We start from the raw sequence: 130,447 nt of genomic DNA, 5'->3' as shown, positions 1-130,447 counted from the left end.
ATGAAATATTTTCATGAATATCTTTTAGTGATTTTAGCAGAACTATTATATAAATCCGTACCATCATATAATAATGAAATATAACCATGAAATGTCTGCGGATCTGAGATATTCTCGCACGAATTTGTTCTAAAAGATGTGATAGAATGAACAGATTATGCCACAGAATCAGAGAACTATCTATTACCGCTGTGATAGTTTTTGAAACTTTATACAGTCACGGAGTTAATAAGTAATTCTTTTTGTGATATCCTTCTCGAATTTCCTTCAAATTTGAAATATGCTCCAAAACTAACGGGTGTTTTTTTTCGAGGTATATAAGTTGGCATTACTGTTCAAGATGGCGACCGATTTAACAGCTGTCTAGTGATTTATTCTCAGTTTGGTTTGGCAATTCATCATGAATAGAGTCACGCCTGAACAACGCTTGCAAATAGTGCAATTTTATTTCGAAAATAATGGTTCTGTGCGGAATAAGTATCGCGCACTACGTCCATTAGCGATGAAGCGCACTTCTGGTTGAATGGCTACGTCAACAAACAAAATTGCCGCATTTGGAGTTAAGCTAATTCTCAAGTGTATGTCGAAACACCATTACATCCAGAAAAACTGACTGTTTGGTGCGCTTTATGGGCTGGTGGAATCATTGGTCCGTACTTCTTCAAAAACGATGATGACCAGAACGTTACAGTCAATGGTGATCGGTATAGAGCCATGATTACTAACTTTTTCATTCCTGAATTCAACAACCATGATGTCCAGGAGCTGTGGTTCCAACAAGACGGCGCAACATGTCACACAGCTCGTGCCACAATCGATTTATTGAAAGACACGTTTGGTGACCTCCTAATTTCACGTTTTGGACCTGTGAATTGGCCTCCAAGATCTTGTGATTTAACACCGCTAGACTACTTTCTGTGGGGCTATGTAAAGTCATTGGTCTATGCGGATAAGCCACAAACCCTTGACCATTTGGAATACAACATTCACCGTGTTATTGCCGATATACGGCCACAAATGTTGGAAAAAGTCATCGAAAATTGGACGTCCAGATTGGACTACATCCGAGCCAGCCATGGCGGTCATATGCCAGAAATCATATTTAAAATGTAATGCCACAAGATTATCTTGGGGATAAATAAAATTCATGTCAATCGAATAATCCATTGTTGGTTTATTGCAATTTAAAGTTCTATAGCTCTAAAAAAGCACCTTTTATACAATCATTGTATCTAAAAACTTGCAATATTTGTCGAAAACTTTCTAAGTGCAAACAAGCAGATGGTAACCCACCCAACATATCAATTGATCTGTCGAGTGCGTTCAGTTCCACCCCTGTATTCGCCGTTGCACTCCCCACGTAACGTTTTATAGAGACATTTGCACCCCAAGCGATGTTGTAATGATTTTTTGAACGCAATTAGGTTTGTTTCATACTTTATTGAATTGGACATCGTAACATTTGTTGTGGGACGCTCTCGGTGATTTTTATTGAATTATTTTTGATTTTATGGAGTATAGCTGCGCCCTCTGCCATGAGGGGGCATCCAGGGGTGGGGTACCGTATGATATTTTCTCGTCGGATCTTTTGTACCTTCGCTACACGCTGTATTGAAATCTTGATTTGATGAGATGTGGGTGGTCGTTTGGTATTATCATTACTCGTTATGGGAGACCAAGGGGTGGGACGGATGGACACATGCTATAAAAAGTGGCTTCTTTTGTTTGGTCTATTGTGGCGCATCTGTTGCGAGATTGTAGGTGTATTTAAAAAATAGAATTAGGTTGAAGTTTGATTATCAATATGGGAAATGAATGAAATGATGATCGTTTTAACGTAGTTTAGCTTTCATCGTGATTTCAAGTTTCAGAAAACTAACTTGACTGATTGATAACATAGACTAATAAAATAAAGAAAAAATAGACAAGAAATTCAATAATTAATGTGCTGATTTAAAAAAACGCCACCAGATTTGATCCTTCAGCACTAGTTTTAGAGGTAATATGCCAATTGAAAAGTCCCCGGTCTGATGCACAGATGGCGGTGCTAATACTAAATCCATATGATTTGTAGTTAGTATCAACCTTCGAATGATACGTGTCAAAATTTGAGAGCAGTCTGACGATTATTTTGTGAGACATTGCGTTGTGAGTATAGCATTCTTTGTTATTTGAGAAAAGATGGAAAAAAAAATTGTGTGCTGATGGAATATTACTTTTTGAAGGGACAAATACAGTTGAAGCAAAATCTTTGCTTGATGAAGAGTTTCCGGGGTCTGTACCAGGAAAATCAAACATCATTGATTGAAATGCTGAGTTTAAACGTGGTGAAATGAGCACCGAAGACGGCGAACGCAGTGGACGCCCAAAAAAGGCTGTCACCGACGAAAAAATCAAAAAAGTTCACAAAATAATATTGAATGACCGTAAAGTGAAGTTGATCGAGATAGCAGACATTGTGAAGATATCATCTGAACGTGTACATCATATCATTCACGAATATTTGTTCATGAGAAAGCTGTGTGCAAAATGTGTGCCGCTCGAGCTCACAATCGATTAAAAGCAACAACGTGTTAATGATTTTGAGCAGTGTTTGAAGCTGTTCAAGTGCAATAAACCTGAATTTTTGCGTCGATATATGACAATGGATGAGACATAGCTCTATCATTTCACTCCAGAGTCCGAGTCAGCTGAGTGGGCTGCACACGATGAGTTAACTGAATCCAAAGCAAGGTAAAACACAACTGTCAGCTGGCAAGGTTCTGGCATCAGTTTTCTGGGATGCGCAAGGTATAATATTCATTGATTACCTCCAAAAGGCCAGATCATCAACAGCGATTATTTTATAGCGTTATTGGATCGTTTAAAGGATGAAATCGTTAAAAAACGGCCCCAATTGAAGAAAAAAAAGGTGCTGTTCTATCAAGACAATGCGCCGTGTCTCAAATCAATTAAAACTATGGCAAAATTGAATGAATTGAGCTTCGAATTGCTTCTGCATCCACTGTATTCGCCAGATCTGGCCTCCAGAGACTTTTTCATGTTCTCAGACCTCAAAAGAATGCTCGCTGGAAAGAAATTTAGCGCCAATTCAGAAGTAATCGCCGAAACTGAAACTTGAAACGAAAGAAAAATCGTATTTTTGCTTTGAAAGAGGAAATAATAAACCATAGCGTAAAATTTGCTGCGTTTTTGAAATAGAAGCAATTCGAGATGAAGGTAAAAGATGAGCCATTGGGTAAAATTAGCAGCGTCGTTTCTATCCATCTACATTTTCAACCCAACAATTTCAAACGTAGAGCGTTGCAGACGAAATTACGAAACTCGCAGCACACAACGAGCAGATTTAACGGCCTTCTAGCTCCTTTATCTCTTCATTTGCGTTTTTTATGAGGTGTTGAAAATTATAAATTTTCCGCGCTTAACGAGTTTTACAAGGTTCGTTTTTAACTACACGGCATGGCGCCGTAACAGCTCACTTTTTATCCCCGAAACTGAATGAAATTATTATTATTATTAGCGATCCTCACAATATTCCTGCATGGAACAAATGACTTTTAAATTGAATTGTTGGCGCACCGGGTTTGAAGCTTCAAAAATGGAGTACGTAATCTGATTAGTTCCAAAATGGAACGGCAGATGGGAGCATTGTCTTGTTAGGTTAGGACTAGTAGTGTTTCTTTCGTAGCAGGAGAATCGTCAGTGAGTGGTTGTATGGTTTCGATTGTCTTAAAACTCAATAAGGATTGTAAACATGAAATGAATGCACACAAAGCCAGATTTGGAGATTTTTCAATTTTTTTCAATCACCAATCTGCGAAATTGAATATTTTGTACAAATGTATTTCTCCAAAAGTAAACGTCAATGATACACATTTTTTTATTCCAATATATTTAATGCTGGGATCATACCTTCATGTGTGGAATACCATATTATTTGAATGTCCTTCGCGTAATCTCTTGCCCTTTTGCAGCACTCGATCCTTGTGAGGTAATTTTCGATGACTCGCCGGCAATATCTCACCAATAACTTGATGGATGTTGGTTTTCAGATCATCAATAGCCTGAGGATTCACAAAAAATTCAAAGGTGATAAATCACAAGATCTTGGTGGCCAATTCACATCTCCGAAAGAAGAAATTATACGTTTTGGGAGCTTTTTTGCAATAAAGCCAAAATTGGTCATATTGTGTGGCCTGTTGCACCATCTTGCTGAAACTACATCACTCCCAATTCTAACATTGATTTCAGCCCAAAAAATTTGTTGATCATTTGGCTATAGCGATTAGAATTGACGCTTTGAGTGGCACCTTCTTCATTTTCCAATTCGATGCGAAAAATCGTCATCCAAACGTTGTTGTTCAAACACCCAATCGGCATATGTTCTGAGCAATTTATGAGCAGCTGGCTCTAGTTCTTCTGTCAACTGCACTTTATTAGAATGGAGATGCAAATTCAGATGCAAAAAACGCCATAATTTGACGTAAGAGGGGCCCAAATATTAGGCGCGTCGAGTAATGGATGAAATTGGATCTTCTTCAACACTTTCATTTACACTAACAATATTTTCGGTCGAACGTGCATATCTGCCAAGTTTGTTCGAAAATTTCTATCTACTTCTTCTCATTTTATGTCACAGAATATATTTAATAGGTGTAGGTACTACTTTACTGCCACCATTTTACAATAGGTGGCTGTAGCCGTAATCGGTAGTCCAAATAAATAGATCGTAGATGTCATACAATAAGCTTATATATTTTAAACATGACGCCATCGAAATATAAGTCAATTTTTGTCTGCATCATAAAGTTATTCGAGATTAAACATGTCAGCCGAATTCAAGTCATTTGCGGGAGGTTTTAATTTTCTGCTTTAATAAGAAGAAATCTGGTTCTGAGGCTCATCGAATGCTCTCAAATACCTATGGTGAGGTCGCTATTAATGAAAAACCATACCGAGAGTAGTTTCAACGCTTCAAGAACGGTGGTTTTGACCAGCGAAAGGTTTTCGAAGAAGCAGAACTGGAGGCATAAGTTGATCAAGACTCGTGTCTCGTGTCAAACGCAACAAGAATTGGCAGAATCATTGGGAGTGACACAACAAGCCTTTTCAAAACGCCTGAAAGATATGGGAATGGTTCAGAAACAAGGAAATTGGGTGCAGTACCTGCAAGTTGAAGCCGAGTGATGTTAAACGGTATTTGTTTGCGTGTGAACAGCTGCTTGCAAGGCAAAGACGGAAGGGATTTTTGCATCGCTTTGTGACTGGAGACGAAAAATGGATTCATTACGATAATCCCAAGTGTAGATCATGTGGATATCCCAGCCATGCTTCCACGTTTACGGCCAAACCGAATATTCACGGTTCCAAAATCATGCTTAGTATTTAGCGGGAACATTTTGGCGTAGTGTTTTATGAGTTGTTAAAACCGACTGAAACAATCAAAGGCGATTTTTATCGATCGAAATTAATGCGTTTGAGCCGAGCATTGAAAGACAAACGGCCGCAATACAACGACAGATAAGACAGACATGATTTTGTGATTTTACAGCATGACAATGCTTGACCCCATGTTGCGAAAGTGGTCAAGACATACTTGGAAACTCTGAAATGGGAAGTCATACCCCGCCCGCTGTATTCTCTAGACGTTACTACCTCGGAGAATCCTTTGTTTTCATCAATGGCACACAGCCTGGCTGACCAGCACTTCCGGTCTTATGAAAAAGTATAAAATTGGATCGATTCGTGGATCGCTTCAAAAGGTGACCAGTTTTTTCAACATGGGGTTCGTACACTGCACGAAAAATGGGAGAAAGTAGTGACCAGCGATGGACAATACTTGGAATCATGAATGTATAACCAGTTTTTTACAATAAAGCCCCAAATTTGGGAAAAAACTGATGTGGTGATTTGCGAAGATTCGACATTTTGAACAGATAATTATATGTTTCATCTTGCGTAAGTGATCGAACCACCAACAGATGTCAACTCACGCAACCATGCACTAAAACTTCCAATCCAAAATTAGTTATCTTTATCACACTATTCGCATGCAAGTGGAAATAAAAAAAAACCTTCGTGGAAAGTTTACAGCGTTGTTCATGAGGTGTCGAAAATTATAAATTTTCCGCGCTTAACAAGTTTTACAAGGTTCGTTTTTAACAACACGGCATGGCGCCGTTACAGCTCACTTTTTATCCCCGAAACTGAATGAAATTATTATTATTATTAGCGATCCTCACAATATTCCTGCATGGAACAAATGACTTTTAAATTGAATTGTTGGCGCCCCGGGTCTGGAGCTACAAAAATGGAGTACGTAATCGGATTAGTTCCAAGATAGAACGGCAGATGGCGGGGCTCCCATAAAAATGCTTTTATTATATCTCTCGCAGATACAATGGACCGTTTAGGGGAAAATTCTCACTTTGTGCCGTTGTTGGTGTACGTGTATGTACGTTTCGATTGTTTTAGACTCTTTGTGTCGCCCTAACTCGATTCCGCTGATGCGATATTGTTTTTAATCACGGATAAACGAGACTCCACTCCGGTCCTAACGAGTTTTATAAGCCGGCAGGCTTGTATTATTTGGGATTGTGTCGCGTCTTTTGTTGCATTTCCTGCGCTATTTCCACAATGAGACGTCTCGTTTGCTGTTGAAGGCAATTAGGACTAAGAATCGGAAGCTGCCGGTTGGATATTTGGAGAGGAGTGGGGAGAGGAAGTACGTCTTGAAGATAATGCTGTTTGCACCTTCGCGCTTTTGTTGTGTCTAAGGACCTTGTGAATTTATTGCGAAACTATGATTGTGAATTTATTTGATGTTGATTTTTTGTCTTACGGATTAAGATTGGGAGCAAATTTTTGGTATTTCTGTTTGATTGTTTTATTGGTATCTGGTTGACGGAAATTCATCTTGAATTGATTGAAAATGAAAAAATTTTATAGCCATAAAGCAATATAGTTAGGAGTGAAACAGTGAAGCGGTCGTTTCAGGTTCATCTTTTGAAGGGCGGCAATTCGGCTCAGTTTGCTGGCTACGCTTGTTAACATTCCCAGCAATAAAAACCTCCAAACCACCTTTACTATGCCACTCGCATAATAAATAATACAAAGGAGCCCAACCAATATAAAAAAAATTCTATTTTCCTCATTGAAAAAGGTATAAAATTATTTTGCATTTCACAAAGACGAAAAACAAAGCCACCTTTACTTTCGAAGTGTATGGAAGTATCTTGTGGTGTGATAGGTACTCTGTTTCATCAAGATCTGTTAGACATATTATATAATAGTTGAATTTTATATATTAGAACATTTCAATATTCTTCATTCACTCGAATTAATTTTTTTAAGCAGGATTGTAAGATTCTTCATCGAAAGAAGGAAGTTCTGTGTTATCATCGGAGAAGGAGCTATTTTTTTTTTTGGGGTGGTTATGGGATGTTGTTATTGATGCTTTTTCAGTAGGGGCGCCGAAAAATTTATGTTTCAGGCGCAGGCCCTGCATAAAGTTATTTCAGTTTTTATGAATTCAAATCTATTTTTTTGGCAGTGGGTTTTAACAGTAGGTATCTTTAATACACAACACAATGTTTGAAATGGGTGCTCTTGCATCGCTCATCTGTTAGAATTTTAAAAAGAATTCAGGGATAATATTATTCAGTAATCGACTCACTATCTTTGCAATATCGTTGACAAATTTCGACAACCAAGTACCACACAGAACTATGTACTGGTATTCTGGTATCGCGAAAAGAAAACGATTATAGATACACGTTTCAATAACGTTAAGAAATTCGAAATTGATTCCTGGCTTATCACTTGTTGAAACATAATATCAATATTAATATTAATAGAAGAAAATAGATAAGACACTTGACTATACGTTTCACAATTTTGTGAAAATATATATTTGGTGGAACGTATAGTCAAGTGTGTCATTAAATTTCGTTTAGAAATTGTTAAATTGTTTTTATCAAAATCAGCGCTCATTTGTGAATAATACTGCTTTCAGTATTATTCACAAATTTAAGTAGAATTACGGAACATTTCGAATATAACTTTCTCTTTCTTTTGAAAAGAACACTCCATATATATATTTTTTTAATGTGATATAGTATAAGCTGTAGAATAGGATTCATAAAAATTCATCAAGATTTTTTGATTTAAGATCACTTAGGCGATTTTTTACCATTTTCGAATAATTGAACTTTTAAAGTTGTAATTAGCTGGAATACACTGCATATTCGACCAAATGTAACAACACCAAAGTTCAACGCTTTTAATAGTACATATATCATATCAATGACTGCTCACCTCTTGATAACTAAGAACAGTGATGATTATCCAGTATAACGTTTTTTATTGTAATGGAGAACAAATGAGAGTTTTCAGGGGGCATCTAGCGTCGAAACTAGTCTATAGAAAAACTTTTGCCTAACTTATCAAAAATTCATCCAAATTGACAGGTGGCCACTTTCCCAAATAAAGTTTGCCGAAACATCGGAAACTAGGTGACTTAGATTAGAATACCCATATTTTGGGATTTGCTGGATGTCACAAAACCCATTTTTTATTTGTTCGTTCATTGTGAACAACCCCTTATACATATACAACCTACGAGAATTCACATCTTAATCCTGATTTTATTTATTACGTGAAAATTGTAGGTGCAAGATCAGACCCATGGGGTACCCCAACCCGTGATGAAACTCTCAGCAATTACGATAAGTGCATGTCCATACTGAACCTACATAACGTCCTGCTGTATTCAGTCATCAAAATCTGTAATAATGTTTTTCAGACAACACAATCGAGTCCAAACCGATGATTTAGCGGTATTCGATCATCGACAGGTGGAAAATCAATAGCCCCCCCCCCTCCCTCTCGAATTCAATTCGGGACCGTGGCACGCAAACACCGAGGCCCGTAGTTTCCATAAACCGATCTGATTTCCTGCCGGCGCTGTTGCAGGACCGTGTCCTGCTGAGGCTGCGCCCCCCTCTCCTGCGGCCACGGACGACGAAGAACTAATCATGACTGCGGCCTCAGTTAGACTCCATTATTTACTCAACTGCTTCCATTGATTGGCCTGATTGGAAATTGCCATGGAAAATCAGTGTTTCCAACATTGCCGAACGCTGTCGAAACATTGTTAGCGATTCTTCGGACGTTGGAGTGTTATGTGGGAGGGGAGGGGGGAGGTGTGGTGGTTATTCAGGAACTTTTAACTGGAGGATAAAGTATTAATTGGATTTGAAACTGGAGCGATAGTTTGGGTTTGGTGATTGCGTCTTTGTATAGGTATAGTGCTTTTGATGGTTGATTTTGGGTGGGTCACACTGGGTTTTTTTATTCGATTAGCAGGAAATTTGAGGTGGATTATTGGTTTGTGATTTGCGATGATGAATGTTTCGAATTGGTGAAGACGATTTTACAGTTTATGTTTTCAAATACGAATTTAACATTACGGTTATACTTTTTGAATGAACTGATCACTCTATAGTCTCGTCACACTGTCTATAAATTTCAAACTTTGAGCCAGAAATGGTCTCAAACGATAAGTGCCAACTGACTAATGATGTATTAATCAGACCTTATAAACACTATTACTTTCGAACAAAAAGAGCTAGAAACTTGAAATTTTCAAAGGTAGGTTCGGATCTCGAATGCCGCGATTGTTAATGGGGAAAATCCGAGGAAAAATCTGCTCAGAGGTTTCTTGAATATGACGTACCTTATACCTATGTCCCTACCTACTCATAGAAAAAGATAGTCAGATCCAAAGGTAACAACTAACAAACTTTTTTGGACTTCCAAATTGGAAAAGAAAAATTTAGTACAAAAACACACCAAAATGAATAAATTCAACATCAAAATGAACAATAACACTTGAGAAAAATGGGCACGAAACAAATTTAAAATAATTTTTCCATATATGTATATCTATCTACCTTTTCCCATACAGTATATATCTTCCTTTTCAGAATTGGTTGATGAAAAAGAGTAATTTCCGAGGTAATTTCATTTTGTTTGCACTGGTTTTATCAATCCGGGAAATTTTGTGAAATTGGGAGACGAATAAGGTTTCGTTAATCCATAATGGAATAGATAGAATTTCAGGTATACTTTCTATACACCTAAACATACCTACAAGAAGACATTAAATGGAATGTGTCACATAGTATATTAACAACCCTTTATTCGATTAGAAAAGTAGGAATATGCAAGCAAAACATTGGCTTGATAAGTTTTATCCAGAATCTGCTCCATCGACAAAAATGGTTAAATGGTGATATGCTGACTTTTATTCTTTATTCTTTAATTTGGCTATATCAAAGAATAAGAAGAATTGATTGCCGAGACGTATCTACAGAAGAGGTATGAAAAAGTTAAAGAGTAACGTTTGAATATCTCGAAGATGATTATGTTGAAGAATAAAGTCAAATTAAAAAAAAAAAATTTTTCTTTACTGTGTTTCACCTGGTGAGACTAAGTGGAAGTGAATTGTTAAGATAATATGTAATCCATTTTAAATCACTTCGATTGATTCCATATAACTTTCTAGTTCGTCGAGTATATAGGTACTTTCTATTTAGGCTATCTCCAAAGCTTTTGACCAATCTATAAAAATTCACGCAGATACTTTTTAGTCTTCTAATAATTGTAATATATTATTTGTGATAAGAAAATTGCTGTTTGAGTAGTAAGGAGTGTTGTAGGTGTATAAGTAGATAAGTATAGGTATCCTCTGTATTTCAACTCTTTGTCGTCTATCAGGTAAAAAAAGATACCATCCAATTCAATTTATTTCGATAGATTCCATAGCTTTAAAGTTTTTCTAGTATACATATAATTTCTTTTTAGGCTACCGAAAGTCAAATTATTATTAATATGTCAAATTATAAAAATTCCAGCAGATACTTTTTTGTGATTCAGAAAATTACTGTTTGGGTAGATGTTCCTCTTAGATAGGCTTGTTGTAGATAAATAGATATATCACCGGAAATTCAAAAGAAACATGCTACACAAAATGGATACAAGATACAATGACCTCTTGTGTCAAATACACCGCGTTTTTTGATATGATTCTTCACGATCCGAAAGTAACGCCTCATCCATCTCATAATCCTCTCATGTAGGTACACGAATCTCATCATTATCTCATCATAAACCACTAGAAAGCCCATTAGATCCAAATTCTCAGGGATCACCTCTTACCCCCGGCCAGATTATCACCACCACACAGTAGAACACCTATTATGCCTCACCTCAGGGAGCATCCGTGGTGTGAAAAATCATATACAACGGCCACAATGAGAATGAGTGAACTGATACAGAACACAAGGCATTATAAAAACGCGTCAATGACACATTGGAAGGTATTAGTGCGTGAAATCGCCTGCACACCTATTCACCACATGAACCAAATCCTCGTATACCAACAAACATATAGTTTACGGCTTATAAACATCGCACTCAAAACATTTTATTCACTGGAATTTCCTCAAAGCGAACAAAAAAGTGAGGTTATAATGGGGGCGCATAACGAGTGAATACTTGAATGGAGACAAATGAGTTTCGTCCTAAGAGCATAATATGCTTGTTCTCCATTGTGGTCAACTTGAAAAGGACACGGTCATTGTAAATATAACCTTTCTTTTCTATACGCGACGGACTACTGTATCTGAAGAGGCTGCCATTCTTCCTTATTTACACTATCTCTAGCGGATCTTTGCACAGTAACAAGTATCAAAAAGGAGATTATCTTTTCTTGAGTATCGGCTCGCTTTTGTGAATTGAGGTTTGTTTGGATTTTGGAGCAGAACGTGCCCCGTGCGTTTTTATTGAATTCGGGTTCCGCCCGCATTTTGGCATATTATGAGAATTTGGTGGGTAATTACAAGGCTAAGTACTTTATTGGCGTGGTATCCAGCTGCGGGGCTATCTTGATCGTTTGGGGTTTTGCGGAAGACAGCTGCTGATGCTCTTTTCAATATCAACGGAGATTGTACCGCGTTTCGACAACGTTATCTTGTTGCAGATTGTTATCTGGAGGTTTACCCACGTGTTTAGTTCATGAGATTATATTGATATAGAAATATGAGAGGAGCCAATTACGATATTGTCTGACTATAGGTATACCTAGAATCTGGTAGTCGATAATTGTGGGAAACTAATGTTTACTGTTTCCTATACAAAATGTTGGTATTTCCGTATCTTATTTTCAAACACGCAATTGTTAAGATTTGTGACAGGGTATACAAAAATCACCAAAGGACTCTCTCTAAAAGAGGCCTAAATGGCCAAGAAACTGATATAATAATAAGAAAATTAAATTCTTGTCTTCGACAAAGAACTATACAGTGTGTCGTACGAAATCTATGATATAAACTTTGACAAATAATTGTTGCGCTGATTCTAATTAATTTTTTTCCTATATGAGCATAGATCTGATTCGTTTTCGTTTAGAAGTCAGGGTGGGCGCGGGTAATTTTGGCATCTGAGGCAAATAGTTTTTTTGGCGCCCCTGATGAAAAAGCATCAATGACAACATGACCTCCCTCATAACTGAAGCAAAATCGTAAAAATTTTCCATATGTTAAATGCGTAAATATCAACTTCCAAATAATCCGAAAGCGAAGGTAGTGTTGTTTTTCATCTTTGTGAAATACATAACGATTTTATCTTTCTTTCAATGAGGGTAATTAGGAATTCTTTTTATATTGCTTGTGCTGCTATGTTATTTATTATGAAGGCGGTTTAGTGAAGGTGGTTTGGAGATTTTTTTGCAGGGAATGTTGACAAATGCAGCGGAGCGGAACATCAATTATCTTGTTTTTAAAAATCTCGAATGAAATATGAAAAGGCTGCCAGCAAACTGAACCGAATTGCCGCCCCTCAAATAGAAACGTCTGAAACTGTGGTTTTACTGTTTAATCTCTAACGCCGGATTTGTTAAAAATGATAAGAATTTGAAATGAATTATTTTCTTGTTGAAGTCAGAAAGATTTTTGAACGAATCGGACCTATTTCCATGGAAAAAAAGTTCAGAATGAGCACAACTATCATCTCTCAAAGATTATCAAATGGAGCTTGTAGAACACTTCAAATTCACTTTATAAAATACATATTATGATTTAATATGATGTAATTATCGTCAATTATTCAATTGAGATGAAGGATTCTGATCATGTGATCCTCCTGAAATATTCAAGTGATTATTTCACATATAGAAAAGTAATTTCAAGCCTGTCGGATAATCTAATAATAAGGATATATTGGTTGGAGTTTTTCGAAATTCTGTTTGAATTTTTATGATTCTGGTGAAGCTTGCAACACAAAAAATAACTTGAAATTCTTATTGTTTATATATTTACACAAAAAATCTCATTTTACTGATATTATTCTGTTTGAAATTTCTATGGTTTTGGAGACATTCTCCACTCTAAATTCTGTTTGAAGTATAAAATTATTATTTTATTTCATTAATACACAGGAAATCTCAAACCGATCGGATCTTTTACCACAGAAATATTAGATATTTTTTCACCAATAATTTTTTGGCATTTTCTAGTACTGATGATTTGATCAGCTTGAAAGTTTGCAGGATGGTTGAAATTATAATTTTGAGTTTATACCTGATATTTTCGTCAGCTTCGGGATCACGGAAATATTGAATAATATTTTTCTCAATATTCCTCTCGAATTTTCCCTATAGTATGGGTACTACCCACTTTTGCACACTTTTTCTAAGAGACATTAAGTAATCATTTCTCCCAAATGTCTGTCCAATTTTCAGTCCTGGTTAAGATTGTTTTTGAATTCTGTTCGTCCAGCTGACCGTGGCGTAAACGATTATTCTCGAAAGGAATGTGTTAGGGACCGAAAATTTTTCAGTTTGGTTCAGTCTCATAGAGTGCGCTAGTTACACGGTCTGTACCCCTTGCAGTTTAAAACATAACTTTCTCGAGTTTAAATTTTCTAGTTCATATTCAAGATTCATTGAACATTTTATTTCAAATTCTGAATCAATTCGAATTTCGATAAGAATCCTATTTCTTGCATGGGTACAGAATCTGTATTGAAAATGAGCTATTTTTATAAAAATAAATAAAACGTTTTAACGCGTATTTCTCATTTTTTAATTGATGATCTATTATTAAATAGTTATTGATAATGTATTGAGATGAAGATGCTCTCCGTAAAACAACAAGGCATGGAAAATGTTGTGTCACAAATTGAAAAAGCAATTCAAAAAATTGGGAGCAATTCATGATCGTACCTAAGTTTTTAAAGAAAACTTTCACAGTCTGTATTTCGGAATACGAAGCATATAAGAACAGAAGTTATAAGTTTAAAATACTCTCAGACAAATATTCATCCATCTGGTCAATTAATAACACAAATCAATCTAAATCGAATTATTCAATATTTCTCTCTCAACAAAATCCTTAACAAGCCGAAACAGATTTGCAATTGTCGGTTTCCTTTTAACATCATCATCATCAGTATGTTATCGCCAGATGTCAGTTACAAAATCAGCAGGAGGTGTTTCAATTAAAATAAGGGCCTTTCCATACCTAGAATTAAATCTGAAAATTACACTCTTTAAAGTTTTTTCAACATTGTTAAGCTTGAAACTGTTACTAACACGCCTATAGGGGACATTTTCAATAGGTTATCTCATACGTGAGGGACTTGAATGACATAGGGACAATGTGTTGGTGTTTTAGAGTTTAAATATCTTATAAATGTGGTCATAGTTGAAAGGGTTGATTCGGATTAGGCATGGCTTAAAGAGTTCAATCAAAAAACATGAAAGGATATGTGGAGTTGGAATATGTGCTTACATTTTTTAATGATGTCTTTGTAAACGATATCAACATTTATATACTTTTTAATTTTCTGATTTCTCCTTGAATGAAAGATATAGTTTTTAATGGCAATCCGATTTCGAACAACCACCGAATTCCACTGATCTAGCTACGTCAAAATTATTTTCATTTCATAATATGTAATACAAGTAGAAACAAAATTTTGGCGATGGAATTAGTCGAAAAACAATTATATAATGTTTGAGATAATAAACAACAAAATAAAACAACAATTTATTTTCTGAGAATTTCAATTGCAGCAGATACTTATATGATTGTCCTATCTAAGCTATGATCTAGTTTCAAATGATGATCTATATCTGGTTGTAGATAGGTATGGTTTTAAGGAGTGTGCGCATTCCAATTTACTCTTGTTCATGACTCCTATTTTTGGCCAATGCTAAAATGACAGTTGCTCTAGGGAATAGTTGGTAATTTTGAACTCTTTCGTGATCATTCCAATGTTTTTCGCAGCTTTTGTCCATTTTGATATTGAAATTGTATCTAGAAGTATGTTTCTAACCAAATTTCTATTTCCCAATTTGGATGTGTAATCAAAAAAGTCTGTCAGTTGCAGGGCCGCCGCCAGATATTTTGGCGTCCCGGCAAAATAAAATTTCGCCGCCCTGCTTTTCCTTATTTATCTGAATTTTCTTTGAAGGAGCCTTTGTTATTCCTCTCAGGCATATTTTCAATATCAAATGAAATTTTTCAACTTAAAATCACCTTGTCAAATTCATCAAAGGATGTTTTGTCAATTTCACCAAAAAACGTCTTGCGTTGTTTAAAAGTAGGTACTATTCTCTTTAAGTCTATAGTTAAAAGACGACGTAGTTGTTGAAGGTAAATTTTAGTCCCTGTTTGTATTTTCATAACTATAGTTGAGAGCGCCTATTCGATTAAAAAAAATGACTCTTGGTAATTTTTATAATTTTCCTACAAATAGTGGCATTTTCACTAAGAAAACATTTTGTGTCGAAAAATATGTCTTATTAATTGACTGCACCCAAAAATTTGGCGCCCCGCCAAAATGTCCGGTTTGCCGATCCTGGCGGAGGCCCTGGTCAGTTGTTACACTTAAATTTGTCGATTTTTTACATGAATTCAAGTTGAATCGACAAAAATCACGTTTATTTTATTATTTATGACTGCAAACTTTATTCAAATGGAACTGCGCCGTATTTCAATACCCGCAGAAAAGATAACATAAGGCAGCCGAAAATTCGAACCGCGGCAGTGCAAAGGGGTTTCGTGTCTAACGGCATCAATCTGTACAACGCATTACCACTAAGCATTCGAGGGTTTCATTCGGCCAAATTTAAATATTCTACCAGGAGATTGTTGATGCAGGGCGAGTTTTATAGTGTGAGGGAGTTTTTTGATGGTGTGGCTGAACTGCAAAGTTTGTGATGGTTGTTTCGTTTTTTATATGTACTTATATGTATGCATTTTTGTTTTTTATTTCTTATATTTAATATTTAATTGACAGTCCATGTAAATTTTTGATGGAAAAATAAATGACTAAATGACTATTGGAATTATTGAAAAAGCTTACAGACATTTTTACAGATCATATGAGGCTATGAGGGATAAATATTGACGGGACTTTCTCAGCTGAAAATATGCAGTCATTTCGAACTCCTTACGAAAATTCAGGCTGTGTCATTTTGTCAAGATGAATGTTTCCAAATATTTTGATGATTTCTTTGATTTGGCTTTTCTTCAATTGATATTATAGTACATATTAAGAACCTTAAGTTGAGTAATCTTATTCCTTTGAAATTGTATGCTTGAAAATTTTACTGCCAGTCTCAGTAGAATACATGAAATTTCGAAGCATTTCGAAAATTATTCATTTTAGCCATATCATGTCTGAACAAAAAATGAAGAACACTCATTTGGCTATCCAACAGCAAAAAAAAATCAAGGTTTGTCTTTTGGAAAAAGGACTTATTGGCATTTTTTGAGGGGTAGTTTTTAAAAAATTGCAGTGTCTTTCACATAACCTATAGAGTGATCTGATCTGTAGATCAGAAAAGATTTGAAAACTTTTCAGCAATTCGATGAAAATAATTCGTACAATTCTCTTGAACGGTTTTCAAGATATGCTCCTACGCCAAAAAGTACAACAGATAATTGATGCAAACTTCATCTGCGTGAGTTATGACCTACATTACCGCTCGTTGAATAATATACTGTAACTGTATACCTATGCAATGAGAGAAAGTATTTAAAGTGAAAAATTCACCATTTTCATAAAACATCAAATATCTCTAAAACTGTGAGATTTTCATATGAACAATTTTTTTCACATATGGTATAGAGCACATTCTGACGTACATACCGTTTTCGTTTGATGTGGTTTTTTTGAGACACCCTGTATTTATGGTAATAAGTCACTAAATGCAGCAAATCGCTTTATTTTCATGAAAATCTTACTCCTACCAAATCGACTGAAATCAATCCACTCAACAAAAAAATCGTTCCAAACTAATTCGATTCCAATAAACCGAAAAATGTTCGAGAAAGAATTCGCTCAGGCTATACCAATCTCTTTCAATAAACTAATGGAATCAATGAAATATTCATTCTGTCCGGGTGCCCCCGAACCAAGATTCCATAATAACCAAATCGAATTTCATGAACAGACGATTGCTAACCGATAATTCCATTAAATTCTCTCTCTCATCCCATTATGCGAATTTCAGTCTGATGAGTTGAAATTTAAATTAATTTTTGATTGCGTACTTTCATATCGAAAGCATAGCGGGCCACGGTTATTTTCCAATTAAATTTACATTGGGTTCGTTTATATTTTTTTTTCGTTTTTTTTTATGATGCTAGCTGAACGTAAAGGGCCAATCGACGATCGGATAATTTGGAGTATATGAATAAACCGATGAATATTGTTGCAGTGCCAGCTTGGATAAATCGACGTCTCGTCTGGTTTTGACGATATTGCTCGTTCTGACAAAACATCATTAACTTTTCCATGAGGAAATTAATTGGAAATTTATTGAATACACGGTTTTCGATAGAGCGTTTTACGTAAATGTCACCTGTGATGGTAAGACCTTAAAATGGGAAACGCTATTGAATTATGCGAGAATTTTCGATTCGGTTAATTTTATTTTGATTTTAATATCGGGAATCCAAAACAATCGTTTTTATTAATGGAATAAAAATTTATTTCGTCGACGCATTGTAACATATTGTCCACTTGGCAAAAATTGTCGAGATGAGACACTAAGACAAATTTCAAGAGGTGGTTTGGCTCGTTTAGCAAATTAGCAAAATAATAAATAATTAATAAACTCAAAATTTACAAATTACGAAAATCGCCGATGAATTGAATTTTAAATCTCAAATTCAGCTACTGATAGCTGAAATCTTGAACCACGTACGTATCATTTCTGAAGTATCAACAATTATTGATAATATTCCAGAAAATTCTCTTTGCTCTTTTCTCTAGTTACTCCCACCCGTAGCCGCTTCATCGTCTACCAATCACATAAGATGAATTGACAAATTATGTATTCATTTACTTCGTTTATATTTTTTTTCGTTTTTTTTTTGGTGTGAACTGAACGTAAAGTGCCAATCGACGATCGGTCTGAGTTCTTTCATTCGAAACCGACTTCAGCCTCTGCAAAGGGTAAACCCCTCTGCAGAGGCTTTCTCACTCCCACTAAGGGGAATATTCACTCATCCTTGATATTGAGAAAATATCAGCAGAATTGAGCTCGGTCTGAGTTCTTTCATTCGAAACCGACTTTAGCCTCTGCAAAGGGTAAACCCCTCTGCAGAGGCTTTCTCACTCCCACTAAGGGGAATATTCACTCATACTGGATATTGAAAAAAATATCAGCAGAATTGAGCTCGGTCTGAGTTCTTCCATGTGTAACCGACTTCAGCCTCTGCAAAGGGTAAACCCCTCTGCAGAGGCTTTCTCACTCCCACTAAGGGGAATATTGACTCATCCTGGATATTGAGAAAATATCAGCAGAATTGAGCTCGGTCTGAGTTCTTTCATTCGAAACCGACTTCAGCCTCTGCAAAGGGTAAACCCCTCTGCAGAAGCTTTCTCACTCCCACTAAGGGGAACATTCACTCATCCTGGATATTGAAAAAAATATCAGCAGAATTGAGCTCGGTCTGAGTTCTTCCATTCGAAACCGACTTTAGTCTCTGCAAAGGGTAAACCCCTCTGCAGAGGCTTTCTCACTTCCACTAAGGGGAATATTCACTCATCCTGGATATTGAAAAAAATATCAGCAGAATTGAGCTCGGTCTGAGTTCTTCCATGTGTAACCGACTTTAGCCTCTGCAAAGGGTAAACCCCTGTGCAGAGGCTTTCTCACTCCCACTAAGGGAAATATTCACTCATCCTGGATATTGAGAAAATATCAGCAGAATTGAGCTCGGTCTGAGTTCTTTCATTCGAAACCGACTTTAGCCTCTGCAAAGGGTAAACCCCTCTGCAGAGGCTTTCTCACTTCCACTAAGGGGAATATTCACTCATCCTGGATATTGAAAAAAATATCAGCAGAATTGAGCTCGGTCTGAGTTCTTTCATTCGAAACCGACTTCAGCCTCTGCAAAGGGTAAACCCCTCTGCAGAAGCTTTCTCACTCCCACTAAGGGGAACATTCACTCATCCTGGATATTGAAAAAAATATCAGCAGAATTGAGTTCGGTCTGAGTTCTTTCATTCGAAACCGACTTCAGCCTCTGCAAAGGGTAAACCCCTCTGCAGAAGCTTTCTCACTCCCACTAAGGGGAACATTCACTCATACTGGATATTGAAAAAAATATCAGCAGAATTGAGCTCGGTCTGAGTTCTTCCATGTGTAACCGACTTCAGCCTCTGCAAAGGGTAAACCCCTCTGCAGAGGCTTTCTCACTCCCACTAAGGGGAATATTGACTCATCCTTGATATTGAGAAAATATCAGCAGAATTGAGCTCGGTCTGAGTTCTTCCATTCGAAACCGACTTTAGTCTCTGCAAAGGGTAAACCCCTCTGCAGAAGCTTTCTCACTCCCACTAAGGGGAACATTCACTCATCCTGGATATTGAAAAAAATATCAGCAGGATTGAGCTCGGGCTGAGTTCTTCCATTCGAAACCGACTTTAGTCTCTGCAAAGGGTAAACCCCTCTGCAGAGGCTTTCTCACTTCCACTAAGGGGAATATTCACTCATCCTGGATATTGAAAAAAATATCAGCAGAATTGAGCTCGGTCTGAGTTCTTCCATGTGTAACCGACTTCAGCCTCTGTAAAGGGTAAACCCCTCTGCAGAGGCTTTCTCACTCCCACTAAGGGGAATATTCACTCATCCTGGATATTGAGAAAATATCAGCAGAATTGAGCTCGGTCTGAGTTCTTTCATTCGAAACCGACTTTAGCCTCTGCAAAGGGTAAACCCCTCTGCAGAGGCTTTCTCACTCCCACTAAGGGGAATATTCACTCATCCTGGATATTGAGAAAATATCAGCAGAATTGAGCTCGGTCTGAGTTCTTTCATTCGAAACCGACTTCAGCCTCTGCAAAGGGTAAACCCCTCTGCAGAAGCTTTCTCACTCCCACTAAGGGGAACATTCACTCATCCTGGATATTGAAAAAAATATCAGCAGAATTGAGCTCGGTCTGAGTTCTTCCATTCGAAACCGACTTTAGTCTCTGCAAAGGGTAAACCCCTCTGCAGAAGCTTTCTCACTCCCACTAAGGGGAACATTCACTCATCCTGGATATTGAAAAAAATATCAGCAGGATTGAGCTCGGGCTGAGTTCTTCCATTCGAAACCGACTTTAGTCTCTGCAAAGGGTAAACCCCTCTGCAGAGGCTTTCTCACTTCCACTAAGGGGAATATTCACTCATCCTGGATATTGAAAAAAATATCAGCAGAATTGAGCTCGGTCTGAGTTCTTCCATGTGTAACCGACTTCAGCCTCTGTAAAGGGTAAACCCCTCTGCAGAGGCTTTCTCACTCCCACTAAGGGGAATATTCACTCATCCTGGATATTGAGAAAATATCAGCAGAATTGAGCTCGGTCTGAGTTCTTTCATTCGAAACCGACTTTAGCCTCTGCAAAGGGTAAACCCCTCTGCAGAGGCTTTCTCACTCCCACTAAGGGGAATATTCACTCATCCTGGATATTGAGAAAATATCAGCAGAATTGAGCTCGGTCTGAGTTCTTTCATTCGAAACCGACTTTAGCCTCTGCAAAGGGTAAACCCCTCTGCAGAGGCTTTCTCACTCCCACTAAGGGGAATATTCACTCATACTGGATATTGAAAAAAATATCAGCAGAATTGAGCTCGGTCGGAGTTCTTACATGTGTAACCGACTTTAGCCTCTGCAAAGGGTAAACCCCTCTGCAGACGCTTTGTCACTATCACTAAGGAGATAGTAAATTTCAAAGATCTCAACCTGTCCAAAATCGTGCTATCTCATCATGACTACCAACTGATAGACATAATATGATCAGATCGCGAAGTTTAGTAAGTATTTCAAAGATTACAACTCTATACACTCTTATCATAGATACGAACTGGTACATATGATATGAGAGTGAAGTTGAGTCTCTTTCAAATACTTACTACAACTTTTATAGAATTCAACACTCTTATCATGACTACGAAACTCATAGACATGACAGGAATGCTGAGCCAGGTGAATCTTTGGAAAATTACAACAATCTCATCATATCTACCAATTGGTACATATAATGAAAGCGTAAAGTTAAGTGGATCTCTCAAAAATTCCATCTGTTTAAAATTCAACACTCATAATATGACTACCAACTGATTGACATGACAGGAATACTGAGCCAGGTGAATCTTTGGAAAATTACAATCATTCTAGAAGTTCACACTCTCATCATATCTTCCAATTGGTATACATAATGAAATGGTAAAGTTGAGTTAATCTCTCAAAAATTACAACCTGTTTAGAATTCAACTCTCTTACCATGACTACCAACTGATAGACATGGCAGGAATGTTGAGCCAGGTGAATCTTTGAAAAATTACAATCGCTCTAGCTTAAATGAGAACCTCAACCACTATATTCATTGACCGATTTCTAACAAAAAATAAACTGCATTTTCTGGAAAATCTGAGATTTTGAAATGTAACTGCGGAATAATAATAAATTTTCAATATTGAGAGCGAAAGCTGAAAACAGTAACATAACCACCGGTTTCATTGATCGATTGCCAATTGAGAATAAACTACAGTGGACCTTCGTTAACTCGAACCTCGTTAACTCGAAATCCTCGTTAACACGAATTATTTTCAATCCCCTTGGAAAAACCTGTCTAAGTCGAAAAAAAATCCATGCATAACTCGAAACGATTTTACGGATATATTTTACCATTTTGAGTCGAAAACTCACTAAATTTACTTCTATAACTCGAAGTCAGTAGTAATTCCAAACCCTTTCGCACAAGTCGAAACGTGTCGATGAATCGAGCATATTTAATGATGAAATAATTGTTTAGTTATGTGAAGGTTGTTGGAAATACATTTTTTGTTCAATGTTTTTTAACCCGAATTTCCTAAGCCTCTGAGAGACCTCTCGGTAGATTGGAATTTTCACGAAAAACTTATTTAGAGTTTTCACTCTCAAACTCTTAAACAAGCTTAAACATTTTGAATAAAATGCTCCTGCGCAATAATTGCAATAATTTGTCAGGATGAAAAAAAAAATTACCAAAAAAGAAACGAACAATAACACTATGAATTAATTAACTCATTTGACGTTTTAGAGTCTAAATCAGACTCCTTCAACAGATAAACTCTTAAAATATTTAGAATTTGTCAATTGGCTTTTGTCAACACAAAGACACGTTGATATATTTCATTGTGAAATTTTTTATTGTCAATTAATTTTCCAGTAAATTTATCAAATATGTACGATCTACTCTTAGGGAACTTATAGGGAATAAATATCACTATTCTTTACCTTTATAACCAGACTTACCATTTGGTTTACCTCTCGGCTTACCTCTATATCTCATTACCTCTGTAAGTCGAATTTAATCAATAATGACCTGTATAACTCGAACTACACCTATGTCGAACTATTCTTGGTACCGTGGTGTTTCGAGTTAACGAGAGTCTACTGTACTACTAAACCCTTCCCTGGATTTCAATAGTAATTATTGAGTGGTTCCATGCAATCTGAATTTTTCCTTCTGAAAGTCTGTGTGAATTCCTTCAGGAGATTTTTCAATATGTCTTGTTCTTTCTCAAGCCCACAGAAATGTTTTGTATCCTTGATGTTCTTTTATATTTTTCATTTTTCCACTTTGAAAATTATAGTGCCTGGAGGTTTAGCCCACTTCGATTATCTGGTTTCATTTCTACAGTTCCTGTCTCATCGACCCGTTGGAGCTTTCATTATTTCCTATGTTTTTTTTCGCCAGTCTAACTAATCTCAAATCAGATAGAAATCTAGATCCAATATAAATAATAAATCTAATAACTCACTAACAATTTCATTCAACAAATTGATAAGGTATCTACATTTGTTCAACTTTTCCTATAAGACTCCCCTAAGCCTCTGATGTGAAATACTTCAGAGGCTTGAAGCATGCAGGTGTGAAGGCTTTGTTACTGTGACCCATAACCACTTCATACGCCACACTGTTGGTTTCTAACCCAACATTGAATGGTAATTCGTAACCAGAAAAGTGTCAGTTTCATGCAAGCGAAACTGCAACTTAGATTAAAACACTCCAGGTCCAATCGTTTAAGGCTTTTTCCAAACTTATTTCACTTTTTCTGGTTTTCCCAACTTTTTTCAGTGCGATTGAATCATTGAACATTTTTCCGAATTATTTAAGCATTTTTTTTCGATTTCCAGAAAAAGAATGCTTCCTTCGAAGGGCTCCCAGAATGTCCTCATTTTTAAATCCTCTCAGCATGAAATTCCAACGGATGAACTAAATATTGTCTGGTTTTAATTTTCAGTTTCCATTCGCAATTTTTTCTTTTAAGCAAAACAACTTCTTGGGAAGGCTTGAAATTCTTATTTCTGCAATTCGTTTCGCAAAATCATATTCAAATAACATTTTAATCTACATTTCAAAAGATTCATTGATAAAATATAATAAATAAATAATATAAAATTATAACAATATAATATAATACAACATTTGAATATAAAAATCTTGGTGAGGCTTAAACTTTTAATTTTTGAAATTCGTCCCGTTGAAGGATTGCCCTTTTGGAGCTCTCAGAGTAATTTCCAAAAATCTTAATCATATCACTTCGGCACAAAGTTCACTTATACCATTCAGTGGAAATACTTCAGACCTCACTCAATGGTCATACGATTTGGCCCTACAATCAAAAACAATAAATACAAGTTTTCTCACGTCGATCTTTACTCATAGCCCGCTTGATTAAATGATTGAATCTGACCAATTTCGATGAGAACGTTTCCTAGTTTTCACTTTCTTCGGTGAATTGTAACCGTCGAACATTTTTCCCAATTCTTCAAGCATTTTTTTCCTTTACCAAAACAAGAACATACCCTTCGAATGACTTCCTAAAGGACCTCATTTTTAACTTGTCTCAGCCTGAAATGCCAAGGGGTGAATCGAATATTGTCTGGTCTTAAATTTTAATTTTCATTCACAATTTTTTCGTTCAAGCATAAAAATTTTCGGGGAGGCCTTAAATTCTTATTTCTGCAATTAGTACCCCAAAATCATATTCATGTTACATATTAATTCACATTCCAATGTATTTATTGACAAAATATAATAAATAAATGATAAAATTATATTTAACTATATATATATGACAATATTCAAATATAAACTTCTTGGGATTCTCAAACTTCTAATTTCTGCAATTCGTCCTGTTGAAAGATAGTCCTTTTTGAGCTGAAACTAAAATAAAGATTATACACCTCAAATCTACATCACATTTATATAACATATTATTTTACATTTCAATAGATCTATTGATGAAATATAATAAATAAATATTATGAAATTATAACAATATTTTGCAAACCTATTATTCGAATATATAAATATCACAATAATAATGATTTTTTTCAATTTAATTAATGAATGAAAATATATTCTATATTCTGCTATATCGATTAACTGTTTGGCAGATTATCGACGTGAAGATATGAAATCGCGAGTTGATAAAAACACATAAAATAATAAATTATCGGATCGATTTTTTTTACCGATGGTAAAACAAAGCTAATTTGAAGTTGAAAGCACTGGAGAACTGATGAATGAGATTTAATTTATAATTCCCGATAAGGACTTGGATTGTATTCTGCAGAAGACAGAATACACCCATTAATTATCCTTTCTTTGGAATTGAAGGCTTTTTAACTCAGGTTTCTTTTCTTTTTTTTGAATTTTATCTAGTTTTTTTCTTTTTTTGTTTTTGTTTTTTGTCTTTTTTTTTGTTTTTCTCTTCTCTTTTTTTTTTTGTTTTCTGTTTTTTTTCGGTTCAGCCTCCAATTCCAAATAATTAATCCGCATTTCAATAGAATGAAGGAACCCCATTTGTAGTTTATCCAGTGTATACTCCATGCATCATCAATATCACACAAAAAATTACCTACTGTATATCCATCGATAATTTACAAACAGTTAAATTCGATATTTCAACAGAATATCACAAAAAAATAATAATCCTTAATGATACTTCTAATTCCTGCAATTTGTCCCGCTGAAAGACTGCCTCTTTGGAGCTCTCAGAGTAACTGAAAGTACAAGAAAGAATTTAAAACCACAAATCATATTCATCTTACATATTGATTTACATTTCAAAATATTTATAGATAAGATATAATGAATAAATGATATAACATTATAACAATATTTCGCAAACATATTATTTGAATCTATAAATATTACAATAATTACGAATATTTCGAACTTAATTCAGAGGAAATACTTCAGACCACACTGCAATATTTATACAATTTATCCCTACAATCAAAAACAATAAATGCAAGTTTTTTCACGTCCATCTTTACTCACAGCTCGCATGATAAAATCTAACTAATTTTGATGAGAACGTTTCCTGGTTTCCACAACTTTCTTCTGTTGAATGTAATCGTCGAACATTTTTCCCAATTCGTCAAACATTTTTTACGATCAACAAAAAAAAGAACTCTTCCTTCGAATAATTCCCTGTATGTTCTCATTTTTAACTTATCTCAGCATGAAATTCCATTGGTTTATTCTAATATTTTCTGTTCTTTAATTCCATTCGTGATTTTTTCGTTCAAGCATAATATTTTTTCGGGGAGGCCTAAAATTCTTATTTCTGCAATTAGTACCTAAAAATCATATTCATGTAACATATTAATTCACATTCCAAGAGATTCATCAACAACATATAATTGATAAATAATATAAATATATATAACAATATTTAAATATAAACTTCTTGGTGAGGCACAAACTTTTTATTTCTGATATTCGTCCTGTTGAGAGATTGTCCTTTCTGAGCTCTCAGACTAACTGAAACTAAAAGCAAGATTAGATACACACTTCAAATCGACATCATATTCATTTAACATACTGTTTTACATTTCAAGAGATCTAGTGTTAAGATATAATGAATAATAATAATAATAATTAAATGTTGATACACAGACGTTAAACCATTATTCACATAATAAAAAAATATTAAAAAAATTATAACAACATTTTACAGAACTATTGTTTGATATATGAATGTTTTAGTAATGATTATTTTTGACTCAATTAACGAATTGAAATATATTTTATATTCTGCTATATCGATTAACTGTTTGGCAGATTATCGACGTGCAGATATGAAATCGCGAGTTGATAAAATAATTAATGATCGGATCGAATGTGTTTTACCGATGGTAAAACAAAGCTATTTTGAAGTTGAAAGCACTGGAGAACTGATAAATGAGATTTAATTTATTATTCCCGATAAGGACTTGGATTGTATTCTGCAGGAGACAAAATACACCCATTAATTATCCTTTCTTTGGAATTGGAGGCTTTTTAACTTAGGTTTCTTTTCTTATTTTTTTATTTCATCTGTTTTTTTTCTTATTTTATGTTTTTTTGTTTTTTTTGTTTTCTGTTTTCTTTCGGTTAAGCCTCCAATTCCAAATAATTAATCCGCATTTCAATAGAATGAAGGAACCTCATTTGTAGTTTATCCAGTGTATATGCATCATCAATGTCACAATAAAATTACCTACTGTATATCCATCGATAACTTACAAACAGTTAAATTCGATATTTCAACAGAATATCACAAAAAAAAAATTATCCTTAATGATACTTCTAATTTCTGCAATATGTTCCGCTGAAAGACTGCCTCTTTGGAGCTCTCAGAGTAACTGAAAGTACAAGAAAGATATTAAAAAAAAAATAATATTCATGTTACATATTGTTTTATATTTTAAAATATTCATAGATAAGATATAACGAATAAATAATATAACATTATAACAATATTTCACAAACCTATTATTCGAATCTATAAATATTACAATAAGTACGAATATTTCTAACTTAATTCATTTAATGAATGACAAATCGCAATGAGATTTTATATCCTGCTTTTATATCGATCAACTGTTTGGCAAAATATCGACGTAAAGATATGAAAACGCGGTTCGATCAGAATACATAAAATAATTAATAATAGGAACGATTTTCTTCAACGATGGAAAACAAGGCTAATTCAGAGTTAAAAGCACTGAAGAACTGACAAATGAGATTTAATTTATTATTACCGATGAGAACTTGAATTGCATTCTGCTTAAGACAAAATACACTCATAAACTGTCTCTTCATTGGAATTGAAAGCTTTAGAATCCTTTTTTTTTATTCTTTTTTTTTTATCTTTTTTGTTGTATTTTTTTTTTGTTTTCTTAAATTTTTTCTTCTTTTTCCTTTTTTTCAGCTTCCAATTACAAATAATAATTCGCATTTCGATAAAGTGACAGAACCTCATTTGTAGTTTATTCAGCGTATAATCTTTGTATCATTTACATCTCAAAAAATTACTAATTTTATGTACATCAATAATTTGCCAACAGTTAAAGTCGATATTTCAACAGAATATCTTACAGAAATAACAATTACATATTAGTCGATGAAAAGTAGGTATAAACAATATTTGATTTAGGCCACACTGTAGGTACACTACGTTAGTTTCGCTTTGCTGTAGCATTCCGATTGTTTTCGTATAATGCTTTCTGACATCATTCTTCAGTCGTTTTCAAAGAATTTATTGATTCATATCTGCAATAACATAATCATTTCTGGTATATACGGATGAAATATTCACTGATAGAAATTTAGACAGTTCTTCTCGAGTTTATAATTCTGAGAATACTGGTTAATAAGAAGCTAGACCGATTACATAGGTACAAAATTGAAAATAAGAAAACTGAAATGAGTAAGATATAAATCAAATGAAAGATTGTTTTCGATTTCGAATTAATATTGGAAAATATTCGAACCGAAATAAGAAATGTCACTCCGTTGTCATTGTGACTATGCACTACCTATGAAAATGAATGGAAAAACTATTGGTTGGGACGAGGAACATCAGACAATTAAGGAAGTAAAATTTAACCTACTGGAAGACTACGTGAGAAACCGATGAATAGGGAGGAAGTTGAATTCAAAAATAATTTGGAAAAACTCACATTTGTTTCCAAAAATTATAATCCTTGCATTTCGACAGATAGTTCACTAAACCATTCAACATTAGTACTTCGTACTATACATTGCAGTGTTCATGCGACAATCAAAAACACTAGGTTACAAATTTTCTCGCGTCAATCTTAACTCATAGACCGCTGGATGAAAACTGACTAATTTCAATGAAAACTGACTTATTTATCAGTGGAATGACGAGTCAGTAGTCGATTGAAGACGTACGTAAATATGATTAAGATGTACACTCACCTCAACTAGTCGTGGAAACAAGGTGGAAAGTGATTAAAACGGGTTTTCCGAAAGGCGAATTAATAAATTGAATCGAAAATATTTAAGCTCCACGGATTCGAACCCCAGCTGTCAGATGTCCTTCTATGCAACGTTCATCACTACAATAATAGGATAAATTATCCAATGAATCAAAATTGTAGTTTTATCAAATTTGAGATTCCGAGAAGTGAATTATCAGAAATTTTACACTGGGTTAATAAAGATCTAGACCGATTTGAAAGGTTCACTATTGAAAAAAAAACAACTGAGATTAGTATAATAATTTAAGGAATTGATTAACTATATATATCGAATGAAATATTGCCTTCGATTGCAAAGGTTTATATTCGAACTGAAAAAATGATCTTAGAGATGTCATTGCAACTATTTCAGATTGTATAATTCGTAGTGGAGAACTAGTTATATTTACTTGGAATATGAATGCAAAACTACTAGTTGGGACGTGGAACATAAAGAAAATCAAGAAAGTAGAATTTAACCTATTGATAGACTACGTGAAGAACCGATAAATTTGGAGGCAGTGAAACGCTGAGGGAAAAATAAATTTGAAAAATATTCACGTTTGTTCCAAAAATTATAATCGTCTCATTTCAGCATTTGAGAACAAAAGTCGCATACTTTTTTTTACCATTCAGTAGAAGTACATCAGACCGAACTGCAATATTCATACGATTCGGACAAAAATTACAAACACTAGATCAAAAATTCACTCACCTCCATCTTTACTAACAGCGGGCTAGATGAAAACTGAATTGTTTATCCGTGAAATGACAAATCCAGTAGTCGAATGAAGACGTACGCAGTTATGATTCAGAATCAGATGTATACCCATATGATCTCGTTGTGTAGAGCGATAAATACAGGTTTTCCGAAGCGCGATTCAATAAAATGAAAATTATCGAATCTTCTCGGATTCGTACCCCTGACCGTTAGATTTTTGGTCAACTTCACAACTTATCTACTAGATACTAGACCACTCAGGTTGAAGTTTTAATGTCCATATCAAGACATTTTTCGAGGGCGTTTCAAAAACTTTATATCACTGAAATTAATTGAGCTCTACCTTGCGTTATCAAATACTCTATTCAGTAGAATAACAGGTGTGAAATTTCATATTTCCAGGTCAATTTCTGGGAATATGAATTTTTCAAAATTTGTTACTCAACTGAATTGGAATCTTTACAATTTAATTCTTTAACACAACAAACCGTCATTGTGGGTAAGTTAGGTAAGGAATATAATTTATTGCAATTGCATGACAAATAGCATTGTTTTGTTGAAAACGAATTTTTTCTTTCGCATTTGAGGATGGTTTTTGTTGAATTTTGTACTCGATCAATCCAGTAACTTTATATATTGTATAGATAATATTCACTGATGTAGTAGGTTTTACCTTTGTCAAGAGAGTCAATGAGCAATATACCATGTCTGTCGCAAAATACAGATGACATAACCTTGCCAGCTAATATTTGAAATTTTGGTCGCTTTGGGCAGCTTTCACCGATTGTTTTTCACTCAACTGACGCTCTCTCTGACTATAAGAACTGTAGTGTGTCCTAGTGATGAATCCATGTTTCATCCACTGTCATATGTGGACGCAAAAAATCTTGTTTATTCTTCAGCGCTCGGAATCGATGATGCTTTGTTGCTTTTGATCAGCGGTGAGCAAGCGCGGCATCTATATCCAGAAAAACGTTCTCATGGGTAAAGGTCTCTAGGTACGCAAAATAGTGAATACACTGCCTTCTGATGTCTTCAACTCCACTTCTATCTGACGCAACTTCAATTCACGATCGCTCAAAACCATTTTGTACACTTTTTTGATTTTTTATGACACAATTGCACAATACGGGTGACCATCAGAGCATTCAGCAACATCGGTGGTTTTTCGGCAGCGTTTAAATTCAGCCTACTACTTTTTAACCGTTGTTGTCGATGGAGCAGAGTCTGAAAAACACTAATCAATCAATTGTTTTACTTGGACAGTTTTTTTTTTCCCATATGAGGACGCAGGGCTGCCGCCAGACATTTTGGCGCTCCGGCAAAATAAATTTCGCCGCCCTGCTTTGAACGTGTTAGTTCTGAAACGTGCATTTTAGTACCTATTTGTAATTTCATAAATATAGTTGAGAGCGTCTATTCGATTAAAAAAAAAATTGACTATTGGTTATTTTATCATTTCACTATAAACAGTCATTTTTATTTTCACTGAGAAAACATCTTTGTGTCAAAAAGGATGCTTTGTTTCTTTCTTCTTCTTTATGTGCCGTCTCCTTTAAGAAGGTTGGCTATCATCATGGCGATTTTTACCCTTGAAGTTGCGGATCTGAACAATTCAACAGAGCTACTGTTGTACCACTGCCTTAGGTTGTTCAACCAGGAGATGCGTCTTCTTCCTATACTTCTTTTACCCTGTATTTTCCCCTGTATAATGGTTTGCAACAGCGTATACCTCTCCCCTCTCATCACGTGGCCCAGATACTGCAATTTTCTGATCTTGACTGTGTCGACTATTTCCTTCTCCTTTCCCATTCTTCTCAACACCTCCTTGTTCGTTGTTCTGCTCACCCAGCTTATTCTGAGGATTCTTCGATATGTCCACATCTCGAATGCTTCCAGCTTATCGGTGTCGTCCAGGCCTCCATCCCATATAGCAGTACTGGAAATACGTAGCATTTAAGCATTCTGATTTTAAGATGTAGACTGAGATCTGTTCTGGTTAATGCATTCCTCATTTTATTGAACACTGTTTTAGCCATTCCGATCCTTGATCTTATTTCCTGTGAACAATCATTATTGTTATTCACAATTGTTCCCAAGTACTTGTATTTGCAGACTTTTTCCACTGGCTCTCCTTTGATCCATAATGTTTCTCGCTGTTGTTGGTGTTTTGCGATCGTCATGAATTTAGTCTTCTTGGTGTTAAGTGTGAGCTCCCTTTCTTCACTGATCTGTACTACTAGATCTATTAGCCTTTGTAGTTCTTCCAGGGTTTCTGCTATTAGTACTGTGTCATCCGCGTATCTGATGTTGTTTATAACCTTCCCATTAACTTTCACTCCTGTAGTTTTTTGATTTTCCAGTGCTTCTTGTACTATATCTTCTGAATACAAATTGAAGAGTAACGGCGAGAGCACGTATCCTTGTCTTACTCCGCGTTTTATTTTTATTTCTTCTGAAAGTTCATTTTGCACAGAAACTTTGGCAGTCTGGTTGAAATAGAGATATGTTATTATCCTGATATCATTCCTGTCTATGTTTTTATCTCTCATGAGTTTTATGAGATGATTATGTCGCCCCTAAAATTTGGCGCCACGGCAAAATGTCCGGTTTGCCGTTCCTGGCGACGGCGATGAGAAGGCGTTTTATCTATGAACGATGTTTTATTCACATCAAACAGCAACAAATACAATACTTAAGTACCTATTTTAAAATGTCATTGATTGACTAGAAAATCATTTCATGAGCATAAGTCTTCATATAAATATGGTAAAATGAATACTTTTTAGACCCTGAAATGACGTTCTAATTGGACCAAAAAGGTTGCTCTTCAAACGAAGAAAGTGAAAATTATTATTCGGCATTGAAATTCTGCAGTTTCGACGTTAGAATATAATTCTTCTTCTTCTTTATGTGCCGTCTCCTTTAAGAAGGTTGGCTATCATCATGGCGATTTTTATCTTTGAAGTTGCGGATCTGAACAACTCAACAGAATATAATACATCTTTTGAAACAAAGAATTTATTAATTTTTCACAAAAATGGCCTGAACTGATTCTGCCAATGCCTCAATCTACTCTATTTGTACATCGACAAATGCGCACCAGAATAACGCTCTATATACGACCCTCATTTAAGTTTGTCCTGGCAATAATTTTAATCAGTCAAAGTTAATAGCAGATGATTGGTTAACCCTACAAGTAGGGAGTCCATAACATGATTGACTTAGCTCTGCTCGTTGACAGCGAGTTCCCGGAATTTACACACCGTAATTTAAAGTCTAATATAGTTGTTGGCTACACTGAAAGACCGTCTCTCTCTCGCACCCCTCGACTCCATGATGGCGATCCCGAACTTTTTATTGGCCGACTGGTCGTGAGCCACGCCCAGCAGGCCGCCCCCTAACGCTTGCAGCGTGTTTGAGGTTAGACAGTCAGTTAAAGCCGGGCAATGGATTCGAATCGGTGTAGTGACGATACCTCGGCGATCCTCGGCTACGGATTGGATGTGAAAGCGGCTACGAGGATGATGACCGGCCCGAATGCCGTCGGACCGAGGCACACCATCGATAATATCCTTGGTTTGGCCAGGAAGGAGGACGACAGGGAAGGCTCCATCACGCCAGGGAATGGCGAGAGCGCCGGTGAGTAGCCGTCGATTATCGCGGGATTTTTGGTCCTTCGAGGCGGATAGCCGTTCGTTGTGGGACCGGACGTGTGGTGCGGCCTTTAGGGGTGGATTGGTTTGGTCGGTTTTTGGAGGTAGGATCGTTGAATTGTTGTTTCTTATCAATTTTTGACGCATCTTTGCATTATTACTGCATCTTAAAGTGTTTTAAATTTGTTTAACAAGCATAAAGTATCAAAAAGAATGGGCAGCAGTGTATCAGAATTATACATATACAAACACTGAGGACAAAGCATCAGTTAGGTCTGTTTCATATATCTATCTACCTTAAGATATTGATAATTATTCATTTGTTGCAAGAATTCACAACACAAATAAGTACAAATTTTTCTAAAAATATACATTTTTCTTCGCTCACGACAGAAACAGTAAATAATGTTGATACTCTTAAATATTTAAGGTTGCACTTTATAGATTAAATATTCAGTCTGATCTATTCGGCAATTTTTCTTTGCTCTTATGGGTTTTTAGGGTTTTTCAATAAATGGTTATAATTTGATATTGAAAAAAAAAGTATATTCAAGGACGAATCAATGGATGTTTATTTAATTGTAAGAAGGTACGGTTGCAACACCTTCTTATGACATTTTCCATGACCAATTAGCACATTTGCAGCTGTATTTCCTCGATAACTTCAAGAATTCCATCTTCAAAGTCTTGATTTGATTATGGATAATTAGCATAGAACTCATCAAAGAAAGAAGTCTAAAGGTGTTAAATCACAGTATACCGATGGCCAATAGTGATAATCTTTACGAATAAAGGAGGTCTAATCTCTCCAATAGCCCAAAACCTCACCAAACAATAACCTGTTTAGGATGAAGTGGCTTTTCAACAGTAGTTCTTGAATATTCCAAGTCACAAATGTGACAATTCTGCTTATTATTACCTCAGGTGAACATGGACCTCTTCACTGAAGATGATTTTTCGATGAAAATCCGGATCATTTTGATGCATCTCAAGGACTCAATCAGCGAAGATACGACATTGCTGGTGATCGACCGTTTTGAATTATTGTGTAAACTGAACTTCAAAAGCCTTATGACCTAAGTTGTTATGTCGTTTGGGAAATGTCTTGTTTCCAAGATTGACGAGGAATTGACAAACCTGGGTTTTCGTCATCACAACGGGCTACAGAAGCAATATTCTGAGTAGTTCTTGATAACACACACTGTTTCGATTCTTTACATCATAAACTTGTTCCAACAGCTCAAATTTTCTCAGCAGTTCCTCTATTGTCAACCGAGAGGATGCTGTGACTGCAAAGCTTTCACCATTTTTCTGATTTTTACAATTTTAACAACTTCAATCAGTTATTGAAGCGTGTATCGTTCCATTTTTAGTAATGGCGTAGTTTTTACTTGTCAAATGTCAAAAGTGACAGCTGCCCAGATAGCGATGTATTGAAGATGAAACCTTTTATTGGAAAACCTATTATCATTCAACCTGGAATATCTTCAAAATTTACGTTATGCATAAAACGATGAAGCAAATGGTTTAATTTTCGAAAATTATTCAATATTCTAATAGTGACTTCTATAATTGCTGTATTATACAAATTCAGTACAAACAGTTTTATGGATCGATGAGACTGAACACTCTGTGTGGCCTTAAATATTTCTGTAACGTAGTTCTCGAGCAATATAAAGAGAAGGATTTCTACCCTGCATCTTTGGTCAGTTCACAGTTGGTGATTCATCAAAAAATATTCCTTCACCAATATCTTACATTCAGTTCAATGAAATAACCCAGCAGAAGTGGTGACGTGGTGCTGTAGCTAGATATAGGTACAAGATTTTCAATACAAAAACATTGGTATTATTGAGTTAGATTTGTTTCCCTGATATTAACAACCAGGAAATGTTAATAATTGAAAAAAGAATCGGAAGAGTGTCACAAGACCCCGTTTACTAACTTGTTTTCGAAAGTTATTTGATTGAGCAAACATTATTTTCAATATTATTGACAACTGAAATTGTTCAATAAAATTCTTTAATGAATTAATTACTCGCATATCAAGTTCACCTTCTACTTGCAATAATCAATTCGGAATATTATTATCTCTCCTCTTACGTGGCTCAGTTCTTAACCATTCCCCGGGAATACTAAATTTCATTGTTGACTTATGGCATAATATTCAATTAGACCAACTGTAAGGAATTTGTTCAATTAAAATCTAAAAAACTAATAAATCAATCGTAGATGAAGCAGTAATAAATTCGAAATATCATTACCTTAACCGTTATGTGGCTCAGTTCCTCACCATTCCCCGGGAATAAAAAATGTCATTAATGACTTGTGGTATTATTTACTATCAGACCAACTAGGTAGGAATTTGTTCAATAAAAATCTCGAGTCAATAAATCAATCCTAGATAAAGTAGTAAATAACCATTCCCCGGGAATAATTAATGTCATAATTAACTTATAGTATTATCTACTATTAGATCAACAGGAAGGAATTTGTTCAATAAAAATCTGAAGTTAATGAATCAATCGTAGATAAAGTAGTAATTAATTCGAAATATTATTACTTTACCGTTATGTGACTTAGTTATTAACAATTCCCCGGGAATAATTGTGGTCTAATCGACTATAAAACGCAAGATATGAAGTTCGCAGCGTTCTATCTAGCCTCATACAGATCTATCAACCTCCGCGACACCCATATCACCGACGATAAAGTATTAAACACGTTTATTAGACAAACAAACGCCACCCGAACTGAAACTAGACATTGAGTTATGTCCAAACAGCGTACACTGTCCCCAGGAATAATGATATGCACCTGCCTTGCGTGTCGCTAATCGCGGCCGACTTGATACAGACTGGGTTTAATGGAAATCCACTTAGATTACTTAACTTGATATTTTATTTGAATTTAACCAGAAAAACCGCTAATGTACCTATGTGATCGACAAACTCGCCCCCATTCAAGCCGTTTTCTGTGTTTTATGAGGCATATTAAAAATTAATTGAACGTTCCCGGGCGGTAATTATTTAAGGGGTGAAGGAGAAAGGGGGTTGGATAATTGAGCTTTAATCGTATATGTATAGAAGGCACAGGTTGAATGCTGCAAGGTAGAATGGCATGAACGTTTTGTGTGGTTTATCGGGTTCTTATAAGTGGGTTTCACGATTGACCATAAATTATCCGTATATACTGGGTTGTACAATAAGAAATGAGACAATTATACCTACTGATCTGAATAAGTAATGAAACTGGTTGATTTATAGTAATAAAAATAATACTTCATTTGTAAAAACAATTCGAATTTATAATGATTTTTTCATCGATTATATCACGAGTGAATAAAGATGCTTATTATTCCCGGGGATAGTTGCAAACCTCCAAACAATAAAATGTATAGAGCAGTAAGTACTTAAAGCCAAGTAGTGTATATCTATATATCAGCATACTTTAACTAGTTAATCTTTGAGTGAATCAGCGTCGGAGAGATCTGAAGATGTCGAAACTCTGCGGTTGCTATGATAATAAGAATTTCAAAGTAAATGAAAACAAGCTACTATAATTTCGGCTTCAGAAAAGAGCTGAAAAAAATCTCGTACCTATTTTATTACTCTGGGTCGAGAAGAAATTTTGACTATTGCGCGAAAGATTGATTGCAAACTGAATCTACATTAAAATCCTTATGAAATCAAAATTTTAAATGAATCCTTGTCCTTGTTGAAACATGTGTCGGTATTGCCGATGAATATTGAATCAAAAACTACCAAAACCAATTCCTATCACAAATGAATTGAATACGCACAAAAAGAATAGGTATATCGGCAACATAGCTGAGGGGTGACAACATAAATTTAAGAAATTGCCCGGTCTTGTGTGTGTTTACAAGGTATCGATAGGTACAGATTGGAACTCGAATACGTCATCGGTGACGTCATGTCATTGCTAAAATAAATATACTATGGTTTTTCAATTTCTGAAAACTAAAAGTGAAATATATTTTATTTGGATACAATCCAACGCACTTACATTAACACTAGGTATGCGTTTATCAATGATTTATTTAAGATTACACAAAGGTTTACAAAGGTAAAACCACCAACAGTGCACTGTCTTTGTCAAGATAGTCAATCAAATGCATGTCCCAAAATAACCTCACCAGCTGATGTTAGAGATTTTGGTCGATTTCTTTGACTGAGGATCGTAGTGATGAATTTATGTTACATCCACTGTTACAAATTGACAGAAAAATCTTATTTTTCCGCTTAATTAGCTCCAAACAGGCTATCGTTCGAGCAAAATTCTCGTATTAGACGCAAAATAGTGAATACACTACTTTCTGATATCTTCACCTCCACCGGTATCTCACACAAAAAATTTACCATTTCCAGTATTTTGAGGTCTTTTTTGATGTGACTAAAGCGTTCGGCATCATTGATGGTTCTTGGACCACGTTCAAGGTCTGCAAACTACCTTTTAACCTTTGTTGTCGATGGAATTGTTGAGGTGAATAACACTTATCAAGCCATTTCATAGCTGGCACAATATTTTTCTATCAAAAAACACTTTGTTATCAATACACGGAACTTGTTCTTAACCATTTTGCAAACAGCAATAGCAAAATATTTATAATAATACCACTTTCATTTTCTCGACCCAGACTTGACTGTTTCTTTTAAAGCTTGGTACTAACGAGTAAAGAAAGTGGTGTGGCATTGGCGGTGCTATCTGTGCCCAGGCCCGAGACTTATTGAGTGAAGAGTTATTACCTATCCAATAGACTAATTAGTCTTCATCCAGAAAAGTAGTTCAATCCGAAAACAAGATCTAATTCATCGCTACGAATTTAATATCTACAAATTCGAAGCTCATTCTTACCTGAAACCTGCAGAGAACGACGTGTCTGCCTTAAAAGCCTATTATTAAGCTCACTTCAGATGCGAATATCCTGTTTGAATTTATAAAAACTTCCATCAAGTCAATTATCTTAAGTATATAAGCCAGAGCATCTCATCATCATCCGGACACTTCATAGCCATCTGACAGAAATATCTCGTGTTAACATCTCTGCTGCCACGACATGCTCCTCAATTTTTTTTTCTACCTGAATGGAAGCCTTTTAAGCATGCTAGATATAGGAATAATAAATGAAATATCAAAATACAAACGACCACTTATATCCATCTATTAGACAATAATCTTCTTGTTGGTTGAGCATTTGGAGATTTGGATTCGAAACGCTGATTTTATCTGGAATTTGTTCTTACGATGACTTCTAATGATTGTTGATACTTTTCTGGAGTTTGAGGATTTATCTACAGGTGTTCCGTTATTCGACCGAGTAACCTTGACTCTAGAGAATTTTTTTTGTTTCGGAATTTGAAAGTGAGGTAAAACACTGTTGAATAGATAATCTCACCACTGATTGCAATTATATTTTTGTCAGTTGGTTGTTGTGCTCATTCCATTTCTATGCATGCTATGCTTTATTCTGTGGTCGTTTGTCCGGTCGTAAAAAAAGCATAAAGCTAGAATCAATAGCTTTTGCAATGTTAGAATTTGTGTTCAATTTCTATTAACCTTTCTTAATGGAGTACCTCTTTTGTCTGAAACCAAGGCTTCAAAATAAAAATACTCAATTAATATGCAAACTGACATTTTATGAAACGTATAGAATGATTATTTCAAGTAGTAGTAACTGTTATTTATTGTTGAACAAATGGCCACCGATCTAGGGTCCTTCAGCGTTTTAATTTACATTTTTTTTATACTTAAATATAATACACTTTATAACATACAATAATTATTTAATTGGCATTCAAAATTTTCGGAAGAGTTTTGTAGGGTGTTTTCTTGTTGATTTATTTATTCCATCGTCATGGTATTGTTCAATTATATTCTGATGTTCAATGAGTTTAGAAAAAAACTTCTTGTAGAGTCTTTTGATTCTTTCATTTATATGTTCAATTCCTGTCTTTTCATATAGTAGTTTATAAGGGGAATTATGTAGAACATTATTTGGATGTCGCATTCTCGTTATTTTTCTCAGGGCTACTGTTTCTGCTTCTTGTAGATTTTTCATTGCTCTGGATTTGCAGTTTGCATACAGTGGATGAGCATATTCAATATTATTTTCAGAGAATTTCATTTATCACTTTTATAAAACAATTTTTTCTTATTCTATGGCAATTCTGTTCATTCTGACATTCCTTGTAGAACGAAATCTACCAATTTTCCAATTTCAAATTCAATAAGAAGCCAGTGAATTAGAGATACTAATATTTGATACTTGTAGACAAGGCTCATTCTAGCATTCGTTAATTCGAAAACTCGGCACTTCGTGGCTCGTTTTTGTATTTTGAACACGTGGAAGAATATCAATGCCTTCTGCACTTGTATTAAAAATAACTATTGATGTATCAGTTCGACATTTGACACATAAAGTGAAAAATATCACCTTGAAAATCTAGACTAACCTTATAATTTGAAAGATAGTGTTCTTCAACTCAACCAGAAAATATTAAGGTGTTTCAGGCATAACTAATTGCTAATTGATTAATTAAAACAAGTTTAATACTTTCTCTTTTACTACCTGCCACTGGAAACATTTCTCCAACTATTTGTACGTAGGTACTACTGAAATTCTCATTTTGGATCTATTTGCTTGCAGAGTGAAATAATTAATGAACCAAAAGTCCTTTTTACGGGGAAACTAAGCTTCTAAATTCGCCTGAAAACAACTTAATCTCTAAATAACATCGTACTCAATTCTTCAAAACACAATGAATTCTTTTTTAACTGCTACTGCCAATCAAACCATTGAATGATATCGGCATTCTTACCCAGTTGCCTCATATCTCACTCAAGCATTTCTCAATTCCGATTCCCCACAGATAACCACAGAAAATTGCCACAAATTTGACAGGAAAGGACCTTTCCAAATGGCCCAATATTAGTCGGTCCAAACCAAGAGACCCAGATGTTTTTATCGATAACCTTCAGGCGTATTAGAGACCAGATAAGATTGACTGTAACTTCTTAACTTATAGCTACAAATCCATTAGCGATATAGTGGTCAGATCGTGCCAGTCACGATGACTTACCAGGACTTTAATTGACGATGAAGTTGACGTGTGTAATTCCACTACTGAAATCCTGATTGATCATGCCTAATAAGAAGAATTGGAAAATTGCCCCATTATGGTTTTATTAACCAGACGGTTGTTGTGATTTTTTGTTTCTTTAATTGAATAATGTTTTAATCAATGGGTCAATTTTCGGGTGCAGGTGAATATCTTGATCATTTAGATTTGTCCGGGTAGCGATGAACTATAGAAAACAGCGTCTGTTTAATTTTAGAACCACTAAGATAATACAGTCGACTCTATTCAACTTGAACCTCGTTAACTCGAAATCCTTGAAAACACGGATTATTTTTGATGTCCTTGAAAAAACTGTCGAAGTTGAAAAAATAACCATGCATAACTCAAAATTGTTTTACGGTTATATTTTAGCTTTTTACATCTATAAGTCGAAGACCCACAAAGTTTACCTCTATAACTCGATGTAAGTAGTTAATTCGAAACCCGCCGCACTAATGTCAATTATTGCACCTAGAGATTCATCAAGCCAAGTAGCTTGGCATTTTAACCTACTACTTGACTTGAAAATCAGGCTTTTTGAAAATTACATACTTGACCTTGATTTTAGATATTTAATGCTTGACTTGATATCAAGCTACTTGATATTACTCGAGCTTGATATGCAAGCGTTGCACGGCATATATTTCTGCAATCTCGTGCGCGCTTACACTAAATAAAAGGATTCCTCGAGCGCCAAGTTGTGATTTATAGTGATTTAATTTATGTTTCTATTTCAAAGAAGTTGATATTTTCATTTACTCTATACAATAAGTTTGATAAATAAAAGTGTTTTCTGCAAGGTTCCTTCTCATTTCATAATTTTTTTTATTAATGTGACACTACACAATTAAAACTGCTAAAAATAAAGTAACTTGATATGATATGATTCAAGTACTTGATAAATAAATACTTTACTTGACTTGAGATTAAAAAGCTACTACTTGACTTGAGCTTGACTTGAAATCAAGTCAGGCTCAAGGCAAATAGCTTGAAAATCAAGCCAAGCCGTGAATCCCTAATTGCACCATTAAATATCCATTCACCAAGGATATGTAATATTGCAATAATTGCACCATTTAGTTTTGTAAAGGCTGTAGGAAATACATCTGGAATTTCTATACCAAATTTAAGTTGAATATGAGGTGAAGGAAGGGTGCAATGAGAGAAATTTTCAAAAAAATTAAACTCTAACATCCTGTATCTCGAAAACAAAGCATTTACGGACCCATTTTTATAAGACTCTTTTTCTCGAAATGATCCAAGGAATATATAAATTTTTGTTTCTCTATTTCAGTATCGTAATGAGTTCATAATTGTTCTAAAAACAGTGCTGTAAAGAACTCATTACAGCATCGTCTTCAGTTATATTTTTCGTTTTGTGTTTGTCTATACTGACTTCCAATCCTATCAAATTTCAACAAACGTCATTAATTGTCAATATAATATAATTTGGATTTAGTGAAATGATTTGCGACATTATGTTAGCAATTTCTCTTAATTCTGTTGGTGTTAAATCTATTCGTCAGACATAATTCACGAATTTAATGCGTAATTGTAAATTATTTCAAAATTCGAAACGTACGATTCATATTCGAATTCCGTAATCTGTCAATTTTCAATCAGTCACACCAACTGCCAAGATACAATACAAAAGTCACTAGGATACATAATCTGAATATTTCATTGAATTTCGACAATATTTCACAAAACTTGACTGAAATAGAGAAAATGTCGTGTAATACTCGTTACAGAAGGCAATTCCAACACTCTTGCATTCGAAAACTAGCTCTTTCGTCGCTCTTTTTCGAATTTCGCATTCGTGTTGGAATAGGAGCCCATTGTGCAACTTGTTTTAGAATATTATATTGTACCTCCAATTGAGGAAGAAGTTTTATACTAAACTTTTACCGCTAAATATCGAATCGAAGAAGACTCCAACGATTCCACGTCGAATCTCGTCGGCGAGAAGGACCATCAATCACCCCCTAAAAACCACCCTGTTGAAACTCCACCCCTTAGCATTCAATATTCAATTCAAAAACGTCGCGGAACGAATAATAAAATCGAACGTCCCATATGGCCGATTAAAAAACAAACGCCGGCCGACGAGCGATAGGGAGAGATAGGCATGCAAAAACGCAATTAACAATTACTGCTCTTATCGCAAATCAGTTGTGTTTATTATTAATGCAGCGCAATTAGGCTGCACGGAACGAGGCGGTAGATCAATGTTCTAATTAAATAATCAATTGCTTAACAGACTCGCGCGTTGAATTTAAATGACTACTTGATGCTCGACGTCTACGTACATTGGCGCTATTTTGTTTCGATTAGAAAAAACAGCGCAATTCTACACTATGTTCGTTTTGTTTTTGTTTGTTTTTTGTTTTCTCTAAATTCAAATTTCGTTTCTATGGAACCTGGAGTTACTTGATATTTGAGATACATTGAATTGAAAAAAAAATCTCTTCTCCTTGTAACGTTACAATTGCCCATGATACTCTAAAGACTGATTTCTAGGGTGGTTTGGCTTATTTGGCAACGAAACTCCTACCCAGGTTTTTTCAAATTTTATAAAATTAAAATATACAAAGGTCGATCCTTTTCACTCTAAACAAATAATATTGAAATAAAAACTTAACTCAAATCAGTTTTTAATGAATTACTGTGCTATTAGGATGCAACCTCCTCTGTAGATTTTCTTCAGCCTTCTGAACACCAGATCTTAGCAGGAAGCTATAGTACTCCAATTCCCATTCAGCGAAGTTGATGTAATAACGCAAGGTATTCTCTCAGTTTCAGGAACTAAAGTGGTTTAACTTCTGTATCTCAAGAAAGTATTTCTTGATATTTTTCAATCTCAAAAGAGTTTTCTGTTATTCCAATCCCACGGAAGGTGCTTTGGGAACATGAACAACGATATTAGAATATGTTAATCTGAATTTACAACTGCTTCTCGGATTTCTATGCAAAAAATTATAAAGAAATCATTACATTTATCATAAAATTAACCCCAGAACGAGTTTTGTTGAAATTATTTGACATAAAAAGAATTCAACCGAACCTGAAATACGTTTCTACAAGATGAATGACTAAAAAAAAATACTGTTTCAAAATTAATCAATTTGGACTGGTGAGAATATTACTTGTTGAATGCAAATATTCGTGTCAACACTTACCGAGAATTACGATACAATTCTCGCCGATAGATTAAATTCTAAATCTCAAATTGAACTAATAATTGCTGAAATCTAAAACAAGGTACGTATCAAGCCTCGATAATTAGTGAAAATCTTTCAGAAAATTCTCTCTGTTTCTTCGTCTAGATACGCGCATCCCTTGGCGCTTCATCGGCGACCAATCACCACGACGGATCGACAAATTACCGCGTCTTTGAAAATTCCAGTAGCCCAACATGATATTATTTACCCAATTTGTAGTGAATATAAATGAAGATTCGATAAGCTGGCATATTCATCACAAAAAATACTGCAAGAAACAGTCTATATCTCGAAAACAGCGTTTGTGTTTGCGGTAACATGCTTGAATGACTGTTTTGTCTAAAATTATCCAAGAAATCTCTCATTTTCCTTTGTTATCTACAATTTATTTTTGCTGTTGAGTCTTTCATTGAGTGAAGTTTTTTCAGTGGAAAAATTAGATATGAGTGTTTTCAAATAAATCTGCAGTATTGGAATTTTTGACAATAATCTCTCAATTCTATCGAAGTTTTACGGAAAAATATTATGTTTTATGCGAAAAAAAATTAAATACTGAAAGAGTTTTTCATCATGGATATAAAACAAACATAAAACTGTAGGGCCAATCATTGTCAATATAGGGTGTAATTTGTTTCACCTAAAATAACTTCTATAGATATACTAGCGACTTCGGGTCCAAAAAGGCGAATGCGCTCAATTATGATATGAAATTATATTCTCGAATTGATCACAAGACACAAAGTTGGATCAATTTATCTCATTATTTCAATAATCCGCCTTGAATTTGAAAATATTGATTCATTCATAATTTATATTTCTGAAAGAACAAGTTTGGTCCTTGCAACAGATTACCAAGAGAATTTTTTGATTTACACATGTGCCTTGAAATGAATGCATCCACTAAAAGAAACAGTCTTTTCTTTAATAGAATACCTGAAAACTGCCTTATCACTGAAAGGATAAAAGCATCAGAACAGAAGGACCATTTAGAGTGGACAAATCGGATTTAGGGATGAAGGTCAATTTGTATAAGAAGATGTATCCGACGACATCTTGATTTATCATGTGACCCAATACCGGATTTACTGAGGTCCGAAGGAATATATGTCAGTTGTTTTTTATTTTCATAATGTTACATGAATTTCATTTTATAAATTTTCTCATTCACCTATCACCAATTAGAGATCAACATTTCTCGAATAAATTCTGTTAAGTATCGACCTCTTTGATCCCTACAAAATTTTTGTTTGTTGATTTCATTTTTTTATTCATTACTCATTTTCCAAATTCTTGCTAAGAGTTCATTAAAAACACATACAGGTTTTTCCACTAGGATTGATACAATTTAATATTGTTATAACTTGAACTACTCAAATTCATCAAAACTCAAGATTTCTTTTGAGATAGAGCAATGAGCAATACAAAAATTATCAATTTCAAAAAATAAAGATAATAAAACGATTCAATAATTGTACGAACTGCAACATAACTATAAAAAATTCAAAAAGAGATATAATCCTTGTTCCACGTATCGATCCATTGATATATTCAAAAGATGTATTGATTCGAGATTTTGTGAGTGTATATTTATATAAACTATTGAAAGTGCACCTATATAAAAAACCAGAATGTATACCATTAAAAATATTGAACGAAAAACCTTCGAAATGTATAACTCAGTATTTTAGTGTCCCTAAAACAGACCCCTGCGGCACTCCCAAGCTGACAAGTGCAACATTGTCGAGTGGCAAAGTTACGTCATAATCGAATGAAAGGTTATTGTATAAATTTCCAAGCAGGCCCGCTATCGGATCTCGGATAAAGGGGGTCATACACGGCAAAACGATTACTCTCCATAAATATGAAATGTCGTTTCCCTCGTGCCGATCATGCGAAATCCGAATAAATTTCAATTTGAATGAACGTCACGTTGAATTTGTACGGGACTAAAAAGTGGGGAATTCGAATAATATATCATACGGTATAATTATTTAAGCATTATTTAAATTAATACACGACGCTAGATTAGCGGGCCTGGCTGGAAAATAACATTACGTTCTTTGGGGTAATTCGAATTGCCTCTAATCTAAATTCTCGATCTTAATGTTGTTATAATATATTGAATATACTGGGGCTTTCTGCTTGTATGTTATATGTTCGGGACGTTCAGAAGCCTATTTTTTGCAGTTTCTGATATGAATGATTCTCTGTCTAGTGAATAGGGATTCATAAAGTTAAGTAGCTTGATATTTGAGCCATTTTTTCCGAAATTCGATGTTTTGTTGTAAAAAAACTGGTTATATATTTATGATTCAAAATATTGCCATCGCTGGCCACTACTTTCTCCCCTCTTTCGAGCTGCTTACGAATCCCGCGTTGAAAAAACGGGTCATCTTTTGAAGCAATCCACGAATCGATTTTCCACTTCTTCATAAGAGCGGAAGTGCTGGTCAGCCAGGCCGTGTGCCATTAATTGATACAAGTGATAGTCAGATAAGGCGGGTGAGGTCGTACTGTAAAACCACTTTCTCATGTCTCCCCTGTGATTGTTTCAGTCGGTTTTAACAACACATAATACACTAAGCCAAGCTGGTCCCACCAAATACTGAGCTTGAAACCATGAATTTTCGGTTTGGCCGTCGACGTGGAAGCATGACCGGGTTATCTCCATGATTTTTTGAGCTTGGGATTATCGTAATGAACTCATTTTTCGTCTCTAGTCACAATACGATGTAGAAATCCCTTTCGTCTTTGCCCTACAAGCAGCTGTTCACAAGAAACAAACGCCGTTCAATATCTCTCTGCTTCAACCCGTACGCCACCCAATTTCCTTGTTTCTGAGTCATTCCCATGACTTTCAGGCGTTTTGAAATGACTTGTTGCGTCACTCTTAGTGATCCTGCCAATTCTTGTTGCGTTTGACACGAGTCTGGATCAAGTAATGGCTCCAATTCTGTATCTTCGAAAACCTTTTCTCTTCAACCGCCATGCTGGTCTTCGACGTCAAAATCACCGTTCTTAAAGCGTTGAAACCACTCTCGGCACGTTCTTTCACTGATAGCAACCTCACTATAGTTATTTGAGAGCATTCGATGAGCCTCACCCGCAGATTTCTTTTTATTGAAGCAAAAATGACGAGAATTTGGCTCGTAAGCTGACATGTTTTGATCGAGAATAACTTAATGATGCAGACAGAAGTCGACTTATATTTCGATAGCGTTATGTTTACAAATATCTATGACATCTACGATCTACTTATTTATACTACTACTCACCGCTACAGCCATCTACTGAAAAACGGCGAAAGCAAAGTTGTACCTAATTCTTGACTTGAAATCAAGCTCTTGACAAATTACATACCTACTTGAAATTGAGCTTGAACTTTTTTTATTTGAGATATGTATTGCTTAACTTTATATCAAGATACTTGATATTACCACTAAAATTCAATTAATTGAGCTGAGTTGAGAGCAGTTAATAACGGAACTCTATCTTCAATTCTTATTGAGAACTGTATTAATAAAAAAATCGGAATCCTACAAAAGATTGCGATTGCATTAAAAGTAAACGATTGCTGAAACATGGCTGATCTGAATCTCCGCAAAAAGAGTCTACTTCAATGTCTAACAGGAAAATCCCGCACTTAACCTCAAATTTTCAATTTATCCCGAAATGATGGAGGTTGAAATGAGGCAAGCACCAGATAAACCAACACTGCTATCTGACACTTGAAGAAACTGTCAAGCCTCAACCACCAGAGGTCATTATAAAACCAATGACCTCTGGTGGTTGAGACCCTATCGTATTTTCGTAGTTCAAATACAAGCCCAAAAGTATGAAGTTTATACATCTTGAAGACTGTAAATTAATGGAAAACCCTAAACCGAATTGTTGTTTTCAGGCGAGGGCAGCTGCAACTCCAACGACGGCCTCTCAGACCTCCGATACGGCAAAATGACCTCTGGTATCGGGGGTGCCAACTCTGGAACGACAGGCAGTGGCTCAGAAGACGAAGGAGGGGCGACAGCTGGTGGACTATCAGAGTCAGACAGCTGCAAGAAGAAGCACCGGAGGAACAGGACTACCTTCACCACGTACCAGCTGCACGAGCTGGAGAGGGCGTTCGAGAAGAGTCACTACCCAGACGTCTACAGCAGAGAAGAGCTGGCGATGAAGGTCAACCTGCCGGAGGTCAGAGTTCAGGTAGGTCGATAGGCTAGGTTAGATTTGCTTGTTGATTTTTTTGAAGTTCTGTTGCGCTTGGGAAATCAATTGGTACCATTTTCAATATCAGAAGATGTCTCGTGCAGATTTCATCTGCTGACTTAGCCATGCGGTACAAAAGGTATCTGTACCGACAGTGTCCTGTCAGTTGTCCCACTATTACCCAAAGCTCAGCTCGTGGTAGCTTCTGGAGCTTTCAGGTATAGGTCGATGAAAGCACCACAAATTTCTTTGACTGAGCATTCCTCCACAGGGTTTTCCTATTGTCCTTCTCCCATTGGACCGCTGTCTTGTATTTGTATTTTCCAAGCCCACAGAAGGGCTCAATTTTCCCTAAACGATTTTATATTCATCGATTATTTTGAGAATAAATTAATTAATTCATTGTGTAATCAGAACAACTGGTCTAGTCCGATCGTTTTGCTACTAGATTGGTTAAATCTTCAACCAATGTTTTCGAAAAAATAGCACATCTCTTACCATGACTATATTTGGCAATGCGAACCAGTAGAAGGTCTTTGCAAAGACTTGGTGGCTCATACCAGGAAAGGTAATGTGGCCACACATAAGGTTAGAGGGGCCCATTATTACCTACGCATCTCTTGTATGGTGGATAACATATAATCTGCTCGATAATGCTGAAACCACTATGAGTGTGAATTTTCTAGTAGGAAACACACGAGGATACTGAATGACTTGGACTCGAGTTTTAAGCCATGCCTGGGGTATAATACTGTGAGATTGTAGTGAATTCAACTTGACAAAAAAATCATCTATATGGAAGACAGAGGTTGTGAGAATATATACCCAATTGAAAGCTATCCATTCTTTTGGGTCAGGAACCTTCTGAGGCAGAAAACCTCTTCTGTGCTCAAGAGTGTCTTCAAAAGAACTTCAAAGGACTTATACAGCATGAGTCAACTTGGAATGAGACAAAACTCTTTCTTAGCCTTAAACCACTCACCTAGAGGTGAGTTTTTGTGTTGAAGATAATGGACAAACCGTATGAACTTGGTAAAAGTGTAAAACTAGGAGTAGGGATTCACGGCTTGGCTTGATATTCAAGCTACTTGGCTCAAGCTCAAGCCAAGTAGCTTGAATTTGACTTGACATTGACAAACTACTACTTGACTTGAACTTAAGTTGATTTCAAGTCAAGCTCAAGCTACTTGGCTTGAGCCAAAGTACTCAAAGACACTTACTCACCTCTAGATGAGTGGTTTAAGGTTAAGAAAGGTCACTTCAGGGCAGCAATGGGAGCTCATAAATAAGATATCCTTCTTAAGCAAGCGAAAATATTCGTGAAATTTTCACAAAGAACTTCATGCATTTGCCAGAAGCTGGGTTTATTTCAGTAATAGTTGGACTGCCGTATTGGCACTTTCTGTAGATGAAATTTGCAGAATCTGTAGATCTGATTCGGGAAACTAGCTCTACGAGATGGTTTTCCTTTTTATCGTCAAATCCTTAACCAACTATATACAGGAAATTAAGTTGAACAATTATTTCATTTGAAATGAAAATTCAACATCTCCACTATACATTTCTAAGTTGAAAGACTTTAATCATTTAGACAAACATGACTGACGTCAATAAACATTCACCCAACAAATGAGTGATGAAATAAAAACGGATTACTTGCAGTTCACAAATATAAAAATAAAGAATGGATCTCCATTGAAAGAAGTCAGTTAGAAATAACAACCTATACTTCCCTTACCTCGAACACCTAATAGAATGTAATATGTTTATGTTGATTGAAATTATACGGTATAAGTATATTTACCCCTAATATACCCAGGTAGGGGATTGATGTTCGCAGACCCGAACACGCCAGTGCACCCCTAGTCACGAAGGGGGTGAAAGCTAAAGTTGGGCTATATATCATTTTCTCTACATCGTAAAGATTTTTCATATCTGCTATAATTCTCCAGAGATTTATCGATGCTTTTCATTCGGTAATAGGGAATTTGTAGTCGCTGAATTTATTTTTAAATTCCGAACAATAGAAAAATGTGTTCCATAAAATACGGGGTTGACAAGGTTGCCTGATGGAAAGAATAAAAACTGAATGAGAAAATTGACGTTCACGATGGGAGTATATCGATAAAAATAATCTGGAAATATATATCAAGGACTGCCATCTACATATATAGTTCTTTTTGGAATCGGAAATGGGGTAATAATCATGATTAATGCTGGAAAAATTGGAAGGAAGATTTATATTTGCATCCAGAATGTTTGTGGTATAACCAATGCGCGATACGATTTCAAAATGTCATATATCATTTATGTATCTTGATCTTGAACATTTATTCTTGAAGCGAATAATTCAGTATTAAAACTATACATAGATTTTCTGTTCATAATGTGTATGAAGGTTAATTGATTGGATATTGAATATTTTACCTGCACGGTTAACTGGAAAAGTGTACTTGGAATTTTTGGGAAATTTTATGACAAAAATGTGAATATTGCTGTACTTTCAGCACGATGATGCGTCGCCTCATTAAATGCTCGTTGTTAGAGACTTCTTATGCCACAATTTCGGTAATTTATTGATAGGTCGAGAAGGTAATCATAATTTCGAGATCACCTGATTTTAATATCATAGATTATTATCACCTGAAAATCTCTTGTTCAATCTTCTAGAATCAATACTCGAGATACGCTCATTACAAGAATACAAGAAGCTAACAGGGCAATAAAGAATAAACCCATTGTAATTCGGATATCGTTTTGGGATATTTTTAAACGAGCACCGAAATGAATAATCCACATGAAACTACGTGAATGGAGGACATGTCGAGCAGTTCGTGTAGTTTATTTTCTTTTGACTCAGTATTTATGTTTGTTTTGTTTAATTTAGCAATGTGCCCAATTGTTCAAACTAGAAACAATAAGAGATGCACGAATCGGCTTGGTTTTCAAGGTACTTCGCTTGAGCCAAGTCCAGCTCAAGTCAAGTCAAGTATGTACTTGAATCATATCAACCTACTTGATTTTTAGCAGTTTTATTGTGTAGTGCCTCATCAATAAAAAATTGATGGAATGAGAAGGAACCTTGCAAAAAACACTTTTATTCATTAAACGTACTGTATAAAAGAACCTAAAATATCAAAATTATGGTAGTTTTGAAAACTTTTCGTTTTTTGCAAAAAAAAATGATAATGTATCCCTATGAGCACATTCAAAAAATATTTTTACAAAAAAACCTACAAAAAATTATTACAGAATAGGAAAAATTAATAATGATAATAATTTTTGTGAGAATTTATGAAAATAACTGTAGAGCACAAATTTTCGACGAAAGTTGAATATATTGTAATATTCCTAACTTCTACTAATCATTCTGGCAACACCACACAATATTTTGTCCCACCTCTGGACAAATATTGACTGATAACAAGAATGTCAAATGGGTGTGCTCTTGAACGAAGAAATGAAGTCTGAAACTTGTAGAGTTTCTATACAGGGTGTTTCATTGGGAAACGGAAAGACTTCACAGGTGCATAGGTGGCACCAAGGCGGTTCTGGAGATACCCCATTTATTGGGTCTTACTGTTTTCGTAGCCTGAACTGAAATAGTATACAGCTATAAAAAGGAAAACCAACGTGAATTAATTATGGATTCAATATTTTTAATAATTCATTGTTAAAAGTCATTTCAAACCACTTTCAGGAATACAAGTTCTTAAAAACTTCACTTTTGCGTTGCAAATTTTTGGAGTAAAACTGTCTGCGCGAAAATTAGAAGTACACGTCTCAGTTAAGTTTTTAGTGGTGTTTCCGAATATTAAAACAGATTTTCAAAATTCCGATGTACAGGGTGTTGTTTCGAGGATTCAAACGATTCATAATTTTTTGTTAACCCGTACCTGAATTTACAAGGCGGTTATTTCATGATACGTTTGGGCTCTCAATTAGGAACATATTTGCCACCCTGTATCTCGGCTACGAAGACAGTAGGACTCAATAAATGGGGTATCTCCAGAAACGCCTTGGTGCCACTAATGCACCTGTGAAGTATTTCCGTTTCCCAATGAAACACCCTGCATAACCACGTTTCTATCATACAGCTACTGTGTCCTAACTAAACCATACCCGGTCAGCATGAATCACCGAAAACCTGGTAGGTGGTAGAGACCACCTTCACCAAACCGACGCCCGGCGTCGGTCCGGACGGGCGACGTCGGCGTCCCGTGTGTCTGCGCGCTAAACGGCGCCGATCGCGTGACAGAAACGACTCAGTTATTAGACACGACATTCGGAATTATTTTATCAGCGGCTGAGACCCACGAGGACCCTTATTTCCTGCCATTTATTAGCAATCACGCGCCGCACTGGCCTTTTCTTACCCCGTGCCAGCTTCGTGATCGCATTAATTATACCGTGAACCGCCCTTGCATGCCGCCGCCAATTCTTAACAGGCAGCGCCGACCCGGATCGACGCTTTGTTGATTTTTGATCCGAAACTTTGACATTGACACCGACGTGAGCGTGATCCCGTTTAAATATTTAATGGGACGCCCGGGAAATTGGTTGCTGCTTGCTTTAAAACTTATTTTCAACAAGGTACACTATTTTCAAATAGCAATCATATTTTTACTACCTCCTGATTTCGATAAAGTTATGTCTTATTTGTGAAAACTGCAACAAAATCCGTCCAGTGGTTTGGGAAGTCGACGTTTATTTATATGCCCACAGACAGACATATTTAACATCCATAAACCTTCGCGTAAGTGTGCTTCAATAATTCCTTATGTTTCATGACTATCAGATGAACGGTGTAGTAAAGATGAAAGGACAAACATACATAAATTGAATGCTGAAGGCTTTCACGTCCAGATTGATTGGCAGTATTGAAAAATAGGAGCTTTTTTGCTTTGATCTGGTGGATTTTTCCCCAATGGGAAAGCATACTTGACATTTATGCTATCAGTGACTTAAAAAAAATTCAAAAGACAGAGAATGAATTTACAAATCAACACAAAACTGGGACAAGTAAGAAGTGCTGAAGATACATGGGCTTAGAACTTTGCTTCCGCCGTTTTCCTCCGGAATTCGAGGCTTTATTGTGAAAAACTGGTTATACATTTATGATCCAAAGTATTGTCTATCGCTGGCCTCTACTTTCTCCCATCTTTCGGGCAGTGTACGAGTCCCGCGTTCAAAAAACTGGTCATCTTTTGAAACGATCCACGAATCGATCCACCATTTTACTTCTTCATAAGGTTAGCCAGGCCGTATGCCATTCATCGAAACAAGTGATAGTCCGAGGAAGCAACTTCTGGAGAATATGGCGGGAGGAGTAGTACTTCCCATTTCAACGTTTCTAAGTTTCAGGAATCCAAGTTCTTAAAAACTTCACTTTTAAGTTGCAAATTTGTGGAGTAAAACTGTCTGTGCGAACATTTGTACACGTCTCAGTAGAATTTTTATTGGTATTTCGGAACAGATTTTCAAAATTCCGATGTACAGGGTATTGTTTTGAGGATTCAAACGATTCATAATCTTCTGTTAACCCGTACCTGGATTTTCAAGGAGGTTATTTCATGATACGTTTGGGCTCTCAATTAGGGACATATTTGTCAAATATGAAAAAAATATACCAGGTGGTTCGTTTGATCTTTTGAAACGATCCACGAATCGATCCACCATTTTACTTCTTCATAAGGTTAGCCAGGCCGTATGCCATTCATCGAAACAAGTGATAGTCCGAGGAAGCAACTTCTGGAGAATATGGCGGGAGGAGTAGTACTTCCCATTTCAACGTTTCTAAGTATGTCTTAAGACCACTTTCGCAACATGGGGTCGAACATTGTCATGCTGTAAAATCCCTTTATCATGTCTCTCGTTGTATTGCGGCCTTTTGTCTTTCAATGCTCGGCTCAAACGCGTTATTTGAGTTCGATAACGATCGCCTGTGATTGTTTCAGTCGGTTTTAACAATTCATAATACACTTCGCCGAGCTGGTCCCACCAAATACTGAGCTGGACCTTGGAACCGTGAATATTCGGTTTGGCAGTCAACGTGGAAGCATGGCTGGGATATCCCCATTATTTTCTGCACTTGAGATAATCGTTATTAACCCATTTTTCGTTTCCAGTAACAATTCAATGCAGAAATCCCATTCGTCTCTGCCTTGCAAGTAGCTGTTGACAAGCAAACAAACGCCGTTCAACATCTCTTGGCTTCAACTCGTACGGAAGCCAATCTCCTTGTTTATGAATCATTCCCATGACTTTCAGGCGTTTGTACACCAAAAAACAGATGTATACGAGATACCTTGTGACTTGGAAAAGTTCACATGTGAACTACAAAAAGAAACATTCGAACCCGAGTCCAAAAAAAAAAACAGAAATCATCTTAGATATCAAGAGGTTCTAAACTCGAATGAATATGGAAGCCATAGAAATATTCAAACATTCAAATAACATTTACAGAAGAGAAAACACACCAATAGTACCCACCGCCTGGTAACTGGTTACCAGCAATAGATCTTACAAAATAGAAATCTTTCAGAAGTAGAAGGGATTAAACCAATAGCTCCTCCCCCTCTGGTGGAGAGAGTATAAATACCGCATCAGGAGAGAACCGTCATTCATATTGGAGAAATCCAGTGTCGAGTTATAATCTACCACCTAGAAACCTCTGGAGATGCTTACCCTAGTAGTAAGCGAAACGTTGGGTGGAAACCCGACTTCACCACGGCTAAACAGTCCGAAATTTCCTAATATTGTCAGACACACAAATTTGACAACTCTATAAACCTTCGTTCAAGTATACAGGGTGGCCATTTGAAAACGAAACAGACGAGATTACAGACGAAATTAAGTTTTTCGATAGAAATGCTCGGACAGGTCGATTTCTGTTTCGAGGGGGACAACTTAAGATGTAGGTTACGGACGCATAGCGCTTCAACCCTTGCTGCTACAACCCCCACCCCCAATTTTTGAATAGGGAAGATGGGGTGAGTGATACCTCATTAGAAAGGTATTTTTATACTGATTTCAGCACAGTAATTGTTTTTTCATTTTATGCATTAGTTCTCGAAATATTCATGCGTTAGTTAGTTAGGAAGGAAGCCACAGTCATGGTTGTTTTGAAGCTCAAAATGTCGATTTTTCACAAAACACTACAAGTGCCATGAAAACACTACTTCATTTTCAAATACTTAGTTAAGAATATTTCGAGAACTAATGCATAAAATGAAAAAACAATTACTGTGCTGAAATCAGTATAAAAATACCTTTCAAATGAGGTATCACTCACCCCATCTTCCCTATTCAAAATTTGGGGGTGAGGGTTGTAGTAGCAAGGGTTGAAGCGCTATGCGTCCGTAACCTACATCTTAAGTTGTCCCCCTCGAAACAGAAATCGACCTGTCCGAGTATTTCTATCGAAAAACTTTATTTCGTCTGTAATCTCGTCTGTTTCGTTTTCAAATGGCCACCCTGTATGTACTTCAAATTTTTTCCTAATATTTCATGACGATCGGATAAATATTGTAGTAACGCTGAAAGGACAAACACACATACACTTGTTCATGATGAATAATTTCCTTGAACAATTAAATTTTCAAAGGAGAATTATCAAGTTTATCTGGAGTTAAGTGAACCTTCTAACGAATCGCGTGCTTGGCACTCAAATTACATTCGAATTATACCCAATTTACACATACTTTTGGAGTTAACTCCATCAGATTCGAATATTATCTGAAACATTTATCAAAATTTTCGTTAGCTTGCCATGAAAGGGGTAATTGTGCACTCGAATCATGGATTATATATAAATTACGTATAATTTAAAAATAATTCTGAAGTTTTGCGTTCAGAACCGAGTACTGAAATAATTTGTATTTGGTTTCACACTTTTCTGAGAAAAGCGAAAATTGAGTGATGGGCGCAATTGAAAGATTCTACGATTTCGATTGTTTGCCAAGGTCGTTGTGAGATGCACAAAAATAATGCTTCCCACTTATTTTACATATTCACCTAAAATTTCAAATTTTTTTCAATGAAACTGTAAAAACTATGTTTAATTTTTCCCTAAAACGCTGAAAAAATTGAGGGTTCAAAAAAATCATAGGCTTCACACATAAGCTATGTTACATATTATTGTGGAATTTGCCCCATGAGAAGTTTCAGCTTATCTAGAAATTAATGAAGCAGTTAAAGCACATACTCAGCACACACATTACACATAAATTACATATAACTCTAAAAAGTGGTGCAATAGAATTGAAATAATGAATAATAAATTTAATGGAAAACGAAACGCGCATAAATGAAAGGCTTAATATTTAAATTAATACATGAATCTGAAATGATTTACATAATAACTTCTCTGCTCCACATCATAATTTACATATAATTCTGGAAATTGATGCAATAGATATAATAATTAATCACACAAAATTATTATCGGGTTCCATCCAATTGCTGTACTCATTCTCATACTCATACTCGTTTATTTCCCTCATAACTTTACAGGGTAGGTCAATAAAATATAAAACAAAGTATACCTACAGATGTCCTGTATAAGAGGGGTTACATTGTCTATTGTGCCCATTGATGTAATTTACAGAGAATTCTGAAATGTTATACTGAAGAACTGTATTTATAATTGCCACTAGTTTTTTGTCGTAAAGAAATTTATTTATTTTGGAAAGGGTGTCCTCAAAACTACAAAACTGATGTTACCTAAAGTGAAACATTTATGTTGACCTAATCGTCCATTCCAATTATTCTTGAAAGAAGGTCGAAACTAATATGGAAAAAATCATCAAGAAGTCTACTAGGTCGTTGAAACAAAAAAGTGAAGATATCGCTTATCTACTATTCTTCAAAAACTGAGACGCACCCAAACCGCAGAATAGGCATTAAAATTACAACCGATTTTACTACATAATCCTATAATTTGCTCAGTCTGAATTGAGGATTGAATGAACGAATCATAAAGAATTTGTGAATTCGCTAGAAAGAAATTCAGTCGCACACAAATCTGCAAATAATTTACATACAACTCAAGGAAAGCTTCAGATCGATTGTGCTGAACCCAACTGTGCTGCCACAACACGACAAGCTGAAGCGTATGAAAATCTCCCAACCGCGACTCTTACAAATCAAACCCACGTTTCAATTTGCCCCCGCGAAATCCTCAAAACCTGTCAAAATGTTTTGGAACCCACCCCTTCAAAGAATTGAGATTCTGACGTCGCTACTCGAGTTGTTATGGTAATGAGGTAATTGACTCTAAGAATTTTGGTGTATGTTTGACCTTCATGCATTTCTACATCATTAACCCTATCGCCATGCAATTTTGGGGATTTGTTGTGAACACTACGATGAAGGTTTCTGGCATATAGTGACATAGTGCATGTCTGTCGCTGATCTCCGAAATTACTGAACGAGAATACATGAGAATCGAATGGTCCCGAATAATCAGTATTCAAATTTCCCAAATATTCTAGGTTTCCGTCACTTAAATGATGTGCCAAGCATTCTTTCCGGAAATGGGTAAAATTTTGAGTGCACTGGTTCAACACTAGATAAAGCTTAACGCCTATAACATTAAATTGTTGCAAGAACTGAAACACCAAGATCTCATTTAGAGGTTAGAATTTGCTTGCAAGCGATGATCAATAGTATACAATAGTATAGTATACCCTTCATCACTGTCAGAGGAAATATTCAACCGGTATTTTTCAACTATTTCGGAAAACTTAACTGGAACTATCACCAATCCAGAATCCAGTGAAAAACTTTAAAAAAATAAAAGGTGTAAAATGTCACGCTCCTTTTTTCTGACCCCCCACAACACCAGAGGAAGTTTTGAAGGTTGTTTCAGAAATGAAGAATAAATCTTCGCAAGATATATATGGCCTCTCCGTGAAGATGCTGAGGGAAGTTATCAATTGTCTTGCTGATCCCATCTCTTGCCTCATAAACGATTGCTTCCAGCAGGGCTACTTTCCAGAAGAACTGAAGATTTCGAGAGTAATACCGGTACACAAAAAGGGTAATCAGGAGCTATACGAGAACTATAGACCAATATCAATCCTGCCAGTTGTCTCAAAAATATTTGAGACCCTCCTCAAAACTAGAATGGTCGCGTTTCTGGAAGAAAACTCGTTGCTTGGCAGTTACCAGCATGGTTTCAGAGAGGGAAGGTCTACTACCACGGCTTTGGTCCACATTATTGAATATATCATGAAGGCATTGGATGATGCAGATGATGTGATACTGACCTGTATGGATCTGAGTAGAGCATTTGATTGAGTCAACCATGATAAGCTCCTGAGTAAATTGGAGTACATCGGTATGAGAGGCCCAGTTTTGAATTTTTTGGAGTCTTTCCTCAAGGGTAGATACCAAATAGTAGATTTGGAAGGAAAACGGTCTTCAGGGATGAAGGTTACCGCAGGAGTTCCCCAGGGATCGGTGCTTGGGCCCATCCTATTTCTAATATATATCGATGATCTGATATGTAACGTTGGTGCAGATGATGAGACCCTCTTCGCTGATGATACAACATTTTTGAACAGAGCCAAAGAAAGAAATCTACTCCTGAATAAATCCCATGAAACAGTCAGAGATGCTATCCAATGGTTCAATTCCAATGATATGAAAGTGAACGAAGAGAAAACTCAGGAGTTGGTTGTGAGCACAAAACGGCATGAACCGGAAACTATTCATCTACTTGGGGTTTCAATCAGCGGAAATTTAACTTGGACAAAACACATCACTGAATTAAGTCAAAAACTTTCTACGGCATTATTCTCAATAAGAAGAATTAAGAATCTGCTCACAGAAAAAGAAGCGTTACTTACTTACCACGTTCATTTTCATAGTAGGATGACCTACAGCATCATTCTATGGGGTGCATCTCCAGAGGCAGAAAGAGTGTTTCTGAAACAGAAAAAGCTGTAAGGTTGGTAGCGGGAGTGGACTATACCACTAGCTGTAGACCTCTTTTCAAGAAATATGGTATACTCACCTTATCAGGCTGCTATATACTGGAGAGTCTTATGTATATACACAAAAATCGGGATACTTTCCACAAACACTCAGCGGTTCACAATCATGAGACCAGGTTTAGGAACAACTTTATTGCCCCAAGACATAGACTGAAGAAGACTCAAAACACGCATATATTCAATGGAATGAAAATGTACAACAAACTTCCACAATCCCTAACATCACTGGATCATAAAACATTCAAGCGGAAAGTTAAAGCCATTCTCACTAAATGTGCATTTTATTCAATGGATGAATTTATGAGGTACCAGTTCTAGTCATTATCCTTCTGTGTTTCAGTTCGTACCTATGTGTAATAGTTTGTTTTATAATTGGTTGTTGTAAATTTTAGAAGTATTTATTTATTGACTATTGTCTGATTTATACACTTTTTATATTATGATGTAGATTATCATACAATTCTTTGACACTCCCTGTAAAATTTTGAGGGTATCTAATAAATTATTATTATTATTATAATTATTATAATGAAAGGGAACATTCAAACTCGATCAAAGAGCTTGAGACCAAACTTGTAAGTATATTTTGTCGTAGAATTTGAATCTTCAATAAAAAACGGTGGTTCCCATTTGAAATTCCAAAGTTGACATCCGAACCCCCCACAAAGGAGAATTAAATGGAGGAGGTCCTGGCATAAGTGGACTTCTCCCTTCAACCTTTTATTCGAAACATTTTTCCATAAGATGTTTCCTTCTCGAGATTTTTGACTGATTCAACTTAAAAAAATCACCCGGTATCGCAATTCACCATAGAGTAATAAACATAGATAAAGGGAGTATACGCAATTCTTACATGTCCCCAACATAAAAAATTTTACTATATCGTTACGAATGTATATTATATTGAATGAAATATATTTATTTCAGTGATTCCCGATTATACAGGGTGGCCATTTGAAAACGAAACAGACGAGATTACAGACAAATTAAAGTTTTTCGATAGAAATGCTCGGACAGGTCGATTTCTGTTTCGAGGGGGACAACTTAAGATGTAGGTTACGGACGCATAGCGCTTCAACCCTTGCTACTACAACCCTCACCCCCAAATTTTGAATAGGGAAGATGGGGTGAGTGATACCTCATTAGAAAGGTATTTTTATACTGATTTCAGCACAGTAATTGTTTTTTCATTCATAATCGACATTTTGAGCTTCAAAACAACCATGACTGTGGCTTCCTTCCTAACTAACTAACGCATGAATATTTCGAGAACTAATGCATAAAATGAAAAAACAATTACTGTGCTGAAATCAGTATAAAAATACCTTTAAATTGAGGTATCACTCACCCCATCTCCCTTATTCAAAAATTGGGGGTGGGGGTTGTAGCAGCAAGGGTTGAAGCGCTATTCGTCCGTAACCTACATCTTAAGTTGTCCCCCTCGAAACAGAAATCGACCTGTCCGAGCATTTCTATCGAAAAACTTTATTTCGTCTGTAATCTCGTCTGTTTCGTTTTCAAATGGCCACCCTGTATATCCAAACATGAATATTCGGAATTCGATATTTTTCCTAATTGTCGAATTTATAATAAGAAGAATTTTTATTATATTCTGTATCTACCTGCTGAAATCCAAGGTTTGGCAACTTTTGACTCCTAGTGTCGTCGGTTGTTTCACGTCGTTTGGCGCGCTTGGAGTTTGTTTTCTGAATTCCTTATATTATTTAGGTATTAATTTCGATATATTTTGAGTTAATATAAAACGTTGATTGACTATGGGACATAAGAAGTGCGTTCTTTGTGGGGAAACTCGCGAATTGAGTGTAATATCGTATCATTTCCGCGAGCTTCATGTCGAATTCGATTATTCATGTTGGGGACAAAATTTGCTTACTGAAAATGACATATCCTCCATCTTTCTATGTTTATTCACTAAGACTATTAGTTTTTATATTTTTTTCTACTCTTAGTTTTGTCCCCATAACTTCTCACCCCCTCCAAAAACCCACCTCAAACCCCTCCAACGAACACCTCAAAAAACCCTTACCACATCCCGATTCTACCCAACCATCGATTCGAAACGACCGCAGCGCCATCTGCGGCGACGGCGGGACTTATCGGGAAATGCATCAGACGGACGCGGCGGCTCCAGTATAGACCTGATGATTGCGGCGCCAATTTATTACAGTTCACTACTAACAAGACATCTCTAACGAGACAATCGGATTACAATCTCGATCTCGTGTCGGATTGACGCGTCGCTTCGAGATACGTTCGGGCAAAGCCTGGCCTAATACGATTCCAACGATCCAATTACCGGTAACAACTCGACTGGCTACATGTTCGCGCCGCGACAATAAAAATTCAGTCCTGCTGGGTACGACGACGTTGTCTGGAGACGTCAGCGCCGAAAATATTGGGTGAGGTGGAGGGGGGTGGTTCGCGACGTGTTTTGACAGGTTTGTGGGAGAGGGGGGAAGCAGATTGGAACTTGTATTTTCGATTTGGGAGAGTCGCGGTTCGGGAATTTATGTTTGGGAGTGTAATCCGGTGGTTGACAATTTTTGACAGTCTGGGATTACTAGATTTTGCTTGCTACTTCGTCCAAATGATGGTCAGAATTGAGAATGTGGTCATATAGGCATACACATCAATTGTAGAGGCTTTACAAATACACATTTACAATAGCCAAAAAGTTCTACAAATTCTCATGAATCTAAAAGAGACAAATCGAAATCATAACTGATCGCAAAACTCTTCATTTCCGATAAATAGTTGAGCCCCATGAGACTATTCGAAAGCTATCCTGGTGAACTACCGAAATTGGAGAATTATGAATCAGATAACCTGCTCCTCTATGGCCAATTACATAGTATCAGCAGACCTAGCAAGAAACTACGCTGCTCAACAATTGATAGGGATCACTTAATTGTTCTAAATTTATTTCTGAAATATTCGCTCCAAGATTATAAATTTAGTCAGATATCAGAGTATTTTCAGTTGATAATATGGTTCACTTGAGAGAAAATGAAAAAATGGAAAGTTGGAGAGAAAAAAAAAGATTTTATTAGGAACACTCAAAATTCTGTGTTTGAATAACATAAAAATGTTATGATGAAACCACAAGAAGGCTGAAGTTTCGGTTAAGCTGGTAGCTAGTTGGTCCCCCACGAGCTCGTCTCAAGCATTCTACCCTACGAGGCATACTTTCGATCAAACGATTTATAAAATTTTGGGGCAAATTCGTCCAAATATCCCGTAAAGCGTTAGAAAGGTCCTCCAGGTTATTGATCGGTTGTTCTAAGGTTGACAATTGTCTAGACATCTCAGACCAGACATGTTCGATGCAATTCATGTCTGGAGAGCGAGCTGGCCAGTCCATCCTATCAATAGCATGAGTTTCTAGCGCTTCATTAACCAGACGACTACGGTGTGGACGGGCATTATCGTCAATTAAAATGAAATTTTCGCCCACGGCAGCCGCAAACGGAACAATTATGGGTTCAATAATCATATCGTGATATCTCTGGCTGGTCATGGTGGTGTTCTGCAGAACAACCAACTCTGTGCGTTGGTTCAAACAAATGGCTCCCCATACACATATAGAACCTCCGCCAAAAGCTGTTGTGGGTACCATAAACTGTTCTGCATACCTTCGACCTCTTTCCCTCCAAGCAAGAATACGTCCATCGGAGTTGACCAAACGAAATCTAGACTCATCCGTAAATAAACATCGGCTCCAATCTTCAAGTGTCCAATTGTGGTGCTCCTCAGCCCATTGCCGTCGATGAACCCGGTGTTCCCTATTCAAACGGGGATGTTGTACCCTCCTACGTGCTCTCAAACCACGAACATGTAGTCGTCGTCTTACAGTCTGGTTCGAAATTAGAACTCCTGTTGCAACTCTCAGTGATCTATTGAGCCGCGACGCCGGGTAAGTGGGATTTCTCCTAGCATTGAGGATCAAAAGACGATCTTGGGCAGCTGTGGTATTGCGCTGCCGACCTCCCCCATGAACATAAGCTACTGAGTCGTTTTGGATGAACCTATTCCAAGCCCGACTCACGACACTTTGCGGAACATTCAACCGCCGGGACACTTCTCGCTGGGACAAACCTTCCCGTATCCACCGTATGATTTGGTCCAGTTGCACAGGAGCCAAACGTCTTCTCGGCATGACTGATAAGCTGATATTGTTCTTATTTCTTCAATTATTGTCACCTTATGTGTTTGAACGAGAGAAAAAAACAGATTTAATAACAAATACCACATTGCTTTTCACTCCACCTGTAACAGCCTACAGATAATAATCGATTTTGTGAACTAGAGCCGATGAAGTGAGGAAGACTTTGATATAATCAACTCAAAACATCTTATTTTTTCCTTAGAGAACATATAATGTACAGATATTCACGAGATAACTTGAAAAAAATACAAATGAAGAGAAGTTCATAAGTGATCCCTAGCAATTGTTGATCAGTGTAGTTATAATGTGATATAGCGATACATTCTGTTAGTCAGGTTGCAATCAAAGCACTGAGCTCACATATAATCGATTCTAAGAAGGTATTGGAGTGCCGAAGAAAACTCAATGGAATAGCAAGGTCTTTTTAGACTGAGTTCTTGGCCATTCGGGAAGTAGATGGAAAGAAGAAGCCAACATACTTGCCAGAAAAGGAGCACAAACTCCTTTCATCGGCCCGGAACCCTTCTGTGGTATAGGCAAATGTGGCTACCTACAAGAAATAGTTTCAGGAGAAGGAAAAACCAAAAGAGAAACACTCTGAATCATTCCAAAAAGTTTCTTCAAAACTTTGACACTACGAGATCCAAGAAGTATCTGGATTTTCGCAAGAATATAATACACCTCCTCACTGGATTCCTCACAAGGGATTGTCGCCTTAGGAAACGCTTCATGAGAATGGGTCTAGCAGAAAATGACGAGTGCAGATTCTGTGAGGAGGAGGAAGAAACTCCGGATCTCCTGGTGACGGAATGCCTCGCCATCACTAGCCAACGCAAAATCTGCTTTGGACAATACACTTGTAGAAGCGAGGGATTAGCCTCCTTGAAGCCATTCCAGATACAGGAGTTCTGGAACTGGAAGGCGAGCAGTAGATCACACTATGGCGAGAATTGCTCTTATGGGGGGCACAATAGACCATTAGGTCGCAGTGAAACTGAACCTCTTTAATTAAATCTTGATCTTAATCTGCTAAGTAGAATAGAAAATTGGGAAAGGGAGTCCATAATCCAAGCTCTCAGAAAAAATACTATCAAAAGGTACACAAATGGTGTTAAAATCACGAGGGGGACTGGAATCGGGGTATTTGGAGCTTTTTGTGTTTTTACGTTATTATTATTATTTATTCACTGAATCGGGGTAAGTTACGGTTCTGTTAGCCTGCCGGGAAGCGTAAAGGCAAAGGCCTGTACAGTTCAGAGCGCGAGGTCCGCGCGGCGCTCTCGATCACTCGTGGCTTTGTTTATGAATACGCTGCATGGCAGACGACAAATTCCAGTGTAATACAGAGCCAATAAATTATATATGTCTTTGTGTCGTGTTCATATTTATACGTGCTTAATTAGGTATTTTGCAACACTGCATTTTCATATTATTTTACATAAATTTGGCATATGATTCTGAATTAAAATTACTTTTTGTTTAATTGAGAATATTGTGGCGAAATACCCAATTGAACAGTATAGGTTTGTCTCGTGAATTTTAAAATCTATTCATTCCTACCTTCATCTTCCTGATGAATGGTAGATATTCGTACAATAAAAGTCATATATACATGGGTCATTATATATTTTAAATAACGAAATACAGAATTAAGTTCAATGTAACTTAGCATTTGGTAGGTTATGCGAAATGTTGCTTCCAAGGCTGTGCTTCCGTTTTAGTTTTTCAATTTTGGAAGGCCTGCCAGCTTGAATTCTCCCAGATTGAGGCAATGCTTTGTTTTTACGTCGCGAAATTGACGTTGGCTGCACTCGAATTTTTCTAGATTTTCTCCCGCATATTCGACTTTTAGCTTCCAAAAAGTTTAAAATTTGGGAAGGGGTTTTCAGGCTGTTCATTACTGCATTAAACTTAATGATGGATAAAGTAGCTTCTGGGCTTTGATTGTCTTCGAGCGTACTTGTTATGCGCTCAAATTCACTGCGCATTCTTTTAATTTCTTCTTTAAATCGGCTTTCACATTCTTCGGCGTTCATTTGTAAATCCATTGATGTTGCTAAGTCTACTTCAGCAGGAACAGAATTAGTTGATTGAACTGAGTTTTCAAAGTTTTCAAGATCAGTTGTGTTTGAATCCATATTTTTATAAAATTCCTCTGGTGCTGAATGCCCAACAGCTAATTTGGCTAATTGTATTCTGTCATGAACGCTTAGAACTGGAGACGTTTTAAATAATATACCAAATTTTTGTTCTATTGCGCATAGGTGCTTACAGAATTTGCCACCTGTGCCTGATGGACAATCACAAAAAGCAATTTTAGCATTCACTGTATAAAATAAATTGGAATCTTTTTCAGATGCAACATGGAAAATTGTATTGTCCCTTTGATAAATAATGTTAATATCTTTTGCTCTAAAACACATATTTCTATAATCAATTTGGGGTTTAGATCTTCTTGAATTTGCAAATTCCAACAATTTTCGCTTATAGTAGTTTTCGAACACATTGATGATAAAATCAACCAATGCACAAGAGTTAAAAACCTTGCACCTTTGCAAAACTATATCTTTAAAAATCCTAATTGAAGCTTCAGTGTAATTATTAGTATTGTTACCTCTTGTTATTATATTATTTCTGTACGAAATACACCATTCTTTTCTGCGGACCCACAATTTCTCCAGATGATCATATAATGCTTTGTTACTTTGCACTATATTATTACTCATCAAGAAATCATAATTCTCTTCTGAATCTTGTAATGTTGGAGCGTAAAGTATGTTCCTAAACATTTCCATCACTGTTCTTCTGTCCTCCTTTTTCACGTTATGGTCAGTTTGCCAGAGCCATCTCCATAAAGCTTGACAAAGATGGAATGTACATAGAAGTAATATGGAGTTCGGAAATACAGCTGATAACGCATTGCGCTCGGATGCACTGTCATCAGTCATAAACACTTTTGGATCGAACTTTCTATTTTCTACTTCGATTGCTTCAGTGGCAGACGCAAAAGCTAAAGTATAATTCGCTTCAGTTTGGGATGTGTGAAGAATGCATGCGATAGGAACAGCCCCTGTTTTGTTTGAAGTGAATAGAAATGTGACACAAGTATTTGTCTGATCGCAAGATCCGCTGGAGTCCACGAAAACCATTTCAGTGCATAAATTTTGAAGAAATGCGCGTCGCATTATTGGAGTAATAACAACTGCGATAAAAGGATTTTCTTTGATGACTAGTGTACCGCCGGATTTCTGCAACAAGGACTGTCTGTTCTTGAGAACTTCTATCATACTTTTTTCTTCTCGACTACCGTACTGAGAGAAACGCCACTTATCATACAAGTACTTTATCTGCCTCTCAGTAGGATTTTCTCTAGCATTAGCAAGAAGATATGCTGTACTTACATTCTGTATTTCCTTCGTTTCTTCAGAACCAGATTCAATTATTTTCATTTCATGATAAAATCTAGCAGCTGACGGAGTCATTCCCGAAATAAAGTATGACTCAAAAATGTCTTGTACTGTCTTGTTCACACGCAAGTATCGAAAAGCTTGTGCCACATTTATCCTATGGGAATGTTGAAAATTTATTTTTATCACTACGTTAATTCCGTCTTTTAACAGCACATCATTTTTTATTGTGTTTCTATTAATTTTTTTGAATTTAATGTCTATTTGTGCTTTGCAATTTTTGTTCCTAACTTCACACGACTGCCGTTTTCGTTCAGCTACTTTATTCAATGATGAGTGTTGACACACGTATAGCTTTCGGAATTCATAGCGAGTTGCATTAGGATAACGTCTTAACGTTATCCAGTTTGTATTGGTCGAGTATGAAAAATCTTTTACCCAATTGTCACATTTTTCATCCACTGTGCCCACTCCTGAAAGCTTACACTGCACTAAAATACTGAACTTTTCGTTGTTGTCCACAGCTGTTATATTGAGAATGTTTACATTTTGGCACAAACGCCCGAACAATCTTTTTAAGGTTGATTCATCCATGATGCACGCGATAGAATCAAGAGAAAATAGAAATTATAACCTATAACAACGTGAACGTGTAATATGCAACTAGTAACTGGTCAATATTACGATTCCAAGTGAGGCGGACGAGGAATTGCGACAGTTGCTCTGTATCGTACTGCGATTTGTCACACGCAACGCAGCATATTCATAAACAAAACCACGAGTGATACAGAGCGTCGCGCGAACCTCGCGCTCTGTACTATACAGGCTTTTGCCTTTACGCTGCCGGGAATTGCGATCAAGTTGGTCTTTTGTTCTTAACCCTACCAATTCATACAAACCCAAGGAGGCTGTCGATGCTGTTAACGAAACCGATGACATCCTTAGGAGCTTTGGCTATTACTTCGTGAGTATCCAGAACTGACTTTCCCATATGAGTGGTTCTAAGGCCAGTCACCTCCGGGCATTTGCACACTATGTGCTCGGTTGTTTCTGCTTTCTTTTCACAGAGTGTGCTGATCTCATCTGCTGACTTACCCATGTGGTAAAAAAGGTATTTGAAACGACATTGTTCTGTCAGCAGTACCACCATATTCCTCCAGAGGGTTTTCCTATTGTCCCCCTCCCATTGTTGGACCGCTGTGTTGCCCACAGAAGGGCTAAGGACAAATAAGTGCCAACCTTGATGCTCTTTTTGCAAGTTCATCGGCTTTTTCATTTCCTTCAATACCAAAATGCCCTGGTACCAGTAATAGAGTTTTCATGGTTAGGCCAGGAACTTATTGAGTGAAGTGTTCCATTCATTCACGGCAGTCGATTCACTTGCTGTACGTAAAGACAAAAAATTATAGGTAGTGAAACATTTGCAGCTCTTTTCACGTCTCAATTAAATTTAGATATGATTACCAAGCCACCTGAAGAACAAGATCATAATCCATCCATATCCTAATGACACCTAACACGACAAATGTACCTCTCCCAACAAATAACACAGTCGTCCATCAAATTATGCATCATTTAACTTGGAAATAATTCTCGTAACAAGATTCGGCAGATAACCCCTCCGGAAACGATGCCCATGGACGAAATTAATTCGAGGCACCTGACACAAATCGTGGCCCTAATAAAATACGATCACGGTATATAACTGTTCTACCGTGAAAAGCCGTAATTGTGGCAACAGCGGAATAACTAGAGTTTCGTGAAAAGGACACATAAATACGCGTCGGATCGCGTGCTAAAGCGACGACAATTTTCGACTGTTTAGCCGGCAATAAAATTAATTTATCTTGCATTACGAGTCTAACAGTTCTGGGCGCCGTTTTCCCTTTCAGAACCGACGAGATAAGGCTGCAATTACTAATTATCCCCTACTCGACTCAATTACCTCGCTGACTGGTACGAATTTTGGCGGTGCGTTGAACCTTCGGTTGAACCGGCGCAAACCTAACCATAACTATATAAAAATGTCATCAATTCTTATTTTTATAATCGAAGAGATAGACGATGTGATGTCTTGATCCTGAAAGAATTAATTCTCTTTAGTTTAAAATGTAACATACAAAACAAATATAATAACATACAAAGAAATAAAAAGAAATAGCTTACTAACCTGAAAGAAATCAAAAACAATGCTGCTTCTTCAGGTTTCTCAATTCCCACTTCTAACAGCTGACTGAATATAATATTAGGTAGTTTTAGGTTAGAATCTTAGATATAGAACTTAGATCATAGAACATAGAAATTACAAAGTTGTTTTCCCTAAAAAATCCAGTTTTATTTTTACAACTATATTTTTTCGAATTTTTCGAATTAATGTCGATTGGAGAAGCATAAGACCTGTAAAATAGTGGAATCGGGGTTAAGAACCAAGTGATCTTGAAGCAACTACAATTTATTTCAACATGCATTAGAACATATGGCTTCTACTTTCCTCTAACTTTGTAGAAAGATTCGTCTTTGCTTTTATTAGAGTCCTGGACCATTATTTCGAGGTCTTTAGAAAGCTGGGAGCGAGTATTGGGAGCCAGATATGGATAATAAGTTGGATAGTGGAGAAGTTGGAAGAGAAATTTGTTCAATTTGATTATGGTTTTCATCGGTTTGTGACAAGAAGCATCGTCTTGGTGAAATAATTTTTTCCTTTTTTTACATTTGAGAACGTTTTCCTCAATTTTTGCACTCAATCCATCCAATAACGTTATCAGAGCTATTCTCTTCATAACTTGATCTACAGCTCGCCTTCCAGTTCCAGACTTCTAATGAACTCCAATATCTGGGATGACTTCAAGGAGTCTAATTCCTCACTTCTACAAGTTTCTTGTCCAAAGCAGCGTTGGCTAGTGATAGCGAGGCATTTCGTCACCAGGTGACCTGGAGTTTCTTCCTCCTCCCCATTCGTCATTTTCCGCTAGACTCATTTTCATGAGGTGTTTCCTAAATCGACAATGCCCTGTGAGGTGAGGAATTCAGGAAGGAGGTGCTAGAGCACTAGATGAAAAAGTGTGAGATATGTAATGATTTCCAATTCCCTAGTTGGGCACGTTCTCATAGATCCAGTGATAAAACACGGGCTAGGAAATGAACACCAATAATTTTTGGATTATCAACTTAATGACTTGGAAGTGATAAGGGTGAATTATTTCTAATCAGAATCTAACGTTTCTTGTCATATGAGAACTATAATTTCTAGTGCCATGAAAAGTCAGAGTTTTATGATAGGTAATTGTGAGTTTTCTGCGTTGAAAGTGATTTCATCCATATATCAAGCTCTTGTTAAAAGTAAACTGACATATTGCAGTGCAGTATAGAAACCTTGTCATAAAAAATACGTCGATTGAATCGAAAAAAAAGTAATAAAATTCATTAAATTCCTTCTGCTGAAAAAACAGGGTTGACATATTTGTTTTGTCCTTATATCAGTTCAGGCGCACTCAATTGAGCTAATGAAAGACATAAATGATTTTTTGTTGGTTTTTTTTCGATTGTATATGTGTACCTATATATTTTTTTTTTGTTTTTTTTATTATATGTACCTATGATTGTGTCTCAACTTGTTGGATGTATTTGGAATGAACAAATAAATATGGATCGTGCAAAAAAAAAGATAAATTAATTCAAAAATTAATCTTCATAAATTACCGCTCGGGCGCAAAGTGCCATCCACCATTGTATTGACTTCATTGGTCGATTTTCTCACCAGGACTCGATTATATTCGAATGGGTGAAATTGAATGGAAAAAAAGCCGGAGTTTTCTCAAGATTTTCCCGATTTCTCTCCGAACGAAATTGGCTCGATTGCTTACGTGAAAAGAGCTATTCGAATATCGGCAGGAGGTATAATGGAAAACCAAGGGTAATTCGATTTGAATCGTTCAAGTATTCGAAACAGAACGCTTGATTAAATTTGGAAAGAGCTGGGGCTGCTAGTCCTGGGACGAGCCAGATGTTTGTGAAATGGAAAACCATATTCCTCGCCGTTTTATCAAGATATTTCGCGTGATCTTTTCATTATTTTGGTTTATGATTCCTAAATTATATCTTATATTCGTTTTTATTTCGGTGTCGTTTATCATTTAGTTTATGGAAAAAATAAATCAATCTAATTTGAAACAAGTTTTACTATGTTTTAGTAACAATTGAATTGAAATAACAATTTAAGGATCACATTGTGTAACCGCAGTTTCGAACTTATTCTAACGGGTGTTTTTTTTTGAAGTATATAACTTTAAGTTGGCATTACTGTTCAAGATGGCAACCGATTTAACAGCTGTCAAGTGATTTATTCTCAGTTTAGTTTGACAATTCATCATTAATAGACTCACGCCTGAACAACGCTTGCAAATAGTGCAATTTCATTTCGAAAATAATGGTTCTGTAAGGAATACGTATCGCGCACTACGTCCATTTCATTTTGTTTAGCGATGAAGCGCACTTCTGGTTGAATGGCTACGTCAACAAACAAAACTGCCGCATTTGAAGTGAAGCTAATCCTCAAGTGTATGTCGAAACACCGTTACATCCAGAAAAACTGACTGTTTGATGCGCTCTATGGGCTGGTGGAATCATTGGTCCGTACTTCTTCAAAAACGATGATGGCCAGAACGTTACAGTCAATGGTGATCGGTATAGAGCCATGATTACTAACTTTTTTATTCCTGAATTGAACAACTATGATGTAAAGGAGCTGTGGTTCCAACAAGACGGCGCAACATGTCAGACAGCTCCTGCCACAATCGATTTATTGAAAGACACGGTTGGTGATCGCCTAATTTCACGTTTTGGAACTGTGAATTGGTCTCCAAGATCTTGTGATTTAACACCGCTAGACTACTTTCTGTGGGGCTATGTGAAGTCATTGGTCTATGCGGATAAGCCACAAACCCTTGACCATTTGGAAGACAACATTCGCCGTGTTATTGCCGATATACGGCAACAAATGTTGGAAAAAGTCATCGAAAATTGGACGTCCAGATTGGACTACATCCCAGCCAGCCTTTGCGGTCATATGCCAGAAATCATATTTAAAATGTAATGCCACAAGATTATCCTGCGGTTAAATAAAATTCATGTCGATCGAATAATCCATCGTTGTTTTATTGCAATTTAAAGTTCTATAGCTCTGAAAAAAACACCCTTTAGTTCATTTTCAGACACTGAATATTCTACAAATTGTACAAAGCCATTATGTAAAACAGTTACAAAAAATTGGTACTTGGGAAAACCCAGGGAAGAGGCTATAAAATTCGGTAGATAGCGAACATTTTAGACCGTTATCTAACTTCCAGGAATTATTTGAAAGCAGTGAATATTTTAGAATAACAGAGTTCTGTTTGTTCATTCATAATTTCGAAACTATTTCTGTTCAATAATTCATAAATTTCAATGGATTCTAAATAGTCTAGTTTCCGGCCTTTTGATTCTACATGTATTATTTTCATATTATCAATTGTAAGAAAAGGGTGATTATTATCTAAACTGCTATGTACTTCTCTTGTGCCCAACTGCTCGTATGACTGTAATGCTCTTTATGTATATTGAATCTCACAGAACCATGTCCTTGATTCAAATCAAATTATAATAATAATAATGTGTTCCAAAGGTGGAAAGTCGTTTATTTTTGGTGAAATCTATTCGATCATCATTAAATCTAGTTTTGAATGAATGTCCTGTTTGTCCTATATATTTCAAATTGCAAGTTGAACATGTTAACTCATAAACTCCTCACTAACTTGTATTTGGTTTTGAGTCTTTTGCATTGAACAACAACGATGGCATTTTATTTATTGGTTTGAAGACAATATTCGAATTTAATTTGGAAATACTAATAGTCTTTCCAAATTTAAAATTGGTTCTAGAATATTTTTCGAGATAGAAGGAAGTATTAAAAAGTTGAAAAATTCCGGTATTTTTGTGATAAATGCTTTGCATATTTATAGTTTTAAATGTGACAAAATTTTGGTTAGGCATGCAAATTGTGCCCAGGATAAGAAAACATGTCAAGACTATATCAATCACCAATACCGCCCCTTATTTTAACCAACATCGACCCAAAATTACAACACCGACATGAGAATCTCCAGATGTGCCATCAAAAAGATGTCACTTCATCCATCGCGTCTCAAAATTCGCGATGAATCAACTCCCTTATTAGTGTTTATAACAATTTTCATTAAAACTTTTATTAATAACAGCCAAATTGAGTGTTAAATTCGTTATACAAAGTGAATAAATTGAAGATTAATTAACCATTGATAATTTAAACTTGCTAGGCCGTCGCTTAACGAGGTTAAAATTTGCATTTGAGGGCGGAAAGCACTTTGCAGGCATAAACACAATTAGAAGGGTTGCTGGTTGTAACCGGGTGGGTGGCGTAGGCCGTGTGGCGTGCCCGACCGTTCACTCACGAAATTCGACGCTCTGGACGCTGAAATTCGAGCGCCGAATTGAATTCATGGTGCAAGATAAAAGGACCAAGTCACGGACTACTGTTTTCAAGGCTAGGACATCTATTACTTTCGACAGTGACATTTATTCTACTGGTTTTTCTATGGTTCTAATTTATTGACGTTGACAATGACGTTTGTTGTTCTTTTTCTTTTTGGTGCAGTTTGATGGGGAGGAACATGAGAATGCTATTATCTGATTCCAAATAGTATTGAAATGTTAACTTAGTATAATCTGTTTAACAATTCATACGTTGATTTTCTACCATATTGGCGAATCTGACAACCTAATTGGAACCTCAGCTATCATATCTTGAGGGTTTAGATAGTGCTTGCCAAGAATGTGCTGTACAGTTCTGGACACAGTATGTGTTGAGCTTTCTACATCTACCAGTTGAAGAATCTCAAAATATCTGTCGACAAGATCATGCCAAATAAAACTTAAACTAATTCCTCGTCAGGAGTCCTACACACAGATAGTGGCAGCTGCATGGAGAAAATTTTACGAATCCTTTTGCTTAGGGTTGTATTCTTTCGAAGAAAATTCTTATTTTTGAGTTAAACTACCACTCAGTCCATCTGAAACTTGCGTAAACAAAAAGATTGGTGAAATTTTCTCCGTCTTCAAAAAAATAATATCATGCATCACGATTTGTGTGTGTTTTATTGTGGGACTACTGACGTAAAACACTAAACACCTTATGTAGCTTCAAACTATTGTCGAACAGCTGGCGATTTACAATTGGTATGATTATCTTCTATACCACATGGACCTGTTGGAAGATGAAATTTTCAGACTCTGCAAATGAACACAGCTTGCCAATTTCCAGAGCTGGCTTGTCTAAGAAGTACAATTTGGGCAATTCACTTCTGAAACCTGAAGAAATTATAGCCAAAGCTATATTGGACCTTGTTGGATTTCCTAATACGGTAGAATATCTCCTAGAAAATTATTTGACGAAGTACAGAAATGAGATCAACCTGGATGAAGTTCTCAAAGTTTTCTTTCTAGCCAACCTACCCTCACATCTGAACCATTGCTCAAAAAGAGTCTTCAGATCTGGTAACTATTCATCATCAGAAAGTCAGACCTTGTTGTTCGAGACCATTTCTGGCTCGAAATCAGAAAATGACAAACATCTTTCTCTGTTCAATAGGAGCGTCTCCTGTATCTTCTGCCTTCTTCCTGTTATTGTTTTGACTCCTATGACATCGAGCTACAGCTTTCTTTCCATCGCTTTGGTCTCCAAATGGTCTGTCCAGATCCTCCTACGTGCTCTGACCCATCTGACCACATCCCGCAACTATAGTTTCTTCTTTATGTCTGAACTCTCCACATGGTCTCTGAGGGTAACTCCTTTGATACATCTTAAAATCCTCATTTCAGTCGTTCTTGCCATTCTTTTTGTTGTCGATTACTATCTTACACCGGATAGGCTCTTTGGCGATGACCATGGTCTTAGATTCCTCACAGCAGATACTCATATTAAGTTCTTCTGCGGCCTTTTTGAGGCGTTGTATATAGGTTAGCCAAGAGTACAGACTTCACATAAATATAAAGAACTAAATACATGGTGAAGATCTGATAGTTGAATGACCAATGGAATCACTCACAGGAAATAAGGTATCAAATAGTAAGTAAAGGCGAGGGTATCTATCTTCGAAAGTCGTTCCTGGACCATGACAACTAAATTGCGTCTAATCATGGATTTTGAAGACCTCAATGAAAGAACTGACAGCATTTGGGATGTGGCTGTAGAGGAGGTTCCTAAGAATGGGTGGATCATCAACCCAACAAGCAAGTTTTTCCTAGAATTAATAAATTCACGAAGATAGTGCTAACGATCTTGCGAATTAAAGTACCTTGGTCATATAATGTTAAACCACAGAGATGAAAATATTGCGAACCATCAAGGGAGTCACACTCAGAGACCTAATAAGGAGTAATGACATAAGAGAAGATTTGGGCGTACAGGATGGCTCAGAATTCGAAAAAGATTCTGGAGGAAATGCCAGAAGACAGATGGGCAAAGTGAGCTAAAACTCAGAAACCGAACACACGAAGACCGATAGGCAGACCACCAAAAAGAAGGTACGATAGCTGGAGTTCAGGTTATTAGGAGGATCCTAGATGAGGGCCAAATGTACAGATTGAACAGGATCTGGTCCTATTGAAAGAGGAAGAAGAAGAGAAGACTTTTTGAGCGATTCGGTGAGGCAAATATATCTTGCTGATACCCTTCAATATGAAATCTATCTACCTACATAAACTAGGTACCCCAATCTCATAACCCAAATCCAATATATCCAGAAAAAAGACAAAGCAGAAAATCTCGATATCCTAGCCAGAAACCGAAGATTTCTCGTGGAAAAACCAACCCTGAAGGTTCGGCAACAGCGACAAGTCAATAAAGCCCGCTTGTCCCTAACCCTAAGTCGCAATCATCCGAAATCCGAAACTTTAAATTAAATTTCCGTTTTTGAATCGCACGCAACAAGCCAGCCAATTGGGGTTTTATGTTCGTAAGACTGCGGCTCTGGCCCCGAGTCCCAAAACGGGCGAGTTCAACCCTCGAAAAATGGCTTTCAAACCCCCCCGCGCACCAATGTTAGGTGCCCCAAGGGCTAGATGGAATAAAGAGAAATACAAAGTTATTCGATTTTCCGCGGGTTTTTCGGTCGTCAGTTAGGGGTGTATTGAATCGTTGACAAGGCGGGATTGGTGGGAAACTAACGTTGGAAGTTTTTCAGGAAATTTCCACTTCATTGCAGGTTTTGTTACAGCTTAGAGTGCTTGTTACCGATCTCTCTATCATTTCTTCTCCATCTCTGGTTTTTTGAATATTTATTATTACATAAATTATGGTATAACATCTGTATACAGGGTGGCCATTTGAAAACGAAACAGACGAGATTACAGACGAAATAAAGTTTTTCGATAGAAATGCTCGGACAGGTGGATTTCTGTTTCGAGGGGGACAACTTAAGATGTAGGTTACGGACGCATAGCGCTTCAACCCTTGCTACTACAACCCTCACCCCCAAATTTTGAATAGGGAAGATGGGGTGAGTGATACCTCATTTGAAAGGTATTTTTATACTGATTTCAGCACAGTAATTGTTTTTTCATTTTATGCATTAGTTCTCGAAATATTCTTAACTAAGTATTTGAAAATGAAGTGGTGTTTTCATGGCACTTGTAGTGTTTTGTGAAAAATCGACATTTTGAGCTTCAAAACAACCATGACTGTGGCTTCCTTCCTAACTAACTAACGCATGAATATTTCGAGAACTAATGCATAAAATGAAAAAACAATTACTGTGCTGAAATCAGTATAAAAATACCTTTAAAATGAGGTATCACTCACCCCATCTTCCCTATTCAAAAATTGGGGGTGGGGGTTGTAGCAGCAAGGGTTGAAGCGCTATGCGTCCGTAACCTACATCTCAAGTTGTCCCTCTCGAAACAGAAATCGACCTGTCCGAGCATTTCTATCGAAAAACTTTATTTCGTCTGTAATCTCGTCTGTTTCGTTTTCAAATGGCCACCCTGTATATTAATATATTAAATTAATCTCACGGTATTCGGACAATTTTTCAATTCTGGAAAAAGTACCTCCCCGAGAGGGACTCGAACCCGCAAGAATCTTCGATCTTCTCGATAGCTCAGTGGCTATAGAGCAACGAACTAGTTATTCGGAGGTTGCGGGTTCGAGTCCCGCTCGAAGAGGTACTTTTTCCAGAATTGAAAAATTGTCTGAATGCCGTGAGATTAATTTAATATATTTATTATTACATTCCTTATTCAGATGATTAAACTTCTTACAATATAGGAACCTATTATAATAAAGACATATATCTTTTTCTCTTCTTCTTACAGTGTCTATCCGGTTCGGATGATGGCAATCATCCTTAGTATTTCAAACATATCGAATACCGGTCTAAAAATCGATGGAATCGTTTTAGAAAACCAGGTCCTTAGGTTTTTCAGCCATGACATTCTCCTTCGGCAGTTTCCCCGAAATTTTTTCTTGCAGAAGCTTCTATAGTAGTCCATTTAAGTCCATTATTCTTTTTGTTGTTGATGTCTTGGCTCTGGTTTCTGATACATATGTGACAATAGGTCTCACACACGTTTTGTAGATTCTGGTCTTGCTCTGTGAGATCATCACTTTGTTCCCCCACACTATATTTCTCAGATAGCCGCTGACTCTAGATGATTTCATCTTGTGTTCGTGCCTCTTAGCATCTATTGGGATTTTTAGAGATGACCATCAATTAGTCTCGGACCTAACTCACCATACAAGAAGTTTTGGGCAATATTCAATAAGCTTTCCATCAAGATAAACTTCTTCAAGAAATATATATACATTCGACCCAGCTCTCCTCTAGTTTGGCCTAGCCTTTTTTGTAGAACGATTCAACTTCGGCAAATTACTTCTTACTTGAAATAAATCGCATTTTTGAGGACTCCAAACAACCAATTCCTCAAATTCAATTATGTATGGCTGGTCGTATACTCGATAATTTTCGAACGAAAAGACCTGGCTTCTTCAAATTTTCAGGTTCGAATCTCAAATTCCGTTGTTACCTAAATTTGTTCATCAGCACTATGAGATATCTCTTTTATGGGTACTAGTCAGAGTGGTATTGAAGGCAATGAACAAGCTGATGGACTTTCAAAAACAGCAGAACCACAAAACCCTTCTATGGACTTGAACAACCACTACAGGCAACATGTCAAAAATGGTTACTCAGCAATAACAGCTTCCCTCAGAAGAATACACCTGGACAAAATTCATCATATTTTATCTGTACCATACTAAGAAGCTACAAATGCAACTTAGTGGCTTCTCTACCGACTGAACCTGTCAGCAGATGAAATTTGCAGAATTTGCAAATCGGACATAGAAACAGCACAACAAATACCGAGTAGAAAACTCAACTCAGGTACCAAGTTCAATTGAAATTATGGAAATATATACTCTTGTTGTATATTCAAAAAAATGTATAACATAAACTCTATGATCAACATAAAGCTTCCAAGGTAAAAATCAAATAAACCTTAACATAATTAAAAGTACGTATAAATAATTCCCTCATTCGCCGCCAATTTTCTTGCTCAACCTGATCTCAGTTTGAAGAATCTATCTGTTGCCAAACACTTATTCAGATAGTGCGTCAGTACGCTCTCTTCAATTCTAAACTGTGACCTTGGAACGTACCATTTGTCATCTTTAAGCACAGGGTCAGCTGTCCAAAACCCGTAGTCCATGTTGACAGTAGCAGGATAAATGAAATAATCAGTTGGTCCTACTGACTTGCGCTTGTGCTTGAACTTGGTGGATGCAAGTCTTCCATTGGATCTGTATGAAAAACCATCAGCCATACCATAGTAGACGTCTAGCTCTCTCAAGATCTCGTAGACAGAAGTTTTGCCACTGGCCAAGAGGTGTTTTTGGTTGGTTATTAGGTTGGGAGGGTCTTTGAAGTCGGTTCTTAGGATACTAGTGTAGTTGATACCCTCAGTCATAACAATCTGGTTGTTGCAGTGGATCGAAAAAACTAAGAAAAATTCGACATATAATGAAGTGACTGGAAGAATGACATTGAGTATGTAAGGATGAAATGCATAGAAATGAATATTTTTTGTAATTTGGGATGGATTTTACAAGGATCAACTCACTACTGACAAATTTATTCCTCAAATTCGATTAGGTCCATCTGTCTAATCATATACACGATAACTTTCGAATGCAAAGATCTAGAAACTTGAAATTAGCAGTAGGTTTGGCCATCGAAATTCCAAGAAGGATATCAGATAAGAAATACCCAATATTTTCGAGTTTATAATACCAATAGGGCGGAGATTTTGCATGTATGTATATAAAGAAGAGTCAAGTAAAGGTTCGTGCCAGATTTGGTATGGATAGCAAGATAAGAACCATAGCTAATTCAAAGAGAATATCGGTAAATCTAATATTTCAGTGGTAACAGATCCGACCTAATGGAATTCTTGCATGAGCAGAGAGAATGACACTTTCAAGCCTATTGCAAAGTTTTCGCCCTTTACTGACCACATAATAGGTTTTGTGATATCTGAGGTCGCTCATAAGGTCCTAACTTTCTTCATGTTTTCTCCAGAATACAAGCCTTTTTTCTATCTTTCATCAGCTCAACAGTTGTGGTAAAAGCTTCCTTCAAGTAGACTCTTTCCTCAGCTAACCAAGAAGTAGATCATAGTATCTGCAGGTTCATTGGATGTTAATCAGTCCTCTTATCTATTTGTCTATTGGTAAACCTGATGACGTCCATGAAAGGATTGATTATTACTTTGTGAGGATTAAGAACTGGCTAGTCGAGTAATCTGTTTCTTAAGCTGTACAGTTTAAGACATAAGCTGCATAAGACTCTTCGTGTCGGATGGAGAAATTTCCACCAAACTTCCCACTTGCATAAATCAACCAAGTGTTATTACTGAGCTCCGATTTGTGAGCTGCTGCAAGTTCACAGAAGAGTTCTTGTTCAGAGGGTATTATTCATTTTGCTTGTTCGTTGCCCTTCAATACTATTAAGCCTTGATACTCTTATAGCACAGTCAGTAGCTGCTAGACCAGCAAAGAGGTTTGTGATTTCAATTTAGTCCTTCCTGTTTTGCACCCCTTTGTGGTTTCCTTGAAGGTTCAGTTTAGCACATTCATTCGATATAATTATTTCATTCGCGCTTTTTAGCTATATTGTCTTTTCGTCATTTCTGTTTTTTTGTTGTTCTAAGATACTGTTTCATCGAGGAATACTTGTGTTTGGTAGAAACAGGTCTCATATGAGAATAAATCATCAACAATAAAACGAAATTTTTCGCTCATATTCATAATGCTACTTTATTCCCAAAATAACTAAACAAAATACACCAAACCTAAAACTATAAACCTAGCAGTCCTACGGAATAACCCTAAAAATTATATATCTTTCTCTTGGGGAAGAATCAGGAGTATTATTCAATGTAAGAGTTTGAAGAACTTATCATTCAGTAACCCTTTCTCGAAATATTTAGCCAACTCGCTGTAACTGTGCTTATATTCTCTCCTAATCTTGTGCCAAGTTTCGTCTTTTAGCGCAGGATCAGCAGTGAAAAACCCATGTTTCATACTTGAAGTGACAGGATACCTGTAGTAATCAGCAGGTCCAACAGTTTTTCTCACGTGTTTGGTTCTTGTCGTCATATATCTCCTATAGGATCCATAGCAAAAACCATCTCCAACTCTTTGTTGTACATCCAATTCTCTCAGTAGCTCGTAAACTGATATTTTATTGTTATCTAACAGGTTCTTCAGGTTGGCCTTCAAATTGGGTGGATCTTCGTATTCTGTTCTTGATGCTTTCAGATAGTTGAATGTTCCGGTCATTGAAACTTTACGAATAATAAGACAAAATAGTAGATAAACACAATATGATACAAAATGTGACGACAGGAAAAAATTATAAATAAAACAGAACTGTCAGCTAATATGTCATAACAGCTTTTTGTTTTTATTCATAGAAAAATTGAGAAACAATCTGGGACCACTTTAAAGGTGGCCATAAACTGGCTTAGATGCTTGTCATATATGCATGTTCTCGTCTCCCCAACTCTAGTTAAAAAAAATGTACCTTATTCTACAGCAACCAATTTTGCTACATAGGAGTACAACTTTGCTTCCGCCGTTTTTTTTTCGAAATTCGAGGCTTTATTGTAAAAAAACTGGTTATACATTTATCATTCTAAGTATTGTCCATCGATGGCCACTAATTTCTCCCAACTTCCGGCAGCGTACGAATCCCGCGTTGAAAAAACTGGTCTTCTTTTGAAGCGATCCACGAATCGATCCAATTTTTTACTTCTTCATAAGACCGGAAGTGCTGGTAAGCCAGGCCGTGTGCCACTGATCGAAAAAAGTTATAGTCCGTGGGAGCAACGTCTGGAGAATACGGCGGGTGAAGAAGGATTTCCCATTTCAACGTTTCCAACTTTCGCAACATTGGATCGAGAATTGTCATGATGCAAAATCACATGTCTCTTGTTGTATTGCGGACGTTTGTCTTTCAATGATCTGCTCAAACGATTAATTGCGTTCGATAGCGATCGCCTGTGATTGTTTCAGTTGGTTTTAACAACTCATAATATACTATGCGAGATGGTCCCACCAAATACTGAGCTTGACCTTGGAACCGTGAATATTCGGTTTGGCCGTCGACGAGGAAGCATGGACGGGATATCCCCATGATTTTCTACGCTTGGGATTATCGTAATGAACCCATTTTTCGTGTCCGGTCACAATGCGATGCAGCAATCCCTTTTTTTGCCTTGCAAGCAGCTGTTAACAATCAAACAAACGCCGTTTAACATATCACGGCATCAACTAGTATTCCCTTGTTTCTGAATCATTCCCATTACATTCAGGAGTGTTGAAATGGCTTGTTGCGTCACTCCCAATGATTCTGCCAATCCTTGTTGCGTTTCACACGAGTCTTGATCAAGTAATGCCTCCTATTCTGCATCTTCGAAAACCACCTATCTTCCACCGCCATGCTGGTCTTCGACGTCAAAATCACCGTTTTTGAAGCATTGAAACCACTCTTGGCAGGTTCTTTCACTATTAGCGGCCTCAGCATAGGTATTTGAGAGCTTTCGATGAGCCTCAGCCGCAGATTCCTTCATATTGAAGCAGAAAATTGAAACCTTTTGCAAATGACGAGAATTTGGCTCGTAAGCTGACATGTCGAGAATAACTCTATGAAGCAGAAACAAATCGACTAATATTTTGATGGTGTTTTGTTTAACAAATAATTAAGCTTATTGTATGACATCTACGATCTATTTATTCCGACTAAATATTCCTAAATCCTAAATATTAAGCATGAAAATGAAACGCTTTGAATCCACACATTTATTTAACTTTTTAGGTTATTAACTTTTTTCGAGTAAAAACTTGAAACGGTGTGTTCCACAATAATTCCATAACGAAGACCTACTCAATTTTCGTTAGAAGGCGAATACCCCATTGAAGTTCTTCATTCGAACCAGACCATAGAAATTACTCGCGCAAGTGTCAAATCATCCAACTGACGTTTGACAGCTCTCGAACCACTCGAGTTCGATGGTTCGAAAATATGACTATTTCAAGTCAGCCCCCATCCACAATAAGTTGTTCAATAACTCTATCAATCCATTGTGCAAAGAATCAACGCGTATCCCTCAAGAAGAAATAGACCATCTTAATGCATCAATGCCGAGACGTGTTGAGGAACGTATAGATAAACGCGGTGAACAAACGAATTCATTTGAAAAAATTGTGAACCCTTTTTTTTTCTCCAAATTTCAATCATTTTCTCCTTGCTATACTATCTATTTTTTACCAAAGAAATTTTAAAATTTAAACAAATTTAAACTTTCGGATGTTGCAGTTTCTTTGGCAGATTGTATAATTCCATAACAAATTCCAACTCAATTTTCGTTAAAAGGCGAATTCCTCATTGCACGTCCTCATTCGAACCGCACCATAGAAACTACTCGCGCAAGTGTCAAATCATCCAACTGACGTTTGACAGCTCTCGAACCACTCGAGTTCGATGGTTCGAAAATATGACTATTCCAAGTCAGCCCCCATCCACAATAAGTTGTTCAATAACTCTATCAATCCATTGTGCAAAGATTCAACGCGTATATACTTGACTAATACGACAATGACTATGAGAGGGTACGTGCAAATTACGAATACCCACTTAGATGGGGATTAACAGCGGGGTGATTGATATGTTGGGGGGTCCAGATGTTCATTCGACATTTCCGGTTAACCCTTCAACGGAAGGGGTGAGCGGAAGATGCAGGGTTCGTGTTCTCTGGGATGCTGTAAATGGGAAATTATTTCTGTTTCCGTTCCGGAGTGGGGCAATTATCTCGCGGATTCGGAAATTGGTTTGTGTCGGAATTTTCCCAGGTGGTTGGTGCGAGGTTGCCGGGCGTTAACGCCTGATTTGGTGGTAGATCTTCAACGTTGCACGTAGTCGGATGAAATGCTATTGATGGGAGAAATTGATTATCATTTTTTTGAGAACGTTGGGTTCTCGTATGTTCTCGGATGTTCTCGAGAACTGGATAAGAGATCTTCAGGTTCTCGAACACTCGGTAGATCGTTGATTTCGATTGAAAAAAAAATGAGAACTTGGATTGAGTATCATAGGCGTGCTTCATTCGTGTTTATAGAAAAATATTAACATCATTCGACTTAAGAAGTTTTCCAATTTGAGATTTCATTTTTATATAAAGAAAAACGATTATATTTCAAGAAAAATCACAGGATGTTTTTTTCATTGACGAGGAGGAAGTTATGTCAACGATGGAAAAATATATAAGCCGAATGGCTGCCACGAATATGGTTGCAGCACCATACTATTTTGATTAAATTTTCCATAACCATTTCGCACATTAGCGGTTGTATGTGCTCAAAATTTCACGAATTCTATCTGTGAGGTCTTGAACCGATTGTTGAGCATTGGCATAGACCTTATCTATCACGTGGCCCCATAGAAACGTGAAGGTGTTTAATCACGAATTAATCTTCAGTTCGTTGATGTGAGGATTTTGTTCAAACCGAAAGTGGTCATTTAGAACAATTTTTATTGTTGTTTTGAATTATAACAATTTTCTCAATTCAACAAGAAAATTTTCCTCTCAAATTCTTGTAACTTCTAAAAGTAAATTGGAAAAAAATGTTCATAATGAGTGCAGCTATCACAGTTTGTCATTGAGCTTATAGAACATTCTGTTTAAATAATAACAATTGCAAGCTTCTGGACCATAAAATAATTATAATAATACAAAATTCAAGAAGAATATCGAAAAGGAAACAATGATAAAAAATCATTATACCGATTACCTTTTAAAATTAGAACAAAACAGACATTTTGATTGAATAACAGAGAAAAATGAAATATGAGAAAAAAATCAACGTGAAGTCAGTAGCTTTTGAGCACTCTTTCATTTACGCGCCAATTCACGCGAAATTAACGCATGAATGAGCACCCAAAAGCTTCTGACCTGACGTCAGTGCTTTACTCATTTTTTTGAATCACTTCTTCGAAGCCTTTTATATACAGGGTGTTCTGATTTGTTTCCGACAAACTGAAATGGGTGATAGATCACATCATTTTAAGCAAAAAAGTTCTTATGAACATGGGTCCGGAAATGCTTCGTTTCCGAGATACAGGGTGTTAAAGTTGAAAAAATAATTCACGTTTTCTTTAATATCTTTCGACTGATTCCAAATAATTGCATGAAAGTTGGTACATAGGGTTTTTTGAGGTGAGAAATTCTAATTTGTGGTCGATTTGGTTGTATTTTCTAGAGGGTGCCACTGGCAATCACTTCGTCCCCTTTAAACCGTTGCAACTTTTCTGTGCTACCCTGTACGTCATTCTGGACTAAAAAAAATGATTCCCCTGACCTTTCTAGTCAAAAAAGGTATACCTCATTTAAGTTGCTAGGGGCAAACGTTTCAGAGAAAAACGCATTTAAAGCCAAATCCAAACAACAATTACATAGCATACCACTTCTACTTATTAGTGGGCAATAGAAAATCCGCATGCATTTCGCCTTAGAAATTTCAAAATGAATTTAAATTAAATATTTGAATAGGAATAATTTCATGAAAGGATTTCGAAGCAGTCAAAACATATTAAAGAAAACGGGAATTATTTTTTCAACTTTAACACCCTGTATCTCGGAAACGAAGCATTTCCGGACCCATCTTCATAGGAACTTTTTTGCTTGAAATGATGTGATCTATCACCCATTTCAGTTTGTCGGAAACAAATCAAAAACACCCTGTATATTTTTTTTTGAGAATTTCAAAAAATAAAATAATCAGTACACTAACAATCATCAATCGAAGCGATACATTTGATCTGACCTCAATTTCTGGAAAGTGTTTCATCAATTAAACCCACCTCAAAATGGAATAAAATTTTGTACAGGGAATAAGTTATGAATATTAATTCTTTCGAAGGAATTTAACTTTCTATTAATGAATGAACATTATTGAATTGACTCGTTTTTAACTGGATTGAAATTAGTTTTAAACCGAAAATAAAATAAAAGTTTTATATTTCCACTTTTCAATTCTATAATTTCAATTGTTTCGCTACACAGTGGCACCTCCAAATTTTACATTTTTAATAAGAAGACGAAGATACTGTGTAGCGTAGCGATACAATTGTCACTAAAAAGTGGAACACACAATTTTCACCAAAATGGGGAAATATAATAGCTGTGTTTTTATTTTCGAATGAACGTAAATCTTAGTCTTTTTAGTATGAATAACTATGCTAACTTGAATGTAGTTTTCGTTATTATTTAAGGTTGAAAATTTGGATTATCACTTTTAAATTAGACTCGAGATATATCTTCAAAACTTTTACGAACCTATACATCTCTAATAACATAAATCAAATATTATTTCTCCGCTAAATCCCCAATTCTTCCCATGATTCCACTTCACAACGACGTATACAAATTCCAATATAATCCCCCCGTATAAGTTCTTCTAAAATACCCGGCTCTATGTCGAGAAATACGATACAGGGTAAGTTGAGATGTTTTAAAGGCAGGCCGAAGCCTTTCGGTCCTATTCAGATGGACTAAGAAGGAGATTCAACATCCGACATGTCACTCTAGAATCAGGGTCCTGTGAAGTTGTACCGCCCTTTTAATTCAATTAATACAAGGTGTTACAGGATGCTTTTTCTATGAATAGAATAGCGTGTACTGAAATTAGGTGTGGTTGATACCGTTCGAGAGGTTTAACCGGTCTTTTTGGCTGTGTTGTGGAGAGTAATTGGGTTTGTTAGAACATCAGACTTGCTGCTCACACAAGGAATTTGTAAGCGGTTTCATACGACATGTCCGAGAATAGTCAGAAAGTTTTGGGTAGGTACTTCATCTGTGTTCTCCCACTTGAAATTATCAATTATTTGGTCTACGGATCCAACTATTCAGTGTGAACATAGAGTAATAAACATTGATTTTTAATTTCATTTATTTCAATATTGCATAGAAAAGAACACCATCTCAAATAACTAAAAATAAATTCAATATTTCCTGAACAAAAATTACTCATTACTGAAAACATTCCACTTCAAAATTTAACTTAATCTTAATTTAACTTCAATCTTGTCCAATGAAATACAAAGTCAGTTTTCACTCATAAAAGGAACCATATTGTGCAACCCATAAAGTTGTAAGAAAGTGAGTTGATCATTATGATTCACAATTCTCAAACTATTTAAATAACGCTTGAAACTCATTTCTTTCGAAATCAATCATAAAAATGGTACGAAGTAGTAACTCTAAATCAATTTGAAAAAACTAAAAACAGGACGAATAAAATTTTAAGAGAGAGGGAGTAAGTATATGCAATTTTTACATCTTCCCAAACATGGTTAGAGTACGTTGTCGGATTGGGTGTATTTTCAAATCCACAATCATTATGAATGTATATTATATTGAATATAATATTTTTTTGTGAGTGATTCTCCATTTAATTTGTAAATTTGAATATTTTTCCTAATTGTCGAATTTATAGTATGCAGAATATTTATTGTTTTCTGTATACAGGGTGGCCACTTTTTTAATGGGATTGTATTGATAACTTTTCAACCATAAGAGTTAGAAGGTCGGTTAAATGGAGAAAAAGTTGCATGCATAGAAGCATTATCAAGCAGTTCAAACAAATCGAGATTATCAGGGCTGGTTATTGAGATATCATAAGAAAAGTAAATTATGTCATTTTGATTTTCTTTTTTTCCCACTTTATTTAAAACATTATCAAGAAATGTTACAGGAATTTTTTATTCGACAGTAAATTATCCTCAATTCGACGTAATCAGATTTCGTATCCAACGTTTCGTACTCTCTGGGCCACCCTCAACCTCATTTTTTTCAATACGGACCTGCAAATTTGATGACATTTTTCGAAATAACTTTTAACGCTGAATTCAACGATATATCATAAAATGTCATTCAAAGTTGATTTTCAGGTGATTTTGACCCTCAACCAAATTTAATGGTGTGTATGTGAGAAAAAACAAGTCTATTAACGATATCAATGTTCTGACCCAAATTCAATCGAACCCAGAAAAAAACGAGAACTGTGGCCAGTGAATGGAATTTTTCAAAAACTGCTCTTAATAAAATAGTCAAGAGACGCGAATACAATGATTTCAAATTTTAATGCCAAGCCTTGCAAAAATTATATCGTAATGATTTCAAAATAAAGTTCGATTCTGTAATTTGTTCCGTTCTGATATATTTAGGTTTCATATCAATATATTTTGAGTTGATATGAAACGTCGATTCACTATGGGACATAAGAAGTGCGTTCTTTGTGGAGAAACTCGCGAATCGAGTGAAATTAAGTATCACTAATATGTTTTCCTTTCCGCGCACCTTATGTCATATTTGATAGTTGATGTTGGAGACAAAATTTGCTTACTGAAAGTAACATATTCTCCCTCTATCTATGTTTATTACTCAGAGGCTGCGATATATCTTGAATACGAAAGAATGAATTCACCACCGAGTCGAACCTTATATTTTGAGACCATTTCCAGTTCAAAATTCGAAAATTACAAACAAAGTAACAAAATACTGAAGAACGAGCGCTCGAAAATATACATTACCTTTCGACTACAACCCCACACAACAGCATCAATTCGCAGAACGGTAAAGACCACGATCCCCCCTAAATGAGGGATTAGGAACGTCTTCAATGAACGACACAAACATTGCTCGCTCCTCGTTTTTACGCCCTACCCTGTATACACCGAGGGCAAGAGCGTCACAAGGGATTTACGAACTTGATTAACCCTAGACAATGCACCATAACTGCTCATATCGAATTTTACGGCGTTTATCTAGGGAGGCCGTGATCGACATTAGGATCCTTATGGGAGCAAACACATGACTTTTATGATGTATGCATGTAGGAGGGGGAGGTTGGTGTTTAGGTCGTTGCGTTTCGCACTTGATGACATATTCTTCTGGAGGACAATATGTTTTACACGGTGAATGATGCCACTGGGGGGACGGTAGCCCATAAAAATAGTGTTTGTGGGTATTTTGGGTCATTAGAATCAGTTCTGGTCGGTTTATTGGTGGGGGGAGGATTCGGATAGTGTTCACAGGGTGGGTGATTGCGTCGTTTTGCACTAATGTTTATTTTCTGTTTATTTTAAGACAATTACGGATAAATATTCTCATGGAGTACAGATACCTTCTTACAAAAAAGTTTTCCTATTTAGTTTTTGAACTTTGTTGAATTCAATTGCTTCACAGATACTGCTATTTAACTTCAGACACCACTGTATCCTTTTCACAGTTTCAACATGAATATTTCTACCTAAAACCCAATACCTCTTTATATCCAAAGAACCGAGGAAATGTAAGCTAGTAGTGTGTAACAAGAATTTAGAACAAGTACACATATACACATATCTTGGCTCCAAAATAATAAGTACTCAACAGAAATTAAAAAGAAGAGGTGCAGAGTCAAACAAAAATGGCATTCCTGATTTCAACATTCCTACATGATCTAATATGGAGAAACAAACACTTGAGCAACTCTAGCAAGTTCCTGATTTACAAAATGTGTGTTAGGCCAATCATGGCCCGAAAATACCCAAACCAAATAATAGCTGAGAACAAGAGAGATCTGAAAGCTGAGAAATATAACACAATAGGTCTTGCATGGCTTGCGGGCTTTAAAACGTGGTGAGAAAGGTCAGAATAAGTCGAAGACAATAAAGAGATCACGAAGAGAGGAAGTAGGTATCAAATACAGAAAAGCCAAACACCCAGGAAAACCACCAGAATGCTGGTACCAAAGCTGGGCATCCTAAGAATGAGAACTTTTACTGAAAACACAGTCTTGAAGCATATGAATGATGGACAAGAGCATAACAGAATATTTATTGGAGTCTGAAGACTAGAAATGGGAATTCAGGGCTTGGCTTGTTTTTGAAGCTACTTTCAAGTCAAGCTCAAGTCGAGTAGAAGTTTCCCAATCTCAAGTCAAGCCCAGTATTTATTAATCAAGTACTTGAATCATATCAAGCTATTTGTTTTTTAGCGGTTTTATTAAGTAGGAACCTTGCAAAAACACTTTTATTCATTTAAATTGTATAAAAGAACCGAAAATATCAACTTTTCTGAAATAGAAACATAAATTAATATTGATAAACCTCTAGGCTTTGTTTGATTTCATATCCAGGATCTAAGACACATGAGGCATCTTATAGATTTGTTGCCTAACCTATTGCAGGTTCATGTAACTGTAAGAGCAGCTCTGGAAAATTATCTTTCAACAAGAGCTGAAGATACTGGCGTTGATAAAAAATCCTTGGCCACTTTGGCCAAGTTTGAAAAGATATATCTGAAACAACTAAAATCTACCAATAGATTTCATAGAAATGTGAGAAAAATACTAATAAAGTCACACTGGCGAATGCTTCAGTCTCTCGGCGCTCAAGGAATCCCCTTATTTAGTCTAAGCGGGCACGAGATTGCAGAAATATATACCATGCGACGCGTGCATATCAAGCTCAAGTAATATCAAGTAGCTTGAAATCAAGTCAAGTCAAGCTGAAGTATGTAATTTTTAACGTGCTCAATTTTCAAGTCTAGTAGTAGTAGGTTAAAATGCTACTTAGCTTGATGAATGCCTACACTGAGAAAAAAGACATGGTTTCAGCAACAAAATGCTTTGTTTCAGAGGGTTTCTTTGAATTCAACTAATGATTTCATTCGTTTAAATAAGATCTCTTCTTGGTAAATGAGCCTTATTGCAATCAATCAACACGGGTTTTTTGGTTCACATAAGGGATTTATTTGGGCTACTTTATTTCAACATAAGAAATATTTGGTATGCTCAAACATATGTTTTTTTAATTCAAAAAAGTAATTTGTTTCTTTTGATTTCGGTTGAATATAATTGATTTAAATACACAACTTATTCGATTGAAATATAATCAGTTATGTTCGAACAAATGGAATACTTGTGTCAGAAAAAAGACCGACTCAATTTCTGAATAAAATAATTGTTTGACAATAATTTATGGTACTTTGTAGAGTATCTTCGATAAGCTTGAAACAAAGAAACATTTATGTTCTTCAGTTCCGCTGTAGCATAAGTTTGTTTATAAATTAATAAATTCATCAAAACCTTTGGGGCTTTGAAGCTCGAAATCTCGCTATCATTCTGCTATTCCTGAAATAAAAATGGAAGCAAGCCCTGAGCAGGAGCTTCTGAGCGCTCGTTTTTTTTTGGAGCAAAAGGACTATCATCTCAAAATCGTATATTTTGTTATGGAAATATAAAAATTCTACTTTCCAATATTTCAATTGAATTTTCTGTTTCTGTTAACACTATGGGACTATGGTCACAAAATTTTGCAAGAGGGTTATTATGAGCATCTTGCAAGTTGCCGTAAAATTTCATTTCGTTTGGTTTCGTTTTGTGTGAAATATTGAGGAACAAAAATTTTGAATGGCCATATTATATGGAACACCATGTACGACTTTGCTGGTTAACGAACTTAACCGCTGCATTTGGGAGCCGAACACACCCTGAAAATCTCAAGTCTCTAGGACAATCCCTTCGAGAGTTATGGTGAAAACGGCCGGCTGCCCTATACGGACAGAATTTAATTTGACCTCATATTCTTCACCAATTAGACGAACAATATCGTTTGAGACCATTTTCGGCTCAAAATTCGAAAATTATAGACATTTGGGCAAAACGATATAGCACTCGTTTAAGTAGAACAAGCGCTCAAAAATTGAAACCCTGATGGTACTGCCCATAGATAAGATATACTGCCTTACTGCCTAAAAGTTTCAGCAACCCTGGGAGTTTTAGGGCTTTGGCAACGTACCGCGTATACACATGTGTTAACGCGTCTACGATTGGCTCCAATCGTGAAATAGGTTCTGTACTTTCGTCCTTTTTCCATCCAAGGGAAGGAAGGATGAACTGTATTACTGGGTAACTGAAAGAAGTTCATTCTCATAGTGAAACAGTGCGGTCGCTGATGTGTTTGCTATGTGCTTTGGTTTTTGTTAAGTGATAAGTGTTATAAAATTGAGGTAAAAATATTTTTACGATATACGTATGTTTGTGATGCATCGAAGAGAGAGTTTTTCCTTCAGTTCTATATTTTATTTCAGTGTTTCGTTAGCGGTAAGATATACCTACATTCTCCTTAGATATTTTAGTATTAATAATATGGAAGAATCAAATACACTGGAGGGTTTCTTATTAAAAAATGGTCTAGGAAATTACCTTCGTAATTTCGAAGGTAATTCTTTTTCTGTTGGAAAAAAAACGTGCGTTCAAAAAAATTCGAGCTCAAGTACTTTTCCTAAGAGTCTATGAAAGAAAAAGAGAATTCACAGCCTACTCGATCTTGATTTTTTTTAAAGCACGTTAAATATTAATTTATTTTTCCCATTGGATTCATGATCTTTTTTATAGTAGGCAATTGGATCGAACAAGATTTTTTTGGTAGAAATAAATCAAAATTGGCGCCAAATTTTTGGCGCCAAAGAAGATTCCATTAGTTGACAGCTTATTCTTCATCTCTGTTTATATCATGAGTAGTGCATAAGTTTTTCTCTTTCTAGTCCTTTCATCGTCCTAACCTGATGATGAGCATGATTTCTTTCTACCAAACAAACCTTGTTTGGCTAAATTCAACCCAATCTTGTGCAATAAAAAAGCTCATTTAATGTTAAATTGTTATATTCTACGATAAAACATTGAATAAGGTATGTGATTTCAGATAACCATATAAGAATCCAAGATTTAATAAAACTGTCCGAAGCTGATATCGATAAACTCATTCCGATTATTGGACACCAAATAATATTTCGGAATTCTCTGCAATCTTTGGAAGAAGTAAGTAGTTTTATCTTCCTCTAGTATAATTTTTTTACAATAACTACATTGAACTTCTAAGGATAACCTGGAGACCAATGAAATCATAGTCAATAAGGAATGTAATATTACTAACAGTGTTCCTCTGATAATCAGGAGAAGCATCATCAGTTGGAAAATTATAGGTAGGTACAACTGTTCCATTAGTATTTATTCATGATTGAAAGCTATTTTCCCGTCAATATATGTTTATTTTGAATTTTCATTTATTTTTCATGTTTCAGGGAGGAAACATTCAATAATTCAGATATCTCTTTGCCTTACGATGTTATTATTGATGTTCCACCTGCTAGTCCATCCTCAATATCAGAATCTTCCGTTTTAGCACTGAGCACATCATCAGCTACAAATATTGTCCAAAATTTAGATTTGGAGTGCTTATTGCAGTCTACATTGTTAGTATATCATATATCATATGAGTACCTATAGTATATATGTGATATATTGTTAATTTATTTTGTTAATACGAGTCGAAGAATAAATACTTAATTTAATTCCTGAATTTCATTTTGACCAGCTTACTGAATATTCATTTTCACAGGTAATAATGGAGTAGGATTTCAAATGATAATAATGAACTAATATATTGATTTGAAAGGATCGAAATGTTTTATTTGATTCAAAAAAATCTTTATTGGTAGATAATACAATAAACATGAAAAATTAAATAATGATGAATATTCATGATAAATCAAATGTTTATTGGAATCAACAGAATATATATATTGAAATACAAATAAGCTTATTCTACACAGTCTTCACTCAGTTTTTGTGCTGAACAACTATTCTTGGGACTAAAAGAGCATTTATTTGACCCTAATGAATATATATTCAATTTCAATAAAATATATGTTCTGGTGTACAAAAGATATATTCCATAGGAAGTGAAAATATCAACAAAATCCCTTATTTAGGCCAAACCTAGCTTTATTGAAACCATTTTTAAAGAAATCATTTGTTATGGGCAAAGCAGGCTGTATTAAATCAAATAAATATTTTTCTCAGTGTAGATGCAATTATTATAACCTTAAGATGAGTGTCAAATCATAATCATTATGTGATGTTCGCAGATAAATAACATCATGATATTGTGTTGAAAGAATCATGTTATTGTATGTTATCATGACATGACATGAAACTTTGCAGGTTAAATGAGTAATTGTGGTAATAGGCAGTAATTATATTCTATTAAGATGGTTTGAGAAAAATGCAGAATTTCATATAAGAATTACATGGACACGTTCGACAGCAATGATGCCATAATAAAAACTACTAATTGCCTCAACTTTCATTCAAGTTTCCGCATGGTTTTTCCTCTCATTTCTACACCTAAGTTGATCTTGATTAACCCAAAATGGTGCCATTGTTGTCCCCATTCTGAAATATTCAAAATGAGTCGGGCTGGCGCTTTTGCCTGTAAATTGAAGGTAAACAGTTGCCCCGCCGCAAACTAATTCGAAGAGGAAAATTGACTCGGCAAGGTGGGAAATTTGTTTTCTTCGGGCTCTAAGTTGTGGATGAAAATTGTGAAATCGCATCAAACATGCATTTGTGTCGATCTTCAGGCAAAATAAACCGGTAAGCGGGAAAGGAAATACCCGGTAAAAAGCAATAAAAGATCTGGCTCAGAGGGATGCGATTCTTGACTGGCGGACAGGGCCGGAGTGAGGTACAGTTTTCAGGAAGGAAAAGAGCAAGACGTTCCAAAAATATTAGTTGAGATATTTATTTATAAATTTAGGGTTCATAATATAAATTAAGGGTTGAGTTGAACAGGATATGCACTTAGTGCATTACTGAACTCCGCCTTTTTTCACATATAATGTCCTATTTGAAGGAAATATTCTGTAGTAAAAAAAAATTATTTGTGAAAATAAAGTCATTATTATTTTTATATTTTCTCTATTTCAGTATCGTAATGAGCACATTACAGTGCTGAAAACAGTGCTGAAATGAACTCATTACAGCTATGTTTTCAGTTATATTTTTCATTTTACGGTAGTCTCCACTGACTTTCGATCCTATCAAATTTCAACATACGTCAATTATCAATATAATGTAATTTGGATATAGTGAAATGATTTGCAACATTATTAGCGATTTCCCTTTATTCTGGTGGTGTTGAATCGATTTCGTCAAACAAAATTCATTAATTTAATGCCTAATCATAAATCATTCCAAAATTCGAAACGTACGAATCAAATTCAAATTCCGTAATCTGTCAATTTTCGCCACATAACAGTCACACCAACTGCCAAGATGTAATACAAAAGTCTCAAGGACGTATAATCTGAAATTTTCATTGAATTTCGACAATAATTCACAAAGCTTGGTTGAAATAGAGAAAATATAGTCCAATACTCGTTGCAGAAGGCAATTCCAACACTCTTGCGTTCAAAAACTTGTCCTTCATCGTTCGTTTCAGAATTTCGCATCCGTGTTGGAATAGGAGCCCATTCTGCAATTTGGTTTAGAATATGCTATTATTTGTCTGCACAAAACTTCATTTTGGGTGATTGCAATTTCAATTGATTTTCGGTTTGGCCGAAGATTCTAAAATAAAACTATATTTTCAGACTTTTTTATACAGGAAATAATTGTTTCGCCATACTGTTGCTCGATCAAGTTTTAAGGTGATTCTTAATGAAAATACAATTCTGTGGTCTTCTGAGTCGCAAATACGGCATGAATGAAAGAGCTCTCAAAAGCTCCAGACATCCCGTCAGTGCTTTCTCCATTTTTTTTCGATATTTAGCTTGAACTTTTTTATGGTTCAAATGACGGTTTCTACAAGAAATTTTGCATGAAGCTTAATATTGTTATTTTACTCCAGTACATATTCAGTCGGACTGCTAGGCATCATTCAGATGCAACATATCTCAACCGTTGGATTGATCGAGGATGGCCCCAAAATTGGCCTCCTCGATCTCCAGATTTTATTCTTATGAATTATGTTTATGGGGTTACCTTAAATCCTTATTATACACGAAAATATTGGGAAATTTTTTCGATATTCTTTAAAATCTTTCAATTTAGATAATAGTGCGCTTTTGGTTTTTAGATTATAAAATGCCAATTTTGATGATATTGATTTCTCTAAAGAGAGAAAGAGAAAGAAATCAATGACAACAAAATTGGCATTTTATAATCTAAAAACCCTAAGCGCACTATTTTCAAAATTGAAAGGTTCAACACCTTCGAATATAGGTATAACAATATTATAATGTGGTTTATAAATAAATTACCTGATATGCTTAAAATGTTCCATAAAGCAATAAAAACAACAACAAAAAAGCGAATTGAACAACAACAAAAAATGCAGTACATCATTTTACAGAAGTTAATATTATGTTAGACTTCGACTACACAAAGGAAAGAAAAGGAAATCATCATAAAATTAAATGAGACCGTCAATCATACAGGACCGATACACATCAAGATCTGAGTAAAGTATATGCTAACTTATTGGACAGATATCGGGAATTCCACAACCCAAAAATATGTTAACATATGATATCCAAATCGAAATTTTACTCATAATCATTGCAATTTTGAAATAGAGGAATAGACTTTTTGATGTGTATTTTATTATTTCTTAGATTTTAATAATTTGACAAAGTGTTACTATTCTCTATACCCAAATAAATCATACATATTTTAAATGAACTTGGTAGTTAATAAAATATTTGAAACTTCGACTTTGTTACCTTTTATTTTCGAATATTTGTTACTTCAACTCTTACTTATTTTGTTTGTTATCTTTGTAACCTTTATGTCTAAAAGAATATATAAAACGTTGGCTTATTCCGAACTGGTCGCCTGATTTAATAGTCCTAACCATGTAATTTGAACTTCATCATAAATACTCGAATTGATTGACCGAAAATTCGAAACTAAAAATGTCTCCAATCCGGCCCTGCTTCCCGGATCTTCGCGGCCCTCCTCTATAACTGTGGGAATGGCAGCAGGCGTTGGGCGGCCATCCGGAAAATTCGTTTGTGGAGGAAAATGGAACGAGTTTTTCCGAAGACAAATGATGTGATGGGGTGATGTGTATCCATACTGATGCTTCTCTTCACATATTGAGTTCCGAAATTCCTAAAACTACACTTATCACACCCAATTTCTTGCCGGCAATTTATCTACTTGGGTTTTTCGCTCAAGAAAACAAGTTTATCGTCCTTGTTCTTTTCCCTTTGCCGTTCCGTTCGCTGGGGTAATGAGACGAAATTGGATAATGCGATGTTGGGCGGTATCGCTGGATGTTTTCCGCCGCGGTTTCCGATGATGGGGAAGATTAGGAGATATATCCGGAGTTTTACGAATACACATAGCATTTTCTGGGAAATTGGAGTGGTATTGTGTGGTAACCTTTAGAGTTCAGTTATTTGGCATTTTTGGGGTTTGAAGTTGGAAGGTATCGTCATGTGTGGTATCCTTTAGAGTTCGAATAGAATTTTTCAAAAAAATGTTTTCTACAAAAGTTTCACGAAATCGACTTGTGTATTTTAAAATAATTTCACAAAACGAAATATATACAGAGTGGGCAACATATGGATTGCAACTTAATTTTTTCAAATGTTACACCCTGTAAATTTTTCTATATTTGACTAGCTCTTTTTCCCCTGATTTCGAATATATAACATATGTTAGGTCTATCTCTCTTATTCTTAGTACCACAGAATTTCAAATTGTAAGAACCGCCTGCCAAGCCAAGTTATCAGTTTTCAAGTGGAAGGCTGTGATAATTCAAAATGCTCTTTTTTGAGTTATCTCGTTGGCAATGATTTATGACATAGGTTTGTCATTGAATGAAACTATTCGTCGAATATGCACTACACAGAAGCGGAAAAATTTGAAATATTTTCACTTTATGTAAAGAACAATAAAAATTAGAAAGTTACAAGGAGATAATATATGGAGTTGCATCCAAATCATCTAATTCCAATTTATAGTGAAAAGCGTATGTCATCGTTGCCAACGAGATAACTCAAAAAAGAGCATTTTGAATTATCGCAGCCTTCCAGTTGAAAACTTGACAGGCGGTTCTTCCAATTTGAAACTCTTTGGTACTCAGAATAAGAGATATAGACTTAACATATGTTATATATAAAGGAAAAAAGAGCTAGTCAAATATAGAAAAATATACAAGGTGTTACATTTGAAAAGTTGAAGTTGCAATCAATAGGTTGCCCACTATGTATATATTTTGTAGAAAACATTTTTTTGTATCTCTTTCAGTAACAAAGTTAAAGGGGGGGTCAAATTATGGTGAAAAACCCGGTACATATATTTTAAAATTAGACCATCAACAGCGATCGTTTGAAAGATTAAATCGTTAAAAAACGGCCCCATTTGAAGAAAAATAGGTGCTGTTTCACCGAGACAATGTGCTGTGTCGCAAATCAATGAAAACAATGGCCAAATTGCATGAATTGGGCTTCGAATTGCTTCTGCATTCACCGTATCCGCCAGATCTGGCCCCCAGCGACTTTTTCCTGTTCTCAGACCTCAAAAGAAGGCTCGCTGGAAAGAAATTTAGCGCCAATGAAGAAGTAATCGCCGAAACTGAGGCCTATTTTGAAGCGAAAGACAAATCGTACTACAAAAATTGTATCGAAAAGTTGGAAGATCGCTATAATCGTTGTATCGCCCTCGAAGGCAACTGTGTTGAATAATGAAATCGAATTTTGCCAAAAAAAATGTGTTTTACTATGATAGACCAAGGACTTTTCAATTGGCCTGTTAATGAACTCTCTCAAGTTATTTAGTTACCATATTATAAACTGGACGGACAGAATCGAATATAAGGACGGATTCGTTAGCATAGTGCATCTAACCTTCTCATTTCAGAACATTCCCAACTCAAAAATATAGACACAACGCTCTGTTCGGTGAACGAGTCCCAAAAAACCTCGAAACCATTAATAAAAAAGAAAAACCAACACATATCAAAATACCCGTCACTACAACAATCCCTCCACCCCAAACCGACAGCACCTCCACCCAAAAACTCAATAATTAGCATCCAAACAACACAATCATCAGTCTGTCGGAGTCATAAGTCTCACTTGTGGGAATCGGCTTGCAACCGAACGAACGACGCCAAACAGTCTCCCGCATACAGTTGCCGTTCGGCACAATCGGCGGACGGCGTCGCCCGTGCCGGTCACGTGCCGGTGCAAATTACACGTCACAATGCTTATTAGCCGCCTACGACAAAAAGGAACCGGCTGACGTTGATGTGTGTAGCTGCCAATTTATTAGCGGACTGCACTGGCACCCCGCAGCAGTCTTCCTCTTAATAGAGGCTATTACCGACGGCCATACGAACCGGTTATTAGAGGACGCCGCCGGCGTCGGGCGTCCCGCGCGTTGTATGACAGAGTTTCGCGGTTACGATTTGATTTTTTTTTTTTTAGTTGATACGCTTGTCCTTCGAGCCCTTACAACTCTGATAAAGGGGTTTCAAATAGGATATTTCATTTTGAATTTCCCGCTATCAGGGCAGCTGTCACTTTTGACGCAGTCATCTTTTGACATTTGACAATTGAAAACTACTACTGAGATGTCTAAAATGTTAGTGTGTTCACTGGTTAGATTTTGTTTAAGATAATTCTGGCGACTCAGCTCGGCACGAATTCTTCATTTCATTTGAATCCAAAAAGGCTGGTCCCTTCAAAAGTCGCCAATTTAATCTTAAGGGTTTTCAAGAGTGAACACACCAGTGTTTTAGACATCTTAGTACTGAAAGTGCAGTGATTACACTAGGGATTCACGTCTCGGCTTGATATTCAAGCTACTTGGCTCAAGTTCAAGCTCAAGTAGCTTGAGTTTGACTTTAAATCATCTCGAGTTCAAGTGAAGTACTTAATAAATAAATACTTGAATACTTGACTTTACATTGAAAAACTACTACTTGACTTAAACTTGAGTTGATTTCGAGTCAAGGCTCAAGTTACTTGAGCTTTAGGTTGAGTCAAGTAGCTTAAATATCAAGCCAAGCCGTGAATCCCTAGATAACACCTTCAAAAACGCGTTGAAATTGTTAAAATTCGTTAGAAGACTGGTGAAAGTTTTTTAGTCACAGTTCGCAAAACTAAAGAACCTTTGGGTAGTCGTGAAGAATCTTCTTGGACAATAATAGTGATAGAAAAATTTGAGCTGTTGGAACAAGCTAGACGTAACTGTGTGAGTCGCACAAAAACAACTGAGAATATTGCTGCTGTATCTCGTAGTGTTGACGAAAATCTAGCTTTGTAGATAGCTTGTCGATCTCTCTCGAATTGCATCTGTATTTTGCATCAAGGCTTTTAAAGTTGATTTAGCACAAGAAGTCAAGCCTGTCGATCACCAGCAACAATGTATCTTCGCTGATTGGGTCCTTGAAATGCATAAAAATGATTTTCATCGAAACACCATCTTCATTGATGGGGCCCATTTTTACCTGGAAGGCAACGTTAATAAGCTGAATTGTCGCATAAGATGGATTGTTGAAAAGCCTCTCCATCTTCAACGTGTGACTGTTTAGTGGCGTTTTTGGGCTGATGGTGTGATTAGAGTGATTAGACCCTTCAAAAATGAGTCTGGTGCAACTATTACGGTTAAATTAAAATTATGTGATCTGCGAACGAAATAAGAAACTGAGGATTGTGTTCCTAATTTATTCAGATTAGAATTTAAACAGTATAACATAAACATCCATCATTAAAAATAAAATAAAACAAAAAAAAAAAATAAAACGAGTTCAGAAATGTAGCCTGATGAAGCCACAGTGTGGCGAAACAATTGTTGCTAAATAACATAGTGGAAATTACTTCGTTTTTATTTTATTTATAATGAATTTCCGCCAAGTAAGGACCGAATCCATTAAACATCCATCATTATAAGCTGCAGATCGTCAATTGGTGCAGGAACTGCTATAAGTAGGAGTAGCTAGTTCTGCGGCTGATATTGGAATAGTTTATTCAGTTCCCTCATCATCAGCTATGTCAGAAATTCAGGTTTCAAAAACAGTTCTCATATGCTTAGAATTTGCCTTGTTCTGCGATAGACCCACATTTGAAATGCTTCGATTCGCCTCAGAGTTGCCAACTTGAGTGTCCAGACTTCCAACTTGAATAAAACTACAGATTATATAGTTTTATGTCCAAAGATGCATTACTTGGAAGTCTCTTCATTCGATCAAATAAATGCTGACTAGCATACTCTATTCTTCAACTCATTTCGAAGTCTAGGTCGACGCTGTCAGTTATCCAGAATCCCAAGTACTTTTTTCGTTAACTTGTTCTATGCACTAGCCTTATTGAACCATGTTGGCTCTTATATTATATTATGAGATTACCATGACCATATACAAATATTATTTTGAGCAATACAAAAACTTCAACTTCAAACAACAACGCATGAGTAGATGTAATCTCAGTAATAGTGAAGGAAATGTAAACGAGGCATCATACATTTCAACGTATGATACTCAGATAAAAACCTCAGCAAAAACTCTGTCTTCCCGAATAGGTGTAGTGACTGGTATGTGGATTAGCTGAATAAGCTGAGATATTTATGTTAAAGGGCTTCTCTTCATCCAAACAAAATCTTCTCCATCCTTCCTCTTCACCAACAGTTGACGACTTTATAATTAAATCTGAAAACAAACAAGAAAGGAGTAATAAATGTTAATTTCCATTATATTGATTTGAAATAAGCGACCCATTCTAAAGAAGAATGGATAGCTTTGAAACCATCATGAAATTCATAAATTGGACAAGTAATCACCAAGTGGTCAATGGTTTCTTCTACACAACACTCACATAGTGGGCTGTCAATAGAATGCCATTTGAAGGGCATACTATTACAAGGACCATGACCAGTCCTTAGTCGATTTAAAATACACCAAACTTTCCTAGGAAGATTGAAACCTAGAACTTTCTCTGAAGGATCACTGATTAGACTTTTGTTGAAGACATTACAAGTACTCCATTCTGAATGCCAATGACCATTAGATTACTTAATATGTGGTATTATTGTACTTTCTCCCTGACAACATCTATTATCTTTTGTATGACAGTGTGGTCAGCATATCATTATGTTATTCAGTATCACCCTCTTCAATATTCATCAGTGCTTCCTTGAAAATTTCCTCAGAATATATAAATTGGTGAGGATCGGTGAGAGAATATAAGCCTGCTTGACTCCTTTTTCTTCAACTTTCTCTGACATGTTGGATTCCATCTTTCTTGTTCCAATAGAGATTTCTGATGATGTTGATTTCCTTTTTCCTCAGACATTATAATAGTTTTGAGTGTTGCACTTCATCTAACGCCTTTTCGTAGGCATTGATTCCTCCAGAGCCATCTTAATCGAAAATAAATCAACAGAAATCATCACTCCGATCAAAACGATACTGCGTTTACGTCCCAAACGTAGCGCCCTCTACAATCCCCGTTTGTTTGGAGGCTGGGGGGGAACAACCCGAGTTTTCGGTTGGCGACATTGTGAAGCCTAATAACTCCGAGTAACTCCCAGGCAGTCGCACCAGATTGGCCCTATTATGCTCAAGATTGTGTTACGGAACACGGGCCTGTAGCTGACGTCTTAGCTGGCTGTCGCAGCTTGACGCAATTCGCAAACTCTGGCCTCTGCCGAATTTCTACTTCGGTAGAGGACGTTTTGAATGACAAACGCACGCTGTACTAATAGTCGCCTAATCATCTTTCTGCAGGATGTAATTATCCTGTTCCGCGTCCCTTTTCGGGGACACTGAGTTGATGGAGAGAAGATGGGAGGTGGCGTTGTCGTCTGCAGCGGGTTCTTGATCTAAATTTTTGCATGTTTCTGATATCTAATGCGAGGATCGATCTCATTAGTTAAATGAAGATGATGAAATTATATGAACTATTCCTTTTCCAACATCGCTTTGAGGAAAGGAGGTACACGTAGGTGTGTCCAAAATGATTCCGTAGATTATCTGAATTCTGAGTTAGTATTCTGTAGGAAATCATAGTGATGAATTCTTATTATTTTATTTCCACGGTGATGTCCTTATCATGATTTGATCATGTTGATCACTGTTTATTCGAAAATACGATTCAACAGCGATTTGAAAATTTTGAATATTAATTAAACTCAGGCCTAAAAACAAAGTAGAAGAGTTATTTATAATAAAAGTGCAGGAGGCATCAATATTCTTTCACGAGTTCAAAATTCAAAAACGAGCCACGATGTGTCGAGATTTTTAATGTACTATTGTTAGGTTGATCGTTCTATACAAATTTTATACATTATTTTCTATAATTCACTGAATTTTCATTGAAATTAATGGAAAATAGGTATTTCCATAACTATAGCTTGGTGACTTTTGCATTGATAAATGTTGATTGGCAGAATTTATTCCTTATCACAAATTTGATAATAGATAAATCCTTGACAAGAGGCATCAATATTCTTTTACGAAATCAAATTTAAAAAAAGAGCCACGAATTGACAAGATTTTTGATGGACGTCTTTTAGAATTATCCTTCTGTTTGAGTATTATACATTATTTTTTAATTCACTGCATTTTTATTGAAATTAATGGAATATTTCCATAACTATCGTTAAATGACTTTTGAATTGATAAATGTTGGTTGGCGTGGCTGTTTTTTGTACCACAAATTTGACAGATAATAGAGGAATCCGTGAAAGGATATTTCCGAATACCAACATATGATTATGAAATATAACCATAAAATATAATATCTGTGAAACTACGATATTCCTGCACGAATTTGTTCTACAAGGTAAGACAAAATGAAAGAATTAACCACAGATTACAGAAGTTGTTAGTCTAGAAGATTATCATAATCCTAGAATAGTTTATCACTTAATCTCACAAAATTTCATTCGTCGGATCTTTTGAGAAAATTTCTTGGGTAATTTTCAATTTATAGGATTCATACCAATGTTTTTCTCAAAATACGTGTTAGGTACTGTGTGGTTCCTAATGCAAATCTCTTGAGAAATTTCAGTGATGGGCATAGGCTCATTTACTTCTACAAAGGCGTTTGAATTTCTCTCAACTCATTCTTCACATGGAAAACTCTATCGTTATGATAGCATTAACTACATACAGTTCGATATCATATTTGCTTGAATTTCAGTCTGTTTTTCAAGGCGTGGAAAAAAAAGTCACTTGGGATCTTAGTTGGTCTCTTTCATAAATGTCGTCAATTTCGGTCATTTATAGGACCATCTTCAATGCACTAAAAAAGATCTTTTCATTACAAAAATCTCATCTGTAATTTGAATCAGAACTTACAATCAATCTGAACCTTACATTGTATATTCAGGCAGAAACACAATCAAGAGAGTCATCATATTCATACCAAAAGATGGGTAATATCTATCAAAATAACAAAATTCTTGAATGAAACAAGACGAATCAGTGAGTCAGACTTAATTAGACTTAATTATCATGAATTTTGTTTAAAATACGAACAGAAACTATTTAAATTAAGTTTTCAAAAATAGTTAAATCGCTTCGTTTCGGCTGCTCAAAGTGACAACAGCACCTTGTAAAATAGCTTGCACAACCAATTCACAGCAAAATATATGAATTATGTGCTATTATATCTATATTCCTTGGTCCTTGGCAGAGTTGACTCCTACTTTAACATGATCAAATTATAGCGATCTCACTGTACCCAATCAACGTAACTGATTAGATATTCTTTTCTATACATGTAATCTAAGGTCAACGTTTCCATATTGTGAAATGGAAACGAAACGCTTCAAATCCCATGTTTATTTTTTTAAATGAAAGGTGGAAATGTGACGTTTTAACAATATTTAATTTCCGTTTGAAAGAAAATTCCCTATTGGTGAGACACTCGAACGATCTAAAAAGTCGAGAACAATAAGCTTAAACGATCAAAAACCCCAACGTCACAGCAAAACGACCAGTTACCCAATCTACAAACCCATAATCCATCTGGCCCTGACGCACAAATCCCAAACTTCCCAAATTCCAAACTTACATAACATCAGACCCTTTCTAACAACCCCCTCTCCCTCCACAAATTTCTCCCGCTTACGCGCCTGACCGGCCACACGAAATCCAACCCTTAACCCCCCACCACTGTCGGGATTGGAAAGGTTTCCATACGTCCTAACAGCCTCCGACAACTGGCGCATTTGTTACATAATGGACCCAACAAAATCCATTGTGCGCCCCGAAAAGAAATCACTTAAAAAGGGTCATTAGATTAGGGGCCGGTGTGTTTGAGGGTATTCACCGAAAGGTGGCAGCGTTGAAGAGATACTCGAAGGACCAGCGAATCGTGATGATGGAATAATAATTGTTCTTCGAGTCGAGTCATGCGGAACGGGCCTTTTCAGGATATATCGCCCGGTAGATTTGAAAGGGGGTAATTACATGTTACGTTTTCTTCGAGCCGTTCGATTATCTTGAGTTTAGAGAACCCTTTTGTGACTGATGATGGGCGAGATGCTGGACGTGTTAGTGGAGCGGAAGAAATTGGGGAATACAAACATTGCGTGGATTTTCGTAGTGTTGGGGATTAGCGAGGCAGAAAACATAAAAAGAACGGTTTTGGAATTTACAGAATAGTTTAAACCTCTCTGGAGTTTTGACAGTTTACGTTTTGAACGCTACAGTTACTCAACATTTAAACTTTCAAATCATATAAGATCAAATGGAGAAGGTTATTAGGGAAGCACATCAAGTTTGGAGATGCTAGTTCATTTATACGCCAATTATGCGTTTGGAGACCACATAATTGCATATACATACATATCTTAGGGTGCAATTGGCACATCATGAACTATTAGAACTAAGACTTTGCAAAGAGAATAATTATTATCACGACAAAGTCATAGGAACACCAGAAATAGGGATTCATCAAGCCAAGTAGCTTGACATTTTAACCAACTGCTTGACTTGAAAATAAAGCTCGGGAAAAATTACATACTTGAGCTTGACTTGACTTGATTTTAGATACCTATTTATTGCTTGACTTGATATCAAGTTACTTGATATTACTTGAGCTTGATATGCACGCGTCGCACGGCTTATATTTCTGCAATCTCGTGCGCGCTTAGACAAAATAAAGAGGATTCCTTGAGCGCCGAGAGACTTAAGCATTCGCCAGTGTGACTTTATTAGTAGTTCTCTCACATTTCTATTAAATCTATTGGTAGATTTTGGTAGTTTCAGGAATATCTTTCCAAAGTTGGCCAAAATGACCAAGGGTATTTTATCAACGCCAGCACCTTCAGCTCCCGTTGAAAGACAATTTTCCAGAGCTGCTCGTACAGTAAAAAAACCGGAGACAAATCTATAAGATGTCTCATGTGTCTTAGATCCTGGATGGAAAATTATTGAATCGAACAAATCCTGGAGAATTCTCAATATATCAAGAAACTTTATTATTTTTCATGATTAAATTTATGCTTCTATTTCAAAAAAGTTGATATTTTTGGTTTTACAATAAGTTTAAAAAATAAAAGTGTTTTTTGTCAGGTTCTCATTTCACCATTTCTTCATTGAAGTGAAGTACTTGATAAATAAATATGTACTTGACTTGAGATTGAAAAACTACTACTTGACTTGTTCAAGCTTGAAAAATGAATAGCTTGAAAATCAAGCCAAGCCGTGAACCAGAAATCCTATTCTTATAGTGTTGAAGAACTAACACTGAAAAGAAAATAACAAACTCGTTGAAATTGTCTGTAGTGATGTATCAAAAGAATTCAACGTAAACTCAAAAATAACTTGTGAATGTAATTTTCTCAATGCTTTAAAATCTGAAATTATTCTCTATTTGGGTGGAATTCAGTCAAAAAATTGGATTAAAACAAAATGTGAAATACAACATTTTCTTCAAATAATAAGAGAAATTATCAACAGCCACCTCTGGTTAAACAGCCTAAGTTGGTTAATTGAAGTATATTTTTCGACCTGTGTATAGCTGTAAAACGGGCATAAAATTTTGTTTCTTACGAATGTTGGAAAACTAAATAAACTAATAATTATATTGAAGGATAGTTAAAACCATATGATCCCATTTATTTCAGCCAATAACATTCAAATCAGTATATGCTTATTGAAAGTTATTCAATATAAATATCAAATTATTACAATGTTGTATAACATTCGAATGTATATTTTGGTGTATACGTATTTTTTATTGCTCAGAAATACAATTTCAACCTGACAAAAGTTTATTAAATCAACCAGAAGAATGAACAGAATAATATAAAACTAAACAATTGATAAAACAGGTTATAAACCCAACTGGTTGCACAATTACTATCATATGATGAAAAACCTTCACATTATAAAAGTTCATTGAGTCCACTTAATGAAGGTAATTCAGTACAAATATAAAAAAATTGACAATTTTATGTCCATTCCATTCAAAATAGAAGATCTTTATGATATATTGAGTTCATTTTTGTCTTGGAATACAATTCCAATTCTTAAAATGATAAAATTGATAACTAAAAGAAAATTCAAAATAACTAAAACTGTGCAAATTAAGTAAACGGTTAACAAATGGAATAACTAATTTAACATAAAGACAGACGTACGTTTCGAAATTTTTGTATTTTCTAATACAATTTTTCCTCATCAGTGCCTTATAGTTCAACAAAATTACTGAATTTACCAACTCACCACTTGTATACCTATCTACTTCACAAAAATTTCAATTGGTGAGGAATTTCAAACGAACCGAACGTAACTGTTTCTCTAGTAATACAGAGAAAACACAAAGTCGTCAATTTTTTGATATAAACATTTTCACATTATTAAATCCACAAATCCCATTTTTTCGCTTTTTGTAAGCATCCTACCAACGACTATTCGATCGGTAGAAAGCGAAAAACCAGCACAAAGCCAAGAAGGCTCCATTATCGAATTAATCTGATCATTAGCATTTTAATGAAGACAATTTAACGTTAACGAGTTTGATAGTTGGTACTCATGTTGGAAGTTGGTGAGGCGTGTAGAGAGAATAACGTCGCTGCAAGTGAGTTAATTGCCTTAATAGTGAGTAATTAGAAGATGCCTTGAGGGAGGCACTTTGATTCACCTGCTTTCTCTCTATAAACAACGCTCCTTAAAGCCTCAGCCATGTTAATTAAATCCTGGGCGGATAATTTCGCAAGGTCTCATTCCGTTCGGGACTTGGGAGTTGTTGGAGGAGGGGGGGGGAATGAAGGGGGAGAGGGTAGTGTATGTGAGATGGCAAATAAGGAAGCTTGGAGTGGTTGGGAGTTGAATAATTTGCCATATATTGGCTCATTGAAACTGCAAAGTGATGTTTGCTAAAATATGTCTCAAAAGAGGCATTGAAATGAGAACACCCTGTAATAGCTATAAAAAATAGGATTAAAGTATCCAAAATATATTGGTCTTAGGGAATAATACACGATAAAAGGATTCTAAAAATGATTTTGCTTCAATTTAAGTATCGTGATCGATAAGATTTCAACAGCTATTGATAGAGAGTATTTCCAAATTAGAAGTGAATCTTGGAGGACGTGTTAGTATGACTTATTTGATGTCGTTTGAGCCATATTAAGTGATAACCAAAAATCAACATGTTCGAGATATTTGAGTTCTTGTGATTTTTGAAAGATTTCTCACCCTACTTCATTTTTCGTCAATTTTTTTTTACGTTGACCAAATGCGATTATAATTTTGGATAATTAAAGTGACCAGTGAGAAGTCCGGGCCTAACACCGTTAGAATAGACTAAGCAACGAGAAAATTGAAGGCGGAAAGTACCAACTGAAGAAATAAGAAAGAGGGCACGTGCTTAAATGGTGGTAGCCATTTCAAACATAATTTATGAATATATTTTCTACTGAAATTTTTAGTTTAATTGCAATAAGAAAATATTGAACTCATTACTTTCCTTTCTTTGCTTCTTTGCATTTCAAATCAAAATCTTCTGAAACAAAACTAGTGCCTGCATGCTAACAGAAACTTTTTCAGGAAATGGAGAAGGAATTTGGCAAATTTTTGAACTAATTTTGTTATATAGGGTGTTTTTTTCGAGGTATATAACTTTAAATTGGCATTACTGTTCAAGATTGGCGACCGATTTAACAGCTGTCAAGTGATTTATTCTCAGTTTGGTTTGGTAATTCATCATGAATAGACTCACGCCTGAACAATGCTTGCAAATAGTGCAATTTTATTTCGAAAATGATGGTTCTGTGCGGAATACGTATCGCACACTTAGTCCATTAGCGATGAAGCGCACTTCTGGTTGAATAGCTACGTCAACAAACAAAACTGCCGCATTTGGAGTGAAGCTAATCCTCAAGTGTAAGTCGAAACACCGTTACATCCAGAAAAACTGACTGTTTGGTGCGCTTTATGGGCTGGTGGAATCATTGGTCCGTACTTCTTCAAAAACGATGATGGCCAAAACGCTACAGCCAATGGTGATCGGTATAGTGCCATGATTACTAACTTTTTCATTCCTGAATTGAACAACCATGATGTCCAGGAGCTGTGGTTCCAACAAGACGGCGCAACATGTCACACAGCTCCTGCCACAATCGATTTATTGAAAGAAACGTTTGGTGACCGCCTGATTTCACGTTTTGAACCTGTGAATTGGCCTCCAAGATCTTGTGATTTAACACCGCTAGACTACTTTCTGTGGGGCTGTGTAAAGTCATTGTTCCATGCGGATAAGCCACAAACCCTTGACCATTTGGAAGACAACATTCGCCGTGTTATTGCCGATATACGGCGAAAATGTTGGAAAAAGTCATCGAAAATTGGACGTCCAGATTGTACTACATCCGAGCCAGCCGTGGCGGTCATATGCCAGCAATCATATTTAAAATGTAATGCCACAAGATTATCTTGCGGATAAATAAAATTCATGTCAATCGAATAATCCATCGATGTTTTATTGCAATTTAAAGTTCTATAGCTCTAAAAAAAAACACCCTTCATTTTGACTTTGGATATTTTAGAAAATAAATTTTTGCACACAGGCCGAACAGAATTACAGACATTGTGACGGAATGATAGGGAATCTGTGCGTTTTTCCAATTAATCAAAATAAAACTTCATTTAGTTAATGTATTTTCTGAAAATTCAGAAAGATTTCGTGATCCAACTTGATGGATTTGATGAAGAAGAGGAGGGGAGGAACCCTTTTTCCACAATTCCAAATCAAAAATATCATTTCTACCTTCAAACGAATATCGCTAACGACTATCTGAACCATGTAATATCGAGCTACTCTTCCATTAGTTCTGTTTGTCTTGACAGTAATGTTCCACTGTCTGCAGTTAATGGTTCTTTAAATTCTCTTTTTCAGTAATTATATGCTACTTAGTGACCTATTTCCTATCACGCTGTTTATTTTGTAATCATGACTGGTTCGACACTGGCAATTCTCAATAAAAGCGTCATAAAACTTCATATGGAAATTATTGTTGTGCCCTGACTTTATTATTCAATACAGTTTGGATAATGATTCAATTAGTTGGATAGAAAAAAATGTGTTCATTATTGGCCTCTTATAGTTGATTCGTTCGATAAGACATTACTTGACTTTCATTATGAATTGTTGATGGTTTTGTGGTATTATACAACGTAACTCGCTCGATGAAAATTTCTAGCAACTTGGGGAATGAAGTTTTTGTATTAGAGCTACTAAAGTTGATTGATATAGTTTCTTAACTTGTTTGATTTTTTTATGTTGATTATTAATGGCCATAGATCAATTATTACTTGCTGTTCAAGAGACGATAAGAGGAATGTGTGTGCGAGCAGGACAAAAAATTGATGAAAATGTCGTAATTCACAGAATAATTGTTTGGAAACAAAAAATTCCATTTCCCTGATCTTTTTAAAGTTCACGTTTTTGAAAGTATGAAATCAAAAAAACAAATGAAAGAAATTATTTATCAAAAATTACGGGAACTGCAGATACTCATGCAATTTGTTCCTATTTCATTAATTTTGTATGATAAAAATCTAGGCAATTTCCCTCGTGTAGATACCTGATGGTTCCATGAACTCAATACAACTTTCAAATAAGATTTTGAAAGTAATTTAAAATAATGCTTAGTAGAATATTTTTTTAGAAGGTGTAAAAATAAAATTTTTTGTGGCGAATCAGAGTGTTTGATAATTCTAGTACTTTGCAATTTTTTCCAAATTTCGCATATAAATGTTAAAATGCTTAACTGATATATTCAGAAAAATGTAGGTATAAAAACATTTTGATATGTTAAACAATTCAACAGTAAAATGTGAGAATAGAATGTGATATTACGAACTTTTCTGAAAATGAATATCAAACATGAATATAAAATTTTTCGAGTTCACAGTGGACATAATATTGTACTAAAGATGTAATTTACGGACTCTAATCCAGGGAATCTTTAAAAGCGTCAGTAATATTTAGTCTCAAATTTTTCATTCTGGACATTTCAAAATGCACAGGTTTCTCGTTCCCTCTGTGAAATCATACAATGAGAGTTGATCATATACTTTCTCTCATTTCATTGGAATATGCCTAAGATTGCTATTTCTAAAGAGTGTTTTTTTTAGAGCTATAGAACTTTAAATTGCAATAAAACAACGATGGATTATTCGATTGACATGAATTTTATTTATCCGCAAGATAAGCTTGTGGCATTACATTGCAAATATGATTTCTGGCATATGACCGCCACGTCTGGCTCGGATGTAGTCCAATCTGGACGTCCAATTTTCGATGACTTTTTCCATCATTTGTGGCCGTATATCGGCAATAACACGGCGAATGTTGTCTTCCAAATGGTCAAGGGTTTGTGGCTTATCCGCATAGACCAATGACTTTACATAGCCCCACAGAAAGAAGTCTAGCAGTGTTAAATCACAAGATTATGGAGGACAATTCATAGGTCCAAAACGTGAAATTAGGCGATCACCAAACGTGTCTTTCAATAAATTGATTGTGACACGAGCTGTGTGACATGTTGCTCCGTCTTGTTGGAACCACAGCTTCTGGACATCATGGTTGTTCAATTCAGGAATGAAAAAGTTAGTAATCATGGCTCTATACCGATCACCATTGACTGTAACGTTCTGGCCATCGTTTTTGAAGGAGTACGGACCAATGATTCCACTAGCCCAAAAAGCGCACCAAACAGTCAGTTTTTCTGGATGTAACGTTGTTTCGACATACACTTGAGGATTAGCTTCACTCCAAATGCGGCAGTTTTGTTTGTTGACGTAGTCATTCAACCAGAAGTGCGCGTCATCGCTAAACAAAATTCGATTATGAAAATCGGGAACAACGGCAATCTCATTTTGGGCCCATTCGACGAATCTACGCCTTAATTGATGATCGTTTGTCTATTCATTATGAATTGCCAAACCAAACTGAGAATAAATCACTTGACAGCTGTTAAATCGGTCGCCATTTTGAACAGTAATGCCAACTTAAAGTTATATACCTCGAAAAAAAACACCCATTATTATCCATATTCGAAATACGTACATGACATTGGTTTAATATAATTTCTATCTTCACAATATTTTCAGGGATACTATAGTCTTATTATAGACTGATTTGAAATACTCAAGTATACAGTAACACAAATTCACTTTTTGCTGGGATTCTATCGAGAGTTTAAGTTTTATCTTGATAAAACTTACACTCTCGATATAGAATCCCAAGGAAGGAATTGCCTGTTTGGTAGTCATGGTTCCTGAACCATAAATACCAAACATGTAATCCCTTACATTAGGATGTGTTTGTCAGGAATTATTCCATCCAAATTTTATTTACTATTTTATTATTTTGCGTGTATATATGAGTAACTCTTTCAACGAGCAATCGAAAGCTTCTAACTTCAAGTCAATACCAAAAAATTGGCGCATGAAAATTAAATATTGTATACTAATATGAATCATATATTATATACTTATGCTATTTATAAGACCCCTATTTTAGCAAATGAGGGTCTTATTGAAGGCTACTGCGTCCGGGAATTTTATATTTTCAAGCCTAAGCGACCTCTCTACCACACTAATTTCTCCAATTCACGTATCTGATTTGCCTTCATAGATAGTATCGTTAATTCAGTCCAAATTACATATTTGTTTTCACGTAAAAGCTTTTTTGTCGTGGCTATTTATCCTTTCGTACATTAAGGTTTGAAGGATTGCCTTGATGTACGATTTGGGGACGAAATCGTTAGAAATTCACAGCCAGAATTGTGTGCTTCCTAATGTGCTGGTAATATATCATAACATAAATAAATCATTCCAGCTGAAAATAACGGGTTACAAATTCGCTTTATTACCTTCTGTTACATTCTACCTTATCTTTAGGGAATCAGAGCCCGAAATTCATTAATTTTAGAAAGGGAGAGATCGCGTTAAAACGAAAAATACGGAATCTTTGAGCCTTATTCAAGGTTGAAGTATGAGGGGACAGAATCAGAAACAATAACAACTTGTTGTTGCCAAATAGTATCAGATTTATAATTTTGTATATAGGTAATTTAGTATTTTCGAATTAGCTTCTTTTTTGTACTAAGAATAATCTGCATTTTATAGGGATGGAAGTGTTGCAAATTAAAAACAGTTTTATGAGGGGAAGATCTTTAGTCAAGACATAATCTGCTGCAATTTCTGAAATTATCTCCACCTATTTGCTCCCAGTTAGTATCATCTTTATGAATGTTTGTAAAAGTTACTTTACCGGCCTAACTCACCAAAACTTAAGCCTATTGGTTTTTATATAGCTACCCTCTGGATAGTAAAGGGTGTTTTTAGAGCTATAGAACTTCAAATTGCAATAAAACAACGATGGATTATTCGATTGACATGAATTTTATTTATCCGCAATATGATTTATGGCACGGCTGGCTCGGATGTAGTCCAATCTGGACGTCCAATTTTCGATGACTTTTTCCAACATTTGTGGCCGTAACATGGCGAATGTTGTCTTCAAAATGGTCAAGGGTTTGTGGCTTATCCGCATAGACCAATGACTTTACATAGCTCCACAGAAAGTAGTCTAGCGGTGTTAAATCACAAGATCTTGGAGGCCCATTCATAGATCCAAAACATGAAATTAGGCTGTCACCAAACGTGTCTTTCAATAAATCGATTGTGGTACGAGCTGTGTGACATGTTACGCCGTCTTGTTGGAACCACAGCTCTTGGACTTCATGGTTGTTCAATTCAGGAATGAAAAAGTTAGTAATCCACTATACCGATCACCATTGACTGTAACGTTCTGGCCATCATCGTTTTTGAAGAGGTACGGACCAATGATTCTACCAGCCCATAAAGCGCACCAAACAGTCAGTTTTTCTGGATGTAACGGTATTTCGACATATACTTGAGGATTAGCTTCACTCCAAATGAGGGAGTTTTGTTTGTTGACGTAGCCATTCAACCAGAAGTGCGCTTCATCGCTAAACAAAATTCGCTTATGAAAATCGGGAACAACGGCACATTATTTTCGAAATAAAATTGCACTATTTACAAGCGTTGTTCAGGCGTGAGTCTAATCATGATGAATTGCCAAACCAAACTGAGAATAAATCACTTGACAGCTGTTAAATCGGTCGCCATCTTGAACAGTAATGCCAACTTAAAGTTATATACCTCGAAAAAAATTACCCTTTACCTAGTCAAATTCACGCATTTCACAACAAGATATAATTAATTATTCGTTATTAAAAATTTAATTGGTTTATGGATTCGCAACTATCCAATTAATTAAAATTCATGAAATGTCAAATTCAGTTATCTAAACATCGACTTTTAGTTTCTCTGCCGGTTTTCCGGAAGTCACAGACTTCTCCACGCAGTTAAAAGTTGCTGTTTTTCCTTAGGTCAAGTTTTTCCTCGATCACTCTTAAGTTTTCATTTAGGAATTTAGAAATAGGGTTTGCTTGAGTAACCCCCCCTTTTCATAGATAGAATTGGCTGGAAGAATGAAAAATATAGGTTCTATAATAATTTGAATATCTCTAGTTTTGATGAATTTAGATTGTCTAAGTTCATGATGTTCTCAAAAACACCCTGTACACTTTTGGCCCAAACCGGAAACAGTCTTATAATACTACGTAAGGGCAGAATCGAAAATGAAAAATTCATTTAGGTACGAAAAAAACATTTTCTGCAGAAATATTTAACAAAATGTGAGACGTCTTCTTGTTGCAGATGGCTGGAAACATGTCCTGAGTATTCATGTGTATTAGGCAAATTTAAAAAATTCACAATAATTCTCGGAATTCTTTCAAACTGACAAATTCCCATTACTTGCCTTTTACATTTGAATAATTGAAAACAAATTATAGGCGCTTTGAACTATTGGTGTTTCTTCTCTTCTATTGGTGTAATTCGAATGATATAAAGACCATTTCTGTCAAACAATCGAGCCATGAAAGCCTTTGCTCTTTAGCATTAGAATATAACATGCTCCAAAAAGTATGGGAATCTGTGCTGTTCATGATTTCAAGTCTATTCATTTACCATACCTGTAAATTGTGCTATATATTGGATCATCTGAAACCTGTTCAGATAAAAATTCGTTTCATTTCAACGACAAATTTATAGTTTTTATGAAATATTGGCACTATGAAAGACAAGGCAAAAAAACGCCCCCATAAAAAAATTCCAATAACTATAAATACTATAACAATAACTACAACTAGTTTGCAACTTTACTCAGAAATTTCAATATCGTCTTTCTTTCCAGGTTTGGTTCCAAAACCGACGAGCAAAATGGCGACGACAGGAAAAGATGGAAGCTGCAAGACTAGGCCTCAGCGAGTACCACGCCGTCTCCACACTATCTCGAGCCGGTGGCAGTAGCCTTGCTCTTCCCATGGACCCATGGCTGTCACCACCTCTACTCTCAGCCTTACCAGGCTTCCTCAGCCATCCCCAAACAGGTTACCCCAGCTATCTGACATCTCCCATAGCCACGGAGATCAGTAGACCGCCTCCAGTGGCACACTCCCACTCCCCAAACTCAAACCCAGATCTGAGAACTACCTCAATAGCTGCGTTGCGCCTTAAAGCCAAAGAACACGTAGAAAATATAACCAAAGGACTGCAGATGGTTTAAAATGAGTGGTGAACTTGTACATATTATTTAAATAGTTGTGTTATGTAGGTTTGTATATATTTGTGTATATTGACTGCATTGTGTATAACGGATAGCTGTTGCATTTCCTGTGATTTGATCTGTATAAGAGAACTAGGATGCTAGAACTGTAGAACGAGAGATTTTGTTGTAAAATCGATTTATTTGAGGTTATGGCATCTGGATGGGTTTTCAGGTTTTTTCATCCTGATTATAGTCGAACTGAGTTGTTTTCATTACGAATTGTTGTTTCACGTATGAAATGCATTCATTGTTTTGAGATGTTTAACATTCGAAAGAAGAGAATTTCAACTTTTGACTACCGTAAATATTAAGGTAAGAATGTTTCCTTTAGAGCTGTGAATTTTTGTAAATAAAGGCACAATAAAATATGATCAAATCGAATAATGTATTTTATTTCATAACCCCAATTAATATACATGTGAAATAAATTTTCCAAACCTGACTATTCATTTTATTTTATATTTGGCTCCTTAAAAATAAAAACAAAAAGTAATTCAAAAACAAAAAATGCGAATTCGATCAAAAATTATTTCACCCTATTTCTATTTGCTTTATCTGACTGAGTTTGAACGTAAAAATTTAGGAGGTCTTATGAGACTTCAAAATAAGTAGATTTGACTCTGAAAATTATGGATAGAAGTTGACATTTATACTAAGTTTTTATCCAATTATTTCGATCTTTATTTGTCGAATATTCATCTTCAAATAATAAATAAAAACAATGTCTACTTCCGCTAAATTTTCCATTTAACGACTATTGTTTCTTCAAACCATGACATCTTCAGGTCAGTATTACTTATACCAAAACCTATTTTTTATGATATAATTAACTGTCTTAATTCCCAAAGAAATTTCTGACCTAGAGAATACAAATTTCAGAAGTTAATTGTGGAATCCGAAGGTAAGTAAATATATTTCAGTACAATTCGGGGATATCGGGTGTGGTAGTCAAGCTCTATAAGATCTTTCTCAGTACAATTCAACTTCTCAACTAATCTCAATAATACAAAATATTAGCATACTTTCAATTTGATTCGAAAAAATATTTCAGTCAACATTCTATTCCGTTGTTCATTTTCTTCAGTGTTTGCATTCATTGTAGAAAATATGGAAGGCGAAAAATCAATAATAGGTTCATCTTTCAATATTTTTGAAATTCAATTGTCTACAAACAGCAACTAAATATCCTAATTTTCTGAATTTTTCATCAGTAATAATTTGGGATTCTCATCTACTGTTATAAGAAATCGTTTTATTATGTTCACTCAGTTAAAGAGGGTTTTATTTCGAATTATTCATAAAAACCCTTATCATCAAGAATATCTCATGTGTAAAATTCATTTCCTGTAAAATTCAAACATGAGAAATATCAGATTTATGGCAGAAATTCTTTGCATAATCCCTTACATTGATATATCTTTCGATATATATCGGATTCGAAATACCATTTATTTCAATGACCAATTAACTACATATTAATAATTTGTGACATCAGGATCTTGAAGTGCAAGAAATTCACTGAAAACTCTTCATAAACTCCCTAATAATTACCTACTTATTTTAATTAAAAATTAATATGAATCAAAATATTCAAAATTCAGAATCACTTCTTTTAAAGAACAATAACTACTATCAACACTCATTTCAAAATTCAATTCTTCTTTGCACTATTAACGTCCTGCTTATGGAGCTCAATTAAATTCAATTCTTCACCTTCAAATATCTTCTTTTTCTTCTCAGTTTTGAACTATGCACGTCTGCTTTCGCTGCTCAATCAAATTAAATTCTTCACCTTCAAATATCTTCTTTTGCTTCTCGGTTTTTAACTATTCAAGTCTGCTTTCGAGCTCAATCAAATTCAATTCAATCCCTTCTAATTTCAACTTGACGACTTCTATTCTAATGATTTTCCTGCTCTCGTAGATTTTTAATATCCCTTTCGTCTTCGATGATCATATTCTTTATTTGTGTATTGTCTATGGCACTGCTGTCACTTCCCATCAATCAAAACTTCTTTTTTTCTGCCACTCAATTAAATTTTTCAACTTTCCGAAACTTTATTCTAAATTTCATTACAAAACAAAGGTAACAACTTCTCACGAAATAAAGTTCTAATTTTGAATAGGTTTACCATAAAAAAATTAATATAAATGATTATTATTTAAACAAAATTTTCTATGAATTTTGTTTTACAATTTTGACTTTAGGAAGTATCAATCGATTTTTCTCACAGTTTTTCCTCTATTTCGATATTTATTCTGTAAAAACCATAACAGTACCTATAGATAATGTGATCTCCAACTGCAATTGGCGTATGAATGGACAAAATGCCCAAAAAAGTCCTACTGTTTGTGAGTGTTTTACTAACTATTTTTTTAATTATAATTTCATTCGTGGTGCACTCCTCAACTGGATCAGAGGATTTTTGACCAACAGTGAATGTCGGAGAAGCGTATTCAGAGCACAGGGAGGTGCTCAGTGGTGTACCTCAGGGGGTAGGTACTTGGCCCTCTTCTGTTATTAGCATATGTAAGTGATCTGACTTCTTCTATTGTCTCACCAATTGCATCCTATGCGGAAGATGTCAAGTTTTTCGGAGAGGCTGAGACTTGCTATGGACAACTCCAAGAGGATCTTAATAAAGTTTCCCTCTGGTCATCTCGTTGGCTAATATCTCTTAATCAGTCAAAGTGTCGTGTTCTCTATCTGGATGCAAAAAATCCCCGACGCAGTTATTGTATTGATGGCCTTGGAGTGGAGGGTTGTGCCACACACGTTGACTTGGGTGTGACCATCACCAGTGATCTCTCCTGGTCGAGCCACATTACCAAAACGCTGAACAAAGCAAGGAGACTCCTCTTTATTATACAGAAAATCTTTCCAGGGATGTGATTTCGCTACCGTAGGCCAGATTTATAAAACATACCTGAGGCCAATTTTAGAATTTGCCGGTCCTGTTTGGCACCCTTGGCTCAGAGGCGATCTGATGCTCTTGGAGGCGTTTCAGCGCAGAGTTACTCGTCTGCCTTATGGTGTCTTAAGACCATCTTATCCGGAGAGGTTGGAGAGGATGAGGCTGTCTTCACTCATCACTGGAGGATCGACGGCTGCGCGGGGATTTGATCATCACTTTTCGTGCGCTCCATGGAATGTTCGGTACCGAAATCTCGCACTTATACCAACTGAACACAAACAATCTACGTGATCACAGTTCGAAACTTAAGCGTGAAAGTTTTCGTGCAAAGTGCCGCGAATATTTCATTTCTAATATAGTGTTCAGTGTATGGAATAGACTCCCCGGTGACGTCGTGAATGCACATTCCGTATATACCTTCAAGAACAGACTTGATGCCTGGTTTTAAAATAGTTTTCGCATCTGAACATTCTGTTTATGCTTTTACTTTTGTGTTTGTTACTGGTTCTTAGTTCTATTACTGTTGTCTGTATATATAGTATGTACAACTATTTTTTCGCCTTTCTTTGAGTTCATAGGCTTTTGCCTCTACTCTGTAATTTCTTTTAATAATAATAATTTATTTTGATAGAATATCATAATACTAGCAATCACCAATAACCTCAAATGAGGAAAGTTGTGGGAGCTTTTGTACGCTTGTTGATTACAAATTGTAATTTTTTCGGGAAAGTCGTTATTCGATTTTTGATCTCAAAAAGATATTTCAGTGATGATCAACGTTTTCTAGTATTGTAAATTTTTGATTTTGAGGACGGATTCCTAATCAAAATACAGATATCGAGACGAAATAATAGCGCTCGGAGAACGAGCGCTCAAAAATCATTGAAGTCTCAACTTTAATAGTTATTTAAGCAACAAGTGCAAAAAGTGAATGTTTATTGCACTCGACGTGACAACACGTCGAGTGCAATAAACAATTTTTGCACGAGTTGCATACAACATTTTTTCTACGTTCATGCAAAAAGCAAAAAATGATTTATTGAGGTGCACTAGGTGTAGGAACATTAATACAAAATAATATAAAATATGTAACTGTTTAAAACGTATTGCCAATCTCACAGCATATCTGATAAATATGTAGTGGGTTTGAACGTTTCTGTCATGATGACAGCACGTTGAAGTAGACTGACAGATGAGTGCAATAAAAATTTTATTGCACTAGTGCAATAAATAACTTCTTTTTTCACTAAATATAGTTCAATAAAGTTTTGCTTTTTGCATGAATGTAGAAAAACTTACTTAAAACACGGTCAAAAGGTTTTTTTAAAAAATCTCCTCGTGGATCTAGAAAACTAGGGGAAAACGGAAGAAATGAATCCAATTGATGGAACAATCCAAGCTCCATCCAGATCCAACTAATCCAATATCTCAAATTCATCATCACATCTTCTTCCGCCAATATTAACAGCAGTTAATTACACCGTCTCCATCTACAAATTTTTGCCGTCCTTAGAAGACAACGATAAAGTCCACCTAATTGCCTCAAACTTCAATTCCGACTTCAAAGTTTTCTTATATGTGTTAATTAAAATTAAAATTATTACCGTACCTTAATAGAAACAAAATTAAACCAAAACCAAGAGAGAGAGTATTTTAATCATCATTTTAACAAGTTATTAAATTGCGTACAAACCGAAGAAACGACAGAAAGAGAAGCAAATATCCAATCCGACTCTCTCTCTTATTTAATAAGCGCAACCAATAGCGGAGTTTAGTTAATACAGTTGAGATCAAAGGGCCCTTCAATTTTAATTCCACTTTATCTAGAGGGCGTAGAGAGTCTGGCTAAAGCAATAAAATGCTAATATGTGTTTGTCGTTGCTAATCAACTGTCAGTATGGCACGGACTGCAGCGTTTCTGCCAACGTGGAAGAAATTAAAATGAGAAATGAATCGATGATTTTCCACATGGTGTTTCTCTCTCGGTTATTTGGATGAAGATGATTATGAAGTTGTATGGAAGGGAGGAAAATTCATTTCTTCATTTATGTGGCAAATCTGTTCATTCTGTCATACCTTGTAGAACAAAATCGTGTGGGAATATCTCAGTTTCGCACAGATTTCATGGTTAAATTTGATTATTATATTAGGTGTACAACTTTGCTTCCGCCGCAATAGATGGCTGTAACGGTAAGTGGTAGTCGAAATAAATAGATATTAGATGTCATACAATAAGATTAGGTATTTGTAAACATAACGCCATCGAAATATTAGTCGATTTGTGTCTGCATCATAAAGATATTTTCGATTGAACATATCAGCTTACGAGCCAAATTCTCGTCATTTGCGAGAGGTTATGATTTTCTGCTTTGATATGCTCATCGAATGCTCTCAAATACCTATGGTGAGGCCGGTATTAGTGGAAGAACGTGCCGATTTTGAAGTCGAAGACCAGCATGGTGGTGGAAGAAAAAATGATGCAGAATTAGAGGCATTACTTGATCAAGACTCGTGTCAAGCGTAACAAGAATTGGCAGGATCATTGGAAGTGAAGCAACAAGCCATTTCATAACGCTTGAAAATCATGGGAATGATTCAGAAACAAGGAACTTGGGTGCCGTACGAGTTGAAGCCGAGAGATATGATGAACGGCATTTTTTGCTTATGCTTATGCTTAAGCTGCTTGCAAGGCAAAGACGGAAGCGAAAAATGGATTCATTACGATGGTGGGACCAGTTCGTGGTATTTTATTATGAGTTGTTAAAACCGATTGAAACAATCACAGGCGATCGTTATCGAACGCAATTAATGCTTTTGAGCGGAGCATCGAAAGACAAACGACCGCAATACAACGAGAGACATGATAAAGTGATTTTACAGCATGTCAATGCTAGACCACATGTTGCGAAAGTAGTCAAGACATACTTGGAAGCGTTGAAATGGGAAGTCCTACCCCACTCGCCGTATTCTCCAGACGTTGTTCCTTTGGATTATCACTTGTTTCGATCGATATCCTGGCTGACCAGCACTTCCAGTCTTTTGAAGAAGTAAAAACTTGAATCGATTCGTGGATCTCTTCAAAAGATGATCAGTTTTTTTAAGGCAGGATTCATTCGCTGCCCATAATATAGGAGAAAGAAATGGCCAGCGATGGACAATACTTTGAATCGATAACCAGTTTTTCACAATGAAGACTCGAATTCAAGAAAAAAACGGCGGAAACAAAGTTGTAAGCCTACGTAATTTTTTCGATATTTTGTAGTATAAATCACCATGAAATTGTTTATTGTAGTCTACAGACTACAATCTCAATCTGATCGGTTTCAAATATTCTTCTCGAGTTTTTTATGGTTCTGATGATGTTGTCATCTTGAAAGTGTAGAACGGATCCCTGCAAGATGATTCTACTCGAATAACCCTCTAAATAATAATTAGAACTTTAGTTGTAGACAAAATTTTGTACGTAACATCGTAGGATTTGTTATATTATACCATTAACACACTCCTGCCATTTTAAATGTCAAACTTACACACTCGTGCGTTTTTACTATTCAGGTGCAAAAAAAACACAATAAGTTGATATTTGGAAAAGTCTCCAGTTTATCATAGTTAAGCACACTTTTTTTTGGCAAAATTCGATTTTATTATTCAACATAGTTTACTTCGAGGGCGATACAGCGATTATAGCAATCTTCCAACTTTTCGATACAATTTTAGTAGAATGATTTGTCTTTCGGTTCAAAATAGGCCTCAGTTTCGGCGATTACTTCTTTATTGGCGCTAAATTTCTTTCCAGCGAGCATTCTTTTGAGGTCTGAGAACAGGAAAAAGTCGCTAGGGGCTAGATCTGGCGAAAACGGTGGATGCAGAAGCAATTCGAATCCCAATTCATGCAATTTTGCCATTGTTTTTATTGATTTGTGCCACGGCGAATTGTGTAGATGAACCAGCACCTTTTTTTTTAAAATGCTGGGCCGCCATAAAATAATCGCTGTTGATGATGGTCAGATGATATCTCCACAATGTCTGCTATCTCGATCAACTTCACTTCACGGTCATTCAAAATTATTTAGTAAACTTTTTTGATTTTTTCGTCGGTGTCGGCGTCCACTGCGTTCGCCGTCTTCGGTGTTCATTTCGCCACGTTTAAACTTAGCATACCAATCAATGGTGGTTGATTTTCCTGGTGTAGACCCCGGAAACTCTTTATCAAGCGAAGATTTTGCTTCAACTGGATTTTTTCCCTTCAGAAAGCAATATTTTATCAGCACACAAAATTCTTTTTTTTTCCATCTTTTTTCAAATAACAAAAGTAGCTACACTCACAACGCAATATCTCACAAACTAATGGTCGGACTGCGGTCAAATTTTGACACGTATCGTTTGAAGGATGTTACTAACTAAAAATCATATTATGTATAAATACAAGCACCGTCTGTGCATCAGCCCGGTGTCATTTCATTTGGCCTGATACTTGTATATCCTACTTAATACGTAGATAAATAACATCAAACATTAAATTCTAAGTTGAGATGAAATCTCATAGTTTCTCATCTCGAAGACTAGCCTCTAAAAACCCCCAAAACTCCTAACCTCTCACAAACTAAAAAAAAAACTATTTCCTGCCTCCCATCCGGTTCCAAGTCCATAACGTCCAAAAACCGACGACGACGTTCTACCCCCGATGCTGCACATCCCAACAGACAGCCAATAAAGAACAAATAAAGCGCAGATGAAGAAAACAAGTTGAGTGGAGAACGAATCCGCCGAGGGGATGAGTGTAGCCAACCGTCAGTTTGGTTAAATTTGCCAGATCGAGCGTGGAACGACTGCCGCAGCAATAAAAGGGCAATTAGAATGGCTGGGCGGTCTGGCAACAGCGCCCCGATTAAAAAAGAGAAGGACCAAATAGACAGACACAAACCAATAAAGTAATAAGAGAGAGTTAATTATTGCGGGGCGAATAATCTACTGAAGAGGGCGCTGGGGGGCGAATAAATAGTGCGCCGGGAATCCGCCGAACGCGCGGCAGCAGTGGCGTGAAAACGGTGGAATAAGTAATGGGGAGAGTTTGTTGGAGTCTTTAATTGTGTGTGGGAGGGGGGGGAGATAGAATTCGGGGTTGTTATTGGTTCGGTGGCGGTGGCGCTGATGTTCGCGGGGATTCGGTGTTTTCGTCTTTGTGTTTCAGGGGTTATTGGGGATGATCGGTTCATGTGTGATCGAAGACGGAGATGTTGAAAATGCTATTAAAAATTAGGAAAGCATTGACGGGAAGCTTTTGAGCGCTCTTTGATTCCACCTAACAGTCTATGACTGATAAGTGATCTCCAAGAGCGCAATTGGCGAATTGACGAGTTCCAAAATCTCCTGAATTCACATCAGCGCTGACATCATGTTCTTTCGATATAACGTTTGTCATAAATTTCAACTGTACGAAAAAAATTTTAAAATTCAAAATGTTGAGTCGGTTTTAAAAAAACACTCATTCAATGATTTGTCATTTCAATGACAGTTCAGCTCAAAAAATTAACTTATTAAAAAATAAAATGTTTGGCGGAGATGGATATATCGTGCAATTGGGGAGTTCGAGGGAAGTTTACTATGCTTAAATTTTCCAAAATTTGTAAAACCTAGGTCCTTGACCGGACACACAGCAAATCAGTTAATCGAAAGAATAAAATTAAAAAGTTATTGAGAAAACTACCAAGGGGTTACGGTGTTTCCAAGGATATAATTTCCACCGAACTGGAAAGAAAGAAGGTTTAGATTATCGTAAGAGAAAAAAATGGATAAAATATACGTCAAAACAGTTAGCTCGAATACCGAGATGTTGCCGAGCATTGCATATTCATTTTGCAAATAACAAAGTCATCGTCATGGATGATGAAAAGTACTTGACGCTGAGTAATTCCGAAAGTAAAGGAAACGATGAACTTCATTCGATATCGAAAATTGTCGAGATAATGTGAAATTCAAAAATAAATGGCCAAATTTACTGATAAAGTTTTGGTTTGGTGCGCGATATCTGATCGGATTTCCAGGCCTTAAGTAAAACAAGCAAAAGGCGAAACAGTGGACAGTCGGGACAGAGGGAACACCACCAAGTGGCTGATCAATTCAAAACGAAATTAGAGATATTTCTTCTTAAAAATCACCGATTTCTATAGGTGATTATATGATCGTTTATCGCAAAAAAAATTGATGATATGTACTTTGTACAAAGCATTGATAAATTTTTGAAATATTCGTGAAAAAAAAAACTACCAAAAATCATCACAAAAGAGGTAAAACTATTATTTGGTAAAAGTCGTCCTACAGTGCTGCTCTCTACTTATTTGCTCCGAAAAACGAAAGAAGATGAAGTTAATGTACAACTTCGTACACCGTACAAAGTTTGGTGATAGCAGAAGCGCCAGAGAGGAAATGGGAGGCATGAGATCAAAGTCCGACCGATACGCGAAAAACCACATGGTGGTAACACCTCTTAACAAAATAACATAAGCATGGTCAAATGATATTAAGTTTTGGCCGCATTGAACTTCCAATCATTATCTACTTCACACTCAAATTTATACAGTGAGTCAATTGATCGGTCGATAAATCTTGGAAAGCTTGCCAGCCCCCTTACAAAACATGAAATGCGAAGCATTTTGAAAACTATTCATTTCAACCATGTCTCCACAAAAAATTAGACAACACACTTTGCTATTCGAAAGGCAAAGAAAAATTTAGAGCATGCCATTCGAAAAAATGAACTTATTCACATTTTTTGAAGGTTCTTTTTTAAAAATAGCAGTGCCTTTCGACCTGTAGGCCTGTAGAATCATCCATAAATTGCACAAGACTTAAAAACTTTTCAGGAATCGAATGAAAAAAAATCGTAAAATCATCTCGAACTGTTTTCAGTAGTAAAAACCCTAGGACATTGATAATAGACAAGTTGATTTTATGACAATCGGAAGCTCGTTACTTGGTAACAACCTAAAGAAGAAGGCTGAGGCCTTTTACCAAGATACGAACTCGAGAAATTCTCCATCAAAAATTATCAATGCCCGAGGAATATTCGGCGGAAAATTTTTTGACGAGCAAAGAAATAAAGAAAATATGTCATGGAGTACCACAAAGAATGATGACAATGGGGGTATTTCGAAATCAGAAATTCATGGCTATTATGAATATGATCTAGATATTAGGCGTTCTAATATAAAGAACAGGGTGGTATCGTGTTTCACCACTGTGGTCAAAAATAATTTGAGCTTATATGATGGGTACTGTCAATTCCTCTAAATTTGAATCATTCTCCTATTCCAAAACTTCCCAGAGTTAGTGAGCGAGCGAGTTATATCAATTCACCCGGTATAATATAACAATGCAAATAAAATAACAGTTCATTTAATTTCGAATCTCCTTATACAGTTCGATAACCTCGCGCATTCGCCATTTTGCAACACATCTGCAAATACACCCTTCTAAAACAATAACCATTCCCATGCTCCCCAAATCGAACAACTAAATTCAAAACGACGATTCCTCACCCCGTCTATAAAAAATCCCCAAAAACAGATGAGCCAATTACGAAAATAAAATTAATGATCGGTATCCGTGAGAAATCACAGTTGAGAGCCAAGTGAACGTTACCCAAGTCTTATTTCGGTTAGAGTGAGAACTGCTGCATTAGATCGCGTGACTGTTATAGTTAAATTTAATCGGCCAGGTATTTTAATTAAGTTAAGATTAAAACTACAATAAAATAGGGTCACGACAACTTGCTCGAACACGAAACTTCAAGCTTACCCCCTTAATGTTCCAATTACCCTGCCAAAATATGGAGAAAGCCTTTTCGGGTGGTTAGAACATTCTTTAGCACACATCCGTTTCCGTTGTGAAAGGCACGAAGAAAATTGCAACGTTATTTTAAGGGTGGAATCAAGGATTTTGTGACATTATACTGTTCATTTCTTTTCTTTGTTGATTTATGAATAAAGGATGTTTTTTTAGAGCTACTGAACTTTAAATTGCAATAAAACAACGATGGATTATTCGATTGACATGAATTTTATTTATCCGCAAGATAATCTTGTGGCATTACATTTTAAATATAATTTCTGGCATATGACCGCCACGGCTGGCTCAGATGTAGTCCAATCTGGACGTCCAATTTTCGATGACTTTTTCCAACATTTGTGCGTATATCGGCAATAACACGACGAATGTTGTCTTCCAAATGGTCCAGGGTTTGTGGCTTATCCGCAAAGACCACAATGACTTTAAATAGCCCCACAGAAAGTAGTCTAGCGGTGTTAAATCACAAGATCTTGGAGGCCAATTCACAGGTCCAAAACGTGAAATTAGGCGGTCACCAAACGTGTCTTTCAATGAATCGATTGTGGCACGAGCTGTGTGACATGTTACGCCGTCTTGTTGGAACCACAGCTCCTGGACATCATGGTTGTTCAATTCAGGAATGAAAGAGTTAGTAATCATGGCTCTATACCAATCACCATTAACTGTAACGTTCTGGCCATCATCGTTTTTGAAGACCATCCTTTTGATTCCACCAGCCCATAAAGCGCACCAAACAGTCAGTTTTTCTGGATGTAACGGAGTTTCGGCATACACTTGAGGATTAGCTTCACACCAAATGCGGCAGTTTTGTTTGTTGACGTAGCCATTCAACCAGAAGTGCGCTTCATCGCTAAACAAAATAAAATGGAGGTAGTGCGCGATACGTATTCTGCACAGAACCATTATTTTCGAAATAAAATTGCACTTTTTGCAAGCATTGTTCAGGTGTGAGTCTATTCATAATGAATTGCCAAACCAAACTGAGAATAAATCATTTAACAGCTGTTAAATCGGTCACCATCTTGAACAGTAATGCAAACTTAAAGTTATATACCTCGAAAAAAAAACACCCGTGATTTGAAATATATTCATTTATTGGTTTAAATAAGATAAAATGTGTTATTCAAATACAACAGATTTGACACCATGATTCCTTATTTCCATTCATCTGATACACAACTTGAATGATGTTCATTTCAAGTTGATACTTCAAACATGAATTCTGATGAATTTCGAAATCATAGATTCTTGAATCAAAAATTTTTCGAATGCAGACGAACTTTTCTGATGCAACTGTAATCCTCACCTCACTCTGTGACGAACTGCTCACCACTCTGTCGATTTTCACACAATTTTAACACTAAATTATCCCATTTCTGACAATTTTTTATGTGTCATCTTTTTTCTACCCGCTCTTTTTCTCCTATTCTTACAATTTTGATTCGATATCCTGAGCTGAGTAAGAGGAAACAACTCCCAAAAATAGTGGTGAACTATACAGGGTGTTACTAAATAAATGCGACAAACTTAAGGGGTTTAATATAAATGAAAAAATAATCACAGTTTGCTCGCAAATCCTTCGTATTCTGAGAAATGGAGTGTTAAAATTTTCCTTAAAAGCTGTCTATTTATTGATTAATCTCAGTTTCTCTGAAAAAATGGTTTGCCACTGAGATATTCCAAAATGAAAGTTCAATTTTGAATTGATCTTTCAATTTGTGATACAAAAATCTCTCATGCTTTTATTTAAGTATGCAGCGTCGTTTTTATTCAAAAAACATCAAATATATTAACTTCAAAAAGAAAGGAAAAGGAATTAAAAAATAAATTTGAGCCTGAAATATTTTAGTGGCGTACTATTTTTCTCAAAAAAAAAAGGGATTTATCCGTATAGGCGTCAATTATGATCCATCTTCCTAATTGGATGTCAATAAATGTGCAATAACAATCTCTTAATTGAAACTTGAAACCCACCAAATTAAATTGAATTAAAATAAATAGTCAGTTCTCCCGCTTTGAAAATATATACGGTCCATTTGAATTTGTTTTTTAAGGTTTTAGTATAATAAAACATCCTGTATAATTTCTTCTGTATAATCCGTTAAGGTTTTCCAAAGAATGAATCTTGTCGAAAATTAAACGAAAGCTCGTATTTAACTTTTTTTCTTGATATTGAAGATAATTTGTATGAATAGCATTTTACTGATAAATAATCTACCTATAAATATTGTTCCAATTTTGTTGTTATCATTAAAAGGGGTGAAACATGCAACCCCTATAGCCACTATTTTTACCAGAACTTTTCAACAAAACAAAATATCTCAATTAAAAAATATGTGTTGAAAATAAATATTCATTGAAAAAATTTATCAACTCTTGTGTTGTGTCTTTATAATCAGTATACGAATTTCCAGATCAAGCGTTTTTCAAACGTGAATTCATAAAAAAAAAATTTGAATAAACACAGCATTTTTTCACATTTCGCAAAATTTTCAAGAAAACTGAAGGATGTTCAAATGTGAAGTAGGTAATTTTTGAGTCTCTGTTTTTCAGGTATACCTACATTTATGTAGGTACGTACCTATATGTATAAAACAAATATTTTGAAATTAAAAAGGTTTTGGCAATTTTTCGAGGAAAATTTGTTACAGTTCTCATAATCCAAGTGAGATATGGCATTTTTGAGCATAGTTGTTGTTGGAAAACATATAAAACTTATTGTTTATGGAAAATGAAAGCTTGTGTTAGACAAGCTTTCATTGTGATTGGCCCTATTTCATTATATTCTTTAGTATTCAGTTAGAAAAATGCAATATGAAGGTGATTACAATGGCCTTTCAATGTTCATGTCTTGATAAAACTTGAAACTTTCAGGTGAAAATAGCTCAAACTCCCCTAAAATACAAGGTGCGACATCTCTACGTAAAGCTCTCGAACTAAAAAGACGATCTGAAGGAAGCTTTCTAGTACCGAGCTTATCCGTTAGAGCTCACCACTAGTCAGACTTGCTTCGTAATCGTAGAATCGTAAAACGTTCATAAACGAAGGTGATTATTCTGAAATATATCCAATGTTAAATATGTATCATTATGCGTAAATTCTTCATCTGAAAGTTGATTCAACAACTTCGTGTCTCATAACAATCAGAAATGCAGTTAGATTTAGTGATTTTATTCTTGGATTTCACACTCGAAAATCGTCGAATATAAAAAAATTATGATAATTTTGATTTCTCAATAAAAACCACAAATGTTTCGCTATACTGAAGTTTTATCAAGTAGACCAATAGGTACCTATTTATTGAGCGCTGGTCTCCGAACCGATCGCTCTATTTCGTCACAATGTATTTTCGAATTTTGAGCCGGGAATGGTCTCAAACAATAAGATTCGACTCACTGATGACAATATTGAAGATCGAAATTTTAGTTTCCTGTTTGTTTCAAGCAAATTCAAGTCTCGGGCAAAATGTGATATATCTATACATATGTTTCAAATACATAGTTGTAATCGTTTCGTCCAACCAAATAAAGGTAAAGTGTTTGCTGATTTATTTAAAAATTGTCGAAATTGAAGTTTTTCAGTGTTTTTTATTGGATATCAGATTTATTTGCTTTATTATAGAAAATTATTTTTCAAGATGAGTCTCCACTATTATGATTATGAAGAGCCTTAAACAATACTTAAAATTTGATAAAGTTATATGTGAAACTTGGGATTCACGGCTAGTCTTGATTTGCAAGCTACTTGACTTGGGCTTGACTTGAAACAAAGTCAAGTAGAAGTTTTTCAGTATCAAAACAAGTCAAGTATTTATTTATCAAGTACTTGAATCATATCAAGCTACTTGATTTTTAGCATTTTTATTGTGTAGTGTCATATCTATAAAAAAATGATGAAATGAGAGGAAATCTTGCATAAAACACTTTTATTTATTAAACTTATTGTATAAAAGAACCGAATATATCATCATCTTTGAAATATAAACATAAATTGAATCACTATAAATCATAACAAAATAAATAATAATAACAAATCAAGTTTCTTAATATTGAGAAACCTCCATGTTTTGTTTGATTTTATAATTTTCCATCCATGCTCTAAGATACTTGATATGATATGAGGCATCCTATAGATTTGTCGCCTAACCTATAGTGGATTAGAGCTCTAAGAGCATCTCTGGAAAATTGTCTTTCAACAGGAGCTGAAGATGCTGGCGTTGATAAAAATTTCTTGGTCATTTTGGCCAAGTTTGGGAAGATATTTCTGAAACTACCAAAATCTATCAAAAGATTTCATAGAGATGTGAGAAAACTACTAATAAAGTCACACTGGCAAATGCTTCAGTCTCTCGACGCTCGAGGAATCCCCTTATTTGGTCTAAGCGCACACGATATTGCAAAAATATATGCCGTGCGACGCGTGCATATCAAGTTCAAGTAAAATCAAGTAGCTTGATATCAAAACAAGCAATAAATATCTAAAATCTAGTCAAGTCAAGCTCAAGTATGTATTTTTTCACGAGCTTGATTTGCAAGTCAAGTAGTTGGTTAAAATGTCATAATAATAAGCTGAAATACAAGAATCA

At 35.8% G+C, this 130,447-nt stretch overlaps 2 protein-coding genes and 2 long non-coding RNA genes across 6 annotated transcripts; 2 read left to right on the top strand and 2 right to left on the bottom strand.

Annotated features, from left to right (window-relative positions):
- Nucleotides 1-27,288: 27,288 nt before the first annotated feature.
- Nucleotides 27,289-29,910, bottom strand: LOC123670639. 3 transcript variants are annotated; one of them, XR_006745946.1, is made up of 4 exons: nucleotides 29,590-29,698; nucleotides 29,436-29,530; nucleotides 28,572-28,973; nucleotides 27,289-28,161 (listed from the first exon to the last, which is right to left on the bottom strand). It is a non-coding gene; the product is annotated as an uncharacterized LOC123670639 (long non-coding RNA). The 3 variants fall into 3 exon arrangements; XR_006745948.1 differs by lacking the exon at nucleotides 29,436-29,530 and having other exon boundaries at nucleotides 29,590-29,910; XR_006745947.1 differs by lacking the exon at nucleotides 29,590-29,698 and having other exon boundaries at nucleotides 29,436-29,581.
- Nucleotides 29,911-33,044: 3,134 nt separating this feature from the next.
- Nucleotides 33,045-115,461, top strand: LOC123688690 (retinal homeobox protein Rx1-like). Its single transcript, XM_045627317.1, has 3 exons — nucleotides 33,045-33,237; nucleotides 47,513-47,814; nucleotides 114,687-115,461. Exons 1-3 carry the CDS (start codon nucleotides 33,045-33,047, stop codon nucleotides 115,056-115,058), a joined length of 867 nt encoding a protein of 288 aa, XP_045483273.1. The 3' UTR covers nucleotides 115,059-115,461.
- Nucleotides 77,892-78,542, bottom strand: LOC123688691. The gene has a single exon (XM_045627318.1). The coding sequence runs from the start codon at nucleotides 78,444-78,446 to the stop codon at nucleotides 78,036-78,038; it is 411 nt and encodes a 136-aa protein (XP_045483274.1). The 5' UTR covers nucleotides 78,447-78,542; the 3' UTR covers nucleotides 77,892-78,035.
- Nucleotides 89,677-92,013, top strand: LOC123688692. The gene is made up of 3 exons (XR_006750085.1): nucleotides 89,677-91,303; nucleotides 91,787-91,902; nucleotides 91,964-92,013. It is a non-coding gene; the product is annotated as an uncharacterized LOC123688692 (long non-coding RNA).
- Nucleotides 115,462-130,447: the final 14,986 nt, after the last annotated feature.

Source organism: Harmonia axyridis, chromosome 1 (genome assembly GCF_914767665.1).
Source record: "Harmonia axyridis chromosome 1, icHarAxyr1.1, whole genome shotgun sequence".
NCBI lineage: Eukaryota > Metazoa > Arthropoda > Insecta > Coleoptera > Coccinellidae > Harmonia > Harmonia axyridis.
This window is presented reverse-complemented; position numbering and strand designations above follow the sequence as displayed.

Coding starts and splice junctions, on each gene's coding strand:
- LOC123688690 (XM_045627317.1), top strand. CDS start 33,045: ATGGATTCGAATCGGTGTAGTGACGATACCTCGGCGATCCTCGGCTAC. Junction 33,238..47,512: donor AGGGAATGGCGAGAGCGCCG/GTGAGTAGCCGT, acceptor TGTTGTTTTCAG/GCGAGGGCAGCTGCAACTCC. Junction 47,815..114,686: donor TGCCGGAGGTCAGAGTTCAG/GTAGGTCGATAG, acceptor CTTTCTTTCCAG/GTTTGGTTCCAAAACCGACG.
- LOC123688691 (XM_045627318.1), bottom strand. CDS start 78,446: ATGACTGAGGGTATCAACTACACTAGTATCCTAAGAACCGACTTCAAA.